This window comes from Rhamphochromis longiceps, linkage group LG12 (genome assembly GCF_057381845.1).
Source record: "Rhamphochromis longiceps isolate RC_006_pf linkage group LG12, R_longiceps_female_GT1.1, whole genome shotgun sequence".
Taxonomy (NCBI): domain Eukaryota; kingdom Metazoa; phylum Chordata; class Actinopteri; order Cichliformes; family Cichlidae; genus Rhamphochromis; species Rhamphochromis longiceps.
Genome location: NC_140568.1, coordinates 40,023,066 through 40,140,165, shown reverse-complemented (window position 1 = coordinate 40,140,165; position 117,100 = coordinate 40,023,066). Strand labels below are relative to the sequence as shown.

Here is a 117,100-nt window from a genome sequence, read left to right as displayed (position 1 = left end):
AACACTCCCTTGAGGTAAATAGAACAATGCATTTTCTCTCTCTCCGTCTCCCTGTCGATCATTCAATCTAAAACTACAGATGTAGACTTGTATCAGTTACTTTTTTTACATCTCTACGTCTGCTACATCTGTTTACAGCTGGTTCAGCTGGATCAGCTGGATAGTGACTCAGTGGAGTACTGGTTTGAGAAGCACAACCATGGAGGCAGCGAACACTACAGCCTCAAAACTGCGTGTCAACCGCAGAAATACGTCTGCATATCTCAGAAATATCTCAGCCTCAGTGACACCAAGCGGGATTTGGCTGAAGTCAAAGATGAGGCAAAGTAGATGTATGTAAGTTAGTTTACTTAGTTCTTCTTTTTATGTTCCCTTTAAAATGTTCCCAGGGTTAAAATGGTGCAGGTTCACTATATGTATCTCACATTCTTTGCAGCAGCCTTCCCTAATTATTCCTCTGTGTGCTCTTTGTCCTGCAGGCATTCACCAACAGCCTTTTGCACACATTTACTACAATCCGCTCTGTCTACAAACTGAAGAGGAAGACAGTTTATCTTTAGCTAAATCCAAGCAGAACTCTCTCTTCCTGCTGTGATTTGATAAAGTAGCTGGACTAAGTAGAGCTACAAACTGGAGATTAGTCTGGCTGGCTAATTTTGTGTTCTTGGTATAGGGAGAAAAATGCTTTGGTAGTTGGGTTGGGTGGTAAAAGCACAAAATAAAACTTTGCTCTTTTTTTCATATTGTAAACTACAGGTGGTGCAAAGGGATGAGACTACTGGCCAATCTCAAAGAAACTGTACAAACATTGTCCATATGTTTTTAAAAAGAATTTATTACAAATCCCAATTCTTTAGATTTTCGTATTCATCGTTCCCCTGTGATTGCAATATACACTCTTGGTTTGTTTCGCATGCCACGCTCAGCGACAAAGGTTTGTTCTCGGCACCACAACAAACATAGTGAAGAATTCGGAAAAAGCACTACACACCACGTTTTTGTACGATATGAGTTGTTAGCCCCTAATATGATCAGACACTGTGGCGCCCGAAGTTGGTGTGAAATTTGTTTTTGTTATAAGGAAAGTTCCCAGCGACACACCTAAAATAAATTTCCTGGTCTCACACTCTGAAATGTTTGGCTTGAATAACAAAGGAAACAACTGCAGCAGAATTTATCATGATAAGAAAGGAAGGGCGGCAAAAGCATGCAGAGTGGCTGCAGTACACGAGGTTTTTTAGAGGTTTGACGAACCTGGCAAAAAGTTCTTAGTTATTACTGCCGTCAGTAATATGTGGCACACCAAGGAATGTGGTCTACTGGTGGTTTGTGTTGTTGTTGGGTCTTTTTCCTTCGCTCCTGCATTTTGTCTTGAGAAGGCTATAATCATAAAAGATAAACAACTTCTGTTTTATAAGGTGGAAAATAAAGTGTAAAAACACCTCTGCTGCCATGTGTTTGCTTCTCATTTGTGTTATTTTAGAACTTTATGATCTTACCAGCTTTAAGCAGTTCTTGCCAAAGTGAGTAAAGTGCTCATTCATCTTTTTTTAATGTTTATTTATAAGATTTTAAGTTCGAAGTTACATAAAATCACACCAGACAAAGGACACAAGATAAGGACACAAGATTCAAAAACAATAACATTCAAGCACAGAAAAAAACAAACAGGAAAACAGGAAAGAAAAGAAAAAATACACCGATTAGCCAGTACAAATCAAAAGTTCAAAGAAATACCAGTGTCCAAAGAAGATGATCTTCTGTGTGAGGTCTGTATTTATATAGCGCTTTACACATCCAGTCATCCACCCATTCACACACTGGTGATGGCAAGCTACATTGTAGCCACAGCTGCCCTGGGGCGCACTGACAGAGGCGAGGCTGCCAGACACTGGCGCCACCAGGCCCTCTGACCACCACCAGTAGGCAACAGGTGAAGTGTCTTTCCCAAGGACACAACGACCGAGACTGTCCAAGCCGGGGCTTGAACCGGCAACCTTCCGATTACAAGGCGAACTCCCAACTCTTGAGCCATGTTAGACAGGGCAACAGAGAGTTCACCAAGTCCAGAAGATGTGGGGAACAAGACCAGGAAGGAATCAGGGTCTGGCAGAAGTGCAGTTTCACACAAACACAAAGTGCAGTCAAATGGGTTAAAGTTTATGTTGAATCCCCATTAATATGATTGAGAGAGGGCCCCAGATTTCAACAAACTTAAAATGAGTGTCAGCCAGACAATAATGAACCTCTTCAATATACAAACGTGCAACCATCTCACGTAGCCAAACCCTAAACAGTGGAGGAGATGGTGATTTCCAGGCTCTAAGAATAAGTCTTTTAAGTGCTCATTCATCTTGAGGATTATCTTACCTTCTCTCTCTCTTCATGATGAATTCTGCTTGTTCAGGTGGCTTTTCCATCCAGGCAGACTGTGTCACTGAGCATAGCACAACCTGCAGTAAGTATCTGGAAGACAAATAGAGCTCCCAAAAAATGCCTCATATTTTTTTCCATATCCAAAGAGCTGCTGGAACAGACACAAACTCTGCAATACGAATCTGGATCAACACAGTACCGCGCTGGGACCTTTATGCTTCGTTTCCTGTTTCCCTGGTTGCAGAGGTCATCCGGCTAGGTGTTTCTTTTTAAAGTTAAAATGTCACACTGCCAGTAACTTGACCTTTTTTCACGGCAGCAGAGTTTCCCTTGAATGTGAAAATGTTCCTTAAATGCTCTTTGCATGCGTCAACAGTGGATATCTAGGCTAAAGAGTATTTTCTTACATTTGTGTAACTAGTAAGTACATTGTTGCAAAACTGTTGGGCGGCTTTTTTTGTTTGTTTTTCCACAAAAATGTCTATGGTGACTTTTTTGAGAATATTTAGTGATGTCCAGCTATAGTGAAACTTGCTTAATACTTCAATATATCCACCCAAACCCAAAAGAATGAATGCATTTTTAATAAACAGACATTTCTTCTTGATGGAGTCCTTTACACGGGTAGATAGGTACGAAGTTATTTATGTGTAGTGAGTGAGGTCAGATTCCAGTCGGGCCCAGTTTCCTCTCTCGTGTTGCCACTGTGCTTTTGTGTAGCTGTCAGTGGAAACTTTTTAGTCTCTTTGACATAACAAGCATCCTAAAACAAAACATACACAATTGCATTTATTGTTAAACAAATATGAGAAAGTCAAAGTGCATAAAAAATGGCCATAAAAGTAAAGGTTTACAGTTTCTCTCTTTTATTGTTTTATAACCATTCAAACCTGACAATAATCCTGGACGTGTACAAAAACTTTCATACGTATTCGGACAGTGACAATGGTAAAAAGAGAGTGTGCGCTCTTTCAGCTTTAAGGTTTTACATTCCAGGACACAAACCCAGCTGGATCTCACAGGTCCTCAGATGAACCTTGGAATCACTTGGAATATTACACTGCCAAGTCAGCTCATGACGCTAAGCAGAAAGAAATGCAAAACACGACTGAGGTTACAGGGCTCAGTTACAGTGTTTAATGTTAAAATTCTAAAATTCTCCTTCCTAATACTAACTGGAAGGTGACTGACTGTCCAAAACTCAGCAGAAAACTCTGCTGCTGTTACGGTTGGAAGGAGGACTCAAGAGCAGGACTCCGGTACTGATGCTTACAAGAAGAGTTTATTTACAAGTCACCAGGTGTATATACAAGAATGTGCAGGGGGGTGTTATATACAGCTGAGTGGGGGAAGAAGGGGTCTCCAGGGAAGTCCAAGGGAAAGCATACGTTCTTCAGAATATCCACTCACACGATCACAGGTTCACACTCCAACACTGCCACACGGGAAACACACGGGGAAAAATCCAAGAGGTTCTATAGACAGGGAGACAGGGTTAAGGACGATGCACAGAGGAAAACACTCTTCACTAAACTTGCTAAACGCGTGGTAGGCAACGATCCAGCGACGAACAGCAGTCACCTCCTGGCTTAAATGCTGCTCCCCTTAATGAGACACCTGGGTCTCATCTCCCGAGGGCGTGGGCCAAGGGCATGAACCCACAGTGAGTTCCGCCCCGGCGAGAGAGAAGAGGAAGAGAAACAGAGAGGGCTGATCAGCGTGCAGCTGATCCGCCTGGCCGTGACAGCTGCAGGCTGCAATTAAGATAAAAAATACTTTATTCATTCCATATGTGAGAAATCCTTTTGTTATAGGGCCTGAAATGACATTATTACACCAGTAAAGGGATCTGCCTCTGTGTGGAGTTTGCATGTTCTGCTAGTGTTTGCACCTTTAATTAAAGTTTAACTAAAGCTTTTAGGATTTATTTATTTATTTATTTCCATGATTTCTTTTTTTTTAACTCCAACTACTCATTTGTACTATGCTTTTATTTCAGAGTGCAATGATATAATAAACTGCATAATTTCCAATAAAAAAAATGATGCGATGGCAGCTGCATCCATCTATACTGTAAACATTTTATTTCAGACTTTATGATGGTGATAATAATGACTGATATTTTTTCTCTCATATAACAGTGTTGACTAAACGAAGCTAATAAACCTATTGCACAATGCTTCAGATAACACCAAGGTTTAAAGACAGAAGTCACCCTGCAGGAACCGGGCGAGACAGTGTGGAGCAACACACAGTTAAATATTACTCTTCTGAGTCTGACTCATCAAGAATTTTTTTTCTGTAGGTTGTGGTCTCTTTTGAAATTAGGACTCAACTTTTGATAACATGTTTTCATTTTTTTTATTACTTTACATTTACAATCTTGCTTCAGTGCCATGACTCCCAGTCGTTGTAGTGTTTATCACTTGAAAAAATGATAAGCGTTCTTTGAAAGTGTTATTTTCACCACCGTCAATAAAAAACAGCCTGGCTTTGATCCTCCCGGTTTAAAAGCTGCATGAATGCTTTCTTTGCTGTAAAATCATTGATTTTATCCTAACAGCCTGCATGTGGATTGCTTACTTTATTGCACAAGTGTAACGAGTAAGGAGGAAATGCCAGAGCTCCACACTTCAGTGCTACCTTTAGGCGACTGTTGCTGTGATTTGATGCTGTATAAATAAAACTGAACTGAACAGAAAGTGAACTGCATTACCTCCAGAGACATCTGCTTCTTTTGTAACTATTTTTTTAAAACTAATTAGCCCTGAAATGGAAATTGAGCACTAAACGTCTGGGACACACTTAAACAAACAACGGAAGACTGGATAGATGTTGTTTGAAAGCTGTCACCCTTATAAACTTTCAGCTGTGACAAACCACAGCAAGTAAACAGGAAAGTTCCTCATGCCACAAGTGGACAAAACACTGCTGTAAAGTGGAAAAAGGCCTTAATCCAAGCTAAATCCAATTATGTACTCTTCTTCCATCAACCTTAAAATTATATGTTACACTGCTTGCCACCTTGACCAATACAGACCTTACTTTACTCTGGATGTGAAGTGCTTTATCTCACTCATCCACTCACAGAGCATGTGAGCCTGACATAGAAGGCCCTCAGGGAGGTGAATAATAAGAACAGTGTGTTGTGAGGAAAATCATGCGTACTTCTGAAGGGTGTGGACACATTTGACACATATTAAATCACTCTTTTTTATTACTTGTAATGGGAACATTTATTGGTATTTTACTGGTATGCAGTAAATGCTATATGTGCAATTCTTGTGCAATTCTTCTTCTGACGAAGTTGTATTCTTGTATTTTCCTACTCAGTTGTATATAGTATTTGTATTTCTATTTTATTCTATTGTATATATTATTCTATTCTATTTTATTCTATTGTATATAGTATTTTATTTTATTCTATTGTATTTTATTGCATTCCAGTGTTTTCTCATTTCTGCTACATATCTTTGCACTTTTGCTGTAACAAAACAAATTTCCCACCTGTGGGACTAATAAAGGTCATCTTATCTTAGCTTATCTTATCTTAAATGTTATGAACCAAGTTGAGACTGTGGACCTGCTCCTCAGTTGGTCTAAGCCTGCAGGCAGTCAGGATATTACAAAAAATGCCAAAAATGAGTGCATCTGGTTATCTGGGACTGGTGTGCACATGTTTTAAAACAGTCGAACTGAGATAAAACATTGAGTGAATTAATTATAGGAATTTGGATTTTTAGGTTCTAGGTATCTATCAACGTTTACATCGCTGTATTTAAGATTATTTAAGATTTTGACAGTTTTACTGTTGATCAAAATGTTATTCATGCATAGTATTTTCCATTCGTGTTGCTATATAAACATATTTTAAAGCAATTAGAAAAAAACAGAAATAAAGTACAAAACCACCAATCAACTATACAAAGCCAATAATAACTGATCAAGCTTTGCATGACGCAGGGCTATATAGTATGTCCAGAACAGGATCGTCATTATGCTGTTAGATCACATGTATCGGTGTCTTTTGTCACCGCAGTTTTAGATAAAGTGGCTATTCAGGATTATATTTTTTCTCACCTGCTTCACAGTTACTGTAAAGGGAGAAGCTTCTTGAAAAACTAATATGAATTATTAGCACTCAAAACGTGCGGCTATCCTAAATGGGCGTTCTTAAAGTCAGCAAAGAGGCACAGAAAAGAAGACCAGACACCAGCGAGGGAGGACAGACGCAACAACATTGTCATCCCCTATGTAGCCGGTGTATCAGAGAAACTCAGGAGAGTTTTCTCCAAGCATGACATCCCAGTGCATTTCAGACCCAGCAACACGCTCAGACAAAAACTGGTTCACCCGAAAGACAAAACGCCAAAACACAAACTTAACAATGTGGTGTATGCTGTACAGTGCAGCGAGGAATGCTCAGACCTCTACATTGGAGAGACCAAACAGCCACTTCACAAGCGCATGACACAACACAGAAGAGCCACCTCCACAGGACAAGACTCAGCAGTCCATCTGCATCTTAAGGATAAAGGTCACTCTTTCGGGGATGCCAATGTTCACATTTTGGACAGAGAGGACAGATGGTTTGAAAGAGGAGTGAAAGAAGCATCTATGTCCACTGTGAGCGACCATCTTTGAACAGAGGCGGGGGTTTACGACACCAACTCTCTGCCATCTATAATCCAGTTTTGAGTTCCCTTCCCAGACGCCTTAACGCCCACTCACATCCTGGGCCATCTGATCTCAGGAATTCGCATGATAAGGTGGGGCCAGGTTTCACAATGAACACACCCGAAACTCTGGCTGATTGGGACCCACGCCCAGTTTCACACCTTGGCCCGGGGGGATTAGAGGATCATCAGGGGGTCCTTTTGTCCCTCTGTGGGGGATACTCCCACTAAGTGGATTTTGTGAATATGAACAACAATATTTGTCTTTATTTATTTAACCTTTTTATAAACCCAAAAAATATAGCAATATATTTCCGATCTTCTTGATTATATAGGGGAGATGGTCTGTGGTCCTAAAGGTAAGCCCTCTTCCTCTCAACTATGCAAGAGGTAGTGTTCCCAGATGGTCCGTGACTTCCCCCACAGTCAGCCATGGGATCCCAAAACTTCCAACAACAAATTCTTGTGAAAATCAGAAATAAATCGAGGTGCACACACATAGATTGACTTTATGAGTTGTATTTGTCTTTGCAAAGGGATAAAGCAACAATAACAATGTTATCGACCAGCTAGATAATTCGGTATTGTGTTGTGATCACACAATACATTCAGAAAACAGTGAGCAAAAGATCAGTCATATATCAACATGTGGTCTGTCTGAAAGATTGCATGGAATGAGAAAAAGTAAGATTTTAGTAAGATTAGGAATTTAAAAAATTGAATGACTGTGTCTAATCAGATCAAGTAGTTGGATGCCAAACCTCACAAAGCAGGAATAAACCAGCAAACATTTGTTTAACTAAACCAACGAATGGAAGGAATGCAGAGGAACTACTGAAGGATCTGGATTCGTGACATTGGCAATTCTGAAAACTGGTTTTATCGTTTTGTAAGGGAGTACGTCTACATTTAATCTTTAATCCTTTAATCTTCTAGCCTATTAGTGTTGGGTGGCATGCCAAATGTACTTGAATACTGATCATAATTTCATAATTCATATTATGTCTGTGAAGGTTCTCAGTCATCCAGGTCATCGTAGTCAAAGGAGCTTGCAAAGAAAAGCGTCTGGACTTCTTTAAGTTGCTTGAAGACGTTTCACCTCTCATCCGAGAAGCTTCTTCAGTTCTAAGGTCAAATGGTGGAGAGTCCCAGATATAAACCTAGTGGGAAGAAGCTTCTCGGATGAGAGGTGAAACGTCTTCAAGCAACTTAAAGAAGTCCAGACGCTTTTCTTTGCAAGCTCCTTTGACTCCTGGACCCTTCACACAGACACTGCTATCAGGAAAGCACGCCAGCGACTCCACTTCCTGAGGAAGTTTGGCATGAATGCCAACATCATGTCAAAGTTCTACAGGAGTGCGAACGAGAGCTTGCTGACAGGCTGCATTACAGTCTGGTATGGGAGCTGCTCTAAAGGCAGCTGGAAATCACTACAGAGAGTGGCGAAGGCTGCAGAGCGCATAACAGGCATGAGGCTTCAGGACATTCAGGACATTTATTTCCAGCAGTGCCTCTGTAAAGCATACAGCATTATTAAGGACCACAGCCCCCCAGCATGCCAGCTGTTCTCCTTGTTACCGTCTGGCAGACGTTACAGGAGTCTGTCTGCTCGGACTATAAGACAACAGTTTTTACCACCAACCAATTCGTCACCTCAACTACAACGCTTAAACACACACCACACTTCACAGGATGCACACAGAAGAATCTATCTATCTATCTATCTATCTATCTATCTATCTATCTATCTATCTATCTATCTATCTATCTATCTATCTATCTATCTATCTATCTATCTATCTATCTATCTATCTATCTATCTATCTATCTATCTATCTATCTATCTATCCATCCATCCATCCATCCATCCATCCATCCATCCATCCATCCATCCATCCATCCATCTCTCTCTCTCCATATGTATATATACATATAGAGAGTATACTGTTATACTGCTGAGAGACTTGTGTTCTGTTCATCAAAGACATTTCATTGCAATGTTGACCCTTTGCTAACTTGCATATGACACATAAGGCGGAAGCTGATAAAGCTGAAACTGAGATGTCTCTATAAATATTCTATGTTTACAATTCGCCCTCATCAGAAAACATGCAAACGTTGACTTTACTGTTATTTGACTCATTTGCAAAGGCAAATAAAACTCATAAAAAAACAACCTGCATTTGTGTACACTTTCAGTTATTTCATCCATCTATTTGGTTGGGTTTAGGCAAAGATGGTGAATTGGACTGAAACAGAGCCATGTCACTGTCAACTACAGTTTTTCTCAGTCGCTTTGGTGCATTTCTCACAACAGAATTAAACATTGCACAACAGTTAGTTCAACCACCACAACATGTAGTCGTTTTGGCACAACCCTGTGGCGGTTTCACGTTCACTGCGTCCAAAGGCAAATGCCTTTGGACATGAAGCAGTTGAGTGAGTACAAATATCTAAAGAATGGTCACGTTTGACTTCCTATTCATCACTATCTCCTTTCTTTCATCATGAATGTCACAATTATTCATACTTGTACCGGCTGAATAGTCATTGTCCTCACAACTAATAGTCTTCATTTCATTGCTTGTGTCAGTGCACTCAAAATTGTTGAACATCTTGTCAAACACTTTGTACACCCATTTTGAAAACCCTATTTTTAAGGAGTTTCCATGAAACCCCTGCACACGTTTGTATATCTTGACGAAGCGGGATTCAATCTTGCAAAAGGCGTGAACGAAATCACATTGGAGAAATAGCCACCATTGATGTCCCAGGCCAACGAGGAGGAAATATTTCAATGTGTGCAGCAATCTCAGAAAATGGCGTTCACACCCATATTCCTCGTATTGGTGCATACAATACACAACACCGGTTGGCTTTTCTGGACGCTCTTTATAGGGACCTAATCCCACAAAATGAAAGGGATGATCCTGGTGACAATCGGACAATGTATGTAGTGGTTTGGGATAATGTTAGCTTCCATCACTCTGCTGTAGTCGGGCAGTGGTTTGCAGCACACGACAGGATACTTATGGAGTTTCTTCCTCCTTACACTCCATTCCTAAATCCAATTGAGGAGTTTTTCTCTTTCTGGAGGTGGAAGGTATATGACAGGCATCCACATACCCAAATGACCCTGCTAGCAGCTATGGATGCAGCTTGTGATGACATCACAGCAGAGTCCTGCAGAGAGTGGAGTTGACACTCCAGAAGATACTTTCCCCGATGCATCGATAGAGCTGACATTCGCTGTGATGTTGATGCAAATATGTGGGCAGACAGACGGGAGCGTCTAGATATCAATGATTGATATGCAGCAGTGTCTGTTTTTCAGTTTTGTTTTTTTGTTTCATAACCACTGGAGTGAGGTTTACTGTCTAAGTGAGTTTATGTTTGCTGTAAAATGTTTGATTTACTGTATTTCCCCAGTTTGCACAATGCTGTGAACAGTTTCAATTAAATATTATCAAGAGTGCATATGGAGTGTCTTGATTTTCCTTTACAATTTATGGTTTTCAACATGCCATGCATGCTGTCCAGACTTGACATGTCATTGGGAAGCACCTACAAAGAAATCCGTCACAATGAGAACATGTTCAAACCATTTGATTTTGTGACCAAAGGTGCTGGTGTAATGACTTGTAATTGTGACAGCCCTGACACTTTGATTGATATAAGTACTTGCTTTTGATGAATGTATTATCTGTTTTGCTCAAGGGATTTGTTGTTGATGCATTGACAACTTATTTTGGACACCTGACTTTTCTTTTTGATGGAGTGACTCACTTTTGCAAGTTATCCACCATGTTTTGCAGTTTGCACTAATTGTTTTGAGAAGTGCCTTAGTAGTGGTGGAGAGTTCAATTCTGTTGTGAGAAATGCACCAAAGCGACTGAGAAAAACTGTAAAAAAAAAAAATCCCCAACATCTTAAAGATACTTTACCACCAAGGAGTACTGAACATGCATATGTGATGAGTGAAGAGTGAAACCAGTCTCACTTTGCGGTGCCAAATGTTTTGTGCCACATATTCCAAGGTTCACTACTTATTTGTAGGGAATGAAGACTGGCTTAAACAAAATTCTGAATTAGCATTATCTCCTGGAATGTTCTTCAACTCTTATGTAAGCTATCAAGAAAGGCATTACTTTATAAATTATTACCTGTCTGAAAACCCACTTTTATTCCTTGGCTTTTAAATCACAATGAGTTTGTGCTACTTTTATTCGTCTTATTTCTTACTCAAATTTTCTCATTTTATGCTTCTTTTTCTTAAATTCTATCATGTCTTCCTATGTTTTTATCTCTTCTGATTGACTTAAATGTACAGCAGCTTGGTCAACAGTTGTTGTTTAAAATGTGCTAAAATGCATTTCCTATAGTGGTCTTTTCTAAATATTTTTTCACAGGTAGATGGACTTGATGCCAGAAACCACAATCAGATCACTTAAACTGGTAGATGCAATCCAACAAAAACACATTTCTCCAAACAGATCTAAGACTGTCGAGATATGTAGAGAGTTTTGGTTCGAATGGCTAAAGTTTGGATTATATTCAGGACATTAAATATATCTGGGACTCTCCACCATTTGACCTTAGAACTGAAGAAGCTTCTCGGATGAGAGGTGAAACGTCTTCAAGTAACTTAAAGAAGTCCAGATGCTTTTCTTTGCAAACTCCTTTGACTATGATGACCTGGATGACTGAGAACCTTCACAGACATTCAGGACATTAAATTTTCTTTCATTTCCTTACCATAAAATGCCATAATTCAAACAGAATCAAGCTTTTATCAAGCACCATCTGGTCTTCTTGAAAATGTTACAAATGAGTTATGCAGACTGGATGGCTACTGGCAGCAACCTGAAATTCCCCAAAAATACAGCTAATAGAGAATGGCCAAAAAATAGCAGTTCCCAGAAAAGAGTCGATGCAGTCAGTTTTCCATTTGTAAAGCTGATCACAAACCAATGGAATGTGAAATTTAGAAAAAAGAACTCATTTATCTGGATTCTGTTACAGAAACAGTGAACAAAAGCCATTTATTACACCGGCTCATTCCCACAATGATCTGGAGAAAAGTTGAACAGTTAAACAGAACATTGGTGGCAAACCAAAAACATTGTGCAAGCGCAATAAAAAAAATCACAACAACAACACTGTGTGGTCACTGTTTAGATTCCGAGTTGATGATAATCAACCAACAGGAAAGCAGCTGGGCATTCAGTGGAAATATGACGTACATCAATATCCTTCTGAATGAACCATCTAACACGGCAAAAATGAGAAGACGAAAAGCCAAAAATGACTAAATCACTTCACAGGTTGGCAGGTTGGGCTGCGCTCTCCCCTCTCACATCCCTGCTGGAAACTTCAAGGGTGAACCTCTTGGATCCAATCTTCTGAACTGCTCAGCTCACAGGAGACAAAAGCAAAGAGCCCTGAATCTCTTTTATACCTGCTCACGCTTTCTCCACCTTCTCGACCTGGCCGTCACATCTTTACATTTTGGTCATCCAACTGAATCTACTCATCCAGTGTCCACCTTATCTGTCTATGGGACTTAGAAGATTTAACACATAGTTTAAACTTTTAAACTTTAAAATCCCATTTTTTAACATGGAGAATTCACATTCATTCACATATGGATAAAATTCACTTCATGTTTCATTTTATGTAATTCTACTTCAATTAGAATTGTCTTTAGCACATTTTCACATTAACATTCATTGTTTTCAATTAGAGGAATACTTTCTTTTACTTTTTAAAACTCTGTGTTTGTCAATCACTTATTTATTTTTAGCCACTCTCTTTATTAAATCATACATTTTGTAAGGCAGACATTCACTAAGATTAGTTGCTCTAGTGTGTCGTTTTCATCTCCACATACTAGTTAACTTAAATATATCTATTTTAATTTATTTTATTTATATTCAATATGCCAGTATTGAGCAATTGAGCATAATTGACCCTCACTAAAACCACATATGAGTTATGTAACTGGTACATATTTATGTTTATTATGTTGGGGTATATATTGATAATTGTTCAAATCAAGTCAAGTGGCTTTTTATTGTCGTCTCACTCTGTACTGTACCACAGCAAGGCAGCAGGGTGGAGAATGTGTGCGGGGAGTGTGTGGGGTCCTCCACAATGCTGGTGGCTTTGTGATGGAGCAGGTGCTATAAGCGTCTGTAATGGAGGGAAGAAGGGCTCCAATGATCTTATGAGTGTCATGGTCCTGGGTCGTGCGACCCAGTGTTTTGTGTTTTAGCCTATTTTGATGTTTATTCTTTGTTTAGGGTCACTAAGGCAGTCCAGCCATTTGTACATATTACCCGTGTATTAAGTCTCCCTTGCCCTTCGTGTGTTTATGTCTGCGTGTCTTATATTGTCAAGTCCATGCTGTCAGTTATGTCATCTCCCTGTACTACGTCTCCCCGGTTCATGTGTCTTGTTTAATCTCCATGTTTCCTGTTTTACTTTGAAAGTCTGTATTCACGGTCAGTGTATTCAGTTTCACTCCTTCTGTCCTGTCGTTAAGTTCAGCTGTGTTCCCATGTGTGTCTCCACTTCCCCTGATCACCTCATGTGTGTATTTAAGCCTTCTGTTTTTTGCATGTCATTGTCAGGTCGTCTGTTTGCATCCCCATAGTGTTTCGTCATAGTTTACTCAGTGTTCATAGTTTGTCATCGCATTTTCACTGAGTTTCTTAGTCCTTTAGTTTTCTGAGTTTTCACAGTTTTCTTAGTTTTCATAGCTTCATGCTTTTTCGTGTGCCAACATCCAAATAAAGGATCGTCTTCTGTTCAGCCAGCAACTCCGCCTTTCAGCATCTGCTTTTGGGTCCTGTTTCCATTCACATCGGCGCACCCCGCCGTAACAATGAGCTGCTCTCACTATCCATTGTAGGGTATTGCAATCCAATATGGTGCAGTTACCATACCAGACAGCGTTGAGCAACAAACTGGGTTAACCAGCAGTAAATAGATAAGTCATGGTTCCATTAACCATTAAAGCACTTAAAGTAATTTGTCTGATTCAGGATTACGTGTACGATGATTTGGTGACATAGTTCTTACCTTCCTGCATGCCTGGAGACACACACAAAGCCCTCAAATTTATTTATATATATATATATATATATATATATATATATATATATATATATATATATATATATATATATATATATATATATAAACCTGCTGAGTCTGAAACCAAATGAGCTCAAGGAGCAAGGAGATAACTAAATGGGGAGACAGACATAGAAACGTACTTTATACAGGAGAACTGAGAAGAATTTCTCTTCAAATAATCACTGAAGAGAAACCTGTGCACTAACAACATGTTCCTGATAAGATACAATCAACCTATGAATAGATAAACATGTACACTGGTCACAGCTGCCTTAACTTACCGACACAGAGGTGCAATGAGTCATTGACTTAATGTGGCAAGTCCCTTTGTCATTAACCAGTGGAGGAGAAGAAGGAAATGACAAGTGAATTTTTTCTACAAATTATTTTTGCCATGGTGACACTCCAAAAACAAAGCCAATAATATTCTAATTATTGCTTAATCGGAAAACTCAATTTGATTCTTTCTAGATTTAACAGGTTCTGTGTTTACGTGTATTTGACTTTCTTAAAACCACAGGAATTTGGGCTTTTTGAAATTTACTTAGGGTCTTTACACATCAAATCCTTTTCAGACACATATTCTTAGTGCAGCCATTCACACTGACCACATGGTTTTGCTGGAGGATTTTGCGGCATTTATTTTTAAATCAACCAAGCTCGATTTTTCAACTGACCAATCAGCATTTGGCAACATATGCTTGTAACTTTATTGAATATAAAAGTAGTTTTTACCTCAGCGCACAGAGAGATGCTGCTCTCTGAAACCATGTTTCTGCCTCCCTGTGTTCCCAACTCTGCCAACAAACTGCCTCACTGACACCCTGAAGTATGTATGAAGGCAGCTGTGACAGAGCTTCAGTCCCTGATTCAAACAGTAAAATGTGAGAATTGGATCAACCCAGAATCTCAGTTTCTTCTTTTTCTTGTTCAGAAACATCAGAACCTGCTCGTCATGGCTCGATGTCGACTTTATTATTTTTTTCACAGCGCGTATTTTTGGAGACATTTTTTTTCCCCCAAACAGCGGGTTCAGTGTGTATATATTTAACACGACAAGTTCGGATCATGAAAATTCAAAAAAAATAAATAAATTTGAACTCACTGTAACGAGCACAGATGCTAATAACATGCTTATAACAAGGTGCAATAATAATTAATGTGCAATAATAACAGTGTGCAATACACATACACTTATTCTTCTTTTTTATACTAAGTTAATATACTGTGTTGTGTTGTTTGTTGCGTTGTGATGTGTCATATCGTGTCGTGTTGTGTTATATGTAGTGCCGACGTAGGACAGTTTTTCCAATTTCATTGTACTACTGTACTATGTATGACTGTGCAATGACAATAAAGAGTTATCTTATCTTATCTTAATGCTAATACTAGGTTGGCCCCTCATTTGCCTTCAGCTTGAATAGAAATTACTAGAAACTACGTAAAGTACATGACAAGAAAGTGTCTTACAGCAACTACAGAATATAAACAGAGATTCACAAGGGATAAACAAATGGCTAAATACAAGTGAAACCTGTCTTGGAAACTGTCAGTGTGAATCATATGCAGGTGTTGGGTGTGGACATGACATAAAACGGCTATTTAAGAAGCTTTTCAGTCAGCCTGAAAGTACTTTCTGACAAACATTTTGACTGATGCTTCTTAAACAGATTTTATGTCAAGCCCACACCCAATTCCTGTGTATGACTCACACTCTTTATCAACTATCCAAAAATTTGTTTTGTTTTCATTTGCACACAAAAAACAAAACAACAAAATAGAATTCGACTTCCTTGTGCACTTGTCTATGACCTGTTTTACTTCTTAACTTTAAACGTTACTGTAAAAAATCGACTTTTAAATTGTTCTCTCATTCACCTGACAGAACAATTCTGCAACAATGCGCCCGTATACAAATGGATTGCATTTATACCTCACATTTCTGATCTCAACCTCACACTGCGCGTTACGCTACAAGGCGCATTTACTCCTTTGCACACATTTATACAACCCAACATTCATCCCTCAATTTTCCGACCCTTTTATCTGATTCGAAATCAAATTCAAAATCAAATTATTTAGCGTGACTATAATGTTATTAATCAGCAAAAAGATCAAAATTTTCCAAAATTTTACTTGTGGGTTATATTATGTTGTAACTAGTGCTGTCAATGTTAATCTCATTAAAATGATGTTAACGCCATAACTGCATTAAGCTCCATTAGCAAGTTAGCGCGGATCGCCCAGTGCGTGGGGCTGCACGGCACTAACATGTTAACGAGCTAACTGCGCTAACGCCTTGACGCAGTGCAGTCCCACGCTCGGGGCGATCCATGCTAACTCGCTAACGGAGTTTTGCTGCGTTAATACGGTTATGACATTAATGTCATTTTAACGAGATTAACGCTGACAGCAACAAACATGCGACTTCTGCTTTCTTGCTGCAAACTCTAAGGTCAGCGTACACTCAGAAAAATAAAGGTGCCAACTGGAACCAAAAGTGGTTCTTTAGACTGATGCCATAGAAGAACCTTTTTTGGTGCCACAAAGAACCTTTCAAACAATGGTTCTTTGAAGAACCATTTCGTTCAGTGGTTCATTGAAGAACCTTTAAAGGTGCCCCAAAGAACCATCAAGAAATGGTTCTTTGGGGCACCTTTAATGGTTTTTCAAAGAACCTTTTTAAAAATGGTTCTTTTAAAAGAACCATTTTAAAGAACCATTTTAAATCTTTCAAAATAAAATGCATCATAAATTGAATTTGAGCAGGGTAAAATAAATACGAGCACAGCATAGACATATATTAATGGTTTATTGTCATTTTGTAGTAACCAAAAGACAAAAAGGCATTTTAACCCTCAGCACAACATCACTACTAATACACGTCACACATTAGTGTTTTAAACAGTAATAATTAAATATATTTGCTATACTATAAATAAATATATATATAAAAATACTATATCTACAGATAACACAACAAATAATACATGTATTGTTTAATTAATAAAACATCAGAAAGTGATAAAACACATTAGAAATAGCAATAGCTTCATAACAGACCAATAAATCAACAAATTTTCATCAGCAGATGCTTGCATGTCCAGTAAAAATATTTCAACAACAAGTTTATGATTAAAATGATCAATGAACTTCAGCCTTACGCTATGTAATGTACGTTTCATGTTGTACTCATGGTCCTTTGTTAGTCCAGTTTAGGATAATCTCTCTGACGTATGTTTCATATCAAATATATGTCATATCAAAACAAGCCCACACCTGCAGTTGTTTCAGTTTTTCACTGGTGCTTCCTGTCAGCTGGTCAACCTCACTCAGGCGGACATCCATATCAGCCAACCAAACGACAAGCTCCTCCCTTTGTGCTTCAAATCCCTCTCACTCTGAGACAAGGAGCTGAAAGAGATAGAGAAAAGAGTCAGTTATAAAGAAGAGAGAAAAGTGAAACCCTCCTCAGAAGGTCTGACTCGCATACCTGCAGTTGACCTGTGATGGACTCCAGTTTGGCGTTCACGTCATCCCTCGTCGATGCCAGCAGCCGAGTCTGCAGGGTGCCCTGGAAGAGCTGAGTTAATGTTCGACTCCTCCTGGTCAGTCTCTCCAGCTGGATGAGCCGAGGTCTCCCCTCTCGCCGCTGCCTCTGAACACAGAAATACAAATTGCATCTGAAGCAGGAGGTGCAGGTTTTTTTTGCTATTCTTTTCTAAATCCAGGCTTGATCACGTGGAGGTATTTGGAAAACTTTTTTGGCCAGTGGACGATTGTTGTCTTGCAGAAAGTCAAATCAAACATATGCGATACACAATCAATTCACAAGAACACATTGTAAAAAATAAGTCCAGTTCTTGCCTGATTTCAAGTGAAATCTGCATCAAAACAGGGTGACAGAAGTAAAACGAGAGCACAAAGCCTCACTTTGTACAAGCCTGCTATTACAGTTCTCCTCTAAGCAGACGACTTTCCTGTTTTCAAGGCACAACTTGGGTCTGCTGTACGAATCTTATGGATACACACTAAATGAAACAATAGTGTGCATGACTCCAGATTCTGATCCCTCATCCTAATATGGTCCCAACATAGCAACAGCAATAAAGCAAATGTTGAGGCTTCAAAATACAAAGTCTATAAACCAATGGCTGACATGGGTTTTATCATAAGGGTGATAAATATACAGATTTCAGTCTGTCTTAGAGATTTGATGTTCATTTACCTGCAGATGCACTATACGTGCCTGCTCCATGGTTTTTCACAACATTTTGCACATCACTATTTAATACAGGAAGTAGGTGAACTAAAACAAGTCATCGTTCTTTGTGAGAGGACCATATTAATGAAACAAACCTCAATGACATCATAGGGATCCCTAAAGATGCTCCTGCTGCTTCTCTTCCTCCTCATCCTAAGCTTCCTTCTCCTTGTCCTCGCCTTCCATCCAATTGTAATTCAACCTAATTGTGTTTCTCCCCCTCCTCTTCCTCATTTTGTTGGAGCTGTGAACACAATTAATGTGAATCTGGATTAATTTGTGCAAACAAGAAAAATCTACAGCTTTTTGGTCAGAGGTGCTCTTGTGATTTAAGCCGGGTAGAGTAGATTTATGTGTTGATGCTACCTGCTTCAGCTCTGGCTGCTGAGTGATATTTACACCCTGGCTGGATTACAAACTTTAACCACGTGCTGAATTTGGCCCAGCGTTGATACCTCTTGTTAGTATAACGACCTCTTCTTGGCTTGTATGTATGATGGTGGATAAATGAAATATACAAAAAAATTAACTATATTACAAAAGAACATCTATCTTGGAAACATCAAATGACCGGAGCATAACTTGTCAACTAGTCCGAAACTAAGTTATGCAGGAACAGTCAAAGACACACCTTCTCATGTCACATTTCTATTCATTTCTATATAATTCAATTAGACAATAAAGAGTTATCTAATCTAATTATTCATTCAAAACTCTTATGCATAGCTGTATTTTATACAGCTCATACAGAATTCAAAGTACAGGTTCATGTGAGTATTTAATGTACGGCTCAGATCTACAGAATTTCAGAGTTTCTAGAGCAGACACAGAGCTAACATCACAACAGGCTTCAGGCGCCATTTTAGTGACTTTAACAATATGTAAAATTTTAATTTCGGTCTAGCTGACATTAGGTTATGTACGCAGCACGCAATTGAACCACATATTTTAGAAGCCAAAGGTTCAAATTAGCTGGGAGCACCTTCACTTAATTATAACAGTGGTTTTGTTAGGAAAACAGTTTTTGTATACCAGATACTAAATTGCGCTGACCTCAACGGCTAACGTATCTAGCTAATCGCTACTGTTAGCACAACATTAACAGCCATCTACAATGACGAGTAACAAAAACAAAACAGTAATAAGGTTTTAATGAAAATGTTTTACCTTTTCTAACAGTCCCAGAATCCACAGCTTCAAAGTCCAGCAGGTACTGAAGACTGTTATCCGCCTAGCTGTCACCGTCCGTGAGTTTTTTTCCCCCCAAAGGTCAAGGCCCGCCGCTCGCACACTCTGTCTGCGCATGCGCATCCCAACGACTGACCCTCTCCGTCCGCTCTCCCTGTCATTTATTAACACATATTAACAAATTGCTCAGTGATGAACAACTACTCAGATCATTTACCTAAGCAGTGCGCTTTGTCAAAACGAAGTGTGTTCATTACACTGACATTCTGTTCTGAAATTGTTATTTACTTGTATTTTATAATTTGACTTTACATACTGCTGGGTGGTTTGTAAAGTTTACAATAACTAGTATTATCATTATGCTATATTTTCAAAAATATATAATAATCTCAAAAGTAATGCCTTGGAGTAGAAAATAGTAATGCTTTATTAAAATTTTAAACTAAAGTACAATATTTGAATGTGTGTATTGTGTCTACTGTTTGTTAACTCACCATATTCCTAATGGGTTTACGGGGTTAGGGGTGTGTGTGTGGGGGGGGGTTAGGGTCTTTAGGCTTTGGCCCCCCACCCCTGCCACCAGTATATTTTTAGCAGATATTTCTAACTTTTATTTGAATATTCAGTTTCCTACCATCTTCTCTTAAAGGGTAATTGCCAGGTATCCCGCCCTCCCCCTTCGCACACACATGCACACAAAGAAAACACACAGTATAATTCACAGCTTCGTTATAGTGAATAAATATTTATGCCATTTACACCATCAAACTTAGATTGCTAAGGATGAAGAACCTTTTGTTCTTTAAAGAACCATTTGTAATAGCTGAAGAACCATCCACAAAATAAAAAGGTTCTTTGACGTATGATGGTTCTTTAGAGAACCATGAAGACATCTGAAGAACCATTTAAGAACCATAATTTTTCTGAGTGTAGAAGTCAAAAGGCCAACTTGAGATAAATCATGAAGTCCAACTTCATGAAAACCAGGTGAAACAGTTTAGGAAGAGAGGCCATAGCAAAGAAACTGAAACACGTATCACCATTGGATCACTTTTGCCAAAGTTCAGGGGTCAAAAGATATTTGAATTTTTTCTGGATTTAGTTAAGAGGGTGAAGTTTTAGAACTTGCCTAGCAATATACAGCAATAACCCATTCATCCATTTTCTTCCTCTTGTTCTTATCAGAGTCACGGGGGGCTGGAACTTCTAAAATAGGACGAGAGGCAGGGTACACCCTGGACAGGTGGCCAGTCTGTCGCAGGTCTAGCACAAAGAGAAAGACGACCATTCACACTCACATTCATACCTGTAGGCAATTTAGAATCACCAGTCCAGTTGGCCCAACTAACTGCATGTCTTTGGACTGTGGGAGGAAGCCGGGGTACCTGGAGAGAAAACATGCAGACACCACACAGAGAGGCTGTGGCCACATGAAGGATTTGAACCCAGGACCTTCTTGCTGAGAGACAAAACTGCTGTACCCTGTTCGTTGCTGCTTAGCAACGAACATAAATAACTGAATAAAAAATGCACATGGTACATGAGTACCTATGTTCTTCTATCCAGAAGCACAGCATACTTTATTACTATTTTTGTGCACAATTTTCTTTTCAAATCCTTTAAATTGGTCAGTGTGTTTGTGTTGCTATTGACTACATGTAAATTCATCACACTTTCTTTAACTGACTGGCATAGAGGCACAGTGAGTCACTTTGCACTGTCATCTACATGGTGTTTTGTTAAGGGGCATGTTTCCACAGCACGAAAACAATAATAACTTTATCTGTGTTATTTAACGTCACTCTGGTCATATGTATGAATACACTTTCGTGATTTTAATAGTTTCGGCAATGGTTTCGGTGGAACGACGTACGTGACTTGAGGCGGAAATGAATGGATTGCAATCCAATATTTTTCCTTCTGTAAATAGCCTATGAGTTGTTCCTGTCACACCGCTGGACGTGAAGTGTGGACACCCAACTCTGCGAACAAAACTGGAAAATGAGATGATGTAGGATTTTCAAATTGATAGCATAGGCAAATCTACTAAAAATCTCAGAAAAGTTCAAATATAGTTTTCTGAAAATCTTGTGAGCACAATAGCTTGAGGAAGATGTCACCTAGGTTTAAATATTAGTGACCTTGAAGAATTCTCCTTAGATATTCAAACTCACACCATACATCCATCTGTTAGCGTTTTTTTTTATTAACTTATTGAATAGGTGTAACTAATGAAGTATTTGGTGATTGTATATGTGAGGAGGAAAACCAAACTTTAAACATCTCTATGCTAATCTGGTGGACATTAAGAGGTTTATTAGTATGAACAACATCATGTCAAATACAGAATAAGAAAAATGTAATCAAGCAAGGATATTTTCACCTATTTTCAACTGATGGTATATAAAAATGTGCACACACAGTTAAGCCTAATGCCAATCGTATCATGTTTGCTACATGAGTTTCTAAGACCTCTATCTCATCAACATGATCAATACGTGCCATAATTTCAAAATGTTATGGACAAAACTCTATTTTGGTCTAAAATTAACATTGTTGTTAACAAAAGTTGCCAAAATTGTATCAAATGCGATACAAAAAATATACAATAAATTTCTGATAAAACTACATCATAAACAACATGATATAGCAAAAACAAAATGTAAGGGTTAGAACTAATTTACTGATCATCCAGCAACACGAACAGATATAGAGAAAGTGTTGAGAAGTGTGATGTTCCCTAGCTCTTTGAGTATAAGGTTACAGGTATGTGCTGCTTGACGAGAAAAGGCTGAGTAACATTTAATTTGGTTTATTTTATTTCAACTGAAGGGAGTTCACACCATGAAAAATCAGGTTTTAACAACTTACAAAATAATTTTTATTAAAAAGATGTTTTTCATCTTACAGAGTTTCTGTTAAATGTCCCACTTTTCTTTTTACATCCACCAAAGTCTTCAAGGTCAACATAATTATTTATTTGTCAAAAGTTGATATAAAGCTTTATAATTGCAAAACTTTGATTCTTAAAAGTGCGGGATGTATTGTCAACATATAGAAAGTACTATAATGGGATTTAAAATATCACGTCACATCTGACCAAAGTGCAAAGTACATTTAAAAAGAGCAATTAATAAAAAATGAATGAAGACAAAATAAAATACGAGTCCCTTAAAAGCACAGCGGACAGTGAGCTGGCTCGGTGGTGGACTGACCTCCTGGAGTGCTTCTTGTTTATATTGTGTTGCATCTGGAAACTGAGTTTTGAGGACTCAAGTTTTTTAATGCTCATTCACAACTGATACATTTAACTATTAAATCCATTCATCCAGGCTAGGCCGGACGGCTCCCCGGTCAAAGTCGGGCGATGGCGGTATGTGTGGTTTGTGGCTCAGCTGCAGGGGAGGGGTGGGTGCTGAGGAGCATAGTGCCCAGAGCTGGCAAACTTTCGCCAGTCAATGCTGGAAATCCCATAAAAAAGTGTTTCTGAAAAAGTGGTAAATATTCCCATAAACACGCTCCTAAACCTTATGCAATATGTCATTGCCAAATGGGAAAGGGTATCATATTACTATGTATTAAGATGTCACTCAAGTTCATGCATGTGAAGGCAGGTGAGCAAATACGTTAAACAGTACAGTGCATGTAAGAACACATTCTGGGAATTCTCCAACGACTTCTGTAAAAAGTTGTTATTTGAAGTTGTGTTTTACCGGTCTGCAACAAGGTGGAAGCACCATTTGCATATGCCACAAATGTGCAGCTTACACTGAAAGTTCTGCTTTTGTAAAAACCAGCCTGCAGTCTTGCATATACAGCTTTATGCAGAGAAAAAGTTGTTTTCTCTGAGCAAAACTATTCTATCATCAGAATTATGTCAACATTGATATTAATATAATATAATCTCACCCTATCCCCAATGTCCTCCTCTGTCATACGTCTGCCATCTGTCCTCGTGCCTGGCAGCTCAATCTTCAACATCCTTTGTCCAGTAGATGTTAAATATGGGGCCTAGACATTTTGTGGTGTTATAACGGTGCTCCCTTTTAGCACTGATATCTGTCTTTGTTTGATGGAAATTGTCTCTAGAAAAACACACAAATGTAACCTCTGTTACCAGTTTATTTGTGAAGACCTGTTTGGAAGCTTCACTTCAGAATTTTTGCCATGTTTGTTTATTGAAGCCAGAAGTTTCCACATTTCCACATTTATTGTTTGGATGAGCTTTAATCATAAATTGTATGCATATCATATATTATCTGATAAAAAATAGCATATAATATTTCATCTGTCCCAATTATGTAACAATTTAAAAATCAGAAAAAGAACTATATAGAGAAGAGTTATGAAAAATGTTATTAGAAAGCGCAACAGGATTATTCCACTTCAGTTAAAGAAAATACAAATTTTACTGCATTTATTTATAGCCTAACCCACCAGGTGAAGATATTGATGTCTGGGTGGAATGTTGTGACAAGAAATATGTGTTTTTTCAGTTACTCAGTATATTGTGACATAAATATGACAAAAAATGTTTAGCAATTTTGGACTCAAATAGATGAGGTCCAAAGGTTATATGCATTTCACTGGTGCATCTTAACACCAAATTGTAAAAGAATATGTTGATATACTTAAAAAATGTAACTTTACAGCCTTGCAGATTTCATGATACTAGATCGGGATAGAAGTTTGACATTTGCATGCCATACTTGATAAAGTTTCAGTTCATACCAGTCCATGTTTATCAATATTGCATGAGTAGTTTAGGAAACATGACCATTTCAAAAATAGAATTTTTCTCAATTTGGACATGTTTGCGAAAATTCAGGGGTTAAAAGAAGAGCGATACTGTAGTGTGGCACTGCCACCTATAAGTTCTCTGTCGTACGTTTGAATCGTTCTGTGCGCAGTTTCCATGTTCTCCCTGTATCTGCATGGAGTTTCTCCAGGTACTCCAGCTTCCTTCTGCAGAGCAAAGACATGCGTGGTTATGTGTTAAACCTGCAGCAGACTGGCAACTTGTCCAAGGTGTACTGTGCCTCTCACATCATGAAGTGAAGAAGTGAAAGAGGATGGACAGTTTGCAGCTCGAGGTCAATTTTGCTCAATAAACCATTGAGGATCTTTTGTGGTTAAAATAGCCAAACACAGCCCTGTCTGCATAGCTGCTGCTGAACCACTGCATTTTACCAGTTTCAATTTTTAATCTCAGTTGACATATGATGTTGTAAAAACAATAATAATAAAAAAAAGTCCTCACCTTTGTTCATCACTGCAGGGGAAATAATGCCGGCTGCAGGTTAGCAGCAGTTTGTTGATCTCTGCTGCTTTCATGTGGCGTTTTAGAGGTATTGCCATTACCTGTTACAGATAACTAAAATATTCCAGTATTATGAAGAAAGCATTATGTCCTGTCAGTCAGCACTGACAATATAAACAAGTCCTGATATTGAGATGGCATTTAATTAACCTGCAACTGATGTTCCTTTAAATAAAAAAAAAGCCTAGTATGACTTCAGCAATGAAGGGTACTTTCCAGTCTTGATAGCCCCAGTCAAATTTGCAACACTGGCATCTTTTATTCCTGAACTTACATGTCAGTGAAGCATGCAAATAACGGCAGGAAGATGGAAAAGAGGAACCGCTTTATCTTCAGCTTGTCGGGCCAGTAAAACAACAGGAACAACAGAAAGGTTCAGATACAGGACGGATAAGAATAGACACAGAGGCACATAATAAATAATAAATAAACAATACTGATAATGAAGAGATATGTGTGTGCGCGCGCATCTCTCTGCAGTTTAGTTCAGTGGATTGGAGCTCATCGTCTCTTCCATTCATGCATGGGATTAGGATGACGCTCTATCGTGTGCACAAAAAATGTACAGTTTGCCTGAGCGTGCAGCAGAGAGCATTCCTCACACATGGCAACATGGGCTAAAAATAGCCCCTCACTCACTATTATAGGATATTTGCTCAGCAGCTCAGGTCCACATTTGTTATATACATGCTCTCTTAAGTTGCAGTCATCCTTCATCACAGTCTTCTCACCATCATCTAAACCTGCTGCTGATGGATTTTATCAGACAGCAGGAGTGGAAACACTTGTATCATCAGAAACGCTAGAAACACACAAGCATTGCACACTCCATTGACTATATAAGCTGAATTTGTGCATCTCAAAAAGGGTTATTTGAAATAAATTTTAAAATCACTGCTTACTTTTAATTCAATTGATTTAAATGTTAATAATGCACATCTGGTTTTTAGCATATATAGTTAATATTAGTCAGTCATAAGGTCACAAATGTACCTTAAATGAATTCAGCTTAGCCTGGTCACACCGAGTAATGGCCATTATCAATCTGATTTAATGTTTTAATATATATATGGGAAATAATTAGGGATTATTATAGCGCTATATATTCATTAAAATTGTTTAAAATAGTTTGAACAACCTTTTTCTCACTTGAGGAATAAATCATTTACTGGGTTGCAGGCACAGGACATAAATCAGTGTATTAAATAATTCTAAAAATAAATATATAAATAAATATATTTACTAGGGGTGCAACGATATTCGTATCGATATTGAACCGTTCGATACAGTGCTTTCGGTTCGGTACGTATATGTATCGAACAATACAACATTTGTAATTTATTTTATCAACTTTCCTTCTGACGATGCTGTCTGTGTTGAGCGCTCAGTGAATCTGCGTTCGACTACTCCGCCTAGGCTGCACTGTCGAGCGCAGATCCACTGAGTGCTCAACACAGACAGCATAGTCAGAAGGAAGAGCGCAGGGCAAGCTAGCGAGACAGAAGTTAAGCTCTCCAGATCTGGCGTTTGGAATTATTTTGGTTTTCATGTGACGTATGACCCTGAAGGTAAGCGAGTCATGGACTAAAGTAAAACAGTATGTTGGATGTGCCGTGCAATGCTCAATTACATGGGTGGGAGCTAGTGTGTTAGCGCAGTTAGCTCGTTAACGTGTTGGCCGTCTAGCCCCATGCACGGGGCGATCGGCGGTAGCTCGTTAACGGAGATTTGCCGTGTTGTGGCGTTAAGGTCATTTCAACGAGATTAACCTGAAATCACTAGTGGGAACACAACGAATATGACTGCACATTTACGCCGACATCATCCTAGTGTCACGGTGCGGCATGGCACACCGTGGAAGGTGTGGGGAAGGAGGACCCAGGCGCGGTGCTCTACGTATAGACAGTGTTTATTTACAGAGGGTGATATCAAACAACAATAAATCCCCGTGTTTCTCCCCAGACTCCCGTGTCGTGTCCTCCAAGTGCTCTCTGCTCCCGTGTCTGCACTCCCGGTGCTCGCTGCTCCTTAAGCCTTCCACGCTCCTCCTGCGGGAAACAATAGCGGCAGCAGTCAGGACACTGAACAATGGCAGGCATACACTACACGACCAAAACCTAAACTGGGTAACTAACGTGGAGTCCCAAGCAATGATCCCGCGTCGGTGGGAGCTCCAAGACTCTCCTAAGTAGCTCCCCCGACGAGCCCTGATCAGCGGCAGGTGTGTGGCTTCGGGTGTGGCCAGTCCTTCCGCAGGGCCACACCCCTCAGGCCTGCAGGTGGCTGAGCTCCATCCTCCAAGCATCCCCGCAGACATAAACACACACACTCACATCTACAATCATGGAGGAGAGCAGCAGCAATACCAAAGTACATATAATAATAATAATAATAATAATATAATACATAACTGCTCAGGGATCCTGGGTCGCCCAGTCCCAGGACCCTGACAGTACCCCCCCTCTAAGGGTCGGCTCCCGACGACCCCAAAACCAAAACAAAAAACAGCACAACCAACCCAGGGCGGGCGGCTGGGGGAACCAGGACGGAGGGCCAGAACCAAAACAAGCAAAAACAACAAAACAACAAACCGACCCAGTCCACAGTCTCAGAGTCAGACCGCGCATCCCGCAGCGGTGCAAAAAGAAAACGAAAAGACGCCACAAACAGTCACAGGCGGCCCATCAACACAACAAGAGAGTTCAGGGGGCCTACCTTGAGCCCAACGGCGGCGACGTAGCAGCTCCGGCGGACGGCCCCGGGTCCGGCGGCAGCAGCAAAACAGTTCAGGGGGCCTGCCACGTGTCCGGTGGCGGCGGCGCTGCTCCTCCGGCGGCCAGCCACGGGTCCGGTGGCGGCAGAACGGTTCTGGTGGCCTGCCACGGGTCCGGTGGCGGCAGAACGGTTCTGGTGGCCTGCCACGGGTCCGGTGGCAGCGGCGCTGCTCCTCCGGCGGCCTGCCACGGGTCCGGTGGCGGTGGAACGGTTCCGGTGGCCTGCCACGGGTCCGGTGGCGGCGGCGCTGCCCCTCCGGCGGCCTGCCACGGGTCCGGTGGCAACGTCGCTGCTCCGGTGAGCAACAGCGAGGCGTGGCAACAGGTCCATGACGCGCCGATCGCTGACGTGGACGCACCGGATGTGGACGGCGAGGAGGCCGCGCTAGACGTGGAGGTCCCTCCGGTCCGCTGACCTCCTCGGCCGGCAGCGAGAGCTCCTCCTCGGCCGGCAGCGAGAGCTCCTCCTCGGCCGGCAGCGAGAGCTCCTCCTCCGGCTCGCTGAGCTCCTCAGCTGGCAGAGCGGGCTCCTCCGGCTCGCCGAGCTCCTGCTCGGGCATGCTGAGCTCCACAGCTGGCGATGTGGGCTCCTCCGGCTCACTGAGCTCCTGCTCGGGCATGCCGAGCTCCTCCGGCTCGCTGAGCTCCTCAGCTGGCGGTGCGGGCTCCTCCGGCTTGCTGAGCTCCTGCTCGGGCATGCTGAGCTCCTCCGGCTCGCTGAGCTCCTCAGCTGGCGATGCGGGCTCCTCCGGCTCGCTGAGCTCCTGCTCGGGCATGCTGAGCTCCACAGCTGGCGATGCGGGCTCCTCCGGCTCACTGAGCTCCTGCTCGGGCATGCCGAGCTCCACAGCTGGCGATGCGGGCTCCTCCGGCTCACTGAGCTCCTGCTCGGGCATGCCGAGCTCCTCCGGCTCGCTGAGCTCCTCAGCTGGCGGTGCGGGCTCCTCCGGCTCGCTGAGCTCCTGCTCGGGCATGCTGAGCTCCTCCGGCTCGCTGAGCTCCTCAGCTTGCGGTGCGGGCTCCTCCGGCTCGCTGAGCTCCTGCTCGGGCATGCTGAGCTCCTCCGGCTCGCTGAGCACCTCAGCTGACGGTGCGGGCTCCTCCGGCTCGCTGAGCTCCTGCTCGGGCATGCTGAGCTCCTGCTGCAGCTGGACGAAGTCTGAGGTTTCCCGAGCTTGCACTACCCCCCGGGCTTTACGCAGGGTGCAAAGGCAGGCGGAAACTCCCTTGAGCTGGCCGAGGTAGGGGTTTCCCTCCAGGATTGCCTCGATGGCGTTTAACCCCACCACTCTTGCCCTTGTGTTGGTGGTGTGAGTTACCCAGTCCATCAGGCGTTGGACGCGGGTGAGGCCGCTCTCTCCGGACAGGGCTGCTGGAGTGGGTAGTGGAATGGAGGCTGCCGCTGGTGGAGAAGATGGCTGAGGGGTGACTGCATGCGGATGAGATGACGACGGTGTTACAGCTGCAGATGGTGAAGCAGCGGGTGGTGTAGATGGTGAACGGGATGAAACGGTAGGCAGCGAGGTAGATGTCGCGGGGAATGATTCAGCAGGTGACGGCCGACTTACTAGCTGGGCGATTGGCTGTGGTACGGCGACCAGCTGGGCCGCTGGCTGCGCTTTGGCTACCGGCTGGGCAGCTGGCCGTATAAACATAGCCCCAGAGTAAACGGTAGAGGTGAGTGACGAAGAATTGTCCATATGACTCACCACAGCCGGCTGTTGAGATGTCTGTGGATTCAGCTGCGGTGAGGAACGCTGGCGGCGCGAACGTCGTTTCTGTGTCGGCGTCGGGGCCGGCGTCTCAGGCAGTGAATCCACCAGCTGTCCGAGCTGGTGGGCAGCCTGAGGAGGAGAGTGGAGGTGGAGGGTGGAAAGTAGGAAGTCCAGGACCACCGCATTAAGGGAGTCCACCAGCCAGGGGAATTTAAAAAGCATCTCCTGCAGCCGCCTCTCCACGGCGTGACGCGAACCTTCCGCAGGCTTCTCCCACCATAAGTCACACATGCGGTACACTTTGTCCATAATTTCCCTCCTGAGCCTCTCCTCGGAGACCGCTGGGTCCATAAGTGGCGGGATCATTCTGTCACGGTGCGGCATGGCACACCGTGGAAGGTGTGGGGAAGGAGGACCCAGGCGCGGTGCTCTACGTATAGACAGTGTTTATTTACAGAGGGTGATATCAAACAACAATAAATCCCCGTGTTTCTCCCCAGACTCCCGTGTCGTGTCCTCCAAGTGCTCTCTGCTCCCGTGTCTGCACTCCCGGTGCTCGCTGCTCCTTAAGCCTTCCACGCTCCTCCTGCGGGAAACAATAGCGGCAGCAGTCAGGACACTGAACAATGGCAGGCATACACTACACGACCAAAACCTAAACTGGGTAACTAACGTGGAGTCCCAAGCAATGATCCCGCGTCGGTGGGAGCTCCAAGACTCTCCTAAGTAGCTCCCCCGACGAGCCCTGATCAGCGGCAGATGTGTGGCTTCGGGTGTGGCCAGTCCTTCCGCAGGGCCACACCCCTCAGGCCTGCAGGTGGCTGAGCTCCATCCTCCAAGCATCCCCGCAGACATAAACACACACACTCACATCTACAATCATGGAGGAGAGCAGCAGCAATACCAAAGTACATATAATAATAATAATAATAATATAATACATAACTGCTCAGGGATCCTGGGTCGCCCAGTCCCAGGACCCTGACACCTAGTGCAAAGACAAAAACAACAAGCATGCTACTAACTTTAGCCGAGTCATTTAGACAGCTGTTAGCACATGATTCTCCTTATGCTGCTGAGAATATAGCCCAGAAGAAGCGGATAGTATAGCTTTTATTTTGGAAAGAGACATTTCTCTGTAATAAACTCTCTTTTCCAAAGATGAGTGATTCCTCAATCAGATACAGGGCTTGCAATATCGCTAGCCCGACGTCCTGGGGCTAGCGATTTTTTTCAGTCGGGCTACCAAAATCTATCTCTTCCCTGCCCGTCGGGCTATTGTAGGAAGAAAAATATATGTCAATGCTTTTGCATTCTTTCAGAAATGTAGCTGGGTAATTATGTCATTGGCATCGGTGAGCCACTGTCAATATGTGACATATTGAAATCGCGTTTGAATTTGCGCTTGTTTTTTTGCTTTCACTTTGCAATCGCGCGAACTGTGTATAGAGAGCGACAGCACTGATCTGTGAGTGATGAAAATTTGTGCACCAATTCCTCTGACATCGTCTTATTAATCGTTAGCTCACTATGCAAACATGACAAGTGAAATCTCCCGCAGCAAGCTTAAACATGTGAGAGGTTGATCGCGCAGAGAATCGCTGAGCTTATGTGAGTGCGTGTGTAAAAGCAGGAGGATATATATTTCATTTCTTCTGAGCCAAATAAGACAGGTCAGGGTGAAGAAGTGACAGCCAAAGAAAAGCTTACCACAAAACGGAGAAGTTATGACAAATCAGACTATAAGGCAAAAAGAAAGTGCAGCTTCATGGTTTCATGGACAAAAGAATTTCTGTGGCTGCAATATGACGAGCTAAATAACCAGGGCTGCACATAAGTGGTCCACAGGTGCGCATTCGCTGTCAAAATAAAAAACGCGCACAAGGGTTAGGGTTAAATTTAAAAACTGTACTTTTGAGTTAAAATATATTTTTATAATTTTAATAAATGACAAATTAAAAAGGCATGAACATTTTTTTTGTATCGAAAAAATATCGAACCGTGACACCAAAGTATCGAACCGAACCGAACCGTGAATTTTGTGTATCGTTGCACCCCTAATATTTACATATTTCTAGTTACAGTAAATCTACAAGGTGCGTCCAACTCATAAGGCTGACAGAAACATGAAGAGACTTAATGAATAAATTAAGACAACATCTGTCTTTAGGGCTTAGTCTTAAAAGCGTAGCATTAATTCAGATAAGCCCTGAAGTTAAACACAGCTGATCACTCCCAACCTTCATCAGCTTGACCCGTAACATTCTACGTATCTACCAGCAATTTTGTTAAATATACTTGTTCAGCTGCTTGTTAATGCAAACCGCTAATCAGCCAATCACAGAATCGGATTTAGGCGTGTAGACATGGCCAAGACAGACTGGGGAAGAAAGGTCATTTTTAAGAGACTTTGAACATAGCATGCCAAATCACAACAACAGTTGCTTCAAGATGCTTTATAGTGTAAGGTAAGACCCTACAAAACTTCCTGGGTAGGGAAATAAACCTGTGTGTTGTTGGAGTCAAAATATGTAACATCTTGTTAGGGCTCTAAAGCCCATATGCAGGGTTGCTTCAACTGATTGTAATCACTAATTCTGGCTCATGGCTCTTTCCAAACAACCGCTATAGACCATCTGCTGGGACAGGGGTTTCTTCTGGGTAGAACACTCAGCAGCTGAGTCATGTCTGCAACGTAATGCAACACACCCATTTTGAAATATACATGTGAAATGTCACACTTTTAGCTTCATTGTGATTCATGATGTTTAGTTGCGATATAGACCAAGAAGGCAAAAAATTGAAAAATTGTGTTTTATAAGGTTTCCAGAAAATCTGAGCTGAAAATGCTTTCAAAACTTAAATATATGTTACATCATATACTACAAAAAATATCCTTTTTGCACCAACAAAGAGATTCCAAAAGTGCTCAGTTCAGCTGAAAATGTTTGCATATCACTGTATGTTATGCAATGTGTCCTTTAAAAATATGAGGATACTGAACATGTGAAGGACAGAAGACATGTCACGCCAAAAAAAAAATATCTACAACAGATGCACAGTATTTTATTGTCATGTCCTAAAGAAATAAGAACATAACTCAGCAAAATCATAGCACGATAGCTGAGAAATGCATCCGGTGTTTCATTTGATCAATCTACTATTCACCCACAAATGATGAGTCAGGTCTTATGGAACGATGACTCCAAATTTGAGTTCAGAGGTCAGGAAAGAATTACACAATTCAATGATTGTCTACAGTCATGTTTAAGACACGTAGAGGCTCTATCATAGTTTGGGGCTTTGTTTTCAATTAGTGGTATTTGGCATTTTGTCTAAACAAACTGCCAATGCAGTAAAAGACCTGCATAGAAAAACACAATGGAACGCTATCAGTCATGGATTGGCCTCCCCATAGCCAAACCTCGACATTACTGAAGCAGTGCGTGATCATTTTGTTAGAGAAAAGAACAAAAGACCTCCAACATCCAAAGAAGAGCTTTGAATGTCCTTCCAGAAGCTTGAAGAACCCTTCTTGAAGGCTATTTACATGAATTATGGATTAGTTTGCCTAAGAGGGTTCCGGTCGCGTTGAAGAAAAAAGATGGCCACACCAAATATTGACTTCCAAGCTCATTAGAACAAATTCTGTTTGCTTTACATGCTATATTTTATGTATTTCCCCTTTTCTTGGCAAATTATAAAGAAATTGGGGTGGCTCAAGACTTTTGTACAGTATTGTAGATACAGATATATTCACATTTTGCATATACGAAATGTTAACATACTTGCATATATACATATCTAAGAACTGACTTAATTATACACATGTGCTGAATTTCTGTTACAACTGGATTTTGAAGTTTGATAAATGATTCATACTGATAATCATCTAAGTAACTTAAGTTGCGTGTAAATGGAAGAGTCTGAAAAGATTCCACTCTTTGAAATGCGAGGGTGTGGTTGTATTATATTTAACTACCTACTCATATAGCAGACACATCTGGGGCTAAACATGACAACTCAGAGCACTTTTGGCTCAGTTACAACACTGGTAAACGGCCCAAAGCTGGACATTATGTCACATGCAGATGTGCGTGGTACAATCTAGGCAGATACACTTACCCTGAATAATTTGTGTCAGCCAAGGTCAAATTAGGATATAAGAGACCTGCACATGTAGGACATAGTTGGACTATTATTACTGCCTGGGTACTAACAGTATGAAGGTGCATTAATATATTCATCATGATTTAGGTTTAATAGTAATTTAATTCCATTGTTAAGAATTTGCAAATAGAGCAACAGTATTTTGAGCATTTTAGACAAGGACTCATGACAAGTTAGAGCTGGTCATTGTAACTGTGAAGCTCAGTGGGTGATCTTTAGTCAATCCATTTTGATCTAGAATGAAACATTTGAGCAATGGTTCAATGAACATGTGACCAATAAATCATCTATCAATATAAAAGTGTTTTATATTTCTTTTTCTGACAGAAAGTACTTAAATCACGCTGTCCTTCACACTGTTTCCTGCACTGATACTAAACATTTTCTGGTTTCTAGACATCTCTGACTCTGCTATAGACAATGAGTTCAGACTGATTCTTGAAGTTGGCTTTAATGTGAGGACTCAGGGCTGTGTGTCGGACAGGGTCCTCTGCAGTACGGGGGCCCCACAGGGAACGGTTCTGGCTCCGTTCCTCTTCACCATCTACACTGCAGACTTCTCCCACAATTCCACCCAGTGCTTCCTGCAGAAGTTCTCTGATGACTCTGCAATAGTCGGCCTCATCACTGATGGGGACGACAAGGAGTACAGAGGACTGACTCAAGACTTTGTGGACTGGTGCCAGCTGAACTACCTCCAGATCAACGCCAGTAAAACCAAGGAGCTGGTGGTAGACTTCCGCAGGCACAAGCATTCTCCACTGCAACCACTGAACATCCAGGGTATGGACATTGAGGCTGTGGACAGCTACAGGTACCTTGGTGTTCATCTGAACAACAGACTGGACTGGACTCATAACTCAGACGTCCTCTACAGGAAAGGGCAGAGCAGGCTGTACCTGCTGCGGAGACTCAGGTCGTTTGGGGTGGAGGGCCCACTCCTGAAGACCTTCTATGACTCTGTGGTGGCTTCTGCTATCTTTTATGGTGTGGTCTGCTGGGGCGGCAGCATCTCTGCTGGGGACAGGAAGAGACTGAACAGGGTGATCCGAAGGGCCAGCTCTGTTCTAGGATGCCCTCTGGACCCAGTGGAGGTGGTGAGTGACAGGAGAACGGCGGCTAAGCTGTCATCCCTGTTGGACAACGTCTCCCACCCCATGCAGCAGACTGTGACAGCACTGAGCAGCTCCTTCAGTGGGAGACTGCGGCACCCACGGTGTGGGACGGAGAGATTTCGCAGGTCTTTCCTCCCCACTGCTGTCAGACTCCACAACAAAGACTTTAACTGAACAAGCACACACATCCACACATGTGCAATAACACTAAGTGCAATAATCCTTTCTGGCATCGTTGTATTTTTACTCAGTTGTATATAGCATTCGTATTCTATTTTTATCTTATTGTATATTTTTATTCTATTTTATTCTACTGTATATAGTATTTTATTTTATTCTATTCTGTACAGCTGTGTACTGTATTTATTCTTATTGTATTCTAATTTTTGCGTCATAACTTTTGCACTGTCCACTTCCTGCTGTGACAAAACAAATTTCCCACGTGTGGGACTAATAAAGGTTATCTTATCTTATCTTATCTTAATCATCAGCTGAGATGCTGCTTACACAACAGAACTGTTAAAGTAGTGATGCTGACGTTGTGTTAATGTGTGTAGACAAAATGCTCTATGACAGAGCTTCGTGTCACTCAGTGGTCAAAATACTGTAAGTCTGAACTGGTTTCATCAGGAATTGTCATGACCTTGTAGGAACCATAGTTGTCTGTCTCTCTGTGCTTGGTATGCAACAGTCTCCTGCCCAGGGTGTATCCTGCCTCTTAGTCTACAGCAGCTGGGATAGACTCCAGCACTCCTGTTACCATGAACTGGATATCAGAAGACGATGGACATACTTGACATACAGCCTCCTTCTGAAAATATCACTTCCTTTTCTCATCTACTCACATGCATCACCTGCAAGGTGGACTCCATACATGCATGGATACATTTCGCTGAGTGTGTCACGAGAGGCAGAGGTTTGGTGATGTCTTTAACCCCCACCACCACATAGAGATCCAATCCACTGTCTTCTTCATCACCTCTCACACTTGTCTGCTTTGAATGATGGATGGGCAGCTTAGTGTGGCTTGTATTTCTGGAGCAGGCCATCAGGACACCAGCACCATGTGAAATAATCCCTTCTTCCACTGACACCCAGCTCAGCATGGTATTACATGCCCTTGAGCTGTACTCTCTCTCTCATTCTCTCCCATTAGTGCTCCGTCCCTCTTCGTTTAGCCTCTCTGCGCACTCTTCATCACTCTGAGCTCAGGGAGATCATATAAACTGGCTAACCCATGGCGGAGGGGGTGGTGCTGTTTGTGTGAACTTAAATGTGTATGTGTGGATGTAAGGCCCATGATGTTCGGATGAACTGCAAGGTTAGAGACAGTGGAGTACAAAGCAGGATTTAGCATCACTGCTGTGAATCACAGAGTGAACTGTGCTGCTGCTAAGCATCAAAGAGACGTACCTCCTGAACAGCTGCAACGATATTTGGGAAACAAAATGTGGTAGCAGACAGCCTGGAGATACAATGCATCATTACTACAAAGCTGGCACATTAAATCCGAGTCGTTCATGTTGTTCATGAATCACTGAGGTCATATTGAGGGTTTACTGAAAGTATGAGGTGCCTTTTTCAGGAAAACATTGAGTGCTTCTGATCCTTTTATTTAGAAATTGTGAAACTGGAAACGTAATCACATCTCTAGTTTGATCCCACAGAGCTCTGGCTCTGCTCTGGCTCTTATCATTTCCTCAGCGGCAGTCCTGACAAATCCTGATGAAACCAGTCCAGACGAAGCAAAGCAGTGCATCACATAGAAACGTCACTCTGAGCTCAATCAATTTGCTGACACGCAGCTGAACTGTTAGAAACCTCATGATTTCACAGCTTGACTCCGTAAACACGACCTCAGCTGATGATTAATATAAACGTCATGAACTGAGTTTTTTGAACAGAGTAAGGTTTCCATTACCCAGAAACCAGAAAAAGCCAAGCAGCTTCCCATATACATGTTCACCACACTGCACTGTGCTTTAGAGTAATATAAAAAGGCTCACTTATATACTTGCATACGATATTAACACTAAATAACACAATACTGTGCAAAAGTCTTGAGCCATACCATTTTTATTTTTATTTTGCTAGGAAAATGTGAACAGTAGTCTTCATGAACTGTTATCCAGGCTTCTCGAAGGAATTCAGAGCTCTTATTTGTATATTGAACTTTATTCCTTCCTTCTATTCGCTCTCAAGATGATCCCATGCTGCTCAGTAACGTTGAGTCAGGTCTCTCACTGATAGGATTCCATTGTGCATGTGTTTTCCCTCATATGCTTTTGCTGTATTGGCTGAGGGTTTGGGATCATTGTCATGCTAAAAAAAAAAATGAAGCTGTTGCCAATCAGATGCTTTCCAGATGGTAGTGCATGGTGGATCATAATCTTTAGTTTTCTGCATACACTACTGGCTGTAAGGCATTCCTAAACCATGACAGAGTGTCCACCATGTTTTAAAATGGCTGTACTCACTAGTGAACCTGTCTCCGGACCTCCTCTGAACATACTGATGATAATTTCTCCATAAGATATGTTTCCTTTGATTTTCCGACGGTGTAAGTGACTGCACGTCTGTTCCAGTTAACAGACGCTTTACTTTCTGAACCATCCTGGTGTGAAAGTGTGCTGTAAGGAGATTAGCTGGAAACTAAATGAGCCCGGATATACCTCATATAGAGGGATAATACCTTGGTCGTATGACTTATTATTGGAGATTATGTATCAGAATTTCAGGAGCGGGACCACGCCTCCAAACACACTCCTTCCAGTTGTCATCTATATAGGTTCCCCCAGTTCTGCAAACTGTTCATTCTCGTTTACGTTCCCCACCCTCCTTGTTTTCAATTCTTTAACTTCTTCACTTCTATTTAGTACATGGGGATCTGCCAGGCCCAGGAGCTGTCGCCAGGCCCCTTCAAGGCCTTCCCCAAACCGGAGCTCAATTCATTTAGTAGGTAAAGCATTCACCTTTACCTATTAAAACGCTGTCAAGCCTAAAATGAGAATGTGGGCCCAGCTAGTGAAATGCTTTTTCAACTCACTGGTTAGCGCTGTTTATCCCCCCCCAAAAAACAAGAAAAAGATTTAAGTCAAATTGCGTATTGTAGGTGAAAAAGAGTAAACTAATTAAAGAAATTCATTTTATTTCAGAAGTCATTAGGCCTGTATGGATATCTATTTTTAGGAATTTTTTTTTTTTATAAGATAATAATAAACTACAATAAACTATCACGTTATTTAACATCACTTTTCTGCCTATGTGGGTTCTCTCCAAGTACACCAGCTTCCTCCCACAATCCAAAGACATTCATATTAGACTAACTGATGATTGGCAGTAGATCTGAATCTGAGCATAACAGGTTGTCCGTCTCTCTGTGTTAGCCCTGTGATATACTGGTCACCTCTTCAGAGTGTACCCTACCAAGCATCCAATGACAGCTGGGACTGGCTCCAGCCCTAAAATGGAAACTAGATAGATGGATGAATGTTGCTGCTTATCTTAATCTGCCTGTTGGAAGTTCATTATTATTATTTACTTCTTCCTGTCAACAAGGTGACATTCCTCAGAGATTTGCATCCAGCTTTACATGACAGCACCACACAGTTTTTTTTTTTTTTGATGACCGCACATCGCTGACATGGTGACATGGTGTGCTATCCTGCTGGAATAAGACACCTGAAGATGAATATGCTGTAGTCATAATGAGATGGAAATTGTCAGCAATAATGCTCAGATATGTTGTTAAACCACGATCAGCTGATGCTAAGGGGCCCAAATTAATATATAAGGCATGATGGATCCATGGTTTTATGTTGTTTGCAGCCAATTCTGACCCTCCCACCCGAATGTGGCAGCAGAAATCAAGACTCATAAGAGCAGGCAACATTTTTTTAAGCTTCTATTGTCCAATTGTAGTGAGCACGTTTGCAAAATAGGTTCAGTTTACTGTTCTGTAGCAGTTTCAATGTTCAGCATATTGCGCATTTATATATGCTTGTCTAGATACCTCGGTTTATCAACAGTTGATTATTTGAGTTGCTGTTGCCGTCCTATCACCTTGAAACAGTCTGGCCGTTCTCCTCCGACAACAACAAGGCATTTTCACACAGGGAACTGGATGTTTTCTGTCAAATTTTCTATCAAATGCATTATCACTGCAGTTGATACTTTAGTGTAAAATTTATTTCATTTTTATAATAGACGTCTTAAATACAGATTATGTTTTATTGTCCCATCCTCACCACTCATGACGAAGGGCTAGAAACCATTGTACTAAACTGGACTGTGCACAAAACAGACTCAGCCTTGACTTGTTACAAGAGAATAAGCTGCAGTCATACCTATATACCAGTACGTAAATTAAATAATAGAATACTTCTTCTACTGCTGATAAAGGGCTTCAAGGACTGATGTGTCATACCACGTCATATCATGTAACTCCACAAATTTTAAATGAAAATTTTTTAAATCATCTTGAAGCTACAGCAGGTAACTGTATCAGATTAATAAAGGTATTTCTAAGTAAATTCTCTCCTTGCAGCTTCTTAAAAATCTGAATATTTGATAGTTTTCTTATTATATTAAACTGAATATCAAGTTTTAGACTCCTGTTCAATCACACCCAGCATTACAAGGACATATTATTGACGTCTGCATAGTAATGAAAGCATTTTTGATTATATTGCTGAGACTTTATGGGTTTAGGTAGCAAGTATATTATTTGCTGTCTGTCTTTTGTTTTGGGAAATAAAACAAACAAACAAAAAAAAACACCACACCTCTCCTGAGCAAAAAATCTTTTTTTTTTTTATTTCTCGTTGAAAGGAACTTGGTAGAATACAGCAGAACACACATGACTGAAACAGCTGCCATTTCACGTAACACAGTACAGGAAGAAGGATGTAGTTCAATCGCATGTGTAATATCATATATAGTATACTCATATCAATAGAAAAGAAAAAAAAAAACTATTGCTCCCAGGTGTTTATTTTTTTCATATGGCATTTCTCTGCTGTGTTGAAGTGGGTAAAGTAAAATTCAACGAGAGGTTTTGCACACCAAAGGAAATGGGACAATGAGAGTGACATTTCCCAGAATATGTGGGAAAGTTGTGGCTTTTTTTTTAATTAGGCTGTGAAGTAAACTTTCTTTTGTCTATTGCAATGCAGAAATAAAACTTTAAACCGCTCTCAAAAAATATGGATAAATACCATTATACAGCAATCAGAATATGCAAAAGAAAAGAACACAAGGCAGCTCCGCGTAAGAGCAGGCATGCAAAAATGATCATATTTTAAAAAGGAGCACTAAAGACGAAATGTCGATGACTTCAGGTGTTTATGTTTGCGCCATTTGGCAACTGATGGAAAGCCAATTCATGACAAAACATGGGTTAAAAGGTGTGGACTGAAACGAGGGGACAACTCGATGCTCTGTAAAGTGAACTGGAGTGCTGAGTGTTTGCTGACAAACTACTTCAGTGAAGTTGTTTCTATAAATTGCTATAACATACTCTGTTATCAATTTGTTGTACTCTCTTTAATTTCCTCTAAGGAAAAAAAAAAAAAGACATGTTAGGAAAAAAGCAGGTATGAAATATCACCCTGGACATTTGCATCCAAGTTTAGTGTTTTAAATAAGCCACTTTAGGCAGCATTATCTATTAAATGTCTCGTATTTCTAAGACATATTTTAATATATCTCTTTTGAAAAATAATTCTATCTATACTTGATCTTTTTTAGTAAGTAAATCTCTTCCAGTATATATATTTTTCTTTATGTTCCTTTAGGTACAGCACCCCATTATGGGTTTTAGTTTTCCAAAAGCACCTAATTTATGTTACAATCAGACTGAATAATACTTCAGTCATTAATGGTCTGAGTTCAAGATTAGAGGATCCAAATGGTGAACCCTAAGTGAGTCAACAAGATCAATACCCTTGAGACTGTAGCTCAAGCCCGGCAATATTAAGCTTTTTTTAAATTCGTGACCAGTGCTACAGGCCTGAGCTCACTGCGTCCCCCTTTGAGAAGAAGGTCACAGGGGTCAGATGTGGCCATGCATCTTAGGAGACATCATCAGTTGCCACAGATGGCTCAGCTGCAGCAACTGGCTGACCAGATCTGCACCCAGAACCTCTTGAGGATGATGCACAGGCACAGGTAGTGCTGATATATATAGATATATACCCCAAAATACAGATGGGACTTGCCAGCCCTGAGACACAACGAGCCACGTGTGAGCAGGCCACACCGCAATTCAGCTATCGGAGCAAGAAGTCAGCACCTGAGGAATGCCCAGGAGGGAAAGTGGAAGGGTGCAAAACAAGGAGAGAAGAAGGGTGGGAGGTCATTTGAACTCATTTGGATTGTCTGTAGAATCCAAATGAGTCGTGTGCTTGTAACAGATCACCTTACAGGGAACCTCACTGGGCTGAGAGGATGTCCGGCGATGCCAAGGGTGCCACCCCACTCCCATGTAGCTGAAACTGTGGCTCTGAGCGTTGTGGGTCTGTCTGGGCAAGCTGTTCATTACAGGTCACTTTAGACAAGAAACACACACAGCCATGGTGAACGGTGCAGGTGCTCTGGCTCACTGGCACACTGCACCTGCTGGTTTGGGTATGTCACATGTTTCACACTTCCTTATTATCATCACACAGACTACAGGTCAGCGCCAGGTGAGCTCTTACCATTTGATGTCAACTAGAAAGTGGTACCGGTAATCTACTGCTGTGTCTCTGCCAAACTTAATTTGCTGGGCTACATGTGAGGTCATATGGACAATCAATATATTTATATTTATATATATATTCATATATATTTTTTAAATCAAAGGGGAAATCTCATACAGGAGCTGACTACTGCAGTCTGCACTCAATTAGCTATAACATCCACCTAAACTTTATAACATTATTCTCTTATATAGACAGTAATTTCTCAGTCAAATATACTTTTTTTTTTTTAATTATTTAACTCCGGATTAATTTCATCATGCACAGAATAGTCGTTCCTCTCTCTCCGTTTATATCCAGGCTTTGCATCATGTTGTCAGCTCCATCACAAATAGCCACCACTCCTCTCTGCATCAATCGTCGTCCACATCGTCTCCCTCCGACTCCTCTCCGGCTCTCCTCTCGTACATCTTATCCCGGTGCCTCTCCTGGATCTCTTTCATTTCCTCGGCGTAGCGGCTGAACGCTCCCCCGAACTTGCTCCACGCCTTGAAGGGGATTGTTATAGAGTTTCTGTAACTGGGCTTTACTTCGCTCACCCGCAAGAAAACTCCATACTTGTTGGATCCAACGTCAAAGAAGAACCGCTTGGAGTCCACCATGATTGAGGTGCCCTCCGGAAGCTCGCTGTAGCCCCCGGCCCCTCCGCCACCGGCAAGCTCTTCCTCATCTCCCCCGTAGTCGTCTATCAACTTGGCCAAGGCGTCACGGAACTCTATTAAGCCTTGGGCCGGGAGTGCGATGGTTTGTCCAGCCTGCAGGCCAGCACCGGGAATGCCACCCACTCCGACTCCGAAACCAGGGCCTCTATTGACGGTCTGTCGGATCCGGAGAAACCGACCCCGCTGGTTCTCCTTTAGGTCGAGGTAGTATTTTCGGTTCTCACGCACCAGGAACTCGCTCTTCAAGGCCCGTCTAGGCCCGGTGTCATCCCCACCGGAGGACTGAGCAATCTGCTCCGGAGTACTAGGCCCAAGTTGGGCGTAGTGCTCTATGAAATCCCCCAGGTAGTCACGGAACTCCGCCGCAACTGACATAGAGAGGGTCAGCCGACTTTTGGAGCCGCCAGCTCCGACTTCGGCGATTTTGATGAACCGGCCTTTGGCGTTCTGCTTTACGTCAAGATAGAAACGTTTATTCTGAATGTCCAGCCGCTTCGACGCCAGTTCCTGGGTCTCCGGTTCCCGCTGGTAATGCTGAAACCCGCCGCCTCCACCCCCTCCGCCACCGCTGCTGCCACCGCGCTCACTACCACTATCCCCATCCGCCATCTTCGCCACCAGCAGCCCGTTTTCTCTGCGTATCTTTGACCCCCACCCCCCTTGTTACCGAGCTCACGGAGGCAACCGGACGCTGACTGCTGAGCTCCGGTTGGCTGTTGTGCCTGTCAGTTAAAACATCAGACGAAGAGCCCAAGTTTTCATTCGCTATTTCTCCTGCCTGTCAAGACAACGTAACGGCTTTCCAGATGACATTCGAGGAGATACTGTATTTGCAATCCATAACTGCTTATTGATTATTTGTAGCATATGTTCAGTGGAGTACATGTCATTTAGAGATCATTTTACAGCCATAACTAATTCATGTATGACGCCAGTAGAATAATATACACGTTTGAAGACGTTATTCGTGTCCTTGCACTGAATTTCATGGATTTCACTGAATTAATCCGAGCTATAGCCCGCTTTGTTATGTATTTTGTACGGTTTTAGGATGGATGTCCCTGGAAGGACACTACACACAAACACACAGTCCCGCCTACTTCGTGGTTTCGTGCGCAAAGACAGGCACGATGAGCTTAGGGTGGGGGATGGGTGGAATTTCTGCAAAGGGCAAGGCTATTGGTTTAGACTGAGATTCGAAGTAACAACGCACTCTCCTATTGGCTCTCTCGGCTCCCACGAGGGGTTGCATGCAAACGATTTGCGAAAAGGTTTATTGTTTCTTTGCTTTCGGGAGCCGAAACTGTTTGGAATCTACTCAGCGCTACAATAAAATAACGCGTCGGGAAAAATGGTATGTGAACTCGGGGTAATGCTCAACGTGTTATAGGATATATTGCCGTTTTTTAGCTTGAATAACTGTGCAGTTGTAGAAAGTCCTGCTTTGAATTTGAACTGGGGAAATCCGCGCAGAATGTGTGTGGTTAACAAGCTTGCTAAGAAGCTAACTGACAGCTAAACCATTAGCATTATCGTTACCGTAAGAAGTTCGATTCGTGTGGATTTTCGGCTAAAAGTAGACTGCTTTTAAGCTTTGAGTGTTTGTTCCGAGTTGTTTTGGGTATATTTGCAAATTTTTGGAGGTGGGTCGCTCATTTAAGAGATTAAACTGCTCTTTGAGTCGGTGTAGCCTGTGGATGGTGCTTTAGCAGTAACTGCAAGCTAACTTTAGCTAGTTCGTTGGCTTAACGGCTGGTTAACTGTTAGCTGCTGAATAATTCCTTTAAAATAAGTCTGCAGGTGATGCAAATTAGTAAAGACTACTTTGTGTTTTATTTGAGTCCAAGTGACTTTGTAAGTCCAACTTTCTTTGTCAAAATCTCTGAATGAAAACTTGACCGCTGACGGTCTTAAGGCGGCGCGTCTGTTTTGTTTGTCGCGGGGTCACTGCCAGCAACCTGCTGACAGGTTCTCGTATTTTTTAAGGAACGGAGTCGTTATTGTCTCTATTAAATCGGTTATTTTATCTTTAGGGTGTATACTTGCTGTTTCCGGGGCCGGTTAACGTTGCTACTTTTCATTTCTGTTTTATTTTTGATTGGCGGGAAAGCGACAACTGTTGAACCGGGCGTAACGTAAACTACTAGAACAATAACACGGAGAGCTCAGCGGTGACTCTCTAATTTATTCAGATTCGATTTTGCTATGTCACTTTAAGTCTTTTATTTTTCATTTAATACAAGTCAGGCGTATTCGTTTCACATTTGCTTCCACTTTCTGATTTCATCTTCTTCTTTTCCGTTTAATCACTCAATGCAGGCTGGTGGCAAAGCAGGAAAAGACAGTGGCAAAGCCAAGGCAAAAGCGGTGTCGCGCTCCCAGAGAGCTGGTCTGCAGGTAAATGTCAATCATTTGTCGTGGTGCAGTTTGTGGCTTTGCTGCAGTTTGTGGCTTTGCTGCAGGTGTTAAACGCCACAGGACGTTTGCTTTTGAAAAAGAAAATTGGACCACTATCTTACTTCTGTTTCCTGACAGTTCCCAGTGGGTCGTATCCACAGGCACTTGAAGACTCGCACAACCAGCCACGGTCGTGTAGGAGCCACAGCAGCTGTTTACAGTGCTGCCATCCTTGAGTACCTCACCGCTGAAGTAAGACTTCCCATTCCCTCCATTTTAAACTTTGTTTTGATTAACAGTGTTACTTAATGTCAGCTTTGGTTGTTTTCACTGTAGCTAATTTTTTTGTTGATATGAATCCTTGTTTCTTTGTTTTTTCCAGGTACTAGAGTTGGCGGGTAACGCCTCCAAAGACTTGAAAGTGAAGCGTATCACTCCTCGCCACTTGCAGCTGGCCATTCGTGGTGACGAGGAGTTGGACTCCCTTATCAAGGCAACCATTGCTGGAGGAGGTGAGCTGGCAGTTTTCTGGACTGATTAATCGATATTTTATATAAACCATCTGTGTACAGATTGTATTCTATTTACAGATTATATATGTAAATCTCATGTACATTTCCTTTTGCTTTCAGGTGTCATTCCCCACATTCACAAATCCCTCATTGGGAAGAAGGGCCAGCAGAAGACTGCATAGATGCCATGTTGACCAGAAATTTGGGGGCTTGGGCTTTGAACGGACCAGGAGTTCACCTTTGTTCTTTTTTATTATTAATATTATAGCAAACGAAGAGTGATTGTTAGCCTTTGTGTTTGTTATATTTACCAATAACTAGATAAAAAGTACAGAAAACCCCTTAAAGACAGTAAACCCTTTGTATGTTAATGTAGAGCGTTTGACTGGGGAGTTAATGATTATTTGAAATGGTGGCAGTGAATTTGTTTGATTGGCCTGGCTCTGTGTAATGTTTTATACTGAAAAAACAAATTGTTAAACTGTTTTTTATATAAAAGATCTTGTTTTGTGGTTATTTTCTCTGAAGTTATGATATTTACTATGACACATTTTTAAGGAGAATTTCTTTTTTGAAAGTAAATTGGATAACAGCTAAATAGTAAAATGGTGCTTCTTTTCCTTTTGACTTACTGTAAAAAAAAAAATTGAACTGCACAAGAATAGTGATGTATTAAAAGTTACTTTTTTTTTTCTTACATCAAAATGAAATAACGTGTTGTAACCGCCTGCTACAGTGTTTTGTCTTAATGTTTACAGCAGTTGAAAAAATGTGTTAAACTTGAAACTACGTATTAACAGTGTAATCCTCAGCTAATTGGGAAACACTGATTGTAAACTTGTTGCCTCACTGTGGAACACAAGTCCTGCCATTTGTCAGCTACATATCACCACTGGGTACATTCAGTACTCTGATACTTTGGGAAAATAAGTAGAGGATAAGTAATCAGCGCTGAAAACATTTGTCTACACTACCAAAATATATAGGCATACTAAAAATATATTTATATTCCCCTTCTAAAAGTCAATTTCATTTTTAGCGTTCAGATTTTGGAGCCTTTTTTTCTTTTTCTTTTTTAAGCTGTATTCAGGGAAATGACTTTGCCTATTTTATCTTTGAATAAACACCATTGGCATGTTATCTCTGACTTGGTTTGAAACATAAACTCATTTATAGAGACTGGAACATTACGTGTGACGCTGCAAATCATGAGCATAACTCCAAATATGCTTTCACATTGACTTATAGTCGTATTTTGGAAACTCCAGAATGGTTAAAAACAAGACTGTGCTCTTATGACTCAAAACAGCAGTACCAGATAAAAGCTTTCTGCATAAAAATAATTTCAGAAAATTAATGTTAATATAAAATCCAATCAAAACTAAACTATAAAGTAGCTTACGTTTCTGAGATCTTATTCAAGTTAGAAATTTCAAGTGGTCTTAACACTGGTTCAGGCTTTTATGTCAGGAGGGTTATCCCCTACTATTGCCAGTTACTCCGTACACTAAATAAGCCTGTTCTTTTTTACATTGACATTAATAATAATTTATCCTACAGCTAAATATATCTCCACACTGAAAATACCCCGAACGGAAAACATGGGAAAGTTTTCTAAAAACTACAAATCGTCTATTTCAATTTATATACCATCAGTTCTCTTAACATTCTTGTAAAATTTACTGACAGTTGTTTTAATTGCATGATTGTTATGCATCACTAAGATAGAGGGTTTTACGACATGTGATCAGATATTTAAACCTGCCTTAAGTTCCATTTAAAAAAAAGTGGGCAGTGATTGCATTTAATAGTGATGCAATCACTGCCCACTTTGATAGGAACCCCTGTTCCACTGTTTGTTATCTCAAATATATAATCACACATCAGCAACTTGATGCATTTAAGCATACAGACATGGAGAAGATAACCTGCTCAACTGATCATCAGAATGGAGAAGAAAGCTAATTCAACTTTGAACGTTGTTGCTGGTTCCAGATTGGCTTATTTCATTCATTCATTCATTCCATTCATTCGCTTCCGCTTTTCCTTTTCAGGGTCGCGGGGGGAGCTGGAGCCTATCCCAGCTGTCATAGGGCGAGAGGCGGGGTACGCTCTGGACAGGTCGCCAGTCTGTCACAGGGCCAACACACAGGGACAGACAACCAGTCGCACTCACATTCATTCACACATTCACACCTAGTGGCAATTTGGATTAATCAATTAACCTATCCCCACAAGCTGCATGTCTTTGGACAGCGGGAGGAAGCCGGAGTACCCGGAGGGAACCCACGCAAACACGGGGAGAACATGCAAACTCCACACAGAAAGACCCCGGCCTGATGATGGAATTGAACTCAGGACCTTCTTGCTGTGCGGCAACGGTGCTAACCACCGTGCCACCGTGCTGCTGGCTTATTTCAATATTTAAGAAATTTCTGATCTGCTAGAATTTTCCTGCACAACCATCTCTAGGCTTTACAGGAAATGGTTAAAAAAAACCGAGAAAAGTGGCAGTTTTCTTTGTCCCACTGACAAAGTGGACAATAGAAGAATGGAAAAATGTTGCCTGGTCTGATGATCAGAATAATGCTTCTGCAAGCATCATGTAAACGCTACGCCATGAGTATTGATGCCGACCACGTTCTTTAAGATCGCAGCATGCCCATCTTCATATGGCTCCTTCCAACAGGTTAATGAACCATCTCACAAAGCTCCGATCATCTCGTACCGGTTTCTTCATCATGACAATTTAATGATTTAATGTACACAAAGTCATCACATCTCAATCCAATAGCCCCTTGAATACATGGTAGAACTGGAGATTCACATCATAGATGCTAGTTGTTATACACCCACACACTACTTTCACACTACTGCTTCAGCAATCAAAACTGGATATTATCATATTTGTAAATATTTTGATTACTCTCTTTTTGTCTCTACAATAAAAGATATAAGGTTATTTAAGTGAGCACACATAAACAAATCAGGCTGATGTAGAATATAATTGTAAATGAACTATTTATTCTCAAGAACAATACTATATTAGATAACATCCCGCTTCCTTATATCATTTAACTGTAATGGTCTCAGTTTGGCTCATGATGTGATCAGCTGTCTACAAAGTTTGCAGTTACTTGCAAATTTGTAAATGCAAGTTCTGTATAAGTTGTCTTTGGTGATATCTCCTATTTATTTATTTCAAATTACTCTGCATCTTAGTTCTAACTAGTTTAGTTTAGTTCTATTAAAGTGGAATTTCTGAATAAAAATAAAAATGTAGTCATGCATTAATTACAGAAGTGAGAGTTTTAAAAAGGATCCAGTTGTTAAGTAAACCTCATACAGTGATTGGCAGTTTTCAGCTCAGCTGGGGAGAGCACACACCTCTCATGAGAGCAAAAACTTTCCTAGAGAATATAAAAAGAAAATATCTAATATTTGTTTGTGACACAAGGTCAACTATGGCATCTTTTTGGTCTTTTGCTTACAAACCCATCAGTTACTCTGATCCGCCTCGCTCCTGCTTCCTGTCATACCCGATTCATCCACTAGATGTCCTCAGACTTCTGTTCCAAGTCCTCTGTCCACCATAAACCATCTTACCTTTCCCTAATTTTCCCAACCACTGTCTAAATATTTACCATTTTTCTTTCTCCCATACTAGAGTATTAGTTGAGTTCTCAGTCACTACTCTGATTCCTGATCAAGCCTATATTTTGTGACAATCTGAGGGCAAACCTCTATCTAAGAATACAGAATAGAATAGAACTGAATAGCCCTTTGTTGTCATTGTACATCTACAACAAAATTATGGGTGCTCAACAATTAAGAGGGATACATGCAAAATAGGAGAAATATATTCCGAAATAAGAAAAAGGCACACAATAGAGAACAAGATGTACAGTGCTTAGAAGTAGTGAAAAGAAAAAAAAACTTGGTCTGAGGTGTTACTCATGAGTCTGAAGGTTTGGGACCTGATTGGCCTAAGCTTGAGTTATGCATTTTTCGCATGTTCCTCGTTGCATGTGGGGTTCATGTCAATACCTGGGAACGCCTCCCTGCACAAACCATGACAAATACACTACCAGTTTATTGAAATCATTCAAAACTCTGGAGAACATGCTTTTTGTTTTCTTGGTGAGAGTTGGACTGGCAAACTGGAAATACTCAGCCATTCTGACTGATGACTGTGACCATAACCCCGTCGTTTTTCATAGGGCTGCTTAAGGATAGCTGTTTCCATATACTTAGATGAACTTAACCCAGCTTAGGTCTCAATGGGAAGCCTTGAGTTATCGCTGTCTTGATGTCATCCTGGTGTGTTTATGCCAGACATGAAGATCAAGGGGTGGATCTAACTGCACAATCATATGATTTTATGCTACTTTATTCTTCTTTTTGACAATAATAGGTACCATAATGTACAAAATAAACAATATGCATTACACTCAGAAGTAATGCCTATTGTCCATTTTTTTAATGTGTATTCTAGCCTTATGTTTCCAAATAAACAGAGAAAGCTAAGTATTTACCCAGTCATTAAAAACCTCATTTTTTTGCAGTGCTTTTTTATTTTTCTATAATCCCTTATGACAAGCTAGTTTTTATGTTTTGTATCACCACAACACCTCATTGTCGTGCTCATCTCATTATTTTTGCAGTTCCCACAGGCTGAAGCGTCAGATAATATCTTTTGAACTGCAAATTACATGGAAGAGACGAGTGATGAGACGGCAGAAGATCAATCACCTCTCTGGGTGACAGGAACAGAAGGCCAGTTTATAAAAAAAAAAAAATCACAGATACTTCTGAACTTTTGTTTACTTATGTCTGACTCAGAGGTGTAATGACTCTGAAATGATGAAACGCGTTGCTTCGGATGTGTGGTGGCTCACAGGATCTTATTAGAATAGAATAGAATAGAATAGAATTCAACTTTATTGTCATTGCACATGCACAGGTACAGGGCAACGAAATGCAGTTTGCATCCATCCAGAAGTGCTTTAGTGATATAGATATATTACAATATATATTAGCAATAATATAGATATGTGAGTATATTACAGAAATGGGTCTATTATGGTATGTTATAATGTACACGGTATGAAGTATGTTGTGAATATTCTATAACTATAAGTATGTACAGGCTGTAGTGAGTACAAGCTATGTACAGGATATGAACATTACATTGCTAACAGGGCTGACCTTTGCGGACAGTTCTCGAATACACCGAGACACTTTTTCTTTTCTCTTTACACGACAAACCTAAACTGAGTCACGGCGTTTCATTATTTTTTTGCCCATTATCAGGTCCAAATGAAAGTGGAACAAAACATCTTTCAAAACAGTGTCAGGCAGTGGATGCTTCTCAAAATACATGCGTTACCCTTTCTTTTAACCAAAAGATTGAAGGCAGATGCTCTGAAAAGGTTACAGATTTTAATGAGGAAATTGCAAACAGAACAAGTGAGAATGATGCAAAACAAACTCTCGGGGGTCTGGCTCAATCTCTTCCACAGGATAAATCTGCAAGGATCCACACTCAGATTATTCATTTAGAAGTAAAAGAATCAAATCACTCGAGAAGCGAGATCCCCAAAGTAGTTCAGCCAGACCTTCAAATCAGACTCTGCTCCACTCCCAGGTTAATTAGCCTGGAGCTCAACACAAAAGTCCAAATCTCCATAAAACTTGACTCTTAGGTTCAATGCTAAATATCTCCCCAGGCTCCACTCTCCAACTTTTCCCACTATTCACCAATAGTTCTTGTAGATGGGCTTAGAGCCAGCCTTCTCCCCAAGCAATCAGCTGGCCCTCCAGGAATAAATCTAAGCTACAAGCAAAGGTAAGTAAGACTGGAAATGGGAGCCCAAGTGATACTACCAACAACATAGTACAACAAACTGGGAGTGAACGACAAGGAGAGCCGGGTTTAAATACTGCAGCTGATAGTGATGAGAGACAGCTGGAGTTCAGGTGGCCACACCTACTCCTGGGAGGAGGTAAGCAGGTATTTCTGCCCATACGCGCCCACGTGGAGTTGTAGCAGGGAGACGGAGAGAAAGGCAGATCAGCACCTCGAGCACAAGAGGGGTCGTAATGTCCTGTGGTGCTGTATTTAGGTACAGTTATGAATTTCCAGAATTTCTTTATATTTTCCACAACATTCTATCGACTTCCATTTTCACTTTTTTCAGAGCGTGATACCTAGATCATTAAAATCTACATCCACATTATCCCTGCATTTTTGAAAAGGTCTCCAATGAACAAATATCCTTCTGAATCTTTTGGATCCTATTTTATTTGTTTATTTCATATCGCATATAAAAGTGCAAATTTGTTCTTCTTTTGGCCTGATGCTCATTGCTGTCTGATTTCATCATTGTTCAAGCTTCTTCCTCTAACCTCGCCTTCACAGTGTTTTATTTTTTGGTATAATGTTTGTTGTCTTTTAATAATTTCTCTGTATTATTGTTGGCTCTGAACTGAGCTGAATAATAACAAATTAAACTTAACATTTTTGACACATTTTGTAACACTTTTTCCCAGCAAGGACAGGCATGAAAAGTCTGTAAATAAATGTAAATAAAAGTCTTCTTTCTAAGTAATGTCACTACTTTCCTGAAGTGGAAACAAAATGTTCTGGACGAAACAAGCCAGTGATAATCAACCGTCTCCAAGACCTGGTATCATTAGTCACATATTGAGTGATTGAGCTCATGGGTGGATTAATTTAACACTAATATCTTTATTAGGTGAGAATGATCAGAAAGCCCATGAAACCTGAGAAAAATGTTTTTTATTGTGTTTTTTTTTTTTTTTTTGCTTTGTTTTGTTTTGTTTTTTGCAGTGCATTTGTAGCTTTGTAGCAACTTCACACAATTCTTCTTCTTATTGTGTGAAGTTGTAGTTCCCAAATGGTGCAGAGGCACACTGTTGTACCTAGAGATTTTGTGTCAGTCTTAAGTACTGCAAGTGCACAACAAGTAATGAATTACATTTGAATTTGCCATATTTGTACACATCAAAGGGTGTGACTGATAGCAAGGAGGATCACACCATGTGCGCGGGTGTGAAATGCATCACTTTCATGTGCACAGTGAGCCACAGTTTACTCGAAATTCTCAGTGTTATGAAAGGTTCCAGCACTGCAAATATGCTATCAAAGGTGCCTTTATCTAACATTATAATCAGAACAAGAACTGATTATATTTCAGAGGACAAAGTATATATTTTTTTGCAAAACTGAAGACAGCTGTGACTTGAAATGTCGCACACTTTCTTATTTTAGAGATACCCAGAAGCTCAGCCTCTGGGTCTAGATTTGGTCATACCCATTGCTGACCCATTGCTATGGCCTTACCAGGAGAAAAGTGGTGGACTAATGAAAAGTTTCATCCTTACAGCTAATCATGTGGCCACAAGGAGCAGCATTATTGTAAAATATCTGCAAAGGAACTCTTTGATTACCATCAAATATGATGGCAGATTACTCCTTCACCTTGTCCATCAAATCCTCTAAAATAAACCTGATGTTCAGACTTTCAGGTAAAAAAAAAAGTTGGTTATGAAGCAGCTGCAAACTCAGGAACTCCAGCACATGAAGTAAAGATTTCTGTGATTGAGAGTGACATCAGATGTATTGTCCACATGAATGTGGGCCTCTGTGGGAACACATGAAAGCCAGCGCTGCCTCACATCTTCAAAGAGTAAGAATCATTTGTTTATTCTTACATCTCCCTTTGTCTCCTTCTTTACAGTTTTCTCCCGAGGATGGTGGGAGTGTGACAGCCAGAGGTCAGCCTTCAGCTCCCATTATATTCTGCACTGCCTGAAATGCACCACACAAAACGGGGACAGCTTACATGGTAAGAATTCAGAAATTCTTTTTCAACTTGTTTCTATAGTTTTCAAACCTGTAAATTCCTGAAGTTATTTAATGTAAAAAAAAAAACAACTTCACGCATTCTAACAAAGCGTGAAGGATTCCACATTACTTTTTCCTTGAAGAAAGTAAAATACGGACTAGACTGTTAGTATCAGTGGGGAAACAAAAAGCAGCTCCTCAAGATATTTTCAAGTAAAAAGATTGTCACAGTATGTGTTGTTATGTGATTGTGTGCAGAAGGTGCAGTATCAAGGGAAGAGAGAGACACAATACTGGAAAAAAAAGGAAATGCAGGGATGGTTGATTTAAAGCTACACTAAGCTACAGTGTAAATTAACCAGGCACTAAATAAGATGCTTTAAACTCCTCTTGGAATTTTTTCTTGGTGTTTTGAAATAAATAGTAGCCTGTTTCAGCTCATGTTTTAGTTCAGAAGAATGCGTTCAGTGTCACTCACAATGTGTTGAGCTACAGAAAGCAGCCGTTTATGGTGTAAAACAACAGCTAAGAAATCATTTTTTTCATGTGGTGACTAGTTTATCTGAATTAGCTTTTTCCATGTTTTGACTGTATTATTCATTTGATTAACCTCCTAGGACCTGGCGTCCACATATGTGGACATCACATTTTGGGATGTCTTGACCAAAATATGAAATTTTACTCTACAAGGGCCTGATAACCACTTACGAGGACATTATACTGCAAATGTTTGATTGAAATGTAAAACAAATGTCCTCGTATGTCAATCTTATTTTTGTCAGAGATAAAATCAGGTATAAAAAAAACCTGGAAATTCTTTGTTTTTATATTCATCAGGTCCCAAACAGCCCAAATAGCAAAGAGAATTTAAAAATGCATGCCATGAAAGAGTTTGGGTCTTAGGAGGTTAAGCACACACAACCATTCATCTGGTACAGTTAGCAGAGGGGCTGTCTCAGCTCACAGTGGAGAAAGGATATCTTCAGTATACCCAGGAGTGTACAGTGCAGTCAGCCAAACACAATGAGTCCTAAAATATTCACACAGTCCCTTTCTAGAAACTATTTAATAAAATATTTAAATAAAAAATAAATATAAATATAAATAAATATTTAATAGCAGAATAATTATCATATTTAATTTAAATGAGGTATTAAATCTGCATGTGCCCAGTTGTTAGGATATGCTATACTGGATATATATAGCATATCCTATTGTCCTGATAAAATATCTGAAGAGACCCTTGTCACCTTTACACTCTCAAAAGATAAGGTAAGCTCACCAAAACGCTGACCTCTAAGGTACCCTTTACACAGGGAATTTATCTGTATCACACTAACCCTCTTAGAGAAGCATATTACTGCCAAATTATGATCAGCGACTCACATAACTAATATTGCAAACATACGTGTATCTTTTTGGCACTCAAAATTAGGATATTCTGATGCTGGCCGACACCCCAAACACTGCCCGTTTATCTATAATGTACCTACCTTCCCTACTATCTTTGTACTTGTTTCTATGTCCCATCCTTCCTTCTTCTTTCTCTGTTTGTCATCCTCTCTCCAGGGGGTACCAGAGAGATCTTCCATTTATGGGAGCTGCGATTGATCCACAGTCAGGGCTCTAAGAAACCACAGCCTCCAGTCTACTTCTTTGCTTTTCTGTCTTTTTTCTGCCATCTTCATTATTAGTAAACCTTTCAGTACCTGCTTTTGAGGGTACAAATAGCTACCTTGAAGGCCAGTAATTAGCTCTAGGAGGAGCTTTTGTGTAAACTGGAACTGTAGAGACAGGTACAATGGAATACTGCTTTGATCTGAAATGCTGTGCAGCTACTACACAGTTGTTATTAGTTGTTATCCAATGAAACACTTACAGATTTATACCTTTTACTTCTAAATTATTGAACAATTTAACTTAATTAAATTAAATTATATTTAACTCTGCCTTGTGGAATGTACTTTGAAAGTGTATCAAACTAACATCAAACTAAAGACATGTCTGGGTTAAAAGCACCCTGGATATCCTTTAATCACAAGGCTTTTATTTTATGTACTGATGCTATGACTTGTCAGCCTTTTTAAGCCCTTCCAGATGAACTGGATTAAGGTAAGAAAACCATTTGAATACTGTCAGGAACTGAACAGCCCTTCTGGTGACCTACAGGTGTCGTTTGTTGCGGTGTGGTTGTGAAACTGAAGGTAACACCTACACAGGAATAACTTAATAATGAAAAGAGACGTACGCTTGCTTTGATCTTTGATGTAAAGAACATGTTCAATAGACACTGACAGGGAACATCTTCATCCACTTCGAGGGAGAGGTGTTTCCAGAGAGGCCTGTCAGTGAGCCTATATCACCGTGTCTTTATGTTTGACATTTTAAATCCCTTTAAACCTCGTAGCTGGAGTTCAGGGAACAGACTTTACCACTGAAGACATTTATTAGAAGGACATCTTAAAAAATAACACAAACTAGCAATAGCACTATGCTGGCCTTGAGCGTAAAAAAAAAGCAAAAACAGGTTTTCAGTGAGCCTCTTCCAAAAGAACTCGTGAGCATCTATTCAGTAAAATAGCCCAAAATAGCCATGAGGAAAAAATTAAAATGTTTTGCTAACACAAAAAGTTTTACAGTTGTTCAGAAAAATCAAAGCAAAGACTTGTTTTCTCTTTAAAATCGTTTGCATTGAACCTTGATTGACTTTTTATGCAACTGGAGTTCATAGTGCAACAATAACGCAACCATCTTTTGACCATTCATCTATTTCTACATCACATCAAAGTCGTCACATATTCTTTTAACGACCCACACACGAGAACTAACAGGGAGTTAGTTGTACTTTCAGTTTCAGACTTGTGTATGGCACGGCTGTTGTAGCTTCAGCAAGTGAGGTTTTCCCTGGAGGCACCAACATGGTGTTGGTAAAGGTTTATGTTGGCTACGGGTTCAACATCAGCAGTTTGTTTTCTTCACATGTGCTGCACATGTTGGCCACATTCATACCTGAGTAGGTATCAACAAAAAGAGATTTTTTTTTTAAATGTTCCCACTCATCTAGCTAGAAAAACACCGTTTTATCTCTCCCTCTGCGTCCCTGAATGTGTCGGCACTGTTCAGGAGGCGTTTCATCGTCACTGTTGCTCTGCTCAGTGGATCAGCACCAGGCAAATGACCTCCCCACCATTTCAAAGAATAACTTGTTTGGCTTTCTGAAGTACCGACAAAGCTTCTTCAAGGCTTGGGTACTGAGTGGAGCATGTGGCCTGCCTTTAGACTCGTCCAGGCACTTGTCGTGTCCAGCCGACAGGAGGCAGTAGAAGCCCTTGGTGGTGTTGTAGTAGAAATTGCTTGGGTTGATCCTGGGCGGCAGGTCCAGAAACCTCTCTGCCTTCCTCAGCTCAGGGAAGGGATCCCGAATAAGCGCATCTCCGTCCACCACGTGGATCTGCTCCCTGGGGAAGACCTCCAACCAGCGGGCAAGGTGCTGGTGATAGAGGCTCCTCTGCAGTGCCTTGTATCCAGGATCAATATGGCCCTTGTGGAGTAGGAGCTCCTCTAGGGGCTTGTAGGGCTTGTGTCGTGTTAGGCGGTTGTGCAGAACCTGGGTGTAGTCAGAGATCAGCCTCTCAGCTGGGTCCCGGACAATGAGTAGCAAGCGGACAGCAGGGTTCATGTCCGAAACTCGTGCAGGAACCTGAGGAGCTGCGAAGTAACCTGGGGTCTTTTCCACTGTCAGTTGACCTGGGACTGTGAAGGGCATCTGGGCTCGGTACCAGGCCAGACCTCTGCGGTAGTGCTCCTCCACATTGAAATAATGCACCTGTCAGAGGATGCAGAAGGTATACCACTTGTTGACACTGTTGTTTTGAAATTTTAGTTTGTTTTGAAACTTAAAGGAAATTTTAGGGACATCTAATAATTTCTAAACCTTTTTACCATCTAAAACACTTTCAGCTTTTTTCTTCATTTAGTCCCAATCTTGTCTAAACCAATCTATTCTTTGGCACCAGCTTTCTAACTTCATAGTCCTCATTTTAAACTATCCTGATTAGGATTTCTCTCAGTGCAGCTTTTCAGGACAGGCCCGTCACCATTCATCATACTTACAAATGTACATGACAAACTACACAGAAACTCAACTCTCTTTGCTCTGGTTTCTTTACTGCACTGAAGAAGATGCAGTACGTGTTTGGCCTGAACTAAACTTTCAGAAAATCCTCACGCATTTGATAATTAGACTGCCTCTGTGCCCTCTTGGTCTTGCCTGAGTTGCATCTCCAACTTTCCGAGTGCAGAGTTTTACACTTCTACAGTATATATTTGCACCTGGGGCATTTTGTTAGCTCCATTACCTTGAGATTGAATTTTTTGCTTCAGTGCAGCTCTATATTGTTAGAGCTGAGTCTGTTAATACATATTTTCAGACACAGAAGATCTATCCACAGTTACAATCATTATTACTTACTGAATTTTCAACTAATTTTCAAGTACTATGTTATTTTCTTTGCTTGGAGTTTTCAGATTTTTCATGGCCAACCAATGTCTGGTTCTTGGCCTGGAGTTTTGCCACTCTAAATACAAACTCCTGCGAGCTTCTCGAGGTTGACCTTGCTATTCTTTGAATACCATCAGGTGGTTTTGAGGCACACTGATGAAATTTGTACAATTCAATAAAAGCAGATTTTTTTTAAAGGATATACAAGTGAAAAGAAAAAAAATGTTGATGTGAGATTTCACATAAGGGTTTCAACAAAAACTACAAATGAATTTTTGACACGTATAAAAATAGATTTTGACGTCCATCATATATTTAAGAAGAAAACAGACATTTTTCTGAATGGGAACATTTTATCCCAGTTTGACGTTAGAGTAGAGAAGATGAAACTACCTAACAACACTTAAGTGCTTAAGTGCAAACTGAGTAATTATTGTCCACAGCTGGTGATAGTGAAAAGTGTTTTGTTTATCACCTCAGTCTTTGCCACTTCCACATCTGGGTGCAGATTGAGCATCTCGAGCAGGGCTCTGGTGCCACCTTTCCGCACGCCAATGATAATAGCTCCGGGCAGCCGCTGCTGGGTAGCATTGTAAAAGGAGGAAGAAGATGATGGAGGGGAGTAGACAGAAGAACTGGAACCCCCAGAGCGAAATTCCCTTAAGCACACAGACAGCTGAGTCTGCAGCAGCAGAAGCACCAGCAGCGCTAGTAGCACTGTCCACAGCATGGTGCCACACACAGAGGTGGAGTGATGGTTATGAGCACACTCTCATGAAGCTCCCGGACCAGTACGTTGTGCTTGTTATGAGTCAGCGGGGGGTCTCGGGAGGGAGCCCTTCAATTGGACAACCTATGAAGCAGGAAAAAAATAAAGGTTATCATCCACTTTTACTGTCTCACTCTGCCACTTTCTTCTTTAATAGCACCAGTGTAGCAGAAAGGTCGAAAAGTGATACACTTGTCAAGAAAGTTGATGATAAATAAGCAAAAATTTATTCCGTCTGAATATAAATTACTGTGAGCAATCGTTATTAAAATTCAACAGCATGAAAACTGAAGGCTGAACTAAGACCTTTAATGTTTTTTTTTATCACTTTTATTGCAACCTCATAACACATTTTAGGCTGTTATTTACTGTAACTCAAGGAAGCTGCAGTCAGATCAAAACAAGGAAAAATGTTTTAGCCTCAATCATGAAAAAAACATTTTGAAAAATCGAATGTATTATTAATAAGTGGTTTATAAGAGTTTAAATAGAACAATAGGTGCAATGAGGCAACTATTTTTGATCATATGTAGGTTAACTTTAAATGTGGTACATTTTTCTGTCTGCTGCATGTACTGCACATATAACTGCATGCTTTAGGAATTCCACGTTAGCTTGAAGATGGACACGTTTGAATGTGTGTGTGTGTTGAATCTGCACCAAAAGAATAAAAATCTTTAAGAAAGGATGTCGAGTCGGCAACACTCAGATTATGACCTCAGTCACAGTGCAGTTTCTTTTCATCCCACGTAGCTAAAGCTCATTGCTACATGGTGCTTGCTCGACTGTTTCGTGATCCCATACAGTATGTCTGAGACAGCTCTGCACACTAATGTGTCAAGTCCAGGCCAAAGTAGTGCAGGTTTGGAGCCTCAGATATAGGGCTGCAATATGAATGTAGACAGAAAATATTAAAATATTAATCTATATCTAAAGCAAATGGAGGAAATGCATTGAAAATTTATGCTGTTATGGGGTTTACAGTCTCCCTAAGGAGCGCTTACACCCATCTGAGTTCAGTGGAACCATTTTTACAGTGGAGGAGACGAGCCGCAGAGATCCTGAAATCCCGAATGTGGAATTTTGTCTCATTGGGTTGTTTGAGTTTAATCTGGTGGTGAGGTTTTAAATTAGCATAAAATTTTGAATGCTCGTGTTAAAAACAGACAAGGTTTCAAATGATGAGTTCAGAGTCTGTACGAGGAGTCCCCGTCAGGGGAGAGATCAGACCTCAGACGACCTTAAACACTCAGGTTCAGTTTTTTCAACTCTTGACTCTTTATGCTGACAAAGAAAGCAGATATACCTCATGTAGTCATGTAAAACAAAGCCTATTATCAGATAAAAATCAGATTTTGTGCTACTAGAGTCCAAGAATAAAAATATGGAGTTGCTAAACTTGCAATGAACATTTTAGGTCCCCTCTAACTGTAAGAAAACATTTTTTCCACTACTGTATCTAAAGGAGTCCAGAGATCTTCCATCCAAAAAAATATCTTTGCAGGTGCCCCCCCCCACCACCTTTTTTGTCTTTACATAAATAAATAATATGTATCCAGGCACAGTATACAGGAAAACTCTTCTTAAAGAAAAGACAAAGGAGAAAGGTGAATTTGTTTTGAAGATGTGAGTTTAATAGTTACTGTTTCAGATTCACAGCAGGATTTTTACAGAACTTCTGAGTCCTGACCACAGTGATCAATAACCTATGAAGGGTGCCAAACAAATACATGAATAAAACATACTCAGATGGAGGAATAATGATCGTTTTGTTCGAAGCATGCTTATGGGCTTTAGTTTTAAAATAAAATGATTGAAATAGCTCTCATATTACTGGGGTAAGAATAAAGTGAGGAAGTGAAAAACAAATTAAACGTAAAAACAATAATGCAAGGTCTGTAGAGCTTAAAAAAAGAGGCAACTCTACTTCTTTAAGTCTTTGAAGATTTCAGCTTTCATCCAAGAATATCTTCAGTTTAAAACCAAGCGGTGGAAAGTCCCAGGTATTTATACCCGAGTGAGGGTTGTTCCCTTGGGCACGAACCTGAAGGTCACTGACCCACTACTGATAATATGAGTCATCACGTGGTCACGTGAATAAAAAGGTGCAGGCCATTCCCATCACTGCGGGTTAAAGGTGAAGCCACTGCGAAACCTTACCCCACCCTGGATTCACAGTCTCTGTCCGCTGTGAAAGACCGTCATTGAACAAAAGTGGAAGCTTACAACAGCAGCTATCAGCCACTTGCAGTGAAGTCTTCAGATCCCTTCCCAGGAGCTTCAACACTAACACCTTTGTCCAGGTGAACTCAATAGGTCACATGATAGTGTGAGGCAAGGTCTCACAGGGGTTTCACTCTGAACCCTGGTGAAGAAAATGACCCACGCTATTTTTTCACACCTTGGCTATTGATCGGTTAGTCAATGACCCTCAGGACAGTATCCGAGGGATAACTCCCATCAGCTTTTAAACAACTTTTTGTTCATTGCCCTTTTCAAGCTCCCTAAGATGATTGAAAACCTACACAGAGAACAAACTGCAAGATCTGAAAATTAGTATTATACATGTAGCTGTAGAGGTTGGACACCAATGTTCAATTTCAGATTTAATCTTCCACTTTATCACAGTCATTAAGCTGAAAAGGTCATTCCACACCTCCCAGTTTGATGTGACAAATGAGTGCAGATTACCTGCATATATGGCATTTAAGGAGACTTATGTGAGAAATTCATGTTTAACTGGTTTCTGTTTTATTTTTTATAAATGTTTTGACATGAGCCATGTAATAACCTGCTTTCTGGGTGTTGTTTTTTACTTGTTGCTGGATGTTGTGTGGACATGTATGCAAATAAGAATCCAGAGAACTCAAATGCTGTGAATAGCATTTCTGTGCACAAACTTTCCTTCAGTTTTTATCTGTTTTGACTTCAGAAATTTGATTTCAGGAGCTTTTTCCCAGTAAACGTGTTGCTTTCTGCTCGTCAAACCAGCACGATCTCAACACAAAAACATCAGATGTTTAACAACTCAAGCCAACGGCCTCTTGCGGTTTAATAAATGCAAGTAAATTCACTACTGTTGATGCTACAATCAGTCCATTTGATAATTCCAAAGACGTTTGTTGCACATGAGAAAAGACTCCCATCGGCGCTTTGTTCCACAACAACATGTAGTGAACACTGTGAAAGAGTCTTGTTTTGTGAATAAACAAAATAAAGTAGTTTAGATGCTTTAACCTAACAAAACAGCAAGTGAACATGAAGACAGAAAAATATAAAAACAGCGAACAAAGGGTAAAAACAGCGTTCCCACATACTAAGCTTCTTTGTTTGGCAAAATGATCACAAACTTCTGGAAAAGGAGACTATATATCGTTGTATCTCCAAACAATTTATCATTATAATTTGAGCAGTGATACTGATCCAATCACCCTGATTATACTCCACTGGGTGGTCCAAAGTGCTGGTAAATTTGCACCAGTATGCTTTGACATGTCAACTCCAACTGTAGAGTGAAATATTCCAGTCAGGAGAAGGTAAGAATTTGATTGAAGCCATGTCAAAGCTCTCACACTGTAGTTAAAAGCACCCGCACATTTGATTTGCAGTGCCCAATTACATTATTATTATATCATCATATAGTCTACAAATTTTAAAAGATTTTTATTTGTATGGTACCAAATTCTGTGCATGTGAGACTGTGACAGTTGAAGACGACGTACAATAAGAGCTGAAATAATTGGTCCATTTACATAAAATGATTGCTTACTTATACATAATAAGTTATATCATAAGATTATAAATAATATTTATAATTTATCAGATTTTTGCTGAAAATGATTTGACTTTGACACGTAATATTTAAATTTTGATGCCTCACTCTTGGCACAAGGCGGCTGTGTAATTTTTTAACACTTCCACAAGATTTTTTCCTGCATTCAGCACTTTCATGCTTGACGCTTTGACCACATTTTGTCGATTCAGCTTTTATTTATGTGATATTTTGAATGCAGCTCTTGCTGCAGAGTGCTTTTACACTGAAATATTAATCCTTCTACTAATGTAAAAGAAGGCCAACAACAAAAACTAGCAATGTTTTTTTCTTTGAAGAAAATCCAGTAAAGAAAAACAGCTTCATCACTTATAAAGAACTTTGTTTGTTGCTTTGGCAAAACTGTGTTGATATATGTAGACTCAGGCATTACATGACATGACCACGGTCACATGACGGGTGGATTGCATTATGGCGGTTTAACCAGAGACACTCACTTTTATTTTTCGGCGTTTGTGGGAAGCTAAATTAAAGGTCAGGTTGTGTTTGTGTAGGAAACTTTTAGCGATCACTTGTTTTAATTAAAACACAGCTTCTTCCTGTTCCTGCTCTTGTTGTTGTTGTCGTTGTTGAGCTGAAGTTGCAGTGACGCGACTGAGTTATTAATTAGTGTAACAATGTTCTGGTTCAGAGGAGAAACCCTGTCTAGCATTGTTCCTGTAGCGACTCACTAATTGCACCTTCAGGGAGCGTAACTGCACCCCGACCTTCTGTGCTATCCTCTGGCTTAGTGACGCTGGCGTCACACGTCCCTTGCTGGCTGTGGATGGGACTCCCAATGTACATCAGCAACGTGTGGATGTTGTCGGCTGAAGTAGGTGTTGTGGGTGACGTCATCGCTCATTATTATGTTTCAGAAGTGAGAGTAAACAGGTTAATTTTAGAAAATGTTCAAAGGAACATTTCTGCAGTTTTAGATGACTTTTTTGTAAAGAATCACTGGGATTGGATAAAATTAAGTATAGTCATGTAAATTAAAATAAAAAAGAAACATCTTAGACCTGTGCAAAAAATGCATATTCAATGTACATTTTCATGACGGTTATGTCAGCACTGACATAGAAAGAAAGCTGAATCAATCTGCCCACTTTGTCAAAAAAGTCCAAATTCTACTCATTCAACTTTAGTCAAACTACAGCTAACAAACCACATTTATTAGCCCTAAGCTACTCATTTGATTCCAAACTATTTGTAGATAATGCCACAATGATCTCTCTGTTATCACTCATTATTATATGCAGCTCTGAGCTGAATGAATGTTGTTTTGTTGTTTTATCGCAAATTCTGACCGGTTCCAGCTTTTGACTGAAAAATATATTCTCCGTTTTTGCAAGCTCAGATAGATGAACAAGATTTTCAAGAATTACACAGGGATTAAAAAGTTGCATCTGCAGTGATTATTATTATTCCTGTGGTGTCTTATCGCTTTGTACAAAACCAGAACATTCGAGTCGACTATTACCTCCAGCCTCACACTGTTCAGTGATTACAGCCCCTTAATAATTCAGCCAATAGCAACTAAAATCCCCGGCTCCTATACATTAGCTGCTTTAAGCAAGTAGCAAGATTTCCTGATTCAGATTCCCTACAGTCATGATTTTGATGTAAAGTGGCAAACTGCGTGCTGACGCCAATCAATCACAGTGTAGGGCATGTGCAATTTATGTGAGTATGTGAGCAACCGAGACAAAGAAAGTAATCCTCAGTGAGGTTTATGTGTGTGCGCGCTGCACAGAGACACGCATGCCTTGCATTAAGTGGTTGCACGAGTCCCTTGTGACTTCTCTGTAAGCTGGAATATTCCCCTGCTGTCAAGTCGCTTCGCTTCCACTTCACCTCGTGACCTTCCTCTCCCTCTTCCACCTCCTTATTACCCTCCTTCTCACCTACACTCATCATCTTTCACCCTCACCTCTGCTCTTTGTTTCCTCAGCCTGTTCCTGACTCTGTCTTCCTGAGTTGTTTGAATCCTTGCGTGTTTATGTGGATCAGCAGCACATGCAGCACCATGCTAATGGGGATGCCCTGCAGCAGCCTCTTAGCGGCTCATAAATAAAACACAAATGCACCTTTCCGTTCAGAAATATTTTTGAGTCAATGAACTTTTAATCTTGATGAACAAAAAATGACACAGGATTGCAGTTGGAAATGGGAAATAGTTCCACGGATGTAAAAACCCGGCACTGATTAAAAGTTATTTCAAGGTTTAAATAAGGTTATTGCTGTTTGGCTCAATGTCGTGATGGAGCACACTTTGAAAAGTAAACCAAAGAAAACACTATAAAAGTACAAAAAGGGCAAATCAGCAATCCATTTTTCATATTGCTCATGTATTTCTTGGTTCTAAATTATTTGTTTGAGTCTTTTACTTGCAGACAGATTTGCAAACTTGCAATCGGAGTTCCTTTAAAAGACAGAAATCTTTGGGATAAATGGTATGTCTGCTGAGTTTTACTGAGAAAAGTTTTTGCTTCCACCTAAACCTTCATGGAGATAAACATCAAACACACAATAGCTCAACGTGGCCGCAAAGTCAAGCTCAGCCACAGTCCCAGCCAATCAGCTGATTTCAGTGACAGCCCACATCGGCTGATACCTTCTACACTCATAGTAGGTTCTTTCAGCCAGTCTACAGTTGCAGCACATCTGCAAGCCACTTTGAAACCCACCTCCCCTCTAGCTCCATCATTTATGCAGTTCTGACTTTCAGCATTATGTAATATTACTGATTCTTGCTTTATTGAGACGGGGTCTTGCTGATGTGCTTTGGCTTTTCATCTCTGGTGGGGATTTCCCAGAATGGACCTACACCAAATGTAAAAATGAATGCAGATAGAACTCACAATTTTCTATTTATTTTTTGACTACAGTGGTTCTGATTGAAATTACTTTTTCAGTTTGCACTTTGCTGAAAATTGACTAAAAACTAACATGGATGTTCTCTTCATTCAGTGCTTATTAAAATGCATGCACAAGTCCCCTGTTAATGATAAAAATAAGCAAATGAGTTTAGGATTAAAAAAACAGAGATTTCTGTTTAGCAACTGGCTGGACTGTTTTCTTTTTTTATTGGCACCATATGAGCAGCCTCTCAGCTCTGCTCAATGAGCCTCACATGAATCATTGCAAGTCCTTGTCTTTCCCCGCTCATCGCTTCTTGTGATTCACATTAGCCAGCATGCAAAGGGAGAACAAACAACAACAACAACAATGCCAAGATTGCCAATGACGCATGAATTCTCCATACTGACAAACACACGTTATCTAGCCAAGCTGCAGACGATAGAGATGGAGGGGAAAGGAGAGAAAAGCGGGAAGGGTGGAGTGTAATTATCTGTGAAAGGCAGATGCTTCCATCTGCATTTGGGGAGAGTACCAGTGTCTTATAAGTTCTGGTGTGAGTGTGTTTGTGTGTGTCTTGTGTCATCTGCATGTGTGCAGAGCCTTAGCCTTTTGTGCAGACACCCAGCATGTGACTGCTAGTGATCCAGGCCCCTGGAAATATCTTTTTACAGAGCGATAGTATTTGGGGGTGGGGGAGGGATTATCCTGTACAGAGAGTCAGAGGGTGGCAGGGAGGGAGGAGATGGGTGGTAGGGGGGAAGGATAAGACTGAGGTACAGTTGTTGTGTGTGTGAGGCAGCAGGAAGATTGTCTCTGGTAGGGGGTGGCATGGTGAAACGCTTTGGATTGCCAAGCCTGTCATATCACCAAGGCTGTGAAAGTCTGATAAAACTCTCTCTGTCCCCCTTCCTTTTCTTTCTTCTTTCATTTGCCCCCCTCCCCATCCATCTCTTTTTCAGACTCTACTCACCATCCTTTCCTTTTTTCACCTTGGGTTTCACCTTCATTTACCCCAAACTTCCCACACATTTTCTTAGTTTTCTGTCTCTTTATATACCTTCTTTAATCCAGGTCCTGCTCAGCCAATCACGCTTGCTGATTACAGCGAACATACGCCGAGCTGATTGCCTTTCAGAACAACAAAGGAAATGCAACAAGGCTGTTCCTATTCCCCATCCCTTTCCCATTACCCGCCTGGAGAGGAGATGGCCAACACTCAGAGGGGGGTCTGTAATCAAAATAGATGGAGCTGAGACTGCAATCGGTCATACTTCCAGATCACGCCGACCGCCAGTTTTCCTCGAAGCCTCAGACAATAAACAGTAAGACTGAATGCTTCAAGTCCATCTTTTTGCTTTTCCCAAAAATCCTTTTAACCCCATAGAAGCTGATCTGCTGCCAGATCTTTCAAAGTTTATGCATAAGATGAAAGAAACATCAGATGTGAACAAAAAAGTGAAAAGTCCTCTTCCGTATCTATTGAAGTTCAGGAGTTTCACCTCTTCCAGGCATTCTGTTTTTCTGCGTGAGTAGTTTGAGGCACCTTGCACCAGGTACTCAGCCAGAGGAAAAAATGCTGAACTCGGAAGATTTGATCTATTTCTGAGAGAACATGGGAAGATGAAGCAGAGGGTGAAAAAGAAGTGTCTGAGAGGTTCTTGACAGGATCCTTTTTCTCCCTTGTTATCTCTTCCTCGTGGGTCTGTTTCTGCTGTAAAACTTCATATGAGAGTTATTTAAAATATCCCAAGATGATATAATCTCCAAATTCATCACATATGATCAGAACTATTTTGCTTTACATTTGCATGCAGCAGATATCCTTTAGCATGACTTTTGAACAAGGTTACTGTTGTGTTTGTTTTTTTAGCTCAAACTATAATCTAAACCCCAAGAAGCAGACAGTTGCCTAAACTTAACTAAAGAAGTTAATGCGTGCATTGTACAGAACAATTGTTTTGCTCAACCAGTGCATATCAGCTTAAAACTAAATAAAATAAAGTACAATAAAGCTCCACAGTCAAATGAGTGTGGAAACACTAAAGCAGGAGTTTACTATTTCTGAATCTCTTAGAAGCTGACAGCTTTTGGAAAATGCCAATATTTGAAAAGACTATTTACGCTGACAAAGCATAACGTTTCTGTTTTCTAGAATGAGATACTTTTTAACAAAGTTTGTTTCACTTCCTAAACTATTTCAAATACCTTTTACAAATGATATATGTGTTTTGTGGGCAGCATGGTGGTTTGGTGATTAGCACTATTGACTTGCCTAAAGTAAGTCCTGAGTTCGACTCCACCACCTGGTTGGAGCCTTTCTGTGTGGTGTCTGCATTTTCTCCCCATGCCTGCATGGGTTCCGGCTTCTTCCCACAATGTGAGTGAATGGCAACCTGTCTAGGGTGTACTTTGTCTCTCACCCTATAGGTGATAGGGATAGCCCCTGTGCTACCCTGACAAGCAGAATAGGAGCTACATGTGCTTTACAGTATGAGAGTGCCCAGGAGATTTAGTAAGAAGTTCATGCCTTGGTTTGCACTCACTTAAGAGCTATTATATTTCTTATTTTCTATCCCCTGCATATATACTGTTACTGTGGTAGATGCTCATTTAAACGTGGCCCAAAATAATGAGCAGCTTATGTACAAGTAATCCCTGTGAGCCAAAAGATCAGGATTTATACTGCTCTAAATTATGTCAGTGAGAGTGAAAATCCTTAACATGCCCATACACAGAACTAGCTGTGAGAGCAGAAGCCCCTCCCACCTTGTGTTATTTGCAAAAGGCAGCCAATCAGAGAAAAGTTCTGCCTGACAGTGGGTGATGAGAGAAGCTGCATGAATATCCAGTTTAAGATAAACAATGGTTATTTATGAATCATGCAAAGTAGTTGGAAATAGGGGAAAACTTAAAAAGGAATTATGCACAGAATTAAGTTTACTACATGCCACCAAACTGGTGCTTAACAAATGGGTATAATAATGGGAACCAGTGCTTTCTGTAGGAAATAAATTTCATCGAATATAAGTGTTTACTTCAATTACACAACAGAAACGACACAATTATGAACACAATGTGTCAAAAAGTGTCAAATGTGGTCTAATAGTAGCCTGGGCAGCAAACAAACATAAATTAGATTTTATTTATTAATACAGTGTGACTTCACAACCCAGATGTTTTCAGAACACACAATAAAGTGTGTCATGCAGGCTGACCTTCGCTGATGTCTGTCCATCTTTTACTCATCAACCCCCAGCTGCTTTTCAAATTAGACTAAAAAAAGGGGCCTGGCAGCCGGCAGTCACTTACCTTTCACCCGCTTATCATCTTATTCATTCACACATGCACTACACCCATGTAAGCCCCCTCCTCTACCAACCCCACCCCCTCCTCCTTTATCCTCTCTCCTCCTCACATCCTTAGCCATGCACGCGCCAAAATCTGGGTCAGCCATATCAAACACTAAAGTGTGCGTCTCTGATGTGTGTTTACTGTGTGTGTGGATGTGTATGTGTGGCGTATGAATATTGAGTTTTAATATTGAGTCTGGAGGGGAAGAATTTGGGATTCTACTGTTGTTATTTTATCAGGCGCTGCACTGGGGGGGAATGTGATTAGGAAATGCAGTTTTATCAAAGGGATCTTTGTGTGTGTGCATGCATAAAAAAAGCAAGATGTTTCTGTAATAATGTGTGTGGTGTGTGTTTTAGAGAGAGAGAGAGAGGCAAACTGAAAAGCAAAGCTTGGAGGGGCTGTGTAAATTTGCTCTAATTAAAAGGTTTTTTGGCCGGAGCGTCTGGGCATTGCCACTGGCATACATTCAACACTCATGTTTGTGTGTCTGTGTGTGTGTGTGTGTTTTGGGCCACTTGGCACAAAGCCTGGTACAAGCCATTTGGATTTAGAGATGAGAGAGAGAAGGAGAGCTGATGTTTTCCTGACCCAGGTACAGTTGGGGTCTGAAGTTTACACACAGTCATCATGGGCATGAATGTCATGGTAATTTGGGGTATTTAATGATTTCCTTGAATCATTCTTTTAAAATGGTGGAATGATTATAAGATACACATCTTTAACAAGTTTGAATTTATTGTTGAATATTGGATTTTCTCTAATCTGTACCGTCAAAGTCAAAGTACACATCCAGGTTCAAAACATATACATAGACCCTCACTAATACTTTAATATTTGGTTAAATGTCCCTGAACACGTTTCACCTCAATCTGACACGTTTGGTTGACGTCAATAAGCTTCTGGTATAATTCTGTCTGGATATTTGACTGCTCCTCTTGACAGAATTGGCAGAGTTCATTGAAATTGGTTAGTTTCCTGGCACTTATATTGGTTTAAAGCAAAGTCTACAAATTTTTAGTTCGGATGAGGCTTTTGGTTTTGGAAAAGTCATTCCAGAAGTCTAATACAATAAAGCTAGCCTGCTTTATCCATTCCAAAACAATTTTTGATGCATGATTGGGATCTTTTTCCTGTTGGAACACCCAATCCTGTCTAAGTTCCAACCATCTAGCTGCTGATTTGAGGTGACATTGAGGGATTTGGAGGTAGCTCTTCATTATTCCAGTTGCTTGTGCAATGTACTGCTACCAATTACTCCAAAACAACACAAAACCATGATGCTGCCACCACCATGCTTAACAGCTATTACACTGTTGAAAGATTCACCTTTACTCCTTCAAACATGTAAAACTTCATGCTGGTGTTCCAGCAGTTTTAAGTTGCTTTTCTGGAAAATCCCAATAAATTTACTCTCAACTTGGTAAAAGTTTGGATCTTCATCCAGATCTTGGAAAAGTGGTGGCATAATCGAAAAACTTGTATTCAGTACAGTTGTTTGAGCTGATGATCTTGGAATTTGGACTTGTTTTGAAATGACTCAGAGAGATCTTCCTAACTCGTATAAATGTACAATTCTCCTTCTTAGATCTACACTGAGTTCCTTGGACTTTCCCTTTGTTCTCAATAGTGGTCAGTCGAATGAGTGATGCCAAAAAAACAAAACGCTTTTTATGATAGGGAAGAGATGATGACTAAAAAAATGTTAGTAAGCCTTGTAAAGTTAAAATACATCACTTAAAAGATTTAAGTGAATAGACCATGTGCAGAAAATCCAAAATTAAAAAGTATGCATCCAATTACTGTTTATTTTTTAAAGTATTCAAATTTCTGCTGTATATGCTGATTTATGCTGTATAATCATTCCACCAAAGAAATCATTAAAAGCCCCAAATTACGATGACATTCATGCGCGATGCATGCCAACTTCTGACCACAGCTGTACATGATAAGAGACATGTTACCCTTCCTGTTTAACTCTCTTGCACACAGGTCTTCTAAAGTGGACTTACTGCTTGTCTTTTGTCATATTATGCTGGCAGTATCATGCACACTCAATGTGACTCTAAAGGGGTACGTGATGGAAATTTTATGAGAAAAGAGTCCTGGCGGATCTGCAACAAGAATGTTTTTGTTGCAAATGTTAAAAATTGAAAAAAAAACAAACCCTTCAGATAGGAAGGATGGCAGAAAGTCCTGCATCAAAACCTTTGACTGTTATGTCTCAGCAAAAATGCCTAACAGATTGCCTCATAATGTAATTTAAGTTGAAATGAAATTAAGGTATTCGTAACAAACATAAACACAGAAAATTAACAAATGAAAAACAGCAGAGCCACAGCAGATATTTCACTTATGGCTATTTGAGGTAAATTGGATTAAAATGGTGGTTGAGCTCGCTGACCACACACATCCTCCTTAATTCACACCCCTGTCCCCACCCTGCTGCCAGGATCCTTGTTTACACACTGATACGTCCACATTATCAGACATAACATATGTGGGCTTTCTCACAGGCAGCTTGGTCTGACAGTAAGAGGAGTCTGACCTGTCAGAGTGGATTTAACCAACTGTCACTGAAGGAAAGCGGGACAGTCGCGGGGTGCAGGATGTGTAAAATAGCAGGGTGATGGGAGGATTATGGGTGTGTCCCCCCTTCACAAGGTCAGAAGCTCCAGGGCAACAAATAAATCAAATAGTTTTCTGGGTGAATTCAGTGTCATTTGCTGTACATGTGAGTGTTAAACTTGTGTACATAAGGGCGTCTGGAACAAGGGCAAGCTGACAGATGGGGCGAGCAAGTTGTGTCTGGTCAATATCATCATGGTCCAATGAGCCCAAATATTAACTGGGTCCTGAACTGTGGTTTTTCTGGGTTACAAACTGTACAGAAAAAAACCAGATGGTGTTTTTGTAAATGAAGAGGATTTAATGGATGGAGGTAGGGGAGAGGAAAGTGAGTGACTGATAAAAAGGGATACCATAGGAGAAAAAAAATGCTTTTCCAGCATCGTCAGGTGTGTTTGGGCGCCTGCTGGCAGTTTACCACAGCAATGATTGTTAAGTCTGATGTCACCTGGGCAGTAGACCCCAGGGACGCCAGTTTGTTAAAGCGCAGAGGTGAGGGAGGAGGGGAAGATAAAATGAGAGGCTGTGGAGGTGCGGAGGGGAATCAGGGGATGGAGACAGGGTGGTGGTGGGTACAGATGATGCCACAGTTGGTGTGGTGTTGCAGCCAAACGGTGCCCTACGGCGACAGTAATAAACCATCCCGGCTGTTGGTGGCTTTGTTGTCCAAAATGGACGATTAGTCTGATTTGTGTCTAAAGTGTTAAACCCTAAAGACAACACGGAGAGAAGGATACCCAGTTTAGCAGCACAAATCACAAAGTCCCTTACTTCATAAAAGAATCTCCGCTTTTCTTTTAGTTTGAATTCAACAGACAATAATTCACCTGTGAGACAAACAGAAATGAGTAAGATGTGTCAGAGCAGCGAGGGTGCTCAGCTTGTCGCCTCCAAGCAGCAACCTCTGGGGCTGAAAAATGAAGCCAGTGTGGGAGTGCCAAAAAATGCACTTGATGCAGACCGCTCGAGGCTTCAAAAGTAATTCAGGCCCTCATATTAAAATGCCCAACTTCAGAGAGTAAACAAAAAGGTACGGACACGACTTTGGGATCTGTAGTTAATTTTCTCTCTTTGTACAGGTGGTCGGGTTTTTTAAAATGCTTCACTTGACTAAACATTTCAAGGCTGAAAGCTTGCGTGATAGGTAGATGCCAACACAGATGTGACTAACCACTAGCTGCCTGCTAAGCTTTACCTCAGCTAATCTGAGACACATGAATATCTCTCTCTGTGCTTGTTCTGTTGGTGCCTTTTGAAGCAATTTAATACAAAAATTTGGCAAATAATGTCTTTTTTTTTTTTACTGTTAACACTACAACCTTTGGTAAGTGGAATTCTCGTATTTAATTTCTATGCTACTTAGCGCTAACTAGCATGTATCTTCACCTATACAATCAATGCCATCTGCTAACCAGACTGCAGCTAAAAGCATAGTACTCACCCAGCTCCTCTATATGGTTGTGTAACCCCTATAGACATGGTTACTAGTATTTTCTTGTTTTTACCTGGTAATATTATTTCCGACACCCCTTGAACACACTTTGATTTTCCGTAGTTCAGTGAATGCAACAAAAGCACGTTGCTGCATTAAGCTAGGCAAAACGGAGCAAGACACCCGAGAGCAATTAACAAGCTACACAAGGCCTTTATGTGTTTTACTCTCGACCAAAACCAGGCAGAGCGTGTATTTGTTTCTTGGGAATTCCGACTGGTTTTTTGTGATCCTGGATCTGAAGTGGTTCTGGATATGGATGGCGAGCCAGACCCTGTGAAAACTCTTGGCGAATCCAAAAGCAGTGTGGCCAGCTGTTCTGGATGCAGGAGTAGAGCTACAGTCTGAATTACTTCGAATCGCAGGATTTCAGATAAGCAAGAGCAAAAACTGCTTACTTCATACAGATTGTTTCTCTGGGAAACTATTGAACTCCCAATATCCTGCTCATCAGGAGTCAGGTCTAAAGAGACTACTTATTTCATTTTATTTTGTTGTTATTTTCAAAAGAGCGCTCTTCTCTGTTGATCTTCTGTTAATTTTCTATGCTGTTTACATTGGATTATTGCACCACTGTAACATTGTAATAAATCTGCCGGCTGTTCAACACTCAATTCTCTCAAATTTATTTTACTCCTCTCGAATCTAGTCTATAAGTTTAACCCTACTATACTAAGCAGGTGTTACATAAAAGTGGCGAGCCAGCCAGGAGGAGTTTGGCTATTTAATGCCTTTAATCCAATCATTGGCACACAGTTGGCAGTTTTATGACAATTTTTGCACATTTTTCCACTGAAGTAACATGGATGTCATTGAACGTGAACGTATCAAGGTACCAAATGCTGTACTAATCAGTGGGTTTTCTGGTACAGAGACTGATGAAGAAGTTGTTAAGTTTTCGCAACACTATGGTTCTATTGCACGAACAGTGAAAATTGCTAGTTCTGACCCTGACTTTAAAGATACAGTTATAGTTGAGTTTGAGTATGGCACAGCCATTGAGTCGATTCAGGGTGAACTACCCTGTCACAGAACAACATCTGACCCAAATGTAGTTCACAGCATCCAACTCTTATCCCCAATTTACAGTGCTAAGCTAACGGCTAGTACTACAGAGCCTTACCTTTCTAATTTAAAGGGTATTGCTAAGGTGAGTGGGGTAGATTATGAGAAAATGCTACTTAGTGAACTTAACAAACTTCAGGCCTCTGCTGGGGAAAGGGAGGGTACAGCCCCCTCTAAGGTCATTTCAGTAGATGACCCAGTCCCTTTAATACCTGGTTCTGTTTTGAGACGACCAAGCAGTGAAACTATCCCACCCACTCTGACCACTGACACCATCAATCCTTCCCTTACTGACAGACCAGCTCCTATTTTGAACCCTGAACACTTGACCACACCTGAAGTCCAGAGGGTCATTGTGGAGCACATTGTCAAAAGTACTGACATGTCCCAATCCTATCCAAGCTCTGCGAAATTCAGGTCCTTTTCTGGAAAAACTCCATGCCCTAATACGGAGGTTGACTATGACACTTGGCGAAGTCATGTTGAGTTTTATCTTGCAGATTCTTCTGTTCCTGAAAGACAAGTAGTACGGAAGATCATTGATAGCCTCTTACCGCCAGCTGCAAACATTGTTAAACAATTGGGTCCCTTGTCCAGCCCCAAAGACTTTTTGAGCTTGCTTGATTCTGCATATGGAACTGTAGATGACGTTGATGAGCTGTTCGCAAAATTCTTGAGTACAAACCAAAATGCTGGCGAAAAACCTTCAGCCTATGTGCACAGGCTGCAGACTACCCTTGACAAAGTTGTAAAAGGGGGAGGAGTCCCAGTTAGTGATTTCGATCGGCAGCTTTTGAAGCAGTTCTGTAGGGGATGCTGGGATGATAACCTAATCGCTAGCCTCCATCTAGAGCAAAAGAAATCCAGTCCACCCTCCTTTTCTGAGCTGCTTTTACTCTTGCGAACAGAGGAAGATAAGCAGGCAGCCAAGTCAACTCGCATGAGGCAGCACTTGGGAATGTCAAAAGTAAAGGTGCAGTCCAATCCTTTAAATGTTTATCCAAACACTGAGTTTCAAGCTGCTGCTGCTGCTGACAGCTCCGCTCAAGCATCTGCCAAGAAACTGCAAAAGCAAATTGCTCAGCTGCAAGAACAGTTAAGTTCCTTAAAAGCTTCAATGGAAACCATGGTTGCAAAGAAACCTCAGGCAAAGTTCCCAAAAGCTGTAAAGAAACAGCAGCTAAAGGAGGCACAAACACAGAACTCTCCGTTGAAAAATGAAGGCTTTGGCAAAAACAAAAAGCCTCGCCCATGGTTCTGCTTTAACTGTGGCGAGGATGGCCATATAGCTCCCTCTTGTGACAATGAGCCGAATCCCAGTACTGTTGAAGCCAAGCGGAAAGAGCTAAGGGTAAAACAAAAAGCTTGGGAAGACCAATGTGACTCTGATTTAAACTAGTTCCTGTTTCAGTTGAGGGACAAACTGGAACTAGAAGCGACAAAAGTCCCACTCAAAACCGCCCAACAAAAAAGTGTTGTGTACGAACAAGTATGCGTCATTCCAGCTTTCCAAAGGGCTTAATTGGCAAGAAGTGCACAGCTAATGTCAACATAGCTGGAGTGAGTTGCAATTCTTTGTTAGACTCTGGGTCGCAAGTAACGACTATTTCACACTCATTTTACCAGAGACATTTGTCTGATCTTCCCATCCAGCCAATCAGTGACTTAGATGTTGAGGGTGCAAATGGACAAGTTGTACCTTATCTAGGGTATGTAGAAGTTCCAATTGGCTTTCCAAAGGAGTTTGTTGAGTCTGAGCCCCAAATTTCTACATTAGCTCTCATTGTCCCTGATTTACGTTCCAGCACAGACTTACCAGTTTTAATTGGTACAAATGCCCTTGATGTTTTATATGAGGAACACTGTAGGGATACTCCTATTTCATCAGCTGTCTATGGCTATAGTCAGATTTTAAAAATCCTTGAACATAGACATGAAACAAAAAGCACAGGAAAGCTTGGACTAATGACACTGAGGGGCAACACACCTTACGTAATACCAGCTCATGAAAGGGTTTGCCTAGAGAGTTACGCCCACCTAAATTCACCACCCACTGACAGATGGGCAGTTGTAGAGCATCCAACTTCCTCAGCCCTTCCGGGAGGAATCTTTGTCGATTGCTGCCTTATCACAGTGCCACGTCAAAGTCCTTACAAGCATCCTATTTGGATCAGAAACGAAACCGATCATGACATCATCCTTCCTGGCAACTGCGTTCTTGCTGAACTACACATTGCAGACCAAGTCCTTGAAACTCAAACCACGTCGAGTGCAAACTCTGCAGGCTGTTGCAGCCTGTCTGCAGACTCATGTTCATTACCCAGTGACCAGTTGACCTTTGATTTTGGCGATTCACCTCTGCCCAAGGAATGGGAAAGTCGGGTCACGCAGAGTCTTAGTGCCTACCGTGACGTTTTTGCATGCCACGATCTCGACTTTGGCCATGCCACTAAAGTTAAGCATAAGATCAAGCTTAAAGACGAAACGCCTATAAAACAGAGATCGCGGCCCATTCATCCAAATGACTACGAAGCAGTCAGGAAACACCTTAAAATGCTTCTCGATGCTGGGGTAATAAGACAGTCAGAATCTCCCTTCTCATTCCCCATCGTTGTAGTCAAGAAAAAGAATGGTGAGGTACGCCTCTGTGTGGATTACCGCAAGCTTAATGTGCAAACGGTAAAAGATGCTTACGCGTTGCCAAACCTCGAAGAGACCTTCTCCGCCCTATCTGGTTCAAACTGGTTTTCTGTCATGGACTTGAAGTCAGGCTATTACCAGATAGAGATGGAGGAGGAGGATAAAGCCAAAACAGCCTTCGTATGCCCACTGGGGTTTTATGAGTTCAATCGAATGCCCCAAGGCATCACAAATGCTCCCAGCACCTTTCAGAGGTTAATGGAGAGGTGTATGGGAGACATTAATCTCAAGGAGGTACTCGTCTTCCTAGACGATTTGATTGTTTTCTCAGACTCCCTCGAGCAACATGAACAGAGGCTAAAGCATGTTTTGGACCGTCTTCGTGAATATGGCTTAAAGTTGTCCCCGAAAAAATGTCGCTTTTTCCAGACATCAGTTAAATATTTGGGCCATATTGTCTCCAAAAATGGTGTGCAGACTGATCCTGAAAAGGTTGCTGCTATCAAGACCTGGCCAGTGCCACAAAACTTGAAACAGCTGAAGTCATTTTTAGGGTTCACAGGCTATTATCGTCGATTTGTTAAGGACTATTCAAAGATAGTCCGGCCCTTAAACGATCTCACATGTGGCTATCCACCTCTCAGAAAAGGCCAGAAACAAACAGGCACTTCTAAATATCTCAATCCTCGAGAACCCTTTGCAGACAGATGGACACCTGTTTGTCAGTCAGCCTTTGAATGCATTAAGGAGAAGTTAACATCATCCCCTGTATTGGGGTTTGCAGATCCAAAGCTCCAATATGCTCTGCACACTGACGCTAGTACCACGGGCCTGGGTGCCGCTCTTTATCAGGAGCAGGATGGTAAAATGCGCGTCATTGCCTATGCTAGTAGGGGATTGACACCAAGCGAGACCAGATATCCAGCTCATAAGCTAGAATTTCTAGCTCTGAAATGGTCCATTGTCGAAAAATTCCATGATTACCTTTACGGTAACGAGTTCATCGTTGTAACGGATAACAACCCGCTTACATATATTCTGACCACGGCAAAACTTGACGCAGCGAGTTATCGCTGGTTAGCAGCGTTGTCTACCTTCAACTTCCAAATCAAATACAGAGCTGGGAAGGCTAACCAGGATGCCGACGGCCTATCACGGAGGCCTCATCAAACTCTGGCTGCAGATAGTGTGACATTGGAAGAGGAAAACAGGATTCAACAACTCACCTCACGCCTTCTCGGATCCCTTCCAAGCTCTAACAGTGTATGCCCTGACACTGTAGCAGCTATATGTAATAAGCATCTTCTCAATGAGAACAGTGAGAACTCACCTTGTGTCATTCTGGTTGAGTCCTTGGCTATGAGTGCTGATGCCATTCCTGATGCATACAGTGATGCTGAAACATCTGGTCAAGTAGCTGCTCCCTTGTTTTCTGAGCATGAGCTTAAAGAACACCAAAGATCTGACCCAAGCATAAACCACGTCATTCAGTTACTAGAATCTGGTGCTGATGTTCCATGCGAAAACAGGTCTGAAACATTTGACATAAAACTGATGCTCAGAGAATGGAAACGTTTTGAAATGAGAAATGGCCTTCTGTATAGGAAACGACAGTGTGACTCAGTTACAACTTACCAGCTTGTACTCCCTGTCTCTCTTAGGTCTACTGTTCTCAAGCTGCTCCATGATGATATGGGTCATATGGGGTGGGAGAGGACTCATGATCTAGTGAGGGCAAGATTTTATTGGCCTAAGATGGGTGCTGATATTGAGACTAAAATAAAGAACTGTGGTCGTTGTGTTAGAAGGAAGTCCTTGCCTGAAAAAGCAGCACCACTGGTTAACATCAAAACCACACGCCCAATGGAATTGGTGTGTATGGACTTTCTTTCTATTGAACCCGACAGTAAGAGTACCAAAGACGTGTTGGTCATCACAGATCATTTCACGAAATATGCAGTGGCCTTGCCCACCCGAGACCAAAAGGCAACCACTGTGGCAAAAAACCTTTGGGAAAACTTTTTAGTTCACTATGGGTTCCCCGAACGCCTCCATAGTGACCAGGGGAGGGATTTTGAGTCACATGTGATTAGGGAATTGTGCTCAACCACAGGCATTAAAAAAGTAAGGACCAGTCCTTATCACCCAAGAGGTAACCCCGTTGAGCGATTCAATCGCACCCTGCTTGGTATGCTGGGCACCCTGAAGGATGAGCAAAAGATTCATTGGCGTGATTTTGTCAAGCCTCTTACCCACGCCTACAACTGTTCAAAGAGTGAGGTTACTGGTTTTAGCCCTTACGAGCTAATGTTTGGTCGAAAACCCAAGTTACCAGTCGACCTTGCCTTTGGGTTGCCAGTTACAGGGGACTCACCAACATCCCATTCCCAGTATGTGCGCAATCTGAAAGCTAGGCTTGAGGAAAGTTACCAGATTGCACTCGAAAACTCCAAGAGAGTTGCTGAGCGAAACAAGAACAGGTTTGATAAAAAAGTCAGAGAGTCCACACTTCAAGCTGGGGACAGAGTCTTAGTCAAGAACGTTCGTTTGCGCAGTAAACACAAACTTGGCGATAAATGGGAACACATGGTGTACCGTGTTGTTAAGAGACTGGAAAATGTTCCTGTGTATGTGGTCCAACCGGAGAAGGGTGGTGGTCCGAGCAGGACTCTTCATCGAGACCTTTTACTTGCATGTGGTGATCTCTCAGACATTGAGGATGAGGTTGAGACAAAGCCCAAACCTCCACGTCGACCTAAGACTCGGCAGAGCCCTTCTGAACCTAAAGATACAGAAATGTCAGAGTCTGAGGAGGAGTATGAATGCATTTCAGGTCATCCCTCAATCCAAACCGAGACGTTTATCAGGATTTGTGACCAAACTCAAAACCATTCCAATGTGCAAAATGAGACAACAAGCTCCGAAATTCAAAATGATCCATGTACGCTCGAAAGTGACAACTCTTTGCTTCAACCAATAGAGACAATCTCGGACAAGAATGACCATGGACAGGGAAATCAAACTGAACCTGAACTGCTGAATGAGGAATCTCACTCTAACATCATGGGAGAGAATCATAATGTCCAAGTTCCAGGAGAACCAGATGTTGAGATAGAAAACACAGAGCATAGTGAAAATATCACTGACCAACATGCTGAACAAACACCTGAAATAACTCCTGAAACACCTCAAGTGAGAAAATCTGAGAGATTAAAGCGACCCCCAGGACGGTTTCATTACCCCCAGTTGGGTCAACCCCTTATATCCTTTGCACAACGATTTCTGGATAACTTTAACCAAGCTCTTGAGTCGTTTAGTAGCTATGAAAACACTCAAATCTATGATGTTTAGATACATTTTAAGTACATGAAGGGACTCATGTTTATTCAAAGGGGGAGGGTGTAACCCCTATAGACATGGTTACTAGTATTTTCTTGTTTTTACCTGGTAATATTATTTCCGACACCCCTTGAACACACTTTGATTTTCCGTAGTTCAGTGAATGCAACAAAAGCACGTTGCTGCATTAAGCTAGGCAAAACGGAGCAAGACACCCGAGAGCAATTAACAAGCTACACAAGGCCTTTATGTGTTTTACTCTCGACCAAAACCAGGCAGAGCGTGTATTTGTTTCTTGGGAATTCCGACTGGTTTTTTGTGATCCTGGATCTGAAGTGGTTCTGGATATGGATGGCGAGCCAGACCCTGTGAAAACTCTTGGCGAATCCAAAAGCAGTGTGGCCAGCTGTTCTGGATGCAGGAGTAGAGCTACAGTCTGAATTACTTCGAATCGCAGGATTTCAGATAAGCAAGAGCAAAAACTGCTTACTTCATACAGATTGTTTCTCTGGGAAACTATTGAACTCCCAATATCCTGCTCATCAGGAGTCAGGTCTAAAGAGACTACTTATTTCATTTTATTTTGTTGTTATTTTCAAAAGAGCGCTCTTCTCTGTTGATCTTCTGTTAATTTTCTATGCTGTTTACATTGGATTATTGCACCACTGTAACATTGTAATAAATCTGCCGGCTGTTCAACACTCAATTCTCTCAAATTTATTTTACTCCTCTCGAATCTAGTCTATAAGTTTAACCCTACTATACTAAGCAGGTGTTACAGTTGCTTCAGTATGCAAGTCCACAAATCTTGTATATACAGTCTGTGTTTAAAATATAATGACCAGACAAGTGAAGAGTCTGCAGTAACTCAGTTCAAGCTGCAGTTTATGTGGAACTTGTCAATTAATAATGAGCTTCCTGGTAGGTACTTGCACCTGCATTAATCAATATTTTACTCTGTTTAATGTGCTAGTATTGTTGACAGGGTTCTCTAGTCTCTTTCGGCAGTTCCTCTTTGTTATCGCTATCGAGTATCAAGACTTTCAGGTAGCTGTATTTCAGTAATGTTGAAAAACAAGCAGCCAGAGTTATTGTTCCCAGCCTAGCCAGTGTGAAGCAAATGACACCATTAAAGTGAGCTAATGAGTCAACAAACCAGGGAAGAAAAGTTTCTGGCTCACAGGGTATTGTCTGAGCTGGATAAAACTGTAGAATTGTCTCTTTCTTGTGGAAGAATCCAAATCAGTCTGTAAAACAATTTGGCAATTTAAGCAGTAAAAAAAAAGAGTATCTGCAAGCAGAACAAGAAATACATAATGGACATGAAGTCCTGCAGAGGCTTCAAATTGGGCTGAAAATCTGGCTGAGGCATAGAAATAGGTGCAAATGCATGCACATGTATTTGCACGCACAAACACGCAAACACATTGTGATGTATCCAGACAAATTGCACTCTAATCACTGCATCTGCTGTGTTGCTATTTTCACACAAATCCAATGGTGATGCATCCTTTCTTTTTGCCTGCCTTTCTTTCTCTCTTTGAGCACAGCATCCCACTGCCTCTCCAGACTGGCTCGTTCACCCCTTTGGCGCACACACACAAAGACACACATTAAAAAATATAAGCACACATGGATGCACAGGCTCATTTCCCCAGATACACAGAAACCCATCAGTGCATTTTGTAACTCCTCTTCTTACATCCACACACACATACATATCCACACACACACAGTATCATATTTATACATACATGCACATACACAAAATCAGAGGCAGACATGAGGTGCCTAGCAGGGGGTGGTTTTGATTGACCAAGCACTTTATGACTCTTAAATGGCTTTATTGCCTTCCTACTTAGCCCACACACCCCCTCCTCCTTCCTCTCTGTCACAGCACAACAGCACAGATACACACACATGCACGCACCATCCTCAGGGGGTCTCTGCGACTGGAAATTAATGAGAGCCATCACTAACTGCGCGCACACACGTGTGGTGCCACCCAGATTGCAAACTCCCTCCTACTGTCTGGAATCTATCAAGGTCACTCCACAAAACTAAAGCATGGTTCCTCCCTCTGGATTCTTTATCTCTGCCCCCTATGACCTTGCTTTGGTACTTTTTCTTTAAATTTTGGGAGAGAGCCAGGATTCAATCCTAATGACTTTGTTACTATACATAGCAGGTCGATGCATGGGAGATTGGGTTGATTGATTATAACTGGCAGGACACCAGGAGGCGTGGGGGGGACACTGGAGTCCTGTCAGCACAATGGAATGAGAACTTCCCTGTTGGGATATTTTGAAGGCTCCTGCTGATCATGTTGTTATCGTTTGACCTCTGTCATGAGTAGCATGATGAATATTAGAAATATTTTGTTTCAGTGATAATTCCCCATCTTTTTGTCATTTCCAGGGTCAAATATGGCTATTTTTTAAAGCCAAAGTATGCACGACACGTTGTGTTGTGTCTGTGCTTGATCCACAAGGTTTAAGCAACAGTAAGAGACTGCAGGATTACTTGTGGTTCCTAACATATAAGTAGAATGGGAGGCAGAGCCTTCAGTTTTCAGGCCCCTCTTCTGTGGAACCAGCTTCCAGTTTGGATTCCAGAGACTGACACTGTCCCTACTTTTAAGATTAAGCTTAAAACCTTCTTCTTGCTAAAAAATGTAGTTAGGGCTGGATCAGGTGACTCCGAATCCTCCCTTAGTTACACTGCAGTAGGTGTAGGCTGCTGAGGGATTCCCATGACGCACCTTTTCCACTCACTATGTGTTGATACACTTCTCTTCCACAGCATGTCTTTTGTCCTGTCTTCCTCACCTTAACTGGTCATGGCAGATGACCCTGGTTCTGCTGGACCCTGGTCTACCTCAAAATATAAAGCACCTTGAGGCGACTGTAATAGTGATTTGGTGCTGTTTAAATAAAATTGAATTGAATTGTTTTTAAACCTGGTCTGTGTAGTGCGTTCTAGTAGTTCAGTCTTTACTGCTATTTAAGTGAGACATCAGCAGCTCCCAGATTACAGAGAGCGAGGTGCAGCAACAGCTTGAAAAGAAAGAAACCTTTGAAACTGGAGAAACACTCTTTACTGTAAAACATCTGATTTACTGTACAGACATCAATCCAGCCTCCTAATATGGACTTTGAAGCTCTTTAAAAGAGGACAGATGGCTCGTGCAAGGTGTCAAGACACTTGCTCCAAAAGACACAAAGTGTTTGACACTTTGGGGTGAGAGCACATCCGATTCGTATACCACGCAACTGTTCATATTGGCTCAAACACGCAGAGTTAAACACTGCATCATGTCATAAGTAGACAACACTTTACACTTGATTGCTGTAACTATTTGCTGGAAAACTTTCTGAGATTTTCTAGTACACTAATCGCATCAGTATTCCTCTCAGGGAAAGTGAAGAAAGATGTTCCTGTTATGGTGAGTGGGAAGATCATCTTTCAGCCTGAAAACTTTGGCTCGAGCCCAGTGTGTTGACAGACATCTCATCCTGCTGATGTGCCCTTCAGCTACTCACTGAAAACTTGCCAGCCAGAATGACTGCTCTGTAGCTGACCTCCCAGTTCTGTGAGCAGAAGGCCAAGTGAAAGGAAAAAATCCCTCCAGTGATCAATGCAGTATTAATTAACAGAGCTGAAATACAGTGTGTGGGCCAGAGTATGAGAATATGTAGCCCTGGAATCTGTTCGAAACTTTGGCTGTTTAATTAATAAACACAGCCTTGTTTACAGTTTAATTCAGCACAGTAGCTGTTCCTGAATATATCACACAGTCATCGTCAGGAAATAGAGCTGGTGACCAGTCGTGGTATAAGAGCTAAACTACTACAGTAACTTTACCAAGGTCTTTTTTTGCCACAAAATTTCAGTTCTTTCATTTCGATTTTTTGCAACTCTAAAACATTTCTTACTGATAGGAACGTCGAGTCCATAAGTCATAACAAAGAGGAGTTTTCATTTCAGCCATTAGCTTTGAGGTAAGATCATGTATCACGTCAATGTCTGCAGGACGGTAAACTCTGCGTGGCCCTTTTATTACTCATGTTGCCGGGATGCGACTCTGTTTGCAGACATAGTTTTGTGACCTGTTTTGTTTCCAGGGACAAAATGCAAGCACCCGTAATATAATCATTAAAGTTTAAAGGGACAGTTCACCCTAAAATCTAATATGGATGATTTAAAAAAAAATCCTCTAGTACCAATATAACATTTCTCAGTTTTGAACGTATCAGCTGTAGACATGTCACTCACCTGATGGTTCTTAATATATATTTGGAAACTCAGCCGCAATGTCTCTTTTCAGAAATCAGGACTCACTGACTTAAAATTAATCTAAAAACTTGGTGTAAGCAGTTTCATACAGGAACTATTTTCCTTCCGCTGAACAACATCCCGGCACTGTGAAGTAAGAAGCATGCACTGACCCATGTAAACATGCACATGCTAGTGACTGTGACAGGATATGAGCAATATTTTTAGAAACATTTCCAACAAGGACCTGATGACACAGCCAAAGAGAATATGAATATATTTCTGGCAGAGTGACCTCTACATTTCAAAATATTTAAGAGAACAAATATTTCTATGGGCGATATCTCAAAAACTGTGCAAATCTGACGAAAACAATCTAGTTCGGGCCTGGGCTGCTGTGGAGGGCTGCACCAATAAGCTGAACTGGACTGTGCTCACTATTAATGCTATCTTTTTATAAGCTTATTGGTGCGACCCTCCACAACAGTCCCAGTTTCTCATGGTGCGACTCTCAACAGCAGTCCCATCTCATGTGGCCCTTTGGGAAAATTATTTGCCCATCCCTGGTCTAGTTGGATAAATATCACTGCAGGCCAGATAAAAAAAACAACAACTTGACTTTCTAGACTAGACTTTCAGGTAAACTTTCCCTTTAAGGTGAAGGAACGTATTAACCTTATTTTAGGGTGCGCTAATGCTAGAGTAGTATTAAATATATGAGCTTAAGTAGCACTACAGATATCTCTGTTGGTTCACTCAGAAGTCAATTGCTTTTAGTTGTTGTCAAGTTTCTCTTAGATGAACATGATTAAATAAATTGCACTTCATTCATAAACCCTTTGGCTAGATTCTATATTAGGGATTGAGGTGGGAACTTTACTTTACTCTTATACTTCAGCATAGCAATGCATGTCAATAATATATTAATTCAGGAGGAAAGAGTGTTCCAGATGGCACAGGGGGAAACAGAAAAGAGTGTATCTGTGTCCATCTGCCTGCCACCAGGAGTTCTTGTCACCTCAGAGGCGCTCAGAGGTGTAACAACCACTTTTTGTGTGTATTTTCCTGCTCAGCTAGAGTCGCTGTGAACCTTCACCCTGACAGAGCGGCCGGCTGCCAGGCTGATGACCTCCTACCCCAAGGTTTTGCAAATACAGTTAACACTGACCTGGCCTCCCTCCAGCTGCAGCTCTTTAACCCTCTCAAGGCAGGCGTTGCAGATTTGCAACAGTTAAAAGCTAACAACCTGATTACCCCACATACATATTTTATGAGTTTTTTTTAATCAGAAGTACCACTGCAGGTATTCCTTTGTGCATTAGCAACAAAAACTTAATTTGAGCCTGAGAGGGTTAAAAACCACTCACCACATCCCGAAATAAGACAGCCAATAAAGACATTAAAGGAACACAATGGTTTGTATGCTTTTAGCTAATTAACAACATGTTTCTAGCTAACCGCTTCAGTTTAGAAGGTGCATTAAGCAAATTATCCTGCATATAATATTCGATTATATAAATAAAATACAGAATAACTGTAGCAGTTTCAATAATCAATGGTTATAATGCAATAAAACTTAAAGGGCTCATTCTTGTTGTTGCTGTGTGACCAATGCAATAAAAAATGTAACACCAGTCAAGATGAAAGAGACATATTAGCCTCCATGCTTCCAGCTGTCTTTATAATCTAAAATATCAAAATGGACTACAGAGAAATCATATTCTCAAGGCCGTATTGCTTTATTATGATGACTGAAGGACAGTTATTCAAATAATGTTCAACATTTAGCTTTTTTTAAACTGCTGAACTACCTCTTTCCATCCTATTAAAGCAATTGTTAGATTAGCCTTTTTGTATTTTAGATTCAAGAATTCTAACTTTTTAAAACATCAGTAGTGACTAAATCCAAAATATGCTTTTCATGTCAGTGTTTCATCATGCTTATTTAACTTGGAGGGCTGATTTCACAATATTGTATGTATACTTTCTGTTGAAATCATAAACTTCTCTGATTCAGCAACAAATAAAATTTTGGCTTCTCTTTCCTTCAAGGTCGTCTCCTTGGGCACCTCTGGACTGTTTCCAGTGCTGCTGCTCTATTTATCTCCCTGGAGGTCCTGTTTTGAACACTTGCTGTAATGCATTTGTGATGTGCACTGGATCTCCTTCAGGGTGTCCAAACGCCAACCTTTCTTTTCTTTCTTTCTTTTTGGTGAACAGTGTGCAGGGTGCTTAGCTAGACTGCATACATCACAGTTCAGGTGGTTTTACCAAATGTTCTTCCTCAGCACCTCGGGACATAACAGTAAGAACTTGGCATTGACGGTTTTGCCCTGCAGGATGAATTTCATGATGCATAACCCACTGAATGTCCAAAAAAAAAAAACCCAAAAAAGAGATGAATACCCACAATAAGCATGCGACTCATACTCTGCCTTCAGGCATACGGCGTCTTCTATTGAAGACTTGTTTGTAAAATGTGATTATGAATATGTATTTCGGGTCATTTTGACATAGAAGTTGTTGTTCGATATCCATACTGGTTTGATTTATGATAAAATCAAAAAGCACACATGCAAGTGGCCAGAAGGAGATTTAAAAGTAGCAGTTTCTCTGTAGGATGTCCAGATGTGCACAAAGATGGCTTGAAATTGAAATTTTAAACCTGGTTATGTTTTTCTTTTCTTTTTTAGTGGGTAGAGTTCTGAAATTTATGACAAACCTCCTATTACCAAGAAAAAGCTTTTCAAAGTCCATCTGTTCATGATTATTCTAGTTCATTATTCTCTTCACTAACTACATGATGTAAAATTCATTGCAGTGGATTACCTAGTTACAGAAAATGGGTTATTTGTTATATGTTATTGTGGATAATTGCCTACAACTAATGAAGCTTGACCTTGATAATATGGGTTTATTTATGTCAACAACAAAAAAAAGATTATCCAATCCACCCCCCAATAAACCATAGATCACCAATTTGATATGAACACACTCATGCTGAGCTCATATGACTGTGTTCCCTGCAGTCATATCTGAGATTTGTCAAGTCATATCTCGTCTCCGGAATAGAATTAGTATGTAAGAGAGGAGGAAATTCACTTGAAGAGATAAAACTCTGAGAAGAGGCGATCATGAAAATGTCACTTAAAAGTTTTGATTATGAGTGTGTAAGTTTGTAAATGTGTCTGAGGGAGTGTGTGAGCTATAAATGGGCTCATTGGCTTCCCTATTACTCCTAAGGATTGTTCAGTGGAGTGCACTGATTGTCTGATGTCACCTTTTTGTGTCGACCTGCACAAATGTTGCCACGAAACTTGTACACGCACACACACACAGATGTATCACCTTTTTGTTCAAGCACTCAAAATCACATAATTTTGCAAATTGTTTTTCCATATAGGCTTCATTACTCATGCTGACAGTACATAACTCCATTTTTATATTGTGGGGAGAGACTCACTGTGACAAAATAATTAAATATCACGGCTTGGTTAGGATAAGGTTAGGTTTTGGATAAAGAGAAGGCTTGCCTGGTATCAGTTACGATTAGCTTCATGTTAAGTCTCTAGAAAATTAATGAAAGCCAAAGCAATGTCCTCTGAAGTGACAGAAGCATGACTGCATGTGTGTAGCCTGGTTTAGGGTGCTTCAGAGGACGTTTGCACTCTGCTCATAAATAAAAGCCATGTATTATTCAGGGCTGCTCCTCCAGTTAATGCCCCTTAATGTGCCCAAACAGCCATAATGTACTCTGCTAGCAAAGGTGGCAGAGACCCCCTCACTCACACAAACACACCAGCATGAGCAATCTACCCTTTAATATCACACAACGTCTTTGTCAGTGTTACTCTCGACCTCTTATCTCACTCTCAAAAAATCCTAATTTTCTAAAAGATCCATTTTACTTTTCAAACAAATTGCTCCTGCTCACACATTCTCGCCATGTTTCCATCAAACTTTTCTTGATTCATCCCTAATTCTCACCCCTCCTCCCCTCCTAGCTACCCCTCGCTGTTTCTTTCTGTCTGTCTCTTTGTTTTATAAAAGCACAAATACAGAATACAGTTATGAAAACTCTACCTCTCTTCACAGTTGGGAGGTGCCAGCTTTCCGCCAAATTTTGTCTAAGCAAACTGAGAAGCTCCAGCAGTGAAGCTTCCTAAGTACATAATCTTAATCAGATTTTAGAGGAAATTACACCAGTGTAATTTCCTCCAAACTGTTCCCTGTTTACACAGAGGTAAACAGAAAACAGTGTGAAGTAAAATTAAAAAAGCCTAAAAATCCATAAAATCAGTTTAAGGTGCAGAATTTATCGCTGCTGCTTTGCTCGTCCGCATTTTTATGGACAGTGTTTTATGTTCTAATCACTCTGTAATTGATTTGCCTCTTTACCATCTGTGCTTTTAATTGTTTCGGCAGTTTGTGATCCCGTTTTGTTTTGGTCTCTCTGAAGCACTGTGTGTAAAATCACTTGGGCTTTAAATTTGTCATTTGTTATTATTACTTTTTAAATTTTCTGTCCCTTTTCGGGGGAGCTGTCTTGAATTCTGTGTCTTTCATGTTGATATTGCACTGTTTCCTGAGCAGTTCTGAACAGAATCAGTGGTTTTGTTTGGTCAAAGTGTTGCATGACGTTCACATTGAGCAGCAGAAAGTTAACGTGGTAGTCCTTGACGTTGTTTTTTTTATTCATTAATTGCTGTCGTTTGTCATGTACGTTAAAGCTTCTCTAAGCCATGCAGCTGTATTGACAAACCCACAGAGAACCTATAGCCTCCTTCAGGTCTGATGAGCTTTGTAGCAACTTTACTTCACTGCCTTTGCTTTCTGGCCCAAAACTTTGCTGTTTTGATTCATTCTTGCTGTTCTCAAAACAGTGTTATCATTCACAGCAGGCAGCTGTTTTAAACAGTGTCAGCGGTAGTGTCGTGGATGAGAGAAGGAGGACCCAAACGCTGGACTCACAGGCAGGTAGGTGAAGGTGGATGTTTATTGCCGAAGGAGCGAGCAAACAGTACAGAGGGAGGAAATGGCTGGCTGGCTGGCTGAATGAATGAATGAATGACCAAAAGACTGACTGAACATACAGACGACATCAGACTTACATCAATGACCCGACACTGAATGGGTAGAACAGAGGGCTTAAATACACAGGCTGGTGATAATGATGATAATGAGGGACCGGTGAGTACACAGCTGAACATAATAAACTAATGATAATGGGAAGAGGACTGAACATAATACACACAGACCAAGGCTAACACAATAAAACAGGAAGTGGAACAGGCAGTAGATAAACAGTGAGTGTGAACTGAAAACAGTGAGTGTGAACTGAAAACACTGGGTCACCGACCCAGGAACCCTGACAAACAGAAACACTCCAAGCACCAAACAGTAGGCAAAATTGGTTTCAAGCAACTAGTTTGAGAAAAAAATGGAAGACTTCAAATAAATGACAGTGCTACTTTGTAACTGTTTAGGAGCGAGGCTGTGATTCCCTCAGGTCAGGATCAGTGGTTTGTTTTAAATATTAAATATTAAAGCAGTTTCTATTTGTTTTAGACATCCGGGGGATGATTAATGGCTTAGCGAGCTATGTCAAGCTTAAAGTCTGAGTTTTTTCTGTGTCATGAAAGTAGCACTCGTGTTACCGAGCTAAATGATCATGCTAACTTATGCTAAACATATAACCTGAATGGGAGCAGGTTATGTTTGAGGTTTTGTTTTAAAATCGGCTGACAGCGCCATGTTTTCACTGATTCTTTCATTTACAGCATGTTTGAAGTTCATTATACATTCTCTGCTGGGAAATACTTTTGTTGGTAAGCCATACCTTAAATATCGCTATAGCTGAATTTAATGTGCTGCTAAGTTTCTTTTAGTCTGCTGGAAATGCTGCTACTATAACACAGAACACACATTAAGAATACTTTACCAGTCATTATAATTATTTCACTTTGAACTGCCAACAAACTGATGCGATGCTGGGATATGTGCACTTTTTGATGTTTGGATGTTATATATATTATTTTGGATAAACTGTAAACTAAGCTAGTGTATTAGGCTTCATGGTTTTTCTATTTTTAAAAATCTTCTTCAGCACCATGTTGTACCATGGCTGTGAAGGCACAATGCTTATATATTTAGCCAGTTTTATTTAGCCTGTTTTGGAAAAAGAGAAGCTGCTCATTTTGTGTGTGAAATAAAGCCCTTCCTACAAAAACATTATATGGCTCTCCTTCAGTAAAAGTACAACAGTGGCTTCTTCTCTGGGCCCTGCAACAGCTAGTGCACTTGTTTGTTTACACAGGAGGTAATCCGCTTGTTGCACATTGCTTTATTGCTCATAGCTGGTGCTACCGGATATACCAAGCGCTGGTCGCCTAGGTAACCTTCTAATGTATTTGCCACACAGTGATATGTTACTCAAAGGTATCCTTAGTGGTTATTTTGCCAGGCTTGAAGTTGCTGACTAAAGAGGACAGAAGTTAGAAGAACAACACATCTAAACTCATAGAACAACAGTATAGACACTTAATAGTTATAGATTTATAGATTATGAAGCAGCTTTTTATTTTGGTGGTGGGTCAACAGGTGGAAAAGATATTGAGATGTCTGCAGTGTGTGCATCAATGCAGGAGATTTGTTTTGAGAATATAAAATGATGCTGTTAAGTTGATCTATAGTTTGTTTTGTTTTTTACGTCTACATCAGCAGCAGCAGAAGTTTGGGTTCTGTTTAACATCTTAGTGATAAGTGTGTTCCATATTTATCCTTACGCTACTTGTGTATTTGTACTTTGGAATCATTTGTCACAGATTTCTAGGTTTCTGTTAGTCTGACCTTTAATGTTGGCTAAAGTTCACTCGGTGCTCAGACAATCCAGTGCATAAAATCACTCTGACTATGAACAGATGAAGTCCAGAAGTCTTTGTTTACAGTGTTCAACACTGTTACCAAATGTTACCAGAGCAGCCTTTGCTAATGTGAATGTTTCTGCGAATATTGTTATTGTTACCGAGTCGTTTAATGCGATTTCTTTGATTACAAGACGGGACACATTTTGGTGTAACATTAACCTCTCACATGTCACCGATTGCTCAGTTTGTTTTGTGACGTGCAAAACACACCCCCTGACTAAGCACACACACACACACACACACACACACACATAGAGACACACACACGGACACACTAGACAATGGGTTCATTCATTCATTTTCCCACTTTGTTCCTTCTTTTTTTCTCTTTTTTTGTCTTATCTTCTTATAAACACAGTGAAGCTCAACAAACCAACACACACACACTAACTCAATCTTTTCACAGACTCTGTGACCTGGATTCACTCCAGTTTGTCTTTTTACAGACTGTTTGACTGTTCAGATGTACCAGAGCAGGAACTATCTTTCCTGGTACCACTTAAACAAATTATTTGGGAGTGGCATGCTCCTGAACAAAAATGACTCCCTTGTTTTAGGCAGTCATGTGTTCACAGTATGCTACAGACATGCAAATAAAATGTGTTAATTGAGCACAGAAAAACACCACTAAGTGGAGGACAAAGGATATTGCACATGTCAATAAAGGTGGCTATTACTAATCAAGTGTTTCATTTTATACGCCATAAATAAAAAGGTTTTCACATTACATTAAGCACGGTACTACAGGAGTTAGCTGTGGCTAAAACTGTCTTATATTTGGCTACAGTTTGGTTGGAGAGCACCACAGATTAAAAGCTCATATGCGGTCATTTTTTTTTCTTCAGCCTTTGTCTTTGATGTGAAATAACAATAGTATAAGGAGAAGAAGCTGTTAACTACATACAAGCCAGGAGGTGGCTTAAGGGCTGACAAATGAAGCTATCGCGGCCTTTACCAAATCCTTCACTTCCTTAAATGCTAATTAAACCTGCATTCTTTCAGGTGGCCAGCAGGGGGCACCTACTGTAACTACAAAAAGAAATCTGAGTACAAAAAAGTGTATGAGAAAACAACCCTTCAGCTCACTCCACTATTTAAACATAATATACAATTTGTAAAAGATAGTAACCAATAATGGTAAACCAGGGTATAATTGGGGGTGGGCCTATCTTGTGGTTGATAAATAATTGTCGCTGTTAGCTTTCAGGGATTTGAGTGAGCATCACCCAGCATTTTGTCAGTCTGATCCACCAATCCCTCAAAATATTCAAGTTAAAAACATTAAGATGCAGACAGTCATTAATATAAGACTTCAAGATGAGATTTTTACATTTATCATTTGCTAAAGATAGTGCTGAAAATTGCCAGTTTACAGGTGGTGCAAAAGTGATTTTGGCCTCATTTATTTGACTCATCAACTTAAATTCGATTAAAGCTGAAATATTCCTTTCCCTTTCGTTATTACAGGCATGGCTACTCCTGACTGACAGACACCAACACATGCCACTATTTCTTAGGCATCCGTTTGGGTAACTCAATGGACATCATGGTCATGTTTGTGATGTTGGTGGCTTTCTGGAGCATTTTAAAGGAATTATCTGATAAATAATTTGGTCTGAACTTTGATTATTTGTACTAACAGCCTGCCCTAGAAGTATATATTCTGGTACTGGTGAGTGAAATTCAAAAATATATCATTTCAAATATACCACATTTTGCACAAATTAGGGAACAACTCTGTAACCATGCTTGCTGCTGTTAGCTGATAAACATTTAAATATGGTCTTAAAAAAGACATAGTAAAATTAGAGGCTTCAAAACTGGACTGCACAAACTTTTAACTTCTTTAACTTAAAGATATGACACTGTGTCCTGGCACTGCAGAACTTATGATACTTGAGCCTAGTTTCCGTGTTAATCTGTAACCTTAGTAAGCGCAAGTTATAAAGAGACGTTCTTCTCTGAGACACACGACTGCTGTCAAACTCTATGGAAAGGATCTTTGAGATACTGTTTTATTAGATTTTTACTTCCTCTGAAGTTTGTTCTTACTCTAAATTAGTACAGAAAACATGTTTCAAACACACAAAATTATACCCTTGAGATCATTTATGCAGCTGTTTTTCTATAAATGCACAACATAAAAGTTCACTGCAGTTTAATTCTGCAGTTTTACCGCCCTTTCCTGCAGGTAAAGAACAAATAAAAAAGTCTTTCATAAAAAGATCATAAACTTAAAAACGAGACATGAGGTCACGTGAGCCTGCTGGTACAGAGTCAGGTGCACAGTGTGTATTTTTATTCACACTATGTGCATGTTACACTCAACATTTTCTGTGCTGTGTATGTGAGTCGGTTTTTCAGTTTCAATATGAAAACTAGTTCTACGTAAAAAGGGAAAGATTAAAAAAAAGTGGTCTTACCTGAGTGAAGTTTTATCTAAATTTGTTCCTGTTTTTCTCTCAGGATATTTTCTCTTCTTCTTTTACTTCTTGTCTTCCTTTCTCTGGTGTTGTTTTCTTCTTTCCTTCCTTTCCTTTTTCCTTCAGCTCCGCGGCCGTCACTGAGAAGGTGTGCGTGGAGGCGTCTGAGCTTGTGTGTGCGTGCCGCGGCAAAGTGTGTCGGTGTGTGTGTTTCTGGAGGCTGGTAAGAGAGCGACTCTGCTTTGTGCTGCCGATCTCGGTGAGTGTGTTGCTGCAACTGACTGAGTGACTGCGAGAGTGAGAGAGAGAGGGAGGGAGTGTGTGTCTGTGAGTGTGTGAGAGAGAGAGAGATAGAGGGAGAGAGGGAGATTAGTTCATACACAAGCACATCTCCGCCTTTAGGGAAACACCCCTCTCCTTCTCTTTCTTGCTTCTCTTTTCTTCTTTTCTTTATTGCTTTCACATCAGGTCTGCTCTTTCATCTGATTACGCTGAAGGGCTCATGATGGAGCAAAACATTTCCAGTCCTCCTCTTCCATCTCCCTCCTTTCAGCACCCATTCGACCGGAGCAGATCCTCCTGCTTGATTCTGGATTTTTAACCTTCTCTTTTGTTGTCCTCCCTCCTCATATCCCCCCCCCCCCCTTTCAGTTTGCCGTTGCAAGTCCCCCGAATCATAAATAAGTTACAGAGCAGACACGAAACAGCACAAAAGCAACAAAACAACTCAAATATCTCTGACTGGCTTCTCTTTGTGAGCTTCTGTATTTTGTTCGACTTCATATCAGTGAAAATATTTAATGGTTTAGCATTTGCCATCTATTTTCTGCCTTTGAATATGCAAAGACATTTAATTGAATAGCGAAGCAGTAGGTGGAAAGAGAAAGGAAGCTTTTCGCTTTTCAAATCATTTCAGGGACATGCTGCTTATTAGTTGCTGTGGAGAGCGACTGTGGAGAGCGACTAACAGAGCAAATCAAAGTTTTTTGGTTCATGTTGTGATGTTGAGTCAGAGAATCAGCCGTTAAACAATAACACAGTTGCAAACAGTTAAATATTAATACAAAAAATAATTCCTTTTAAACCTTATTTCCATAAAACAAGTGCAAAAATCCATTATTGTATTAAAATATGTCTGGCTGCTATCAAAAGGAAATAACTTGTTTTTGTATCCTTTTGTTTGGAGAAGATAATGTTCAGCTTTGTTCCTTTAAAAAATAACTCAATTACAGAGAAAATGGACTTCATGAAAAGTAGATTTTCTTTAAACATGTTGTAAAAATCAATACCTGAACGAACATGTTGCAATAACACAGAGAAAATGTCTGAATGAACACTGACAGGTAATTGAAAGGGACAGGCATCACTTTAACCTTGAGAAGACCCCCACTCAGTTTTGCCTAAGCCCATCACAGCGATTACAGAATTTAGTTCTAGCCTCCTAATCTGCAGATCCACATTAAACTGCTCCTCAGGAGGTTGAACAGAGGGGGGTGTTTTTGTAGCTGAGTATTAATACAAAGCTCTATCGCCTGAGTTTTCCGAGTCGGCTCATTTCAACACTTTTATTTTGGTTAGAATTAAACAATGATCACAAGGTGAAGATGTGGATTTTTCTATTTAATTTGAGGGCGTTCACATTTGCTTATTGGGAATGTAACCGGTTTTGTGCACTAAAGATACAAACAGCCATGAGCCTTACTGTTCACGAAATATGGATGTAAACAAAGTCAAATATGCTGAAAGCTAAAAAACAAAGAGTACTTTAAATCTTTTTCAAGATTTTAAAGTACTCTGTGCCCTAATGAATTACTCCATGTGGTATAAGCAATTGCCAACAAATTCATTCTCAGCCCAGGCTGCCAAATACTGCTGTTCATTCAGATCATACTGGCATCTCAGAGATACGGACAGGGTGCCCTTCAGTGTTGCTGCCTTGAGGGTGCTGCATTATTGGACAAGGAGAAACACCAGTCTTTTGTTGAGGAGAGAGACACGGACAACATGAGGAGGTTGATTGAGTGCTGATGGAATAATTCTTTGTTCACACCAAATATGTAGCAAAGTTTTAGCACAGAGTGATTACATGCAAGGTTTTTGAAAAAAGACAATGTAAGAGGGGCAAATCTGCAGCCGTGCATGTTAAACACTCTTCAGCATAAGTGAACCAACCTGAGATTCTCCCGGAGACTAGACTATCCTGATGCTACTGACAGAAATTCATCAGAAACAGATGATGAACTTATTGATAAGGGCAGCTAGAGCTGTTAGTTCAACTTCACTGTTAAAGATAGAAAAGCAAAAAAAGAGGTGTACTTGAAGAAAAATGGGCAAAAACTTCAATCACTGTTCTAAAAAAATGGAGGTACACTTTTGAGTCAAAGTATTCCAGGATACGGGCAGTTTCTTTAAGAGAGCCGGATAATGCTGCAGGAGGTCTTCAACCCATCAGCAGTGCTGGTATCTGCTTCTTTGTGCAAGCAGGAAAAGGATGAGCACTGTCAGAGCCCTACAAAATGACCTACAGCAAGCCACTGGTGTGAATGTGTCTGACCAAGCAATTAGAAACAGACTTCATGAAAATACCCTGAAGACCCAGTGTCCTGTAGTTGGCCCTGTGCTCACTTTGCAGCACTACGGAGCCCGACTGGCATTAAACATATAATACCAGTATTGGCAGGTCCACCAAGTTGACCCTGAGAACATGTTACAGACATGAAAGTGTCTGCAGAAACCATGAAGGACGTTGTGCTGCCTTTAACATCATTCAGCACGACCGGTTTGTTGGTGGGTTAGTGATGGTTTGGTGATGCATATCTATGGAGGGACATACAGATGCTGACTGCCACTGGGTATCAGGATGAAATCCTTGGACCCACTGTGAGACCTCACACTGGTGCAGTGGGTCCTGAGTTCCTCCTGTGCTTGACAATGTCCAGAGTCATGTGGTGAGATTAATCAAGGAGTTCCTGGAGGATTGACTGCCCCCCACACTTGCCTGACTTAAATCCAATAGAACACATCTGGGACATTATGTTTTTGTCCAGCTGCAAGGTTGCACCTCAGGCTGTCCAGGAGCTCAGTGATGGCCTGATCCTGATCTAGGAGACCCCCGTGGACACAACTCGTTGTCTCATTAGGAGCATGTTGTCTGCATACATGCAAGCACTCGGGAGCCAAACAAACCATCGAACACCATGCTGAATTGCTGCAGTGAAGTTTTGATTAAATATCCTGCCGTGTCATTTTTCCTTTTGATCATCTTTTGAAAGCTTTGTCTCTTTGCTTTGTTTCTTTTTTTGTTTACTTGTTGATTTGCTTTTTTGTTCAGTTTTTAGCTTATCTGACCAACGTTCTGATGAGCTCATGAGATTCACTACTCCTTTTAAAGCAATGATCAGCTTTGAGTAAAAGTCTTCACCCAAACTGTGCTCAAGGTCAAGGTCACTTTTCCATTTTAACGCCACAACCTGCAGAGGTTTTGCAAATTTACATGCAAAAACTAATAAAGAAGGTGCAAAAAAAGTGATCCCCCTTTCCGTACTTTACATGCACATCAAACAATTAATTGTGACAGACCAAGAGCCAGATGAGCAACTGATTTGATTTAAGCACCCAAAGGAAATAATTTTCACTTGAGTTAAAATACGCCAGTTCATAAAATCAAAATGACGCTCACACATCAGCTTTAATCGTGACACCAGAGAGTGTTTTTCAGTCTCCTATATGTGACGAGTCCAGATTGACATACCTGTCTCACTTGGCAAATTGCCGAGAGACGCCCGCAGCTAAGCAGTTATAGCAAAACAACAGAATGTGAACTGGGAATGGAACACAATTAATGTTCATACTGCATTTTTTTTACATCAACATAACAAAGAAACATTCATATCAGACAGATCTGTTACTGTGTGATCCCACAATATCTGCTTTAGATTCTAAAGAATTCTTAACTTTTAAATGGTTAAGTGTGTTGTGATTATCTATATGTTTTTCTTCAGTCTTCCAATCCATTATTCAATACTTCAAGACTTCCTAACTGTGTTTATGGCGCTCAGTCCCAACCCCCTTGGTTCCAATAAATATTTAAAAAATAGGTCACAAATACGGAGTTGTCTTTTCTTCCAACAGGCTAAATAATTCCCTGTACTTTTCTATCAAAAGCTTTTCAAAGAAGAAGAAATGATACATTTTAAAGGAATGTTTTCAGCAGTGGATCTATGGGCACTTGGTTCTCCAGTGACTGCTGTGTAAAATGAGGAAAAGGTTAAATAAAAAAATGTGTGTATCTTTTATGATGAAGGAGAGTGTCACCAGTACAACAGGCTAGTTCACTGAGAAATATGGAGATATATGAAGCTTTTTGTATTTATTCTAAATAACAATATATAGTATTGTGCAAATATCTTGAGACCCTGTTATTTCTTTAAATTTTGCCAATTGGCAAACAGGTGTGGCAATATAATAAAACATGTGTACACATGCATGGAAATACAGTATATGAGGCAAACAGAATTTGTACATTTCGAACAATAGTTGGTGTGACCACCTTTCTTCAACACAGCCCAAACTTTCTTAGTGTTATATTGTCTTTAAATAGTCTTCAGGGACAGTTCTCCAGTCTTCATGAAGAACATTAGAAGTTCTTGTTTGGATGTTGGCTGCCTTTTGTCCATTCTCTGTCAAAATGATCCAAGACTGCTTCAATAATGTTGAGCTCTGTGGAGGCCAATCCATGACTAATAGCTTCCCATTGTATTTTTTTTGTATCCAGCTATGCTTTTACTAGCAGTGTGTTTGAGATCATTGTTACACTGAAAATGAAGCTGTTGCCAATCAGATGCTTTCCAGATGGTGTTTCATGGTGGATCGAAATCAAATGGTACTTTTTTCTGTGTTTATAATTGCATCAATTTTAACAAATCTCCTACCCAACCCAAAACACGACAGAGCCTCTACCATAACTTACAGATGGCTGTAGACATTCACACTTGACCTTATCTATACATAATGACAATGATTTGAACCAAAATTTTAAATTTTAGAGCAGGGGTGTCGAACTCCAGGCCTCAAGGGCCGGTGTCCTGCAGGTTTACATCTCACCCTGGGTCAATACACCTGAATCAAATGATTAGTTCATTACCAGGCCTCTGGAGAACTTCAAGATATATTGAGGAGGTAATTTAGCCATTTGTGTTGGATCAAGGACACATCTAAAACCATGACACCGGCCTGGAGTTGAACACCCCTGCCATAAGACCTGTTACCACTGATTTTCAGTCTGGTTCTTGTCTAATTCGGTGTACTTTAACCTTTTCTCCACATTTTTCTTACTGAAGAATGGCTTCTTGACAGGCATCCTTTCACAGAGCCCAGTGAAAGGTTGGCGTATTTTAAATGTATATCAAACATAACACAGTAATGTATTATGATTTAACTTTTTAATAGATTCAACTAAAGAAATGGGGGTAAAAATGTAAATTGTCCCTATAAAGATACATTTTTAAAATGGTTCTTTGCAAAGCCATCTGGTATGTACAATCACAACACTGGTTGATTGCCTTTTTTATGCTTGACGGATTCATAGGTCAGTGGCCAAAACAAACAAACAAACAAACGAACAAAAAAAAAAAACCCACCAATCATCTGAAAATGGTTAGGTACAAAAACTGGGCAGAAAATGAGTGTAAAATTGGACAACGTCTGAAAGAACACTTTGAAAGACGTTCAGAAAGCCAAGACAACAAAAAATATTGGGAAATAATTCAGGGTGACTCAAGACCTTTGCACAGAACTGTACCATTTCCGGATTTATCTATGAAGAATGCAATCTTTTTAAACAGATGTTTTAAACATCGCAGTGTGAACCGAGGTAAGAGATACGGAATGTTCCTTTTCAATATTTAACCAATACCGTGATCTTTTCCTGATCTTAGCCAAGATTTTTCTCTAAAGTTGTCCCAAATGTCAGGTCTCTTTCTTTCTGCAGTGTAACAAGGTCACTCTATGACTTATTTAGCAAAGCAAATATAGAAATGTGTTTTGTTGCTCTTGCAGATACTTTTGGCAGAGTTAGAAACATTTGCTCCAAATTTAAAGCAAATACTTACCTAGAGGACGGTTTTAAAAATGCATTTCTCGTGCGTTTCTAAACCACTGATGTTATTTGTTATTTGTTCATAGTGTGTTTGAGTTTGAAAATTTCAAAAACTCTTCGGGAAACTTGATGGAAATTTCCTTTCTCCGCTCCCACTCCGTGCTTTACCTCGACTCATGCCAAGAGAAAGGTGCATATTCCTCACTGTCATCCAATCAATGTTAAATGAACTGAGAACCTCTGTTTAAGATAAAGTAAGCAAATCGATATTTATCGATAGAACATTCACTAAGTGCATTAAAGCAAATACACAGTATGCAAAATGAGAGTTAAAGGCAAAAGAGTAAAAGGAAGAAAGTGAAATTAAAACTAAAAATAATCTCCATGAAAAATATTTAAATTTGTAACATTTTTGTGCAGTTTTTGTGCATAAATCTTTATCTTTAGAGAGTATAAATTTTCTGACTCTTTGAAGAAGAAGTGAGTGTTAGAGGGGTGAATGGTATCAGGTAAAAGGGGGATTAACTGCAGGTGACAACAGTCACTGGGCACAAAAGCAAAATGGTGCTTTGCCCCCTCCTGAAAAATGGAAGAGGGTGTTTGTCTACAGTGAACATCTGCATAAAATCCTAAATGATAAACCAAATGCAGTAGGAGGTTTCCTGTTTGTGTGCATGTGGGTGTGGTCGACCTGAATACATTTTGGTGGTCCCTCTTTCACACTTTCCTCCTCGAGCGCAACAGAAACGCAGCATTCATGTCGATAAGTTTACAGTCTTCTCCGTCCTTTCACATCAACCTGCCATCTCACGTGACTTTATTTTCCATTTCAGTCTCGTGCTTCACAAACTACATCATGATTTATTCAACAAATCTGTTACCTTCTCATGTTTTCCCTTTAATCAGAATCAGAATCAGAATCAGAATACTTTATTGATCCCTGGGGGAAATTATTTTTTGTTACAGTGCTCCATTTTAAACCAACATTAAGACAAGACAGACAATACGCTAACTAAGAATAGTACAATATATACATATATATACATACATACATACATAAGTCACTTATAAATAAATATTTGGAAAAGAAACATGTGTAGTTGTAGCAGCAAACAGTGTGTTAAGTGGATGCGTTGTACAGGGAGATGGCCACAGGCAGGAATGATTTCCTGTGTCGTTCAGTGGTGCTTTTCGGTAATCTCAGTCTCTCACTGAACGTGCTCCTGTGACTGACCAACATGTCATGGAGTGGGTGGGAGGTGTTATCCAACATTGTCTTTATCTTGGACAGCATCCGCCTCTCCGACACCACCTTGAGGGAGTCCAGCTCCATCCCCACAACATTGCTGGCCTTACGGATCAGTTTATTAAGTCTGTTGGCATCTGCGACCCTCAGCCTGCTCCCCTAGCATGCAACAGCATAGAGGATCGCACTGGCCACAACAGACTCATAGAAAATCCTCAGCATTTTCTGGCAGATGTTGAAGGACCTCAGTCGCCTCAAAAAATAGAGACGACTCTGGCCCTTCCTGTAAAGTGCTGTGGTGTTTTTAGCCCAGTCCAGTTTATTGTCAATGTGTACTCCAAGGTATTTATAGTCCTCCACAATGTCAACACTGACCCCCTGGATTGAAACAGGGGTCAAGTGTTTCCTGGTCTTCCTGAAGTCTACGATCAGTTCCTTGGTCTTTGCCACGTTGAGCTGCAGATGATTCTGCTCACACCACGTGACAAAGGAGTCGACCACAGCCCGGTACTCTGTCTCATCATCCCTGCTGATGCATCCAACCACCGCAGAGTCATCAGAAAACTTCTGAAGATGGCAGGTCTCTGTGCAGTGGCTGAAGTCTGTGGTGTAGAGGGTGAAGAGGAAGGGGGAGAGGACAGTCCCCTGTGGTGCCCCTGTGTTGCTAATCACCTTGTCAGACACACACTGTGGGAGACGTACATATTGTGGTCTTCCTGTCAGGTAATCAACAATCCAGGACACCAGAGAAGCATCCACCTGCATCGCTGCTAACTTATCACCCAGGAGGGTCGGCCTGATGGTGTTGAAAGCACTGGAAAAGTCAAAAAACATGACCCTCACAGTGCTCGCCGGCTGGTCCAGATGGGTGTAGACACGATTGAGCAGGTAGATGATGGCGTCCTCTGTTCCGAGACGAGGCTGATAAGTGAACTGAAGGGGATCCAGATGTGGTCTTACTATGGGTCGCAGCTGGTCCAGGATGAGCCTTTCCAGGGTCTTCATGATGTGGGAGGTCAGTGCCACGGGCCTGTAATCCTGGGGGCCACTGGGACGAGGCGTCTTTGGTACAGGGACGAGGCATGATGTCTTCCACATCACCGGGACCCTCTGCAGACTCAGACTCAGCATAAACAGTTTATGAAAGACTCCACACAGCTGGGGGGCACAGGTCTTGAGGACAAGGGGACTCACTCCGTCTGGTCCAGCAGACTTGCCTGAGTGAAGTCTCCTCATTTGCATCTCAACCTGGTATTGAGTGAAGGTGATGGGTGGGGGAGGGGTGTCAGGAATCTCACAGGAGGCAACATGTGAAGAGAGAGGCTGGCACAGTGGTGTGGCTCTGGATTCCAGGCTGACTGCAGGTGAGGTTGTGGGGGTGGGAGCAGACACTGTGGTGTCGAATCTATTGAAAAACAGATTCAACTCGTCGGCTCTATTCTCACCTCCCTCAGCTCCCCTGCTGTTGGTTGGCCTGAATCCAGTGATGGTCTTCATGCCCCTCCACACCTCTCTCATGCTGTTCTGCTGGAGTTTCCACTCCAGCTTCCTCCTGTAATTGTCCTTAGCCTCTCTGATCTTGTCCTTTAGTAACACCTGGACCTTCCTCACCTCCTCTTTGTTGCCCCCTCTGAAAGCCCTCTTCTTGTTGTTGAGGAGGGCTTTGATGTCCTTAGTCACCCACAGCTTGTTATTTGGGTAACAATGAACAGTCTGAGCTGGAACAATGGAGTCGGTGCAGAAAGTTATGTAGCCTGTGATACACTCAGTAAGCCCATTGATGTCCTCGGCGTGAGGCTCACAGAGTGTTTCCCAGTCGGTCACCTCGAAACAGCCCTGTAGTTCCGCTATTGCCTCCTCTGACCACCTCCTAACAGTCCTGGTGGTCACAGGTTCCCTCCTCACAATTGGCACATAGCGGGGGGTGAGGTGAATCAGGTTATGATCTGACCTACCAAGTGGGGGGAGGGAGGAGGAGCTGTATGCATCCTTGACGTTAGCATACAGTAAGTCTAAAGTTTTCTCTCCCCTGGTGGGACAGTCCACATATTGTTTGAATGTTGGTAGTGTATTGTCCAGTGATACATGGTTGAAGTCACCCGAGATCACAATAAAGGCACTCGGGTGCTGAGTCTGTAGCCGAGCTATGGCAGAGTGGATAGTGTCACATGCAGCTGTGGGGTTAGCAGAGGGGGGTACATAAACAGCCACCAAGATGACGTGAGAGAATTCCCTGGGTAAATAATACGGCCTGAGTCCAACAGCACACAGTTCAGTGTCCGGGCAACAAATCCTTTCTTTGATTGTGAAACTTTTCAAACTCAGGTATAAGGTTTCAAATCAGACGTCTTGGGGTACAGATCCAAAACAATGGGAAGCATGTCACCAGTACTTACGGGCTGTGTATTTACGTGTGTGTCAATGTGTGTACAATAGGTTGGCAGCATGTGGGGGTGGGAGATGACTGAATTAGAAGGAGCCTCTCGGAACAAAGCTGCTTCACCAGCTGAAATGTGGAGCGTATGGGCGTCTCTTATCACCACGTTACTGTCGAGGGTGTTGAAGAGGGTTTTCTTTTTCTCCACTAAACAAAAAGCTGACCCCCTGTTGAGCTTCTCTGCGGGCGCGCACTTGCCGAGCCATCTTCCTCTCCCTCCGAGACCCATGGGAGACACTCAACCAGCCCTCCTCCCGCTTTGCCTCCTCCCTTGTTAGTTCCATCACCCCCACCCTCTCCCCAGTCTCTCCTCATATTTCCCTCCCTCCAAGGCTTGATTTAACTACCGCTCTGATCGTTTTCTTCTACACTATTTCCCCGTCTTTTATGTCTTCCCTTTGTGCTCACTTCTTCGTTTCTTTCCAGTCCCTTGTTGTCGCTCGACCTCCCCGCCGACCCCAACCTGTAATCTCCCTCCACTTATCTGTCGCCACAAATGTCTTCTTTTTACAACTTCTCGGAAAACGCTACCTTTTCTTTCCAATTTTCCCCTTTCTATTCCATCTTTTTTTCCTCTCCTACCAAGCAGCAAAGTGATTTGGCACTCACTCCGGCCTGTGAGAAGACCCAGGGGGTTTGTTGCTCTATGAGGCGACATCTCTGAATAAATAAGCATGGGTAATTTGCACCAAACCTGCAGCCCCTTATTTTTTTTTTTTACTCCTTCTTTTCACCCTACTAGTTTAGAGCGAGGAGATAAAGACACAATAAAATAGTGGGAGATACTCACAGAGACTCATTATATGGTTGTCAGCAAAGTTTTCTCACAGGGCTTTGTGACGCCCCACTCTGCTCCGTCTGTTTCTTTTCAGGTCAAATTATCTATATTACATTCCAATTTCCAAAGGCTGAGTATTTGGATAAAACCGTTCTCATTTAAGGAAGTAATGAACTGCCAGTTTTAGCTGAACTGAGGCAGATTATCAAGAAGAAATAGCAAATATTGTCTTACAGAACTAACTGCTATTAGCGCTGTACCACCTCAAACACTCAGCCAATGAGACACTGATGAGGATTAAGGAGTTTATGAGCAATTTGCCTCTGAGAAGCGAGGCTTTATGCAATTAATGGTTATAATGTGTCAGTCCCGGAGCTTGTAGCACTAATCTATTTTCACTCTGCAACACACACACCCAAACACACACACGCACGCTTGAATTCACAGCTCGGTGAACGAAGTATGTAAGGGGCAGGTCAACTGTGAACATCAGGTATTAATAATGCAGGACAGGAAGCTGCCCCTCCAACAACAAAGCTATGCACTCTGACTCTGCGTCTCTGCTCCCCATCCCACCCCTGCCAGCTACATAACCCAACACAGACAGGAAGGCAGGAGAGAAAGATCTGCCAAATGGTGAAACTATGAAAAACTGTTTGGCAGATTTTGGCTCATCTGCTCTCACGGCGTTTGGAGCCTTTCAGTGAAATTTATGGCAACTTTTGTAAAATTTGGGAAACAAAACAGTGGTGAGGTGTAAAAAATAGGGAAAAAAATCATCAGTGATGGAAAGTGTGTAACAAATTACACATTTTCTATCTTAAAAGTTCAACTCTTAAGATCTCTAGAATGTCTTGTTTGTGAGAATTTAATCGCAGCCAGAACTACAATAACTTTTCCCTCAATTAAAGCATAGCAAAATAAGATCAAAGCCTCTTTTTAAACCCATTCATTTCTTGGTTTTGGTTTTCTGGTCGTCAGCTTTGCAGTTTCGTGTCGCTCTCACTGCATTCCTTGTGTTGTTTTTGACTGCATACTTTAGTGTTCAGCAGGCGGATCAACAAACCAGGATAAACAAAGGAAGCCTCAGAAATATTTCACAGTTCAAGGAACTGTTGGACATAGTACGCCCTTTTGTCTTTGTCTGAGCTTGAGGAATAGTAGATCTTTATGTTTTGTAGGGGTGTTTTTTGGCTTCCACTATGGACTACTTGTGGTGCTTGACAGGTTTTGTAATAAACTATTTCAAAATGTAAAAAATTATTTTTAGTTATTTATTTATTTAAATAATGAAAAAAACAAAACAACAGCGAATTCCGGGCTTTACTGAATTAACCCCTCTGCTACATGATGTAATACAGTACTTTCGAGGCATCAGAGTCAAATATGAAACTTTGCAGTAAGTCATCAACTTGCTAATAGACACCACATCATGCAGAAAAAGAGGTTTGTACAGGATTGCTAAAGTCATGTGTAAACATTAGTACATCCCATGATTCAGTAGCTATTCACTTTCTGACTTTTCTCCCGTTGCTGTGGAGCCCAATTTACAAGTTAGCTGCAGTTCATTTGTTTATGCGCACAGTATTTCAATTGAGTTTCAATGAGGCTGAAGCCTGGATTTTCTTTTTTTTTAAAGACCGCTGCTCTGCCTTGATTGGTTCCTTCTTCAGCCTTTCTGTTGTAGATTTGCTGCTACTGCACTTGGGATAATTGTCCTAATGCATCACCCAATTACAGCTAAAATTTAGATGAATTCATGTTTCACTTAACTTTTTATACATGTGTTGATGATTGACTCAATGACTTTGGGTCAAGTGCAAAACATTTTCTGTATTTTCTTTATTTCCGTACTGCATGGTCTGACTTAAAATTGGTCTGCCTTAAATTTGGTGGGACATCCACTCCTGGGAAGAATGTGGCATTTTGTTAACCCTCATTTAAATGTTCCAGATAGGAAACTTCTGCTTTTACAGGTGTTTCTACTCGCTGACTACCAATTAATCAGGTACATTTGAATAGCATTACCTGGCTACTACTTTTCCCCATAACTGTAGAACTATAGAGGGAAGACTGCATTAGCATCCAATAACCAGCTTTTAAATCGCCTCAGAATTTCTTAAATATTCAAGTGGAAATCTACTGATGCTGGATGTGAAACTTTCTTCTAAAAGCTAAGCAGCCAAAAAACTCTGATGACTTATATTTGAATTGGGTGAGAAACTAGATGGTTAACTTTAGCAAATTAGAAGTGGTTGAAATTTGGAAACCTTTGGCATAAAAAGTTTGTGCAGAGTAACACATAGCCTGAGGGCTTGTACTGTTTGACCAGGCAAGTTACAGGGAAGCAAGTATTCCCAGTGCAGAATGACAAATTTATTTTTGGAGAATAAGTCTTTATTTTTATTTTACTTTGGCTCAAGAATTAGTTCTGGAGTACGATAATAAATTACACTCGAAAAAGGTGAAATTGGATGTTAACTTGTAATTGGAACAGAATAATTTTATGTTCCTATGGTGAATGTAATTAAATCATATGCGATCTGCATGAAATTCAACAAGTTAACACTTCACGTTAAATTTATTTTTGTTGAGGTAATGTGAAGCAATCTAGCAAGAGTCACAAGATTACACAAGACTTCAAACCACAGGACAATCACTGGGCTATAAGAGGCAGGAAAGCATAGACACACCACATGTATGTTATTTATTAACCCGTCAAGGACAAAAATGTGGAGAAAATTTACTATCAAGGTTTGTAATCATGGCTTTCCTACTTTTTTTTTTTAAGCATGACAGCTCGGTGGTGATTTGCACTGTTGCCTCAGAGCAAGAAGATCCGGAGTTCAAATCCACCAACTCAACTTTCTGTGTGTAGTTTGCAGATTATGTTTGTGTTGGTTCTTTCTGAGTACTCTGGCTTCCTTCCACAGTCCGAAGACATGCAGTTAGTGGGGTTAAATGGTGATTCTAAACTCCCCATAAGTGGGAATGGTTGTCTGTTAGCCTTGCAATAGACCGGTGACCTGTCCAGTGCTTCCCCTGCCCCATGACAGCTGCGTAGGCTATAGCAACCCTGAAATTGAAATGAGTTGTATGTTCATGAAAGGATGGCTGGAGTGACAGTTATGTGAAGTTTATTATAAATCCACTAATTTGGAATAATAAAAGATGCACATCACAACTTTTATGTTAACTAGACTCTACAGCAGCCAGACTTACACTCAAAAAATAACTTTTTAAATGAACAGAAATTAATCTTGGAAAGGATTTCCACACTAATGAAAGACTTTCTATTAGCATAAGCATTAATTCATTTTGTTGGACTAAAGTAATTTGCATGGGTTGAATTAAATTAAGTTGAACTAAACTGCAGTAAATAAGTTGATTCATCGTTAGTTAGTCAAGTTGCTCCAACTCAAGTACATTAAGTTGGAATAACAGAACTACATTACGCTAAAATAGAGCAATTGAATCAAGTGGAATTCTTTTCCATATTTTTTTATGTTCATTCAAACATTTATTTTTTAGGTGCCAAATCTGATTCTATATTCTAATGAGAATTATTGCCTTTACTTTCTACAGTTCAAATTTTTAATGCTTCCACTCTGCCACCCCATATCACGCTTTAAAGCAAAGCCATGAATGATAGTGTTTTTAAAAGAAATATAGAGTTTGTTTAAAACAAATAAAAACATAGAGTTCAGCACTTCTTAGAATTTTATCCCTGGTCTTTTTATCGGTGGCTCCAGGTTTCCAAAGATTGTGTATGTTGGATTGCTGAAAAGAGACTCCAGTCGATTACAGTAACAGTGTTTAGAAATAAATCCATATTGCTATGTTAATTGAATTTAAATGTCTTTGTTCTGCTGTGCAAACACAGCCTTTCTTTATTGTGCTTATTTACAAATATTGATTTGGCAGTTTTACTCTACAGCATTTCTTTCCTTTTTTTGTCATTTGATAAGAAAACACAAATCTTACTCCTCTGCTTACTGATTGAACAAAGTGCTGAAACAGATTTTTAAATAAATGCCAAGGCTTGCAAGGACAACAGAAATTACTACATTCATACCATCACATTTTCACATTTACCAGCCTGGTATCTTAAAATGGTCAACAAACAAAGTGGTAAGTCATTACATATGTTGTTTAACGCTGTGCAATGACACAAAAGAGCTTGAAATACATTAAGCTGACAGTGTATCTAAAGTGGCATGCTATTTATACAAGAGTTCCACTTTAAATACTTATTAATTCCAACTTCGTGCTTAATTCTCCATGTGCTCAGGACAGACCTTGGGTAAAATATCATCTTAAGCAGAAGAAGCTGTTGGAGCTGGCAGCAGATAACAGATGTTTCTCAACTAAGTTTCATTTTTCACTCTTATCTTTTTATTTTATTGTGAGCAGAAATTAAATTCAGTGTTAGAACTGTTTTGGATTCCTGGGTGCCCTCTGCCAGTTTTCCCATCTGTTCTTATACCCATATGTCAGCTGTTGACTCATCTTTTAAAATAAATTGACCTTTTGTGATGAACTAAAGCACCTGCTGAATGGAGAAAAATACAAGGCACTGCTAAACACATTTTATGCACTGAAAAGATCTGGAAAATAAACTAAAAGGGTTCTTTAGCCTTCTGAAAGGTCCTTCTTACTTCTCTGCTACATTAGAAGTGCCCAAAAAATAAATAGGCTTCTCTTCATCCATTGGTCAGCCATAATAAAGGCGTGTTTCAGGCATCAGTTTTAATCAATAGGAGCTCTTATGATTTAAAACCAAAGCCTATTTTTACACCTTAAAAATTTGTCCTTTTTTACTGCCTGGATTCTGTTTTGGGTTGTGAGTCACCTGAACACCTGAACCAGCCTAGAGTCTGTCAGAGACCATCAGCTGCTGCTGCTGCTCGACTCCCTTAGCTAAACAGCTGGTGTAGGAAAAGTGCAGGCCCAACGCCAGGCTTTCTCTCACAGTTGTTGCGCTGTCTTGAGAAATATATATATAAGATGCCCATTGAATGCCTCTTGAAAAGTAACAATCATAAAACAGTTGATTGTACTGAATGTATTTTACCTAGATCAAGAGCCAACCACCAGGACTGAAAAATAAAGGCTGCAAAGAACTGCCAGCAACAGCAGTTGGCTTGGATCACCATTTGAGGCTGGAAATAAAAGTGAAGCAGTCCCTAGAGACTCCCGTGTTAAGATGCCCAACCTACCAGGACCAAACAAACAAATAAAAAAATGAACAAAGTATTTAGCTACAGCTTGGCGCACTAGTTCTCTCGTCCTAAAACTGAACGTATTATATTTTTTTTGTTTTTACACCTCTCTGCAATTAATTATCTCTGGCTGTCTTCCACAGTGTGTCTTTGTCCCTTTTTCCTCCTGTAACCTAAACTTGCTCTGCTCGAGGTTTCTTCCTTTTAAAAGATTGTTTTTTCTTCCCACTGTCACCAAAATGCTTGCTAATAGAGGGTCATGTGATTGTAAGGGCTCTCTCTGTTTTCTTTGTATTATTGTAAGGTCTTTACTTTACAATATCAAGCATCTTGAGCCAAGTGTTGTTGTGATTTCATGCTATATAAATAAAAATATATTGAATTGACTGATGTTGGGGTTTTTTAGCTTGTTCATTTAGATCTCCAAAGGTTGATTCTGTTCCTCTGGACGAAGCGTTTTCAGTGGGAGAAACGTTTCGTCACTCATCCAAGTGACCTGCAGTCAGCTGAGACTGAATAAGTCACTTGGATGAGTGACGAAACGTTTCTCCCACTGAAAACGCTTTGTCCAGATGAACAGAATCAACCTTTGGAGATTTACTTACCTGGATGATTGAGAATGCATCAAGACATTGTTCATTTAGATGATATATTATTTAGATTATATTGCATTATTAGAGAAATCGCTGCTATTCACTGTATGACAGCTGAATGCTGGCAAAACCGCTATTAGCTGTGTGCTTGATTGACCTAATTCATCTTATTAACCTGAATTTGTGGTGTTGGTGCCCTTTGGAGCATTTATAGAGCAATATTCTAAAATTATGGTCTAATGTGAATGTACAGCTAATTAACTTTCTTAGACTTTCCAGCAACAGAAAGTTTGTGTTCAAGAATTTTTCATGACAAATTTTATTTCATGACCAATGTTTTATTTAGTTCATGCCAAAAGGAACTAAATAAAACACAAAATATTTTCAACAGAGAGAAGAGTGAGAACATCAACAAAGGCTTACGGTGCAAGTCGCTACTCAAACTCTGGACCTCCAAATCTGGGGACACATCCTTATTTCACTGAGCCACCTGACTTGAATCACAGGTTTATAATGCTGATTGATGGCAGCACGAATATGGCAGATGTCCTGCTACTATAGATTAAACAGGAAGCTAGCTGGCATGTAATTATATGTAACCTCAGCTTCTCGGTGAGACACCTGTCACCTTGTAGTCTCATGATACATCACTACCTAATTAACCCTTTCTTTTTCTGACCTTCAACAACTTTTAAAAAAAGGCTAACCTACCGTTTCAGCTAATATCTTTCTGTTGTTTTCCAAGAGGGCAAAACTTACCTCAGTGAGATGCAAGAACTAGATTAAAGAACTGAACTGACTGAGTGTTTATAGCGATTTGAAAACGAAAATTATGAACACAATGCAAACGTTGATATGAAACATTACTGAGTAAAAGGAAGTTTCACAGAGTAATCTACGAGCTGTTAACAGGAACCGAGCACCGCTGAGTCACGTGATGTTAAATTAATTTGTATCAACATGATTTACATTTCAGACACATCTTTTTGTGGAACCGAGATAAACAGCTGTTAGAAAACCCACTCTGTGAACAGTTGGTCTCTGCTGGAGTCACTGCAGTCTCCTTCTGGTGCCCACCATGACTCTCAGCTCGCTTTAGAAGCTGCTGAACAACAAACTGTGTTCATTAAGCGCTGATGAGGCGTATAGCTGCAACAAACCAAACTGCAGGCTAATTGGCTGCCATTTGCCAGCGTGGACATCAAGCCACTGTGCTCTTGATGTGTGCAGTCTTTGTGTGGGTTAAGAAAGTAGGAGAGAAGTAACTGTAGAAAAAAACATCCCCAGAACCATCAAATTCAGATTTTCTAAATATTCAAGAAGGTTAAGATAAATTTGGTGCTAAGGCTTTTTGCTTTTATGTTGCATATTTCTTCTGACAGTCAGGTTTGCCACCAAACTGGGCCCTCAGTGCACCATCACTTTACGTGAATAACTGCAAAGCTGCGCAGAGGATGGAAATACATGCACTGTTTTGAGTTGCCGCCCCTGTTCCAGTGAAAAATGATCACTATGTGTGTGTAAAAATAATATACTGGCACAGCTGTTTATGAAAGTTAAATTTATATCGGATCCAAACCAGTCAGTGGGGTTTTTTTTTTGGTTTACTGCTATTTCCTTACTGTTTATGTAGTGTTTGAACAAATGCACACTCGCCTTCCCATAAGGGAGCAACACAAGGGAAGAAATGACTCGAACCAATGCAGTTTCAATAAGCAGCCACCATAATATTATATAACATATTCGTGAAGCCAGTCAGGTATTGTGATTGGTTCTTCACAAGCAGAAGTGTAAATAGCAGTTGGGTGTCCTTTAGCTCAGCGGTCCCCAACCTTTTTTGTGCCACGGTCCGGTTTATGCCCAACAATATTTTCACGGACCGGCCTTTAAGGTGTCGTGGATAAATACAACAAAATAAAACTAGCACCGGAAACGAAAAAAAGAAGATTTATTCATAACACACATGAAAAGACCCAGGAAAACAGAGTTAATGATAAAAACGATAACAAAATAACACTGAAAACCGATAAAAACCCTGAAAACCACACATTTCACACCTGAGCCTCAACTCTCACGGCCCGGTACCAAACAACTCATGGACCGGTACCGGTCCGAGGCCCGGGGGTTGGGGACCGCTGCTTTAGCTGAGATAACTGTGTTAATCCCATTTTACAGAGTCAGGAATTGGAAAAAGCTGTGTGAAGCTGAGCTTTTACTCATAGAGATTACTTTAACTTGACTTATTTAATTTGTAACTTATTGAAGAAACCTGTCTGGTGATCCAATGTCAGGAGAATTTGCACCTGCAGAAGTATTAATGAATCATTGGTTTCTATAGTCTGCAAACAGTGATGCAATCTATTTCTACTGTTTGCTAAACTTGAGCTGTTCTATAAATATTAGAAGTGTGTGGGTGGAAATGTGATATCTGAGTTGTCTGTAATGCATTCAAGCCCATTGATTGTCCAACTATCCAAGTGCACAGCTGATATATTATATATAATATGCATAGACCCCAAGGTAACCCCTAGTTGTTGTTATTATAAGCAGTATTGTGGTTGTTGAACTCATCTTATTTATCACAGTCTGACAGTTTCAGCCTTTTTGTGTCGCGTATTTATTTATTTTAAATCTTGTCTGATAACTGATTTATATTTTTTTTGCATTTTAGCCACTTTTTATCGACACATTCTTGTTTTGGACAAACATTCATCCAGGTATATTTAACATCTCTGTAAACTTAAAGACATGCAGTAAATCCAAACTTTATCTCATTATTTTGGTATCTCTTAAAGATGATGCTGGAAGCTTGCTGATGAAGGATACTTGGACCTTGTGCAGTACAACTGCATTAAGCCGCATTAAAAAGAAACGTTGTGATTTGTGACCAGACCTTCAGGAAAATATTTTTTAAATCAGCCATTTCTCCACTTAGTCTCTGTGGCTTCAAGTGCCTGTGATTTCTAACCACCCTGCTGACCTGATGCATTTTAAATAAAACCTCAGCAGCAGGGTGACTGCAAGTGTGTGAGCGCACATGTACTGAAGTCTCAGAGTCTCAGACTAATTACCTGCCATGTGAGCTGCATGTAAGCGGCTCCTCTGGAGAGTAAAACAGACATTTTTGGCAGAAAAAGAGTTCTCACATGTTCAGCTCAGGTGTGTTCAAGTGGCCTGGGACACCGGACCAGTTAACACAGCCAGCCGCTCCCACTGTCACTCGACACAGGCGAGAGCAGAATTACTGGTTATAAATTACTGCATCAGGAAAGTGTTCGTACTCTTCATGTAAAGATCTGGAAAGCAAGAGTTTACATGCACGTGTTGTCTGGGACTGTGCTTTTGCCAATGTGGATCTGGATTTTATAAAAGGCATGACTTCAGTAAAAACTGTGAAATAAATTTTGTTCCTTGCTATAAATATGTAGAAAAGCAAGCAGGCTAGATACAAACGCAGTCATGGCATTTTTTTTTTTTACCAACTGTGCACATGCAAGTGTTGTGTTGACATTGCTGTCAGTGCATGTTAGTGGGGGATATGTGCCAGATCCTAGAATAGATATGACCTGTCATACCCCCCACAACAAAAGAAGAACAGAAAAAATAACAGAAACAAGCAGCAATTTAAAAGTAAGCACGACGGCCTGCATTGTGAAATACTTGCAGACACACACACACTAATAATATATATATATATGAATATATTCTTGTAGAAACACATCACAGGCCAGGTTTTGGAGGCCTGTCAGTGAGTGTGAGTATAAGGTAGGAGGACCAAAATAATGGCAAGAGAGATAAAAAGGATAGCGCACTTCGCGGGGAAAAAACCTCACAATAAAATAGAAAGTTGATAATAATTCATAATGCAACCCATGACTTGGATTAGATTTACCAACACATTGCGTAAACACATTTCCGACTTGCAACTTATTCAGGAACCACATAATGTGGGAACGCTGAGACTTTTGCCACTGACCTTGCAGTATATGCATTTATGGAATTTCTTAAGATGCAAAAGATCAGGAGGTGAATATTTAAATCAGACGCATTAACTGATTTACCAGTGTTTGCAACACACACTTTACTGCTAATTGTGTTAATATTTAATGCCGAAAAAGCATTTATTTGTGCTATTTGGGATTCCACCTCATGTGATATTTTGTCACACTTTGTAAATCTGGCTGATTGTTTTTTATACCCACATTTACCAGAGTTCGAAAATTAAGATTTAATATATAGAAGTGAGCTTCGCTTTTACACTCAGCTCTCCTCTTCACCAATATCTCAATTTACTGGTCGATCTACGTCCCTACCCTCACCTATGGCCACGAGCTTTGGGTAGTGACTGAAAGAACAAGATCGCAGATACAAGCAGCGGAAATGAGCTTCCTCCGAAGGGTGGCTGGCCTCTCCCTTAGAGATAGGGTGAGAAGTTCGGCCATCCGGGAGGGGCTCAGAGTTGAGCCACTGCTCCTCCACATCGAAAGGAGCCAGCTGAGGTGGTTCGGGCATCTGACAAGGATGCCTCCTGAGCGCCTCCTGGGTGAGGTGTTCCGGGCATGTCCCACCGGGAGGAGGACCAGACCCAGGACATGCTGGAGAGATTATATCTCTCGGCTGGCCTGGGAAAGCCTTGGTGTTCCCCCGGATAAACTGGAGGAGGTGGCTGGGGAGAGGGAGGTTTGGGCTTCTCTGCTTAGGCTGCTGCCCCCGCGACCCGGCCAACCAGATGTGGGCCAGGTCTGGCAATGATGGCACTATTTATGTTCCTATTTTCCTATTTTAGTTAGAAGATCCACATACCATGTTGCAATACTTTACTGCTATGGTAGCCAATGTGTCAAATGCAGGTTTGACAGGTTTGTGATGACAGGTTACACTTTATCTAAAACCTAGTGGGGGTTTACTCATCGTTACCACTGGGTGGCTGTAGCTCAGGAAGTAGAGCAGGTCATCTATTGATATTGGAAGGTTAGTGGTTCGATCCTTGGCTCCTCCAGTCTACATGCCAAGAGCGTGAATGTGTATGAAATTAGGAAGCACTCAGTTTAGAGAAAGTGTGTGATTGGGTGAATGTAGCATGTTGTATAGAGCACTCTGGAAAGTGCTCTATACAAAGTGCTATAAAAGAATCAGTCCATTCACTGTTTGAACAGAGTTACGTCATGTTACTTCTGCACTATTATGTTCCGACACATGTTGTAATTACATGGCTTGATTAAAGTACACATTAGGCTGACATCTGGGGCCAGAGCTGAAACTGTTCTGGGCCAACACAGGGCCAGCAGTGTGTCTGCAACTGGCTATGTGCTGGCCCATGTGTGGGCCACCTCTGGCAAACCTTATCTGGGCCACCGAATCTCCACCATTCTTTGCGGTATGTGGGCCGTGTGTAAGCACATTTTGTGGGCCAGATCTGGCCCATACCAATTAGCTATGCGGGTGGGAGGCGATCAAAAGTGTTCACCCAGAAGTTGAAGGTGTTGCTTGGTAAACCTCTAGGCAACCGGTTGGTCACTATACTAACCTGCTATCTGTCACCAAAAGAAATTCAATCCAATCACCGGGCAACCACCGACTTTTTTTTTCTAGTCAAAAGGAGGTTGGCACCAAACTTTAACTCCAGTGTGACTGAGTGGTTACAGCTTATACCAGTGAGAGAGAACCAATCACAGTTAATACTGTCCACATACAGCATGTAATCCAGTTCAGGTTTAGATGACAAAATAATTTTAAATCATTTCAGTTTTCTAGTTCTGTATTCTATTTTAAAAACTTCTTTACACTTTTTCTTTAGTTGTATTTTTATAATGGCAACATTAAGCTAATGAGCTAAAAGTCCCCAATCCTTAGGCCCCATGGGGGCAAATTAAGGTTTTTCATACACTGGCAAAACTCTTGCTGGTTCTTAATGACACTTAAAAAGTAGAAAAAGGAAGTATAATTGGCAGTTTTAAAGGAGAGGATATACAAAGTATGTTTAAACAAGAACAACTGACTTCAGTAATTTAGAGGCTGTATTATGATCTTCTTCCTGCTCCTGTGTGAGCTGATAATATTTTGCATCTTATTATATCCTGAATAATGTTATCTGGACTCATTGTCCTCACCTGTTTGTTTCCCCCTCTATTCATCTGTTTCCCATTATTAATAGTTTATAAAAAAGACTCCTCAGCATGTGCTTGACCTTTGCCCTGTTTGGATTTTTTTAAGTACCATCTTTATGCACACTCTTCAGTTTAAAAGGGAAAAAAAAGTGTAATTATGCGATCTTTCCACACAGGGCGTTTGCAGATGGTTAGGATGAAAATTATGCTACCATTAACGCTTGATAACATTTAGGTTAAGCACTTGTGATGCCACATGCTCCATTCAGAACCCGACTGCATTAAAAAGTAAGCTAATTATAACAGAATAAAAGCATGGTTGCTGTAACACTGCGCTGCACTGGTGAATCCAGATGGGGAGGTTTGTGCCTGACTCCCCCCTCTCAGTTACCAACAGCTGATAACAATAAAAATCTGCAGTCAGGAACCATAAATACATTTATTAAAATTTAGAATATGAGAACAAACGCAGCTATAAAATGCTGGCATGTATGAGAATATCTTAGTTTAAAAGGGACAGTACACTGATATTTGAATGTTAAATTATTAACTTAAAAATCTCTAAAAAAAAATTTTTACCAGAAAATGTTTTTGCCTTCTTTGTTTTTGCTTTTTCCAAATCTGAATCCCAAGAGTTTTATGTTGAAGAGAAAAATAAGTTATTGAACATCAACAATATGCAAAGTGACTATTTAAAGATCACTAAAACAAATCTTCCACTTACCGAGTAATGTTGCCCATTAGTACTGCACCACAGGGGGTTTTACTTTTTTACTCTGACATTTCAAATCTTGTGCTTTTAGCATGAAGGATCAGTTTTTTGACACTGTCCTGCCACCTGGGGGCATAAAATAAATGCTTTAGTCTGTAATTAAAAAGCTAGTTGAAAAGTCAACTTAAACCCACATTGTGTGTTTTTTTTTCTTTCCTGTCTAATTTTGTTATGTTTCAGAAATATTACTGCGGTCTGGAGTGTGGAGCCTTCCTGCTGCTGCGGAGTCGGGGCGGTCTGCCTCCCCCCACCGCAGGGAAAAGGGAAACACCACCTGGGTCTGGGTGCAGTTCCCCCCTCCAGGGGCGGGGGCACCTAGACCCGGTTTGTAGAGTATGCTTGGGGAGTGTGATCGTGTGTACAACGTCTCTTTATGTATGTCTCCACGTTGGTTGAGTGTGGAGTAAGTGCATATGAGAGCATGAGGGTGGGAATGGATGTTTGTATCTGTGTGTGCCTGTATGTCTGTGTCTATATGTCAGGTTGGGTGTCAGGCGCCACCTCTCTGGGGACATCTCAGGCCCTCCAAGGTTTGGAGGCCTATCTCCCCCTACCACCACTTCCCCTGCCAGTGGCGGACCCCCTCAGACATCGGTGCGTTGGTGGTTCTTTGTGTCCGGGGATGGGCGTCCAGGTACACACCGGCTCACTCCTTGGCGGCCGCTTATCGGGGCCTGGAGCCTGGGGCTCGCTCGGGCCACTTCGGAGGTGGGGTGCCCCCGGCCTCTCGGCCTGGGGCTCGGTCACTCAGGCGCAGCTGGCTGCCGGCGGAGCTCACGGGCGCGTCACTGCAACTCCCCCTGGCTTCTGCTCCGCGGCTGCTGAGTGAGCCCTCATCTGGGAC

The 117,100-nt window shown here is 40.9% G+C and overlaps 5 protein-coding genes and 1 long non-coding RNA gene across 10 annotated transcripts in view; 2 read left to right on the top strand and 4 right to left on the bottom strand.

Annotated features, from left to right (window-relative positions):
• LOC146657950 (uncharacterized) overlaps window positions 1-1,436 on the top strand; it is a 2,645-nt gene extending 1,209 nt beyond the window's left edge. The window contains exons 3-5 of one of the 2 annotated variants that reach the window (XM_085427081.1): window positions 1-14; window positions 139-332; window positions 480-1,436. The exon at window positions 1-14 is cut by the window's left edge and continues 108 nt beyond it. In XM_085427081.1, coding sequence (XP_085283207.1) covers window positions 1-14; window positions 139-330 — 206 coding nt within the window. In that variant the 3' untranslated portion in view covers window positions 331-332; window positions 480-1,436. Of the gene's footprint in view, window positions 15-138; window positions 337-479 lie in introns of both variants that reach the window. The other variant, XM_085427080.1, reaches the window with a different exon arrangement.
• A 15,924-nt stretch (window positions 1,437-17,360) lies between these two features.
• On the bottom strand, window positions 17,361-19,714 carry LOC146657949 (uncharacterized). 2 transcript variants are annotated; one of them, XR_014914227.1, is made up of 4 exons: window positions 19,624-19,714; window positions 18,552-18,700; window positions 17,686-17,850; window positions 17,361-17,606 (listed from the first exon to the last, which is right to left on the bottom strand). It is a non-coding gene; the product is annotated as an uncharacterized LOC146657949 (long non-coding RNA). The 2 variants fall into 2 exon arrangements; XR_014914228.1 differs by lacking the exon at window positions 19,624-19,714 and having other exon boundaries at window positions 18,552-18,850.
• A 7,643-nt stretch (window positions 19,715-27,357) lies between these two features.
• Window positions 27,358-29,837, bottom strand: LOC146657948 (uncharacterized). Its single transcript, XM_085427079.1, has 3 exons — window positions 29,425-29,837; window positions 28,003-29,301; window positions 27,358-27,960 (listed from the first exon to the last, which is right to left on the bottom strand). Exons 1-3 carry the CDS (start codon window positions 29,835-29,837, stop codon window positions 27,579-27,581), a joined length of 2,094 nt encoding a protein of 697 aa, XP_085283205.1. The 3' UTR covers window positions 27,358-27,578.
• A 10,423-nt stretch (window positions 29,838-40,260) lies between these two features.
• On the bottom strand, window positions 40,261-42,781 carry LOC146657947 (transcriptional regulator protein Pur-beta). Its single transcript, XM_085426325.1, has one exon. It carries the CDS (start codon window positions 42,747-42,749, stop codon window positions 41,832-41,834), a length of 918 nt encoding a protein of 305 aa, XP_085282451.1. The 5' UTR covers window positions 42,750-42,781; the 3' UTR covers window positions 40,261-41,831.
• A 572-nt stretch (window positions 42,782-43,353) lies between these two features.
• Window positions 43,354-45,547, top strand: h2az2a (H2A.Z variant histone 2a). 3 transcript variants are annotated; one of them, XM_085426327.1, is made up of 5 exons: window positions 43,354-43,494; window positions 44,460-44,537; window positions 44,676-44,789; window positions 44,920-45,049; window positions 45,170-45,547. In XM_085426327.1, the coding sequence occupies exons 1-5, from the start codon at window positions 43,492-43,494 to the stop codon at window positions 45,229-45,231; spliced, it is 387 nt and encodes a 128-aa protein (XP_085282453.1). In that variant the 5' UTR covers window positions 43,354-43,491; the 3' UTR covers window positions 45,232-45,547. The 3 variants fall into 3 exon arrangements, with proteins under 3 accessions (XP_085282453.1, XP_085282454.1, XP_085282452.1); XM_085426328.1 differs by having other exon boundaries at window positions 43,376-43,498; XM_085426326.1 differs by lacking the exon at window positions 43,354-43,494 and having other exon boundaries at window positions 44,454-44,537.
• Window positions 45,548-55,336: 9,789 nt separating this feature from the next.
• On the bottom strand, window positions 55,337-93,399 carry hs3st1l2 (heparan sulfate (glucosamine) 3-O-sulfotransferase 1-like 2). The gene is made up of 3 exons (XM_085427078.1): window positions 93,005-93,399; window positions 57,896-58,273; window positions 55,337-56,745 (listed from the first exon to the last, which is right to left on the bottom strand). Exons 2-3 carry the CDS (start codon window positions 58,148-58,150, stop codon window positions 56,080-56,082), a joined length of 921 nt encoding a protein of 306 aa, XP_085283204.1. The 5' UTR covers window positions 58,151-58,273; window positions 93,005-93,399; the 3' UTR covers window positions 55,337-56,079.
• Window positions 93,400-117,100: the final 23,701 nt, after the last annotated feature.

What these genes read in the sequence shown, in the direction of transcription:
- LOC146657948 (XM_085427079.1), bottom strand. Translation starts at nt 29,837, where the DNA reads ATGCCGCACCGTGACAGAATGATCCCGCCACTTATGGACCCAGCGGTC. An exon ending in AGTCATATGGACAATTCTTC is followed by an intron (nt 29,302 to 29,424) that starts GTCACTCACCTC and finishes CCAGCTAGTAAG; the next exon opens with TCGGCCGTCACCTGCTGAAT. An exon ending in TGCCACCGGACCCGTGGCAG is followed by an intron (nt 27,961 to 28,002) that starts GCCGCCGGAGGG and finishes GACCCGTGGCAG; the next exon opens with GCCACCGGAACCGTTCCACC.
- LOC146657947 (XM_085426325.1), bottom strand. Translation starts at nt 42,749, where the DNA reads ATGGCGGATGGGGATAGTGGTAGTGAGCGCGGTGGCAGCAGCGGTGGC.
- h2az2a (XM_085426328.1), top strand. Translation starts at nt 43,391, where the DNA reads ATGCAAACGATTTGCGAAAAGGTTTATTGTTTCTTTGCTTTCGGGAGC. An exon ending in TTGAGTACCTCACCGCTGAA is followed by an intron (nt 44,790 to 44,919) that starts GTAAGACTTCCC and finishes TGTTTTTTCCAG; the next exon opens with GTACTAGAGTTGGCGGGTAA. An exon ending in GGCAACCATTGCTGGAGGAG is followed by an intron (nt 45,050 to 45,169) that starts GTGAGCTGGCAG and finishes TTTTGCTTTCAG; the next exon opens with GTGTCATTCCCCACATTCAC.
- hs3st1l2 (XM_085427078.1), bottom strand. Translation starts at nt 58,150, where the DNA reads ATGCTGTGGACAGTGCTACTAGCGCTGCTGGTGCTTCTGCTGCTGCAG. An exon ending in TGGAAGTGGCAAAGACTGAG is followed by an intron (nt 56,746 to 57,895) that starts GTGATAAACAAA and finishes ATCCTCTGACAG; the next exon opens with GTGCATTATTTCAATGTGGA.